Source organism: Thermobia domestica, chromosome 12, assembly GCF_964235325.1.
Source record: "Thermobia domestica chromosome 12, izTheDome1.hap1.1, whole genome shotgun sequence".
Classification (NCBI taxonomy): Eukaryota; Metazoa; Arthropoda; class Insecta; order Zygentoma; family Lepismatidae; genus Thermobia; species Thermobia domestica.
In genome coordinates this window covers 212,474,124-212,606,955 of record NC_137465.1, presented here as the reverse complement: position 1 = coordinate 212,606,955, position 132,832 = coordinate 212,474,124, and the positions used below count along the sequence as shown (strand labels likewise).

At 36.2% G+C, this 132,832-nt stretch overlaps 2 protein-coding genes across 2 annotated transcripts; both read left to right on the top strand.

The window, feature by feature from the left end:
• Window positions 1-13,670: 13,670 nt before the first annotated feature.
• Window positions 13,671-43,444, top strand: LOC145667030 (luciferin sulfotransferase-like). Its single transcript, XM_081734721.1, has 6 exons — window positions 13,671-14,134; window positions 24,172-24,268; window positions 27,517-27,673; window positions 29,399-29,519; window positions 31,853-31,947; window positions 42,895-43,444. The coding sequence occupies exons 1-6, from the start codon at window positions 13,912-13,914 to the stop codon at window positions 43,210-43,212; spliced, it is 1,011 nt and encodes a 336-aa protein (XP_081590847.1). The 5' UTR covers window positions 13,671-13,911; the 3' UTR covers window positions 43,213-43,444.
• Window positions 43,445-54,527: 11,083 nt separating this feature from the next.
• LOC145667029 (luciferin sulfotransferase-like) lies at window positions 54,528-94,056 on the top strand. The gene is made up of 6 exons (XM_081734720.1): window positions 54,528-54,765; window positions 62,383-62,479; window positions 68,704-68,863; window positions 79,359-79,479; window positions 85,026-85,120; window positions 93,653-94,056. The coding sequence occupies exons 1-6, from the start codon at window positions 54,564-54,566 to the stop codon at window positions 93,953-93,955; spliced, it is 978 nt and encodes a 325-aa protein (XP_081590846.1). The 5' UTR covers window positions 54,528-54,563; the 3' UTR covers window positions 93,956-94,056.
• Window positions 94,057-132,832: the final 38,776 nt, after the last annotated feature.

Sequence of the window (132,832 nt, the reverse complement as noted above, 5' to 3'; positions counted from 1 at the left end):
GTGGTAGAGAATTCATCTCTGGTGCATGGTGTCCATTGTTCGATCCCAGCTTGTGTTAAGTAGGCTTTGTGGTGGAGAAACGCCGTGTAGTGGGTTTTCTCTGGGTTCTCCTGTTTCCTCCCACTTTCTTCATTCCACCATTTCATTCATTTCTCATGGTCACCATATCCCTTAGCCTCAAAGCAGAATCGAGGGACCTTAAACTCAGGGGTGTAGCCAAGGGGCTCATCGGGTCCAGGCCCCCCAAATGGTTTCCTGCCCCCCCCAAATGACCAGCTTTAAAAACATCATAGTAAAATAATCTCGCTTCCTTCATTTAAAAGTAACAAAGTTATTGACAATTAATAATTTACCGTAAAATAGTATGGAGAAATATTGTTTTTCCATACCGATCGAACAATAGGATACATTTTTGTGACAGCAGATTACACAATTTACTGCGATTTATATTTGACAGTTTAAAGACAAACATTTTAACAAGGTATTATAAATACAGCCATAAAACAAAGGTACTAAACTGATTTGTAAGTACATTATATTTTTATATGCTTTAACAAGTATTTTAAAAGACAGAGAATGGAAAATTTGGTGAGAAACAATGTTTTTATTCAGTTTGGATTTCATTCGCTCTCTTTTATTTCTACTCAGTGTAATAAAATAATTGTTTTTTTTTTATCACGAATAATAAATAAATATTTTTGTCAGGAAACTATAAAGAAATTAAGTGAAATTTAAAGAAAATCAATCTCGTGTACATAGGTTCTGTATACAAGGTCTTAAATTTAAATAAAAAGGTAACCAAGAAAAGTTTTGTTGCTTTTTCACCCACTACCTTCGAACATCGATACGTCACCTAACCTGGAAGATCAAAAATAGTCCCCATCAACATCGACGACCTTCTGAAAACGTTCTGGAAGGCCATGGAATTCATCGCGGTAGAAGTTGGTGGGCCGTGAAACGAAGAAGGTATCAGGTGCATTTTGGACTTTTACTAGGGATTTGAATTGGCGGCCTCTAAGGTGATTGTCCAAAGAATGGAACAGGTAATAATCGGACGGTGCAATACCCGGGGAATATAGTGGTTGCAATATTGTTTCCCATCCAAGGCGGAGAATGGTGTCCTGAGTCATTCTAGCCACGTGGGACTTAGCGTTGTCCCGTAAACGAGGACCCATTTGCAATTCAGAAGTGATGGCTCCAGAGTTTTGAGTTTTTGTTGAGCACAGCTCAACTGCTGACACTACACAGTTGCATTGATACTCTGACCAGCTAGTAGCAGTTCCCGATGCACGATGCACCAAACACACAGAAGGACCTTCTTCTGGTACAGTGCTGGTTTCGGCTGTTTTGAAATCGGTTCATGGGATGCTAACCAATGATGACGGCGCCGTGGAGCTTCGTATAGGACCCACTTTTTATCACATGTCAACGCCCTGTCCAGAAATGGCTCCGAAACAGTAAATAAACCCATGCGACTGCCGCGTTGCCTTCTGGCCCGGAGTCAAAACATGTGAGACCCAACTTGTAGTGCTTCCCAACTTGATGGATGTGCTGCCGAATGGTTTCTCCACACACTGAATTGTAGTCCCAGTTCCTCTTTGTACGTACATGTGTTGGTCTTCTGACATGTGGTGTTTTCGGGTGTTTGGTCATCGTCCTTAAACTGGTTAAACCATCGCTGCACTGTCCGCGTCGTCACGACACCCTCAACAAAGGCCTGGCATATTTTCTGTCCCGATACAGCGGCGTTTGACCTCCATTTGAACTCGTTCAGCATACATGCTCTTATGACGCTCTGTGGATGTCCCATGTTCCCTCTGTCTTTACGCAAGTTCACTGTGTATCTGAATTGCCACAACCAGGTAGTATGTTGGGTATACCCACACCAACAACTGACGTTCGCCTTATCTCCACTCGCATTCAACTCACGGTGTGAGGTCCAATTGAACACAGACCTCCACGAAAAGGGACAGAACTTTCTGTTTATCTTTATAGTTATGCACAAAAGTATAGCGTTTGGTCCCGGGCAGTAGTTCTTGATTAAGCATAATAAAAACTATCTTGAATATAATTTATGGATAATAATAATAATAATAATAATAATAATAATAATAATAATAATAATAATAATAATAATAATAATAAATAAGATAAAATTGTGTTTTTAGTTTTCCAGAAGGAAACCAAAATTTTCCTTTCTTTTAGGCCTGAAAAACACTAGCAGCAACTCATTTTTTTGGCTTTGTACATTGTAGCCGCCCCCCCCCTCAAAAACGACGGGCCCTTCCTACACGAACCTGCTGGCTACACCCCTGCTTAAAGTGAATATTTCATTTTATTTCACCAAGCCCAAGGACATCGATACAAGAACAAGATAAAGATTGGATATGCAAGACGAATTGCATAGTAATCTTGCTCTTGGCCTTGTTTTGGTGATCACCAAGTAGCGATGAGCGTATTTTCTAGCTTTCCGTATTGTATGAAATACCATAATCAAAATCACACTTGGTCTTCATTTGTACCGATGAGGTGAGCATTCTTGGCTCTTGTATAGCATGAAAGATCACTAAGACTACGAAATACAGGACCAAGACTTGACTGCAAGACAAAGAATAAGACGCAGTAGGTATTGATGACCAAGACCTAGGGAGCGAATTGTTTGAATTTCATTTGTTGGGCTGAAAGTGATGAAATAAAATTAGTACTTTATAATTAAATATCAACCTGTATTTTTAAATTCATATTATGTATCTTCTTACGTGCAACTATATATACTGTAAAATACGTTTTAATTACCGAGAAAGAAAAATCAAAGTGGTACGGGTCCCGGAATCATTAAAACCTATTTTGGAATGAAAGTTGAAGGGTTGGAAAAAATCACAGGTGTTCTCCTGTTTCCTCAACCCTTATCATTGTAGTTAAACGATTTCCTTTTGTCTCCGCCAAGAGACTCTTGCTACTGCCTTTCGAGAAGACGCCCTGCCGTCCCAGCAGGTGAGAACACTGACCTTGAAGAAAAATTTCGTCACATAGAACTAAAGAAAAAAAAAATAAAATAAAAATAAATAAATAAATAAATAAAAAATAAAAATAAAAATAAATTTCTCCCACGTCGGACATTGGTATCAGTTATAAAAAGAAATAACCAAACCTCAAAAGTGCCAAATATTCATTAAGATGCATATACAAATCCCCGCTTGATCTAGCTAGTGGTTAACGTGTAAGACTTCGGTACACGTGGTCCGGGTTCAATTCCCAATGGGAGTGCATTTTGGTGTTCACCCAGTGTTGTGACCATAGTGCTCTCAAACGGATCGGGTTGACCCGACCCGACCCGTGACCCGACCCGACCCGACTCGGATCGGGTCGGGTTACGGGTCGGGTCGGGTCAGGTCAACTCGGGTCGGGTTGTCGGGTCGGGTCAGTCGGGTCAGCTCGGGTCGGGTTATCGGGTCGGGTCACTCGGGTCGGGTTGTCGGGTCGGGTCAGTCGGGTCAGGTCGGGTCGGGTTGTCGGGTCGGGTTATTCGGGTCGGGTTGTCGGGTCGGGTCAGTCGGGTCAGCTCGGGTCGGGTTATCGGGTCGGGTCAATCGGGTCGGGTTGTCGGGTCGGGTCAATCGGGTCAGCTCGGGTCGGGTTATCGGGTCGGGTCACTCGGGTCGGGTTATCGGGTCGGGTCAGTCGGGTCAGCTCGGGTCGGGTTGTCGGGTCGGGTCAATCAGGTCGGATCACGGTTCGGGTCAGTCGGGTCGGGTCGGGTCATCGGGTCGGGTCAGTCAATTCGGGTCACGGGTCGGGTCGGGTCGGTCTTCAACCCGACCCGACCCGACCCGTTGAGAGCACTAGTGCCAAGTCATTAAAAATTCTCTTACAAATATCTAAATTGTGATTTTTGTATTAATAATTGTGATTTTTGTATTGAGGTCTGGAGGGGCTATGAGAACTTTAGGGGGGACCAGACCCCCTTGGCCCATCTCTAGTTGTGGGCCTGTTTCAACATGAGTTACAATCATACAATATAATTTTCAGTATACAAGAATACAAATATTAAATTATTTGTTGTATTTTATTTTTGCGTAGCAACAGTCTCTAGGCTGTTGTCAATTTTGCATTTTCACATATGAACTTATATTTTTAGGGGACTGAAATGAAATTTGAATTAGGCTACATTTAATCTTAATATTGGCAAGAGTAAACAGAAGCCTATTCTCATATTTGTGTTATTTATTTTGTTTTCCTTATTCAGTACCTTAACAAGCTTACACTTAACAAACGAATAACTAAAGAGCACAGCAAGAAGCTGTCTTCGATGTATTTATATGGTTTAAGTGACTCCATATTGGATCCTAAGTGTTCAAGCGCAGAAATTTGGTGACTTTCAAAGAGAAATTTGCAAACAAAAATGAGAGGCTGTTGTATTAAAGGTGTTTTAACACCTCCACCGGAAGTACTTCAGATTCTATTCTACGTAGACATTCTCCTCATCGCCATCTTTGTTCTGTGGATGTGTTGTAGATTTTTTGGTTGCATTTGTTGTTGTTTTCAGCAGACATACGTTGGTGTAGACAGCTCTTCTAGTGAGGAAACTATTATATCAATTCAAATCGAGCAGGTTCAGTAATAAAAGTGTATCTGATGAAAAGGTGTACATAAGAATAAAATTCTTCATCTATTTACTTACTTTCAAAATAGAATCTGACTGTAAAATGTTGCTGGTGAATCCTGATACATTTCAGATTTAGGCTTACCTAATTATATACGAGGTGTGCTCAAAAAATATTGAATCTTTGGTTGGCAAAAATACATTAATTAATTTGGAAATCCAAAACACGAATTCCTTTCAAAGTAGTCTCCTTGGTAATGCACACACTTCTCCCAGCGCTCCCGCCATTGTTAGAAACACTTCTGGAACGCAGTTTTTGGAATGGTGAGCAACCAACCGCCGCATGACGTCTTCTCCTGGCTCAAATCGGGTCCCTTTTAGTGGCATTTTCAGCTTGGAAAATAACCAAAACTCACACGGAGCCATGTCGGGTGAGTAGAGAGCCTGACGACTCACAGGAATGTTGTGTTTGCAGAGATGGAGTGGGTCAGTGGGTCAAGTTTTCTGAGTGGGTCAGTGGGTCGTGGGTCAACAGCATGTGACCCACTGTGACCCACGACCCACCGTGGCCCACTGCGACCCACCGTGACCCACTGCGACCCACCATGACCCACTGTGACCCACCACCCACCGTGACCCACTGCGAAACACCACCCACCGTGACCCACTGCGACCCACCACCCACCATGACCCACTGCGACCCACCACCCACCATGACCACTGCGACCCACCGATTCAGTATGATCTACCGACTCTCTCTGCTCACTGCACTGTAGAGAGTATCTTCTGAAGACTTTAAATTTGTCTCCGTTTTACTTTCAACACCTTCATTTCCCTTCCTTTTCCACTTGTTTCTGTCTACTTACCTGAGCTGAGTATATCTAACCAAGTGAAAAAAGAACTTCAGGCACTTTTGGATATTGATATTTTTAATAGTAATAATAGCAATAGGACTTAAACTACTACTTGGCTTTCGAGATCTGTGAGTTTTTAGAGGAGCTAACTACTGGAAAAAATACATTTTTGAATCACTGTAATATATAAATTATTATATAAAAAATTGAATGTAACTATGTGTGCCTGATCATCACGGTCAAATTGCAAAGTCAAATTAAATTACTTTTGGTATATAGTTAGGCCTCAATCGAAATTGTGATGTTATATTGCTTTTATTATAATGCATAATATCCTAAGGAGGTAGTGAGGATCCGATTTTTTGCAAAAAAAAAAAAAAAAAAAAGTTTCTCGCAAGCCGTTAAACTTACGGAGCTGAAATTCATTGTATTAACTCTTTATTGAAAATAAACAGAATGTGTCCTAGCATTTTTTAAAATTCTCCTTTATGTGGGGGGGGGGGGCACTTTCTATATATGGAAAATTGGTAGTGAGTTGGTTTGTAAAAATGATCGAAAACGATCGATGTTATATAAGAAAAAAAAATCAGAAACAAAAAATACAGTGCTTGGCTTCATGTAGGCTTATCCATTGCTTTTTGCTATAATAATTGCTGAAGATTATGTTTATTATATGGAGCGCTTACAGCACAGGGCAATCAACCCATAAAGTTGTGAGAAAAATAGGCATAAAATTTGTACTGTAAGCTTAATTACACGGAAATTTTGAAGTTTGGATTGTACGCATAATTTATGGAAAAAATTACACTTTTTTCCCTTTACGTTGGTCTACTTACTTTGATTTGGAACTTTGAAATTTCATCCCTTTTCCACTGAAAAGTATTGATAATTCAACAAGGAAAAAATTATACTATGATAATTTAATTGAAATTCATCGAAATTTGACACATGGCAAACAGCAGTGTGGTAATTGAAGTTGAAGCAGGAGGGAAATTCCCACTCACCTCTGAATACTTTCCAGGAACCTCGTTCCCTTTCGCTTTCTAGACGGGGGAGGGAACTTGATAATGGTATCAAACCTTCATGTGTAATTACAAAAATTAAATTTATAAACAAATAAGAAATCATCAGTTTATCAAGCTTTAATTGATAATTTATTCACAAGATTCCTTATCAAAGGCGTGGTAGATGAAGTTTCTTTTCTACATGGGTCGACATTGCCAACTGACATGGTCGATATGGAAAAGATGTTGTATGGTGATAGAGAGATGATACTTCTTGCAGAGTATTTCAAACCTGACCAAGAAAAATCGTTATCAGACTTAAGTCTAACAAGTAGATTGTCGATGAGAAGTTACAGAAATCGGGTAGAAGCATTATCAATTTCCATGAGAGAGTGCAAACGGGGATTTCCCCTTATGAATTTACAGATGACTGATATTAGAAATAGCCTAAGTGCTCAAACATTGTCTAACTTGTTGTTCATCAATGTTAATGGCCCACCTCTATGCATGCTCAAAGTAGACGAGCTAGTTATTTCTTGGCTGAAGGATGGACATCATTCCACTGCGGATAATTTACAGCCAAAAAGTTACCAACAGGAAATAAATCCGATTTCAGATTTGTTTTAAGGTGGAAAATTACGAGTTACGGAAAATGTATACTTGTATTACTAATGGCTTATTTGTGTTATTCAACTTTGTACCTAATTTTTAGTAAGTCTCTTCTTTGTTTTAGGTAAACTACTTTGAATAAATATTCATAATAATTGCAATTATGCATATTTGTAACTTAAATTTAACGTGGTGTTTTAGTGATTACACTATGAGCATACTTTATGGAAATGCTCTCACACAGGGTACCCGAGCACCTTTATACCCTATGAACAACTGATTTTTCAAGTCTTTTGTGAGAAAAATACCGTGAACTGAGAAACCATAACCTTTTCCATATTGTACAGGGGTATTTTCCTGCGAATAGAAGTTTCTTGTGGAATGCGTTCAGAAATTAACATTTGCAAGAATCTCTCTTAGTACAAGTACCGTATATTTTAGGCACAGACTAATTTCCCCCCCACCTCGAACTGTTTCAATTTCTCACTGACAAACACTTTACCATTTTATATCGTAAAGGTCAGATCCACCGTTATTGTAACAGAATGGTGTTTGAGCGATTGACTAGAAATTCAAACTCCGATTAGTGACAAAAGAGTCCGTGGATCGTGTTCAGAGTTGATGAAGATGGATTTTGGTGAGTCAGAGTAGGTCAAAGTGGATGAAAGTGGTTCATGGTGGGTGGTGGGTCAGAGTGAGTCACCGTGGGTGGTGGGTTAGAGTGGGTCACGGTGAGTGGTGGGTCAGAGTGGGTCACCGTGGGTGGTGGGTCACGGTGGGTCACAGTGGGTGGTGGGTCAGTGGGTCGTGGGTCACGGTGGGTCAGTGGGTCGTGGGTCAAGTTTTCATTGACCACGCCAACTCTGTGTGTTTGGCGAAGAAAGCCCAGATCAAATTTCGCGGACACTCTCCTCATGCCCAAATTCTCGTTTAAAATTGAATGTACCGATCCGATTAAATGGTTTCCGCATGGGTATCGCCAAGTTTTTGACAAAATTTGATGCAATATTGCTGCTCAAGTTTTGCTGTCATTTTCCAAAAAAAAAAAAAAAAAAAAAATCAACGCTTGCTCACTACACATCTTCACTAGTTGGCCGAGTGCCAGCGAGTGGCGATTTCTGCGGGCGCGAAAAAGTTCACGACTGCGCATGAGTATCTTTTCTACATACACATTGAAGAAAGTCTGCAGAACTTCATTGGTTTACGTGTAAAAAAAATAATAAAATAATAATAATAATAATAATAAGATTCGATACTTTTTGATCACACCTGGTATATATACATACGTATACATATATATAGTTGAAAGAATGAACTTGTGAAGTTTACTGTTCTAACATAGATACCTATAAATGTAAAACTAAACATAGAAAAATGCTGACAATACATATATAAACTCACCTAAGTAGAAATTGCAACACTTGAGGAAACTTATCTAATTGGCTGCTGGAAGTCGCGTGATCTGTTTCCGTAGTATAACGTATCCACGGGCCCTGGTCCCTGTCACACGAGCAGGTCACGTGGTATGACATCTGTCACATAATCTAGTCAGTTTTAAGCCCCAAGGACCTTGGCTGAGGGTCATGCTATCTGGGACCATCTTTTTTGTCTTTCCACATCTCAAAAGAACCGGGATCATTTTCTTCTTGATTTTGGCAGAGTTGCCAAACTCCAGCAGTCCTCGGACCATATTATGTTCTTTCTTATGCTAAAACCCTATGAAAAGGGTACTTAATTGCCAAAAAGAATTTAAATTTCTTCTCTATGATGGACTTAATGATTCGACATTTTACCTTGATTGAAGGGTACCAAAAAATCAAATTTGGAAGTTTTATGACTTCTATGGTCGATCTTTATAGTCTCTGGTAAAAGTATTTTGGTGATTATTCCTAAAATTTGGCAATGGTCTTTAAATTAGAAGGAGTATGTTATGACTCATGTGTCCACTATGACCCAACGATTCCATGACAAAAGGGCGAGGACAGAAACGCTCGAGTCAAAAGAGCCCCGCGTCTTCATGAGATATAGACACGAATTTCCATAAGAAATACTCTCTCACTCGTGCTTAGGTAAAACTATGTTTTTATTGCAATATTTTAAATAGCATCATACTCTTATGAGATGTGAATTATTTGTTGGTATTGTATGCTTACTTCTGTTATTACCCTCCGTATGTTCTGTAGACATTTAATTTTTTTAAAAAATGTGGTCAATTTCTGGAATAGGTTTACATGATTTAAGCTACGATTTCCCCTATAATCTACCCTCAATGTAACATTTGGTCGGGGGCATCGGCGCAAATCTGTCTTCAACATTGGGGGGACGGGAAAGACGGTTCCCATAATTCTTTTAAAGCTATGTTCAAAATATTTATGAAGTTGAAAAACAATGCTGGGGAAGATCGGGGGAGCAGAGTTGTCTTCAATATTGGAAGGCAGGCAGATTCGACTCTTATTCCTTGGGGGGGGGGAGGGAATGAGACTCATATTACGGTAGATGAATCTGATTTCTGAGGTGAACCTGTTGTATATTATATATCAAGAGATATCAATTTCATCTCACTTTCCTTTATGACAGTCGGATACAAATCATCACATTTCTCACCAAAAAACACATTTCAAATCGGATTATTGGCGGACAGTCCCTCCAGTTCCAAGAATGGGGGTACATGTCCCCCTCATCCCGCAGGGATTTGCGCCAGTGGTCGGGGGCCCTCTCAGATCACTTTAATCTCTGGGTGTTCCATCCCCAAACAAAAAGGGGAGGAAGAGATAAGTTGAGGTAAAAATACTGGACAAAACTAATGTTCAGAGAAGTTAGATATTAAGCAAGATATTGTTTCAACTCTGATCTCTTTGACGAACTTCCAGATCATTAGATGTAATTTGTGAGAATTTAGGTTAATGATATCACTTAAGGAAAACATTCAGGAGCTTTGTTTGTTTAAAGAGAAACTCTTTTTTCTTAGAATTGAATAACGTTACAATGAAAAGAAATCATGTACATCCCGTTCAATTTCGATAAATCATTCATTAATTTGTAAACTAGATCACGAATAACTGTATGGAAGAAATAACGGTACTGTAAACCTAACAATATAAACACGGTATCTTATTGTAAAACATTTGAAACTTATTTACTCGGTATCTTTCGTCATCAAATCTCGTGAGTACGGGAACACACACCTGTATTTAAGTGTTAGGTTGTATTATTATTATTATTATTATTATTATTATTATTATTATTATTATTATTATTATTATTATTATTATTATTATTATTATTATTATTATTATTATTGAGGGTACGGCGGCTCATGGGTAAAGTGCTCGTCTGTGGTGCGAAGGTTCACAAGTTCGATCCCAAGGCGTCTGAGTTTATGGTAAATAGTATCATGTTCGTGAGCTCTCTCGAGATTTTCCTGATTCTCTGGAAATGTGTCTCCAAGAAAAGATCTGGAAAATGGTCTCCAAGTTTGATTCTTATTTTGTTCTGGCCTGTGATGCGTTAGAAATTGGCCATCAATGTTGTAAACTATGTAACTAAGCCTCATGTCATACATGCAAGCGAGACATGAATAGCGTAGGACAAACTAGCCAAAGGTCCAAGACTGTATCCAGGGAGCTCAGCCCTCTTGCGACCACATTCACCTTCCCCCTGAAAGTCAGTCCCACAAAATATGATTTCGATCCCCCGTTTCCTTTTCTGAATTCTAGCTACGGGCCTGCAAAGGCGTCTTCCACATTGTGATAGTGACACAGTTTCCTCTGACTGTTCGAGCAAACAAGAGAGAACGCGCTGTAAAACAGTAGACACTGGTACAGTACATACACAGGCTGGTAGCCAGCCCAAAAATGTAGGGGGAAGGGGCAGTAGAAGTTAGAGGGGCCCGATCCAACCATATTATAGTTTATCATCATATTATAGTTCATTTAGAAGCCTACGTGAAAATTTTAATGAGCCACGAAAAATTTAGGGGGACTCGGCTCCCCCTAGACCCCCTGTGGATACAGGCCTGTACATACACTCGTCCAGAGGTCATACCATTTAACATTGACGACGCCAGTTTTAATTTTCTGTAGGGGCGGAGGCGAAAGAAGTAGAGAAATTGTTTGTAGAAGTTATTCTAGCCCCCATCTAGCGTAGCCACTGGCGTTCAATGTATCCGAAACCAAAGCTCATGTGCTTCCAGATCCTATGACCGATAAGCAAATCTTCAAATTTGAACCGACGCATGACGGTATAGTTCGGATTCCAGCTTAAGATGTAGATCCAGGTCTCATATAGCCCCAGTGCTGAAAAGGGATATTATATATAATCCAACCAACCAAATCTGCTATTTTGCGTGGCAACTAAAAAAAGAATCGAAACCACAATCTCGAATTTATTGAATAAACGGGGGTAAATCCTTAGTCAATTTGCCGCCCTTCGTTTCTCCAGAAAGAAAAAATCTTAACTCTTTTACACTTTACGGGTAATATATCGACCATGGCGTCGACCTTCGGAATTTGCTTTAGAAATCTCTAGTGAAGCTTTTTGCACCGGATTTGTTGCATTCATTCAAATGGGGAAGCATCAAAAAATATATTTCATGAGCATTTTGCAGTCATGCGTGCAATGCCTGGGAACAGTGACGTCACAAACAAGGTCCAAGTAAAAAAAGAAAAGGGTAATTGTTAGAGCTTTTTTTTTTAAAAAAAAAAAAACAGACACATCGCTATTAATCCTAGGATCATGGTCCACACCTCGTTGTGTTCGTAATGAAAGAATGTTCCCAATTGTAGGCCTACCACTCAAGTTTCCCTATTGTGTAACAGAAGTGGGAAAATCCCGCCCAAAGTGGAGAAAGGGAATTTTTTAGAATGTTTTTCCTTCTTTGGGAATTCCTTCTCTCAGGTACGTGACAGGGACATATGAGTGGTACCGTTTGAAACCTAGCATCATTACAAACAAAACGAGGTACCAACCAAGATCGTAGGGTAAATCGAGATTTTTTAAAACACAATTCTGAATTTTCTCCCTGTTACACATTTTTAGTCAATGTATTTAGCAAAGTAGCTACAGTGTCATTAGTTTTTGTCGTAGGATCATGGTCCGTACCTCATTTTGTTTGTAATGATGCAATGTTTCCAACAGTATCACTATCGTTGCGCTGTTGTGTACCTCAGGGGGTTAAATTCCCGAAAAAGGGAATTTTTGAAAATTTGAATTTCCCGCTACTTCTTTATACATTTTAGGCGGGAATTTCTCCACTCAGATACACGATAGAAACATGGAAGTAGTACGGTTGGAAACGCTGCTTCATTACGAACAAAATTAGATATAAACCATAATCCTAGTTTTAACATACAGTTATTAAAATTAAATAATAATGTTATTTTAAAAAAAGTATTTTACATGATATTAAAACAATATCATACGTATACGCAAGTGAATGATAATGGAGGAATTGATGGAATGAGAATGTGGAAGGAAACAGAAGTACCACGAGAAAACTCACGGACATAATGTTGTCCACCATAAATTTACTCGGCCGGAGATTGAACCAGGGACCCCATGCATCAGAGGTAAGCGCTCTACCACTGAACCATCGTGTTCCCCCTTATTATTATTATTGAAGAAGCGAGAATTCAACACTGCTTATGAAATCACAAAATGAAATCTTCATTGTGAGAGAACTTCATTATGGTTGAAAATGAAATGAAATGTTTAAGTTTTACGTCCCACGGTTATGCCGATGAGAAATGAATAAATTGGGGGAATAAAGAAAGTGGGAGGAAACGGGAGATCCCTGAGAAAACCCACGAGCACGGTGTTTGTCCACCACAAAGTCCACACGGCGCGAGATGGTATCGACCAGGGACCCCCAAGCACCGGAGGTGAACGCTCTACCACTGAGCCACCGCGCCCCTTTCATTGTGGTTGAGTGGGTCAACGTTTCCAGCTTTGGTGCGTGTGATCCACATTCAATTCCTTGCGGGAGCAATATACTTCTCACTTCACTTCCACGACTTTTATAGCAGGGGTGCCCACAAGGGGGGGCTATGACGCAAAGTGCGTCATTGAAATATTTGGGGGGGGGCTAAAAATCTGTGTAAATATGTTTGAGGGAGTGTAAAAATTAATCGAAAAGAAGATTTTTTTCATGGAAGAACACCTACGGGTAGACAATTGGGGGGGTGTGCGTCATGGACATAAGGGGGGGTGGGCACCACTGTATAGTGTAAGTGCTTATAAGGTGGATTGAACTTCAAATTTACTAGAAGAGAAATCATAGTATCAGAAACTAAGAATACAAATATTAAGTTCTGCAACTTTTTATTATGCAAATTAGTTCTTTTTTTTTTATTTGTGCCAGAAAGGAACTTGAATTTGTGCATCACGTCACATGCATATTTAAAACCAAAACTATTGACTTAATTAAATTAATCACGGGAAAGTAGTTGTTTTTAATTGTCCATTTAAAAAAAAAAGCGTCTGTGCGTCATGTGTAAATAAGTACGCAAACATTCCTCAACCCACACACACACATACATTACCATACGTTGACACATTACCTGCGTGGCAAGAAAGAGTAAAGCTTCAAGTCATCCAGCCTCATCGTCTGATGGGGTGTACAGGGGGCAACCAGGGGTAGAGGGAAGGTGAGACATTTTATTCGTTTACATGTGCACTTGACAGTCGTACCTTGAATCGTACGAGAAACTGGTTTCGGAGGAAGACTCTCCCGGCCGGACAGTTCACTGCCCTCTTTGTCTCTTGTCGCTTTTAACATCACAATAGAAAAGTGCTTCATTCCGTTCGGAACGGTTGAGATTGTGACCGCTGCCAATTCATCAACATGGAGGAACCACCTATCCATCAAGAGCTAGGATTCCAAGATCTTTCAGGACCTTTTGGGGAGAAAATGAACCGGCTTCATAAGGAGAAACACAAGGAGGGATTCGTTGAAGTCCTGCCAGGCCATGTTGTAATGCCTGCGGCATTTAGGGACCTTGGTCAAAGGGTGTTGAATTTCACTGCTCGTCCAGATGATGTTTGGATTGTCACATATCCTCGATCAGGTAAGACTTACATTGTATTTATAAACCAGCGTATTCTTTAGTACAGAATATGTATCCTGTTGAGGAGCGTAAAGTTTGTGATTGCTTCAACCAACTTCACTGTCCAGGGCCGGATCCAGGATTTAGTGACGGGGGGGGGGAGAATTCACCAATAACTACAGCTACATTTGAATTAAATTTTCAGTGCTAGCTTTTCATTTTAGATAGTGTCTATTTACAACGATGGTCGGGTGGACGTGCACCAGGGCACCTCCAAAAAATCCGGCCCTGTAACTGTCCAACAGTGAGAATTTCAGGGGCCTGAGGGGAAAATTCCACCCGGATCAAGTATTCTATCTTGTTCAAGATGGGTTAGCAGTAGTTTTGCAATATTACAATCACTCTTGCATAGACGCGTAGCTAGGAGTCACCCTGAAGGGTTCAGCATGCCTGCGACAACTTTCGGCACCCTGAAATTTTAAGCTGCTCGTTGGTTTCTTAACCACTACTAAATATCCGTTGTTACCTTACCATGGATTTTTCTGTCCTCAGTTCATTATAATCTTTGTAGCTGAAAATCTGAAATGAAATCTTATGTCCCACGCTTATGCCGGTTAGGCTAAAGGAGACGGAGATGATGAGAAATGAATGGAATGGTGGAATGAAGAAAGTGGAAGGAAACGGGAGAACCTCGAGAAAATCCACGAGCACGATATTTGTCCACCACAAAGTCCACACGGCGCGAGCTGGGATCAAACCAGGGACCACAAGCACCGGAGGTGAACACTGTACCACTGAGTCACCGCACCAAAAGATCTTTGTAGTTGAATCATACATGTCTTTGGCATGTGTAATTCTTGGTTCAATTCCCGGCAACAGCATATAATTTTGTTTGTTGCTGTAGGTAATTAGATAGCTACGTAAATAATTTAGTGAACTTCAGTGTGTGCATTGCCCACAGCTAATTCAGTTGAACAGTCACGAACATTAATAAATGGAGGCTCAAGCCATTATTTCTTATGGCTTCAACCTCCATTTATTAATATTCGTCACTGAACAAGTGGAATGGAAGGCGCCTCTCATTCAGAACAAGGCATTGGGCTCACGAACTGTGTGGAGGTAATGCTCCATAAACTTATGTATATATTAGTAGTCATTCCCACACCTTACCCTCCTCGACCCTCAACTTTTATAAAGACTGAGTGAACCTCTGAGCCATACTGGAACACGAAATGTTTCCCAGTACGACCATTGCTTGCAGAAAACAGCCTCTCGCTATCTAGTATCGTTTCAGCGGAACAACGTTAAAACCGAGTATTGTTTCTGCCATTTCAGATTTGAATATAATTTTCATCAAGGAACTTGGCTTTTAACCTGTGACTCTCTAAATCATGGCCAACAATTTATGGTGAGATATTTTTTTTGTCTCCCTGACGCACACTAAACTGCTAACCTCTGCTGCGTGTTGTTCCTGGTTCGATCCCCGGACAAGCAAGTGTGTGGTGGACAACATCCTGATCATGGGTTTTCCCGTTTCCTCCCACAGTCTCATTCCACCAATTCTTCCATCATGACTCACTTGCTTTATCATTGACTTGCTTAGCCGAACAGGCATAATCGTGGGACGTTATCTGAAAGGTTTGATTTCATTCCATGAGCACGGACTCACGGACAGTAAATAAATAAAGGAATTTTGGTAACCCAAGCCCCTTAAAAAGAATCCGTTGCTCTTCTAGGATTTAGAATTTAGATTTCTGGGCTTTCGGCATCTAAGGCTAGTTAGCCCTTCACGATTTGAGGGATGATGTCCCTCGGCAAGCACACTAGCCGGGGAAATGGAAGGAAGAAAGTTTTGGGGAAAGAAGGAAGCGGCAGGGCTGTAGCCAGCCCAAAAAAGTAGGGGGGCCCGGCTGAAGTTAGGGGGCCTATCCAACCATATTATAGTTCATAACCATTATTATACTCCATTTGGCAGCCTACCGTAAAACTTTAAAGGGGGGCAGCCAAAATTTAGGGGGGCGCCCCTCTAGGCCCCCCTGGATACGGGCCTGGGAAGCAACCTGGGACCTAGAAGTCAGGTACCACCCCGGCATTTGCCTGGTGTGAATTAGGAAAACCAGGAAACCTCATTCAGGGTGGCTGGCCTGAAAAGGCGTGTTACACTTTTTCGACCGAGTGACCGTTGCTCTTCTAAATTGCATTATTGTAGAAATATACTGTAGTGGACAACATCGTGTCGTGAGCTCCTTCGTGGATAAGCGGTTAGTATACGCGTCTTTGACATGCGAGATCCGGGTTCGATTCCCAGCGGTGGCTCATGTGGTGCGGATTCCACGTTTATCAGTAGGTCCTGTCTCATATAGCCTCACTGGTGAAAGGGACGTTAAACAAAAAATCAACTCAACACGTGAGTTTTCTCGGGGTACTCCCGCCTCCTCCCACTTTCTCATTCCACCAAATTATTCCATAATCATTCACTTGTTTCAATCATCGTCTCCCTTAGCCTAAAGAGCATAAACGTGGGACGTTACACTGAAAGCTTTCATTTCATTTTCGTTTTATAGTTACATACGTTTAGTATATGTACACTATATTTAATGATATACATTTAGTAAACAGTATGTAGAAAATAGAAAATTAAGGTTTAATAATAGTATTGTTATAGTACTATATTGGCTTCTTATGAAGGGACAAGTCTTCGTGGTTCATGTGAGGACAATAAATTAAATATAACTGAAATCGTAACGGTACATTAGATAAACATCTTCCGTAGAATTGTTCATGAAATAGCAAAGAACTTTCACCCACCTGTTGTTGTAAATACAGCTGTTTTAGTTAAAGCAGGTAACTGAATTATTCAGAGTAAATAACAGTGTTTTCTGTACATTTAGAAATGACGATTTTTGACAGAAAGAAATTTAATACTGTATAGCCCAGGGGCGGATCCAGGACCGACTTTTGGGGGGGGCGGTGGGTTGTCATAATGCTACTTTTAAGGGCTCCAAACTCTGGGGTGGATTTATATATATATATATAAGAAAGTTTCCTCTTCTGGGGGGGGGGCGATCGCCCCGATCCGCCCCTGGTATAGCCTAGAATAGAAATTTTTAATCTGTTACTGCCTCATATTTGGTGATCGTAGGATCAGGGTGGCTCAGTGGTCGCAGTGAGAGAAGCTTTGGTATTAACTCTCCTCAATCTTTCTGTGTTCATGTTCCGTAGACCTGAACAGTTGAAAGAGATTGAAAATAAAAAGGAGTTTTTAAAAATTGGTAAAGCGCTAACTTCTGGTGTCTATGAGGATACCTGGTTCAATTCCAGCTTGTGCCAAGTGAAATTTACAGTGCACAAACACCGCACAAGTGGGTTTTCTCAGGATTCTGTCGTTTACTCCCACTTTCTTCATTCCACCATTTTATTTCTTATGCTCATCAACGTCTTCCTTAGTCTCGGTGCGTAATCGTGGGACGTTAAACAATAAATTTTATTTAATTTCATTTAATGATCGGAAACATTCTTAATTAATTTAGGCTTATTGTTCCATCTTCTCTGCATTACCTATCAGTTAAATTTTCTATGGTGATTATTAAGTATTCTGCCTTTAGGGAAGACCTGGGACTGTCTTTTTGAAGGTGTGGACCTGGAAATATTTTTTCCACGTTCCTCTATCTTCAGCTTCTTCTTTTAACTCCCAATATTTTTTTCTATTCTTCAAATCATTGATCAGTTGTGTTCTTCTTCTTCCTATTCCTCGCTTTCCTTCCAGCTTTCCTTCTATGGCGGTAATTTCCTCCCAAGATGTATCCAATCCATTTGGCCTGGCTAAAAGCTTAACCTCTTCTCTCCTATCCTTTTTAAAACATCTTCGTTTGTTATCTCCCTCTCTCTCTCTGTGTCCATTTCCCTGCTCCATCTTTCTACAACTCCACATTTCGAAGCTCTCTAAATATTTCTTCTCTAACTTCCGTAATGTCCAAGTCTCTGTATCATGAAGTCCAATTCTTCATATATAGCAGTTGACCAATTTCTTCCGTAGTCCAATAATAAGCCTGCTACTTAAGAGTGATCTTTCCTTGTTGAATGCTTCTTTGGCTTCGGCAATTCTTGATCTGATCTCTTTAGTGCAGAAGCGTGTTTCATCAAAATACTTCCCAGATATTTGAAATGGTCGTCCTCTTCAAATACCCTTTGTTCCTACGCTGACCCGTAAGGGCACACTTCTACGGGATATTCTCTTGACTTGCGAGTTTTCGATATTTATTTCCATTCTACGGTGATACTGACTATTAATGGGAAAGATATAAGGTGGACATATCTGAAATCGCACACGCCATTGAGGAATAGTCACGGAAAAATACTTCGTCACATATAATTCAAACTCTTTAATCAATCCTGACCAATTTTGTACATTAACAGTGATCACTAATGGAGATAACATAAGGTAGTCAGTGACCACTAATGGAGATAACATAAGGTAGTCAGTGACCACTAATGGAGATAACATAAGGTAGTCAGTGACCACTAATGGAGATAGCATAAGGTAATCAGTGACCACTAATGGAGATAACATAAGGTAGTCAGTGACCACTAATGGAGATAACATAAGGTAGTCAGTGACCACTAATGGAGATAACATAAGGTAGTCAGTGACCACTAATGGAGATAACATAAGGTAGTCAGTGACCACGAATGGAGATAACATAAGGCAGTCAGTGACCACTAATGGAGATAACATAAGGTAGTCAGTGACCACTAATGGAGATAACATAAGGTAGTCAGTGACCACTAATAGAGATAACATAAGGTAGTCAGATTCGAAATCGCATTCACCACGGAAGAATAAACACTGAGAAAATAATTCGTTAGAAACAACGAAAATGGCGCCAAAATATTTTTAAAAAATCTCAACAATTGGATGCAATTTTTGAGGCATACAAAATAGAAAAAAACTTCGATTTCTTCTGTGTACATAGATTTTGACGTGGAAAACCAGGTCAAGTCCTCCAATTATGAAGTGGTATTATCAGGAGACGTTTCACGTGACTGCAGCTTACAACCAAATATAATATTGATAACTAGTAGACCACAACATTGTCTTATCTCTATCTGTATATTTCCTCCATTGCAATCTTGCCCTCTTCTCTCGTCTAGTGGCTAGTGCGCGCACCGTTTGGACACCCCTTCTCGATTTCGATTCCCATGAGAGTATGGAACTTTGAACGCAGCACAGTGGTTCAGATTCCACTTTCAACTGTAGGTACTGTACATTAAAATCGAACCAAAAAGCCAATGCAATGCAATGTATGATTTCGAATCAATTAGTACAACATTGTCTATTGGAGTTCACGAAGGCGATACGAGAAAATCGATACTTCTCTTTAACTAAGAATTGCCGCGGTGGCTCAGTGATAGAGTGTTCACCTCTGGTGCATTGGGTGTTTGGTTCGAGCCCAGCTCGCGCCAAGTGAACTTTGTGGTAGGCAAACACCGTGTACGTGGGTTTTCTCGAGGTTCTCCCGTTTCCTCGCACTTTCTTCATTCCACCATTTCATTCATCTATTTCTCATCATCACCATCTCCTTTAGCTTAGCCGGCATAAGTGTGGGACGTAAAACTGAAAGCTTTCAATTCATTTTTCTTCAGCTTGGGGCTTTTTTGGAAACTTGCCGTTTCCAAATCCGTTTTTTTTTTTTAATAAGTTTGGAAAGTGAAATGAACTTAATATTGATCTATGTTTCTTGTATTTTGAAAGTACTGACTTTTGTAATCGTGAAAAGGAAAATAAATCTAACCTTGAACTTATGCAAGGTCATTGTGTACATAAACTCTCTCGTCACAGATGGCTTTGGTTCATTGGTTGTCCGCTGAAAACAATTAAAATCAATATTCAAACATCATCTCCATTCTATACAATACATTCATCTTTTTTCTTTTCTTTTCTTTCTTTCTTTTCTTTTTTTTTTTATTTTTCAACACAAGTAGACAGTGTTTAGCACACTGCGTACAAGGTCGTTAACTTCCCTTGTTCTTCTTTGCTTTTAGTTAACTGAAATCATGTGATATTGCTGTTCGTTAAAACAAGGTTATTACCCTTCTGCCAGGATTTCACCACGACTGTGCGATATGTGAATAGGATTGAATATTTCACATGCATTTTGGATTTGCTGTTCCGGCCCAGTGGTTTCGGTGTGCAACCACTGTTTTAACTCTTTTATCCGTGCAGCCAATGGCGCCGATTTCTCTGTAAATTTTTGGGGCGGAGGGGGCCCATTCAGATGCGGGAGGTATATATGAGGATTTTAAGAGAAATTGCATTCAAATTATGCCAAATATTATATATTCTTAAATACAATAAGAAGGTCCACATGACCTTTGGGGAGAGCCCGGGCCCTCTCGCCCCCCAGGATCGGCGCCCATGCGTGCAGCCTAGTAGATTTAGAAGGAAACCATCTTTTAGTATAAACTTTGCAAGCCATCCTGTAATAAAAAAAATTTTGTCCTGGAAGTGTTTGTTTTGTCATTTATTGCGATTAATATTAAATTGTGTTGTTATTTACCTCTGGATTTCCGACTTAAAATTAACAGTTGCGCTTTCTTGTTGCTTCCTCGAGTAAGGCCTCTTCTGCGGCCATTGCTGGATTGATGTTTTCCCCACCTTGTCCAATAGGCTGCGGATGGGGGCGTCACACATCTAAGGACAGGAATTTAAATTATTTCCAGGATTTTCATTTGCGCTGAAACTGTATAGCCAATTAACGTTGAAAGTTTGTTGTTTCGTTCTCTTCATAAATTCATACTTTGGGAAACAAAGGGTTAATGGAGCGAGGTGGCTCAGTGGTAGCCCCTGGATGAAAACTGAGCGTTCTGAAACGTTAGACTGACTAACGATGGAGAAGTGAAACGCACGTAGGTTTGAATCCCGCTGCGAACATGGAAGATTTTAACTTTACTCTTTAATTGAATGTTCATGTCATTGTCGTTTGCTTATTTCGAGTTGAATCAATAAATAGCTAAAATCAAATGCAATTAAAGTATTATAAAATAAAATAGTACTTTCAGAAAAACTGAGTACATAAGACAAAGTAATAAAGCAATCATTTCTGGCGCTTGACTCCCTCGTTCAATAAGATTGTGGTGGACAGCATCGTATTTGTGGGTTCTCCCATATTGTCATTCATGAAATACTTTGCCGGATACATAGTGGCTCAGTGGTAGAGCGCTTGTCTCTGGTGCGTAGTGTAACCAGGGGCGTCATTTAAGGGGGGCAGGGAGTTGCAATTGCTCCCACTGAGTTTGAGATTTCTATAAATTTTATCAATAAAATAGTAGTAAATCAGTGAAATACGCGAAATTTTACTTATATCAAGGGTTCTTGCCCCCCCCCCCAAGCAAAATTTGAAATGACGCTCCTGAATGTAACTGGTTCGATCTCCGGCTAAGTAAGTTTGTGGTGGACAACATCATACTCGTGGGTTTTCAAATGGTCTTCCCGTTTCCTCCCTCTTTCTCATTCCACCAATTTTCCCCTCATCATTCACTTGCTTTAATCATTGTCTACTTTAGCATAACGGGCATTCATTTTCTTTACCCATCTGTCTCATTTCGCGTGAAAGCCCATAAATATGGAATATTCAAGCGCACACATAATTTATTTATTTATTTTTGTTTCTTTAGGAGTATATTAGTGAACTGTGAAGTTACAGCATTTTATGTAAACCTAGCGGCCAAGTTATGAAAGGGGTTGCAGTGGCTAAAGTGGAGCTCTCACCTCTGTTGCATAAGGTCCTTAGTTCGATCCCAGTTCGCTGCAAGTCTGTTTTATTTGGACAAACATCATGTACATGGATTTTCTTGGGGTTCTCCATTTTCCTTCCACTTTCTTCTTTCCACCATTTCATCCATTATCATGGTCACCGTCGCCTTTAGAGTTTAGCCTCGGTGCATAATCATAGGCCTTAGTGGATGGATATTTAGTTCTAAATGCGTATATAATGGATATGGTATAGAGCAGTGCTATTCAACCGGGCGTACGCGTACTCCTAGGGGTACGCGAAGATATTTCTGGGGGTACGTAATCCTAAAATAAGCATTGGAGAAAATACATGCAGTAAGTTAACATTGTCCTCAGTGTACGAAATATCAGAAAGGGTGAGGGGGAAATCCTCCTAAGTGGAACTGGTAGTCTCCCATATGTTTTGAAATTTCCAATGGTATTTTTTTTTTCGGATGTGCACTTTATCCCCTGTAAATAGTCTTTTGATTAGCACACTGATTGTCCTTTTGTTGGGTCTTTATTTGTCCCACTTTTTTAATAAACAGAACGTGTGTATTCAGTTTAATAAGTTAATTTCGATTTAGTTTCTTATAAACAACTTCAGGGGTACACAATTGGATGGCGAACTGTGTCTAGAGATACGCGAGGAAAAAAAGATTGAATAGCACTGGTATAGAGGATACGCAATCTATGTGGTAGTCATATGCTAATTAGACGTATTACAAATGACGCCATATTGTGTCCTCTTGTGAATGGTTCTCTTCCTGAGACAGTTCATCCAACCCCAACCACTATCGGGGAGATTCCTAACTAGAAAACAAATAACAATATCTTTTAAATTTACGAGTAGTATGTATGGCATTGCTAGGTGTGCGTGTGTCATTGGTAGGACTATGTGTGTCACTCTTAGGAGTATTGTCTTACTGTTATAAGACTGTGTCACCGCTAGAACTATGTGTGTCACTGTTAGTAGGATATGAGTCACTTTTAACAGTCCCATATATATATATATATATATATATATATATATATATATATATATATATATATATATATATATATATATATATATATATATATATCACTATTAAGAGTATAAGTGTCAGTGTTGTTAAGAGTATGTGTCTAAGAGTATGTGTGTCACTGTTAGGAATATGTGTCACTGTTAAGAGTGTGTCACTATTAGTAGGATGTGTGTCACTCTTAGGAGTATGTATGTCACTGATGAGAGAGTGTCACTACTAGTATGTGTCACTATTAAGAGTACGTGTGTTACTGTTAGTATATGTCACTTTTAAGAGTATATGTCACTGTTAATACTGTGTGCCACTTTTAAGAGTATATGTATCACATTAAATAGTATATGTCTCTTTTAGGAATATGTGTCACTCTTAAGAATATGTGTGTCACTGTTAGTACAATCCCCGAAAACTGCGCATGAGAATTTATTCTCAAGTATTTCATTATGTTCAGCTTGATGTGATTTATCGGTTGATATACGTATCATCCTTGTTGGGCTATATCCCATAAATATTGTCCTCCTGCTAGTGTTATAATGAGAAGCTTAATGAATGTATTCAGTTTCAGTTTCATTTTAATAGATGGTGTCGTTATTGTAATACATTAATTTTTAGGTTTACAAAAAAATGCTTTTTCTCGAAAACTACGCATGAGGATTTATATTCATGCACAGCTATGGTGCAGAAGATTTTCTCCGAGGGAAAGGGATTTCAATACACTGGAAATGAATAATAGTATTATAAAAATACTGGAACGCTACATGGAGCATCATTTTTTCTAAAAATATAGGTGATAACAATTAATTATCGTCCTTTCGGTGCAGAACAAGACAGGTTCAATATTATATAGACGTAGTTAACTCCCCCTAAAAATACTTTGGACCCCCCCCCCAGCAAACCATTCTGGGTGTATGCTTTTATCGAATATATACGGTATGGTCCCAAGCACTGACGTCGTTAGCTTTTTTAAATCTGGGAGGGGGGGGTCGGATGAATCAAAATCAAAATCCTCTTTCCGACAAAATTGAAATCTGACTAAAATCTGACGCATCCCCCGAGCCCCCGCTTACGACGCCCGTATCCCAAGGAGCAATTTTGGTGGCTTCAGAGGAAGATTTCCTCCCGGGCTAACTTCTGAAATCATCACTGAATCATTTTGCTTGGTCATTTAGATCTGTCCATTGGTATATGCAACATCTTAGCACTTTTTTTTAATAAGGTAAAAATTATGTAAGTAAATTGTGATTTTATTCTCTCTCTGACAGGTACAACATGGACACAAGAGATGGTTTGGTGCATTGGAAATAACATGGATTTCAAGGGTGCAAAGAAACTTCTGATGGAAAGATGTCCAAACCTTACGTAAGTGAGTCACCTACAAGGTTGAATTCTGACTTTTTAACAAAGTAGATGTTTTGTGGGTTTTGAGGGTCAACTACTTTAATGAAAAAAATCTTTCGTTTTTTTAAGGATTCGTTTAGTGGGTGTTGCACCCATCGTGCAGTTCTGCTTAACTCTGAACGAACTCTTAACTCTGATTTCTTTTGTGAAAATGTCACTTTATATATATATATATATATATATATATATATATATATATATATATATATAGATAGATAGATAGATATGTTATTTGTCTATAGGTCTTTATACGGTATGGAATCATAGCATTCAATATCTCTCAGTATTATCCTATGCTGTCCTGATTTATCTGATTTTATAAACTATTACATGTAGTTTGTCTTGTGCTGTCCTGATTCATCTGATTTCATAAGTTATTTGTGTCAAGCAGTGTCCACGGATGTTCACTTTGCACGCAATTTGCTCTAACATTAGCCTACACCAGAGGCGTACCCACGGGATGTCCACTGGCTCCGGGCCACCCCACCCCCCAGAACTTCCCAACTCAACATACATTTGTACACTTTCTTAATAAATATACTTGTTTAACAACAAAGTGATTGATGTAGCATGAAAGTGCAATCTTACACTTCATCTGTATTCTTTCTCTTATAAAAACAACCTAGTTCTATAATTTTCTTTCTGAAAATATAGATGGAAGTATTTTACAATTACTTATCTCCTTTTCGGCTGCAGAATAATATCCGTTCAATACAACATTAACGCAGTGGCTTGTAGTGAACCTCTACCAAAGCTTGGATCGTGTCCAACAAAAATTTTTGGGTGCATGCCTGTCCTACACATAAGCATTTTGCAAGTAAGCTGTCCCGATTCATTTGATATTACAAGGTAATTGTACAGTCCGCAGCAAAAAAACCTGCAACATGAGCATGTAAGTTTATTGCGAAACGACGAAGTCTTTTGCTTCAAAATAAGTATGCAGGGCAGGACGCCGAGGTTTCTCCTGGCGTGATTCGTACCACTTAGACGTTATGTTAATTCCCTGCGCTGTTAGGCGTAGTTCACAATAAACTTATATGCTCATGTTGCAGGATTTTTGCTGCGGACTGTACCAAGCAGTGTCCATAGATGTCCATATTCTATGCAATCTATCCCAATATTACTCTCTGCTGTTTCGGTTCACTGAAATCGTTTGGGGAGTTTGAGTACTGCCTTCCCTTATGAGTTTGAGAAGCACATATCCTTGTAAATATATTGTATACTAACAAAAAGATGTGAAACTCTTATGAAGGTGGATCATCTTACTCCCCTCCCCCTGGGCGAGTGTTCCCAATCATCTGGTTCTCCTAGCTATTTTTGTTGAGTAGTATCAGTGGCTGTCAATAATGCATGCAATCTGTCCCAATATTTGTTTATTTATTCATTTCACAATCACCAGATACAGCTCAGAGGCCATTTTATATCGGATATCTAACAACAACAACGGGAAGGTATCGGCCAGGACTGTTAAATAGGTACGATCCCGACATTTACCTGGTAGAATTGAGGAAAACCCTGGAAAACCCCAGTCAGGATGGTCGGCAGCGAGAATCGAACCCGCGACCTCCCGAATGCGAAGCCAACGCTCAACCACTTGAGCTACTTCGCTCGATTACCCTCTGCTACCTTGATTCGTCTTATTTTACAATCTATTTAAGTACAGTGACCATGACCGACAGCAAATTTCCCGGTTTAAGATGCCAGTATGCAACGCGTTCTGTGCAATTTGTGTGATAACGCCGCGAGGGCACGGATGTTGTTACCGCTTAGGTCCACCATAAGCATTCAGAACGGTTGCGACACAACAAGCATAGAGAGGACGATACCTTGGATATTCTTCTGAAATATGGCAAGCCATACTCCGTGACATGTTGCCATACTTCGTCAATTCTAGCTAAGAGTGACCTCTGGTGCGCAAAGATGAGACGTCTGCAATTGGCGAGGAATCAGGTGAATGCACCGGACGAAAAAACAATGGAAAATATCGATGACTATCAAGGAAATGTAGAATATTGATATGTGCGTTCACGCATTACCCTGTTGAAACATGGTTCCATGCAGGATTTACAGTAAAGAGAACATAATAGGGTCCAACATTTCATTCAAGAATCCAAAAGACACGAGTGGACATGGATATTAATAGCTAACCTACCATAATATCTAGTGCCAAATCAGAGTGGAATTGAAGAATGCTGGAGTCGTTCAGCCTGTTGTCACGTTACCACTAAACAAGGTGTTCCTGTTTCTGTACTTTAGGCTAAAGTAGACGATGAGAAATGATCGATGATAATAAAATGAACAGTAGAAAGATAGTATATCACATCCACGTCATGCGTGCAATTCGAATCCGCGATGGCCAGTTTAATTCCTTAGATCTCTCAACTATGACACTTAAAAGAAATCTGCTAATTCCAATCATAAACTGGGGTATCATCAAACAAGGGCCATGGATTAAATGTTGGTATTCACATAATCCTTATAGGCTTACACGAGAAAGGCACTGTACTTGTAGATTCAGGGAATGGAGTTTTCTCATCTTCTAAAAATCTTCGGTAACATCATTAAAAGTAGGACTTAAGGAAAATGATCTTTTCCCCTCCAAGGGAGGGCTTCTCTATCTATGCTCTATGTTAGTTTATCTCGTATCAGAATGTCCACAAGGAGGAAGCGTGACACAGAGAACGTCATCAAAACTTTAAACTGAGTAGGGAAAAAATCAGGGTTGACACATTTAAATTTTAAAAAAGAAGCAACCAAAAGTCGTTTACAAACTTTTGTTTTGCATAAAAAGACACGTCACGGTCACGGTATTAGATTAGAATAATTAATAATCTTAAAGGTGCATTTCCTATTCTCATCACGGAGAGGGCATATGATTAAGAGCATTTTGACTGGAGCGTTAGGACCACTGAAAAGGTGGGTATTTCTGCTTCAATTAACTATTGGCTACGCGCCTGGTCCCATTTTAACACTTGAATACAAAGGCAAACTTGTTTACTGGAGTGTGTCATATATTTAAAGTCATTACTTATCGCATCAATAAATGGAAATCAAAATATTATTTCTGGTGAAAAATCAGTGTAGCAAAATCAACGAGTAAGTTACTGCTGTAAAATAGAGCATCGGTCTTAAATGTGTTAATCATTTACATTTAGCAAAGTTAAAGATAATCGATATATTTTTCTCTATATGTTCTTTGTCTTTGACAGGGCATCTATGACCAACAGACCCTGGAAGCCTGCATTTGAAACAAAAGTATTGACGGATTCTATAGACTACGTTTCCAACATGGAATCTCCGAGGTTTATAAAGAGCCACCTACCCTGGCAATTTCTTCCCAAATCAATACATCAAGTACAACCTAAAGTAAGTGAATCAAAATGAAACTTATTAAAGCATGGCAGCTGAGCAACAATATCAATACCTAGTCAAAGACTTATTTACTATTACCATTACCTAAAAGAAAAAGGAATATTTCAGTTTATTTAGTTTAAAATTGTTATCACAAATAACTGCCCTCGGTGAATAATCATCTGTCTAAATAAGATAGAAGAGAATTCGACAAAAAAATCGACTTAGCCTAAGCTTACATTAGGCCACTATAAGTATTGCTTTAGGCAATTCTACAATAGACTAAGAAGCTTGAAAACGAGCTTAATTTTATCGTAGATTTGCTTCCAAATTTTACAAATACATTTGTTCAAATTTACAGTAGATTTTTTTTTTAAATTTTACTATAAATTTATTTTCAACTTTCACAATAATTTGTTCAAAATTTACAGTATGTTTTCTTTGAATTTTACAGATTTGTTTTCAAATTTTGCAAATATTTTGGTCATAATTTACAGTAGGTTTCATGAAATTTTACAGTTGACCTGTTTCAATTTTTACAATAGATTTGCTCAAAGTGTAGAGTAAAATTGTGTGAATTCTACTGTAGATATTTTTAAACTATACAATATTTTAGTTAACGTTTACAGCTAAGTTGTTTAATTTTACAATAGATTTGTTTTAAGTTTACAGTAGATTCTTTGAACTAGTTGATCTGTTTTCAAGTTTTGTTCGAAGTTTTTATTCTATTGTAAATAAAGTTCTTTACATTTTACAATAAATTTATTTTCAATTTTTCAATAGAATTGTTCCAGATTTATAGTAGATTTCTTTCAAATTTTACATGTTTGTTTTCAAATATCAGCAGATTTATATAAAATTTACAGTAGATTTCTTTGAATTTTGTAGTAGATTTGTTTTCAAACGTTTCAATATTTTGATTAAAATTTACAATATTTTTTTTAAGTTTTAACTTAGATTTGTTTCTAAATTTTACAACACATTTGTTCAATCTTTACAGTCGATTTATTCAAATTTAAACTTAAAATTGTTCTCTTGTAGAATTTCTTTTCCAGCAGCATGACTCGTATTAAAAAAAATCTTCATGAGAGAGGAACAAATACTGCTTTCTTGTGTTCTCCAAAATTCCTATTTACAACACAATTTAAAACACAGCTTCTTTCAATAACTGAGCTGAAAAGTTTGAATCTTGATTCTTGAATCACTTCAAAGATATTATTTCTATTCTTCTATGTCTGTATTCGATGTAATAGACACTTAGTAAGATTGAAATTTGTGGTAATGGGATTGGCGGTCTCTAGACGTGGACCTAAGTTTCTGATGTCCAATACTTGCAGTATCCCCAGAACGTCATCCACCTTCCGCTTCTGAAGGACAAATGTCATAATGGTGTCCCTTGTTGGAAGCAACAAAGGAGAAATATAGATCTAACAGTGTTGCTCTTACTGAAGTCCATAAGACTTGTACTGTGAGAAATTGAACTCCAAACTGAATGTTTGTCTCTTCTAAACCGTCTTACAATCCAGGCCAAATAAAATCACGTGCTTCACTGAGATGAGCCCATTCCTCTATCGTTAAAGGAAAAGATGGTTACTTCTTATAATTAGTTCAATTACTTAAGATAGTAATCTTTGTTTTATAGTTCCTAGTTCAATTATTTAATTAAAACCTCTTAACCTAAATAAGTAGTTTATTTTCAGATAAATGAAAATTAACGTAGTTCATTTTTCCTTTTGAAAGGTAATTTACGTGGCCAGAAATCCAAAAGATGTTTGTGTATCCTATTACCATTACTCAGTTTTACTGGAAAATTTTACTGGAACCTTCCAAGATTTCTGCGAGTTATTTTTGGAAGATAAAGGTAAGAGAAAAGAGGAATCTTTCAGGTATAGTGATAAATTAATAAAATGAAGTCAATATAATTGTTTGTTATCTCTAGGAACGTCAACAAGGAATGGAGACATGACTTGAAGAGTTTATGAAGTCCAGATGTTTATGAAGTCATGAGAGAAAACTATTAAAATAATCAAACACGTTATCAATTTTGAATAAAATTAAAAACTGTATAAAGCATATTAACCGACTTCAGCAAAACCACTAAAAAGAAGTAAATAATAGTAATAAAGCGCTTAAAAGCAGATAATAATAATAATAATAATAATAATAATAATAATAATAATAATAATAATAATAATAATAATAATAATAATAATAATAATAATAGTAATAATAATAATAATAATAATAATAATAATAATAATTAATAATAATAAAGCTCTTAAAACAGAAAATAAGTAATAAAGCTTTTAAAAGCAGAAAATAATAGTGATGAAGCTCTGGAAACACCAAATAATAGTAATAAAGCTCTGAAAAGCACAAATTAATAATAATAATAATAATAATAATAATAATAATAATAATAATAATAATAATAATAAAAGTTTTAAAAGCAGAAAATGATAGTAATAAAGTTCTAAAAAGTACTAAGTAATAGTAATAAAACTTTTAGAAGCAGAAAATAATAGTAATAAAGCACTTAAAAGCAAAAGATGTAGTACTTTCTGCAAAAAAGTATTGAAGTGTGTACCAGCTTACAACCTAATTTTACTCGTACATTAGGCAATAATTTATTTGACTTAACACCAAACTTTAATATTTTTATAAATAAGAGTAATGAATTATTTTCTGGTTTTAAGCGCTTTGTTATTATTACTATTTTCTGGCATCTAGCGCATTTTTAAAATCCGTGAATATTGTTTCCTTTGTTGTTATTTTCTACTTTTTAGTGGAAGTCGATTGTTTATTTTTCAGTTTTTCGTTGGTTCAGGTAGATTATTTTAGGTACCTAAACTAAAACTAGTACGCTGACTTCCCATAAAATATATATATCGGCCTATGAAACAGCCATGACCAAATATATGTATATTTTAAATCGGTCTACGTGTTAAGGAATTATACGTGAATATGCACACGGTATTAACACTATTAGCTGTTAAAGAGTTTCATGGTTTAAGTCCAAAGACTGCAATTATATTCTGATACAATTTATAGGGAAACTGCGAGAAAGTATGCTCCTTGAAACTAAAAAAATAATAATCAAAATCGGTATACCTACGTTGAAGTTATGTATGATCATACACACAATTATAGTCATCCATCGAGAAGTGTCATGATTTAGCTCCAAAGACAATTGTTAGATCCTAATGAAATTTATACCATCAGGGAGGTATACTTTTTAAAACAAAAGGGGGGGGTCGTGGTGGCTCAGTGGTAGAACGCTTACCATTAGTGCACGGGGTCCATGGTTCGATCCGGCTAAGTAAGTTTGTGATAAAGAACATCGTATCCGTGGGTTTTCTCGGGGTACTTCAGTTTCCCCCAACTTTTTCATTCCACCAATTCTTCCATCATCATTTACTTGCTTTAATCATCGTCTCCCTTAGCCTTAAGGGCATAATCGTGGGACGTTAAACTAAAAGATTTCATTTCTTTTAAACAAAAAGAGAAATATCTAAAAATTGAACATATGTGTCGACACAAAAAGTCGGTTAATTTCAGTTTTCACACTGGACACGTTTGTTTATGTCCTGGCGGCTCCAAAGATTCTCATTATATTCTAATGTTTTTTTTTTTTTTTTGTTTGTTTTTTTTATGAATCCACTGGGAAAGTGATCAAAAATCGCTCTATTTTACTGTTGAGTAAACAACATTTTTCACTTCCAAAATAAAGCATGTTATGGGTATTTTCATACATACCCATAACATGCTTTTACTCCTTCTCATGTTGTTAACTCAATAGTAAATTGTTTGTGTTTAAATTTCACTACATCAACTTATTTACAAATCTAGATAAATAATACTTTCAGCAGTTCCAACAAACCTATGTTTCAGATTTTGCAAACTTTTTTTTCTTCTTTTAACGGTTGAAAAACCTTTCTTATAAAAGAGTAGTTGGCATATTATGATGATTTTATTGTGCGTAGAAATAAATAAATAATATTACTTTAAAAATCATAAAATGTATCTTCAACACGCATGAGAAGATATTATGACTTTTACTTTATACTTTACTTTTCCATATAAGTTATATAACTTACCAACTTGAATTCATCTTAAAAATTAGAAACAAGTCAGTGTCTTCCTGGAAATAAATTCTACCATTATTCCACTGTTCATATATGTTATTGTTTTCAGCCCAGTATTGTCCATATTGGGATCATGTTCTAGCGTATTGGGAGAAAAGACATCAACCTAACATTTTATTCCTGCGGTATGAAGATATGAAAAAGGTATGTATCAGGATACCTACTTCAATTGATTTCGACGTGACTAGTTCTAATTTTTTATATATGTTTTGTAACAAAGCACCTAAATAATCAAAACACAATTTGCAGTGATAAATTCCTGTCTGTTCAGTTGAACAATTGGGTTGTCGAAAAAATTCAATTTTTTTTCAAGTCGTTGTACCCAAAAGTTGTGAATTGGGGTGATTGAAAAGGTGTAAAATAAATAAATAAATAAATAAATAAATAAAATCGGTTTATATGTTCCGGTCGCACATGTGTTCTAAAGTTTGCCAAAATTTGGAAAAAATTCACATTTTTTACGATAATTTTTAAAATTTTAAATTAGCTTCTTCCCGAATGTAATAGCTCAAATTCTTATTATTAGAACCACAAAAAAATAATGTTTGAATATTGTTTAAATCCATCAACATCTTCCGGTCCCACATTGCCTTAAAACTTGATGAAATTTGTTTGATGAAAATAAAGGTAAATCAAGTTCAAGGGAAAAAGATACTAACAACTTACATATTTTCTTGTTTTGGGTTTCTTTATTGAATACAGGTTTAAATGTTTAAAAACAAATTATTATAGACTATTAGTAATATTTATAAACAGGTTTTTTGTTGACAAAACTAAATTTTTGTGTGAAGAGTCGTAAGTCGAAAAAGCTCATGTTGAACAAATGAACATCTCCGTTTTCACTCATTCTGAGCTGAACGTGATTTGAAATGTGATTTATGGATGAAATTAGGCGTGGTTGAACTTTATAGCAGAGTCGTCCTGATTGACCCGAGCGAGTTACAACGAGCTCCTCAATTCTTTAGAATTGACAGCTGTTGCGCAAGCAGAATACTTTTGACTGATTTAAACAATTCTTTTTTTTCTAAATCATAACCGATTCAAATTAGATTTGACGAGAGCTATTACATTTAAATATTGATAAGTTAAGTAAGATAAATATTATGATAGAAATGTGATTTTTTCCTAATTTCTGCAAACTTTAGAGCACATGCGTGACCGGAAGATATAATCCAATTTTATTTTTATTTTTTTTTAGTCTCCCCAATTCGCAACTTTTCCGTGATATTATATAAGCCTGCCAGACGTCCCGTAAAAAACGGGACAGTCCCGATTTTGGACCCGAATGTCCCCTGTCCCCGTAAATTTAGTCGGTACAGGCAAATGTCCCGTATTTTAATACCGTCCCGTTTCTCCTCTGAATATTAGCGTATCGAAAAGTGAAAAATTAAAGATTTTGACAATAGCTGGGACTAGGGCTGTTCCGATAATCGAGTAATCGATAACAATTCGGTAAAATTTCAAAACCGTTTCATCGGTAAAGAATTTTAATTTTATCGAATTATCTAACTTTCGAGACTCCCGAAATGTTTGAGACTCTGGAAATGATCGAGACTCCCGAAATGTTCGGGACTCTCGAAGTGTTCGAGGTACTCGAAATGTAAGAAACATTAGACAACTTCGAGACACTCGAACTGTTCGAGAATCTCGAATTGTTTGAAAGCAGCAAATAAAGAAATATATCAATATGATCGCATTTGTCGAGTAGCTTGAATATTTAGAAAAGTTCGGGATTATCAGAGTGTTCGAAAGAAACGATGTATTCGAGGTTATCATAGTTGTATATAATATGTATTACATATATGCAGAGTGTTCATTTTAAAACTTCTCTCCTTAGCAATGTAGTGAAGGAAAAGTTTTTTCCCCACAAATCTGTACAAGGTTTAAGCAATCTGTCAGAAGAGAGAAAGAGGAAGAGAAAACATGCATCACACGAATGGAATTGGAATCCAAGACAACATTAGTCTACTAATAGTCACTTTGCCGATTGCGCCAATAACGGAGCAGGCAGAAAAATAATTTTACATATGATTTTGACAAATACAACTTTGCAATAACTTGTCAGATGAAAAAAGTTGTTTGACTAGTTTGGCTGCAAGAAAAAATCATTGGAGAGGTGAAGAAACCGAACTGTTCATCACTACTTTTGATAGTACCCGAAACTTCGATAATACTCGAAATGTCGATAATACCCGAAACTTCGATAATACTCGAAATGTTGATAATACCCGAAACTTCGATAATACTCGAAATGCCGATAATACCCGAAACTTCGATAATACTCGAAATGTTGATAATACCCGAAACTTCGATAATATTCGAAATGTCCATAATATCCGAAACTTCGATAATACTCGAAATTTCGATAATACCCGAAACTTCGATAATTTCAAATACTCGAACGGTTTCGAGTAACCGATGACAACTCGATAAATTTTCACTCCCGAAGTTCGATAGGTCCTCAGCCTTATCGAACACCCCTAGCTGGGACCCTGTTAGTAGCAAATGAACAATAAGCTGTGACATGTAACAGCTTGGATCAAATTGTCACACCACTTTCTCTGATTTCATAGCGAGCAAGCCAATAAACTCGCAGCGCAGAGTTGCAGTTGTCCGTCAGCAGCAGTGGTGGATCCATGGGGGTCGATGGGGGCAATCGCCTTCCCCCACCCACACACAAAAGAGGAAAGTATTTTTTTTATATATAAATTAAACCCATCCCATCCTCAGAAGTCCGTCCTGGATTCGCCCCTGGCAGCAGTCAACCGGATCTAAAATCTTTGATAAAGTGCAGCAGCTGAGCTATTGTTGATAATAGCCTACATTACAGGTGAAGTGTTCCAATTTTGTTTCAACGAAAATGCCTAAATCGAAGTGCACGTTTTCTTCAAATTTTAAGGAGAAGTACCCTTTTCTGAAAGCAACGAAATTGAACTATCAAATTGACTGACAAAATGTGCCATGCTACTTATTCCATTGCACACAGTGGAAGATAACAGAAATTATAAATAATAGGCTAGAGGCGCAGAATTGTGCTTTGGTTTGGGACTCAGAAATATGTAAATGCGGTCCCAGGGCCGGAGCGAGAGGGGTCAGCCGTGCCACCGCCCAGGGCGGCAAGTCTGATGGGTGGCAAAATTTGAAAAAAGAAAAGAATACAGGGGCAGCAAAATTTGAGAAAGAAAACAATAAAGGGGCGGTATGTGGAAGAACCGCCCGGGGCGGCAAAACTTCTAGCGCCGGCCCTGTGCGGTCCTGACAATTAAACACAATACAAGGAGAAGATTAAAGTAACAAACGTAATTTTAGCAAATACAGCCACGTAAATAATTAAATAAATTCGTATTAATAAACGCACGAAGAATATAAAAGATAGATTGTATCACTGATTTAAATAAAACGAGATCTGCATATTGTTTTCCCGTAAATCATTTTAATACACGTCACTTTCAGTTTTTAAGCCGATTCTTTTCTAGTTGCATTGTAAATATCTTCACTCCGTACAATGCAGGGAATCAAGAGAGAAAAGTAGCTGCAGCTGAGGGAAATTTCACTTATCATGCTGTTGTTCATAACGAGAGCTACAGTTCATAGGATTGTGTTGGAAAGTGAAGGCGGGAGGGGGGGGATCAAAGGTGTCCCATATTCTCATGAAAAAGTATGGCAGGCTTATGTTACAACTTTAAAAAAATCAATTTTTTCCTTTCACCCTATTGAATAATCTGGGTGCTCTCACTTAAGAAGTGTAAATTTATGTTTTCGTCATCTTAATCACCGAAGGATTAATAAATTAGTCACCTTCATTTTTATTTATATAGGTAGATGGATAATTAAACATGTCTTTGACGGTTTTTAGAAAAGTATTTGACTTACGAGGGAAGAAAAAGATGTGGAATATTTCATTAAAATGCTCATATCTAGGAATGCCTTAGGTTAAGAGAAATGACATTTTGGTATTTAGACTTTTTATTTAAAATAATTAAACATGTATTGTTGCATTTCTTGATCTTTGATGTATTGAAAAGGGGACAGAGACGCTGGGCTGCCATCTTCAATTGCTCGGCTTGGCAAAAATTTGCAAATAATTCACGAAGTGAGTTTCGAATGGCAACATATAAGAGTATGAATTTAGCATTTTTAAACCTTATTCTGCCCATATGAATAACGAGGACATCTTCAAGTCTTCTATATGGTCAGAATTTAGATAGTGTGGAGTTCTACCTTCATTCAAGTCTGTTCCGAATTCGAAAATGCCTTTTACTTTATAACTTGAGGTGTGATATTCCAGAAAAAATATTAATGTCAGTTCAATAGCCTTTGTATGGTATTGTCATAAAACCCTGACTACTTCACTCTTCTTCCAACAGATTCGATAAGATAAGCTTCAATAATTTCACAAGTACTTGACGAAACCAACTACTTGAAGGAAAAAAAACTGAAATGCGAATAAACATTTAATCTAATGTAGAGCAAATCAACGTACGTAAACAGATAAACTCCAACGTCAATTGGGATGAATATTTTAAAATCCAGTATCTCTTTTGTGTATTTTTTATAATACCGGTACATTCGTATCTTTCTCTGTTAGCAATCTGTTTCTTTTCAAGCAGTTTGATTTATCAGTCAAAATTCCTTTATATGTTTACCTTATAAAGACATTCTGTCAAAATGTCTTTATAGGGTAAATGGCAGGAGACAAAATCATTGTGTCTAACTCCAAACTATGTCCGGGAGAAAGACTATCTTTAAAAAACTACTTGATCGATCACCGTCAATAGTGTCCAGCTTTGCTATCTGGAGCAATGTCCTGCCGCACCACTGGTTCGATAACCGATCCCAATCAGTTCCTTCACAATTTTCTCCAACTTGATGTCGTCAGCCGATCCCAGTAAGTTCCTTCATCGTTTTCCTCAGCTTGATGTCGTCACCCGATCCCATTCGCTTCCTTCATAGTTTTCTCCAACTTGATGTGATTAGCCGATCCCAATAAGTTCTTTCACAATTTTCTCCAGCTTGATGTCGTCAGCCGATCCCAATAAGTTCCTTCACAATTTTCTCCAGCTTGATGTCGTCAGCCGATCCCAATAAGTTCCTTCACAGTTTTCTTCAGCTTGATGTCGTCAGCCGATCCCAATAAGTTCCTTCACAGTTTTCTTCAGCTTGATGTCGTCAGCCGATCCCAATAAGTTCCTTCACAGTTTTCTTCAGCTTGATGTCGTCAGCCGATCCCAATAAGTTCCTTCACAGTTTTCTTCAGCTTGATGTCGTCAGCCGATCCCAATAAGTTCCTTCACAGTTTTCTTCAGCTTGATGTCGTCAGCCGATCCCAATAAGTTCCTTCACAGTTTTCTTCAGCTTGATGTCGTCAGCCGATCCCAATAAGTTCCTTCACAGTTTTCTTCAGCTTGATGTCGTCACCCGATCCCAATAAGTTCCTTCACAGTTTTCTTCAGCTTGATGTCATCAGCCGATCCCAATCAGTTGCTTCACAATTTTATCGAACTTGACGTCATCAGCCGATTCCAACCGGTTCCTTCAAGTTTTCTGCAGCTTGATGCCCCAATCGATTCATTCACAGTTTTCTCCAGCTTGATGCCATCTTTTGATTGCTGTATGTCTTTTCTAATGGTTAAACAAAAATTTATGTTCAAGAGTTAACCATAATTTTGTGCTTTATTTCGCTAACTATGCTATGTACTGTCGTTTGTTACAGTCATAATGAAAATCTTATTCTTTGAACTTACTTAGGATCACACTAGAGGTCCTTAAAAGATTATGATATGATAATATTTACGTACGTTACTTCATATCGTAACTCTTCAACGAAAGCGAATTTTTAAACTCAAGTTTTTGTAATAGATAGCCAGATTGATTATCTCGGCAATTCGTTAATGGAGTCAATTCATTAACACTTTTACGGGTATTGGTGACTTTAACGGTGGTTATCCATGTATCTCATGTTCTATTATTGAAACAAAGGTGTATAATTGTAGAGTGCTAGAAATTATACATCGCGCCGCTAGGTGGGAGCAAATATCCTCCTTGGGTTGACATCTGCCGAACAAAATTGGAACTTAATCTATTTTCCACTTTACTGTGTTTAGCAGGAAGCCGCAGTAGCTCAGTGGGTTCGATTCCCGCTGGGAGAGCCTTTGGAATTTTAAGTGTCCTCGATGTTTCTGTATTTGTGTCCCTGTCGTTCTAGGTTACTGGAGAAACAAGTTAAATGAGTAAAATTAAGTAAAAAGCAAAAAAGTGGTAGAGCGCTTATTGGTGCATGGGGTTCTAGGTTCGATCTTATCTCATGCCAAGTGAATTTGTGGTGGACAAACACCGTGTGCGTGCGTCTTCTTGGAGTTTTCCCGTTTCCTCCCACTTTCTTCATTCCACCATTTCATTCATTTCTCATCACCGTCTCCTTTAGCCTACCCACCGTAACCGTGAGACGTAGGACTGTGTCTAAAAGTGCATAGTGCACACTTCGAGAATGCACACTCGAAGTCTACAAATGGAGTGCACACTAAATAGAATACACTTCGTCAAATTAGCTTTTGATCTGCACTTCGTTTCAGCGCTCCAGTCTGGTGGAACGTGGAACATTGATAACAAAAGAAGGGAGAATTTCGCGTAGTAGAAAAAGTTATGCTTTTTTATGTAGATGAATAACTTCTCAGTTATCGTACATATTGTCAATCTGTACGATATGTTTATCTTTAATGTAAGATAAATATTTCGTACAGATTGACAATATGGGGTAACGATAAAATGACTTAAGAGTCTCTTTTATGTATGCCAACAGCTTCAGCTTTGCCGTACCTGCAAATATTTGTCATTTCGGATCTTTCACGCGCAGATTAACAAGAATGGAGCGTAAAGGCTATATATATATACAGGGTGGGCCATTTTAATCAATCTACGGAAATATCTGAAAAATGATAAAACATAGAAGAAATGTTTGAAGTACACGTTATATATTGCTAAGGGGGAAAACCAATTCCGCCAAAAGTACCCCTCTCCACCCCCGTAAATGGGGGTAACGGGGGGTAACTTTGAAATGTCAAATGGGAACATTGGTCGAGTAATACCTCGTTCGAAAGGTCTTGGAAAACTAAGTAACGCTGTACCAGAAGTTTCATATGGAGCACCAGTTTCAAAATGGACGCCATGATATGCTGCGGAAATTCCAATACCCGTAGTATGAAAACCATGGAATGTAAATGAATGGAACAAAATTGAAATACGTAAATATCATAGGGCATATCGAATGATGTGATCCCTGTGATCCCAGCGGCTTTCCTAAAGGGGTCTTGTGAGCTAACTTCAAAATTTCAATCTCCGACCGGACAACGGTTCGGGCGTACGCTTGACCTACCCAATGATGTTTCGAAGGCAGACTCCAGGGATAGAGAATTGGTGCACTGAGTTAATGCGGATGGTCACAGTTACATTTTGATTAACTATTAGCACTCATGCCATATTGTGAGCTTGAGGGACGAAACAGTGTTATTTTCATTTATCTCTAACCGTATTCATACTTTGGGCACTAGACGTTTTCTTAGACACATTCACAATGTCTTGGCGATCATTTTGAAAACAGTGTCTCATGTCGAAAATATTCTTACAGAAGCAGTTTGATATTCATTTGTCTATGCAACGTGATGTTACTGCTTCAAGTTGCTATTTGAAATTTTCAAGTTGGCTCCGGATACCTTTCAGTGGAGTCACTCCGACAACACCTCTCGATGTGCCTTACGACAGTTACCTATTCCAGTTTTTCTTCTGTTGATTTATCTCCAATCGCTTTCATACTACGGGTACTAAACCTTTTCTCTGACACAGATACTATGTTTCGACGGCCCTTTGAGAACACTGCCATTTCACCTCAATCGTTTTCTCCTGCAAGATGTTTGATTTTGCAAGATTTATCGAACGAGGTACCACTCGACTCATGTTACTATTTGAAATCTTGAAGTTAGCCCCCAAGACCCCTTCAGAAAGACCACTGGGATCAAAGGGACCACACCATTCGATATGCGTCATGATATTTACGTATTTCAATTTTGTTCCATTCATTTACCTTCCATGGTTTTCATACTACGGGTACTGGAGTTTCCGAACTATATCATGGCGGCCATTTTGAAACTGGTGCTCCATATGAAACATCTTTTGGTACAGCGTTACTTAGTTTTCCAAGACCTTTCGAACGAGGTATTACTCGACCAATGTTCCCATTTAACATTTCAAAGTTACCCCCCGTTACCCCCATTTATGGGGGGTGGAGATGGGAATTTTTGGCGGAATTGGTTTTCCCCCTTAGCAATATATAACGTGTACTTCAAACATTTCCTCTATGTTTTATCATTTTTCAGATATTTCCGTGGATTGATTAAAATGGCCCACCCTGTATATATATATATATATATAGGGTGTTTAAGGTAAAACGTCCAGTGCTAAATAAATCCGCAACGGCTGAGAATAAAAAGATGAAACAAAAACTGACATAGGGAAATGTCACAGGGCACATCACATGGTGTTGTTGTGGTGACCCCCAGGGCCCTCCTTCAAGGAGGCCCAGGGGCCAACTTCAAATTTTCAAATGGGAACATATATTGAATCATACCTCATTCAATAGTCCTTGTAAAACGAGACAACTTTTGTAGGAAACAATTTTCGATTTGGGCCACCGTTTTCAAGATGGCCGCAAAAAATCTTGTATCAGTTTGAGGTTGGCACCTGGGCCCCCTTCACGGAGTTCCCTCAGGGTCACCATAACAACACCACTTGATAAGCTTTATCATCGTTCCCTATCTCAGTTTTTGTTTCATCTCTCTATTCTCAGCCGTTTCTGATTTAGGCCTATAAGCACTGGACGTTTTATCTGATACAGGACCCACTTTTTGCGACCATTTTGAAAACGGTGGCCCAAATCGAAAATTATTTCCTACAAAAGTTGTTTCATTTTTCAAGAACTATTGAATGAGGTATGATTCAATACATGTTCCCATTTGAAAATTTGAAGTGGCCCCTGGGCCCCTTGAAGGAGGGCCCTAGGAGTCACCACAGCAACACCGTGTGTTAATCTCTATGACGTTTTCCTATCTCAGTTTTTCTTTCATCTTGCTAATCTCAGCCGTTTCTGATTTATAAGCACTGGACCTTTTATCTGATACAGGACCCACTTTTTGCGAAAAAGTTTGAAAACGGTGGTCCAAATCGAAAATTGTTTCCTACAAAAGTTGTTTCGTTTTACAAGGACTATTGAATGAGGTATGTTTCAATACATGTTCCTATTTGAAAATTTGAAGTTGGACCCTGGGCCCCCTTGAAGGAGGGCCCTGGGGGTCACCACAACACCATGTGATGTGCCCTGTGACATTTCCCTATCTCAGGTTTTGTTTCATCTTTTTATTCTCAGCCGTTTCGGATTTATTTAGCACTGGACGTTTTATCTGAAACACCCTGTGTATATATATATATATATATATATATATATATATATATATATATATATATATATATATATATATATATATATATATGGACTAACAGGCAAGTTCGGAAAACCGGGACAGAAAGACCAAATCACTGAATCGAAGAAAATGAATGAAATGGCCAAAGTAAAAACTTAACAAGAGTAATTTGTGAAATCTTTCATAAATGTGTGGAAAGTTTTTGATCTGTATTTCACTTTTGGGCAGCTGTCAAAAATACAAAATGGACGGTAATTGGCATATTACAGTCTCTCAGAAATGCAAGAAAATATGGCAGCTTTGAAAAGAATTTGTTTAAAATCAAAACTAGAAAATTAGGCCTATCTATCTACGAATTAACATTTGCAGCTGTAGCTGTAGCTGTAGGTATAGAGAAATGAATAATCTAAATATTCATTCTTCTATGCTAAGGCTTAACATTTTAAACCATATGCTATTAAAATTTGTCGAGCAAATAGCTGCATTACCGATAGTCTGATTATCTCAATTAAGCTACATAAACCATGTAATATTTAAACACAAATGTCGTTGCTTTCTCTACACTATTTTAAATTCCATTGTATGCTCAGAGAACATAACTTAAATACGTTTGTTATTTGTGTAACAAGTTTATTTTCCACTTGTAAAATCACTAATTTGTATATTTAACACTAAATTATTATTAGATCAGTTCACCAATAAATTCCCCTCAAGAAAAATATTAAGCATATGCCTTTCAAAAATTTTATTAGGTCATTTAACGAGAAATCGTCCTGTTAAGCACATAAGTATACTAACGTATTGTACATCCTCGAACACTATGCACTATGCACTCGCAGACTTGTGAACTTTGACCTTTTGACGCACACTAGGGGACGTCAGTTCCGGAAATAAGTGTACTTCGAATGCACACTTGTATCTTTTGGACAAGGCCTTCATTTCATTTCATTTTACTGTGTTTAGCAGATTTTATTTTACTTATATGTTAATATGTTAATAATACATGTTACATGGTCGTATTTCTTTAGGTCAAATCACATATAATGTGCCGTTTCCAAGCCGTGCTCCGTCTGTGACGTGGTCCATGAAATTTCTTTTCAAACCTTGACACTGAAAATTTATTGGCTTGTCTTTTGTTAATTCACACATGACGTACCGTGCCCCGACAGCCCGCCTTGAAGAGAAACCATCCCGGTTGTGCCTTATTGGCCACGATCCTTCGGCTTCCTTCGAAGCCCACGAAACGACACGAAGTTTACCAGAAATTGGGAAATGGAGTAGAAAGCAGCAACGGCACGGCACGGCATGATATATGTGAATGGTCGCGGCCGTGGCACAGACGGAACATGCCAGGCCAACGGCATGAGCACAGCAACCTGTGTGCGAATCAATCTTTTTTCTTATCACTAATGGCATCAAGAGTACATCGGTTTCACACAGATTCAAAACACTAGTACGTCCATCAGGAATAGAATCTAATAAATCTTTGATTTAATACATATGCATGAATGGAGCAAACTTAAATATCTAGATCAATTTAAAGAGGCAATTATGTAGTAAATTATTCATCATATATACTCTCTTTAGTTTAATGTTCACGTGTCTTGTTTTAATCCTTTAGGATTTGCCATCAGTGATCAGAAAAACAGCAGAGTTTCTGGGTAAAACCCTCAGCGATAAGGATGTGACCAAACTGACCGATCATCTTAGTTTTGCCAACATGAAGAACAACCCTGCCGTGAATCGTGAACTCTTCGTGGAGAAGCTGAAAGGTCCTCAGGTCGTGAAAAACAGCGAACAAGGTTTCATCCGAAAGGGTGTGGTTGGTGACTGGAAGAACCACTTCAGCCTGGATCTGGAGGCGAGATTTGATAAATGGATTGAGGACAACATCAAAGGAACAGGATTAACGTTTGAAGAACTCTACATTAAGAGGTGATCAAGCACGAAAACGAAGCTCTGTAGTTTTTTTTATCATATTACCATATTCATGTTAGATAACAAATGCACTACATTAAAACAGACAATTTTTAATACGAACCAAAACTCTTTTTTATACTATATTAACTGTATGTCCTTATATTTCTAAAGATGTTATTGAAAGGGTAAAGTGTTTTCCATCAGTGTTGATGCTTTGTAAATAATTTTGAAATAAGAATGTGTCAATCTAATTTTGGATTTCATTATTATCATCAATATTAGCGTTAATCGTACACAATATTACGTCTTTTACAATGGTATTGGTGCCGGGTTCGATTCCTAGTGGGAACAGTAGGTCGGAAAGGTGTAAGAGCCTTTTCCAGTCTGGCATGCTGATTGAGTTTTCGCCTCGGTTTTCTCCATTTGCATCACGTAAATGTCGGGATGATACTTATCTTAAATTTTCAAGGCCACATCCTTCTTTCCCTACTTCTGCGGACTGTGTGATCTTCCAGGAACGTCATATCTCATACATGACGGGCTTAAATGGCCATAGGTGTCGAATACCCAAAAATTTAATTCCTAATTCCCCACAATGTTATTATTAGATTTTAGAAGCTCAATGTCTTATTAACCTTTAAACGCTCATTAAGGCAAGAGCTTCACCAAGGCTTTAAACCTCGAAAGCTCAGCTACTAATTAAGCTAGGGGGATAATTTTGGTATGAATGTATTCCTGAAGGATCAAGCTTTCTGCCGATATGCATTTTATGTATGTCAGGGAGAATTAAGTTCGTGTTTTTTTTTTTTTTTTGCATCAGTTTTTTGGGTGGCCAGTCCCCTCTTCGGGGGTACATTCCTAAAAATTGGTATGTGAAGCAATTAGGTAGTTCACAACATGCTAATATCCTGTATGAGTACTTGTTGCTTATATAGGGGAGAAAGAGGACAAAGTTCGCCAGTGTTTTGAGTTTCAGTTTTTTACGTAAATTACATTTATTTTCAGGACAGTTCCATATATGACAATATATCTTTTCACTGAATTGGTCTAGAAGCTTAATTCTTGTTGCTGTATATGACGTGTGCAACTAAAATGATAACACAGCCACACACAAAAAGATAAAAGTTCTGTGCAGTGGGCCTCCAGGGAATAAATTCTATGTATTTTGTTAACAGAATCCAAATTTCGAAACCTTAGGACCATTGACCGTGTCAATTTTGTTTCATGGGCAAAATGCTTGTGACCTCCCTATTCAAAATCGCTCAAGTTTTTCGCACATAAAAAACTGAGACAGTCTATCGTCCTGGGGTTCTGAAATTTGAAAACCACACGACCATATGAAACTTTCTTCTTATAAAGGTAACAAAGAAAGTTTTGTCGCTTTTTGTGGGGGTATGTATTCAATTGACCTTCATACCTGAGTTGAGTGCGAATGGAGATATGTCCGGAAGACCAACACATGTACAAAATGAAGATATTAACGTAGCAATTGAGGCGAATAGTAGCCAGAAATGTGAGGAACTGGGACTACATTCAGTGTGAGTGAAGAAACCATTTGGCAATACCTCCATCAACTTGGGAAGCTACAAGAGGGGTCGATGACTCCCGCACGATTTGACTCCGTGCCAGAAGGCAACGCGAGCATACACTTGTGTTCCTTTGCTGTCTAGTCTGAGAAAGGAGCCATTTATGGACAGGGTGTTGACATGTGATGAGAAGTAGATCCTGTACGAATCTCCACGGCGTCATCATTGGTAAGCATCCCATGAATCGGTTCCAAACCATCGAAACCAGCACTGCACCAGAAGAAGGTCTTCATGTGTGTTTAATGGACTGCTCACAGGATCGTGCATCGCGAACTACTACCAGCTGATCAGAGCATCAATGCAACTGTGTACTGTCAGCAATTAAGCTGCGTTCAAGAAAAACTCAAAACTCTGGAGCCAGCACTACTGAATCGCAAAGGTGTCCTCCTGTGACAGGACAACGGTAATCCCCATGTGACCAGGATGACCCGGGACACCATTCTATGTCCTGGGTGGGAAAAACTATTGCATCCTCCATCCTTCCCGGACAATCCCTAGTAGAGGTGGAAAATGCACTTGATATTTTCTTCGCTTCACGTCCCACCAAGTTCCACCTCGATGGAATCCGTTTCCTTCCAGGACGTTAGCAGAAGATCGTCGATGCTGATAAAGATATTTTTTATGTTCCAGTTACGTCTTAGGTGATATATCGATGTTCGAAAGTGGTGGGTGAAAAAGCGACAGAACTTGCTTGGTTACCTTATACTTTCATGTGAGGAATCTTTTCAGTAAATATTGTGAAAATTTTTGTAACGCCCTGTATATAGCAAACTCCTTCATGTACTATACGTATGACAGTACTACTTATTTTTTTTAACAAGCTTGTACCTCATTACTATTACTTGTAAGAATCTGACTGGAGCATATTTAGTGACTTAGCACTTGAGGGTATCTTCAATAGCATGTGTATTCGCTGACGATGGTGGATTTTCCATATAAAGCTTAACACACGCATCATATGTCTGTGTGAAAGTGATATTACGTAAGCTTGTTCATCTCCCAAGTGGTCATCACAATTTTATCTGTTCTTATCGAACGATTATATGGCGCTTATCATAAGAGGTATTCGAAAAGGTGCCGCACACAAGTAGGCTAACTGACATCACTTGGACTTCATTACCTAATATGTCTCTTAAATTGTCACGAACATGTGAAAGAGTTAATCAAGAAAATAACACAATAATAATCTGCCCAATATTTGCTACTTCTTGTTCTACGGAAATTGGTGAATAAATGGGACTGAGTTTAAAAGAAAACTATTAACCAAATGGCAGCATATTTTCCCTATCTTTGCAATGTATTTTGTATGTAGCGACATATATATGGATAATGGACATCCAATGCTTCTGAATTCCCTCCGAAGCATTGGATGTCCATTATTGTCAAGGCTTATCTCCTGCCTACTTTGGACCCTCTTTAAAATCAGGGTATTACTGAAAATTCTATTTATAGCACATGTGAGAGTTACACCCTTCAGGGAATGCCATGTACACCTATTGAAGATTGACGAAATATGCACTTTTGGATTGTGTATGCGTGGCTTCCTTTACGCTGATAAGGATCACCATCCACAGTTTGTGGAATTCGAAATAGGACCTGTTGAAATTTGGATTTTTCGCGATTTTGGACAGCCCTAGCTCTGAAACTATGCACTTTTCACCATAGGTCCATATGAACTTTTTCTCTTATTTTGATGTAAGGAATCGCCTCTTACAGTTTGTCGGCATAGTTCATTAACACTCTGTGTATATATATATATATATATATATATATATATATATATATATATATATATATATATATATATATATATATATATATATATATATAAATCAAGAGATCAATACTTAATCCTGTTCCAGAACAAATTGAATCATTGATTAGGTAATAATCCGAGGAACATTTTACCTTTGCTTTATAGTGAACTTTTTTTTTTTTTTTTACAATGAACTCTCAAACTATCTCCAGGCAAATCATCTGCAGTCTTTCTTTCCTTTTTTTCTTTTCTTGTTTTCTTTTGCGATATTAAATTATGGCATTAAGGAAACGTACTGTTAGAAGATAAGTTCCTTTGGGCACCGAAACTTGCCCTGGTTCACTTAGTTTTAGTGCGACATCTTCAAACTTGAATTTTGACTAGCTCAGAATTTTGTCCAATTTTTGTCCAACCAACATAAAATTGTGTACCATTCAAATAAATGAGGGAGGGCATTTCAGTATTTGGCCACTTCGATCACTGTAGTGCAGCATCTTAATTCGAAATTTACTAAAGGACCGTGGTGGCTCAGTGGTAGAGCGTTCACCACTTGTACATTGGTCCTTGGTTCGATCCCAGCTCGCGCCAAGTGAGTATGTGGTGGACAAACATCGTGTGCGTGGGTTTTTTCGGGAATCTTCCAATTTTACTCATTTCTCATCATCCCGTTTCCTTTAGCCTAGCCAACATAACCGTGGAACGTAAAAAACTTAGAGATTTTCTTCGAAATTTAATAAGCTCAGAATTTTGTCCATTTTTGTCCAACCAAGAAAAATGTGTACCATTGAAATAAACGAGGGGATGGTCATTATAAAATTTGATCACTTCATCACCTGTCGTGAGATATCTTCAAATTCGAATGGTGGTACAAATTCGAATGGTAACTAGCTTGGTGATACAAAAATCTACAAAAATAGGGAATTTCTAAGCTAGTTAAAATTCGAATTTGAAGATGTTACACTACTGGTGATCGAAATGGCTCAAATTTTGAAATGGCCCTTCTTTTGTTCATTGGAATGGTACAAAATTTTTCTTGGTTGAACAAAAATGGGCAAAAGTTGGACAAACTTCTCGAATTTGAAGATGTCGCAGTACAGGTGATCTAGGTGGACCTCTTTCGTTTATTTGAATGGTACAATTATTTTTCTTAGTTGGATAAAAATGAACAAAAATGGACAAAATTCTGAGCTAATTAAAATTCAAATTTGAAGATGTCACACTACAACTAAATGGACCCGACTGTTTGTAGTGAATCTACAATTTAATGGGAAATCTTGAGCATCGCTCATATCTATAGTCCTATCAAGGATCGAGTACGGAATTAACATGTACGCAGAATACGTATTACAATATTTGTTGAAATAATGGTACTCGTTTAACACTCAATAATTAAAACCTCTTTTTCAACAAACTTCTCCTGTTCGCGAGTTTTCTTGTGGCTGTATTGTTACTATACGTCCCTCTAGTGCATAAAACGAGTTCGATTCCCGATGAGAGCTCATGAGGTTCAGAGTCCTCATTTAAGCTAATCCATGGGCGCCCGAAGGGAAGGGCAGGGTGGGCAGATTGAAAGGGCCCCGCCCGGCTCACGAAAATGTATTTAATTTCTCAAGATTGTCTTCATACAAATAAAAAAAAAAAATACCATACGTAGCAACCAGGAATTTGAAAAAAAGAATTCTTCGGACGCCCATGAGCTAGTCCTACTCTCATGTAGCTTTGATTCTGAAAAGGAACGTTAAACCCGGGCCTTTTCTGTTCATTTCTCAGGATACTATAAGCATTGGTGACTTTAGATTTCCCCTGGGGGGACAAGGGGAGAAAGTACTGTACTGCGAAGGTATTGATAGCCTACTCTAAGCATGATTGGGGATTTGTTCCAGGGGTTACTTCGTAGCTTCGTGGAAAATCATCTCCCCTTCGGGCCACTCACTGAAATTATAACTGCCTATAAAATCATTAGGTGTATACGGTTTGCAGATGATATGGCATTTGTTGCAGAATCTGACAAGAAAGTTAATAGAATGTTAAAAAACTTGAGGAAGGGCTTTGAGGAATATAGGATGAAATTAAATGGTAGAAAGACAAAAGCCTTGGTGATTGGAACGAACGGGTCGGTGCAGTGGCGTAACTACTATGGTGCGAGACCCCGCAATGCTGAGGGCCCTTCACCCTAGCCTCCTAATAGGTCGAATCAACATGTTTTTCAGTTTTGTATTAGTCGGCAATGTTCTTCTTCCCTCCCCTTTTTTCGGCTATCTTGGGGGGCTTGATGTGTAGGTCAAGCACCGCAAATAAAAAAGAGAGAATGTCGGTTTGGTCGGCTTTTATAGCCTATATATTTTTGTCAGGCGGGAAATATTGAATCAAACTTTAAAATTAACATCTATATTAAACTATTTGACACACTAAATTCATATATCCATCGTCGTTTTACATCTTTGCGTGACACAGCATCCAAATTTTCCTTTTTGTTTCCTGCCAATGTAATTCATCTCCTGATGTTGAAACTCTAAGAAGAGCCACAAATCCTTCAAACAACTTACAGTTGTGATATTGGTTCTTCGCTTCCGATGGAAGTAATTTGCTTTCTGAAACAGTTGAAATCTGAAATAAGTGTTCAGAATTCTGTGTTTGACCTACATGGCTTTTAATTGTGAAATATAAGTCATTGGCATCTAGCTTTCCAGAAATTATTACCGCGTGTTTGTTGTTTATGACGCTCCCTGTTTTTGTCACTTCTGCAGAGAGATCGTTCTCAATTTTACATTAATATAAAACTATGTGAGAAGCAGAATGGGCCAAAAAATAGCTTAAGTAATCTAGCACTGCTCTCAATAAATGCGGACGAAGCTAAAAATAAATGGATGTACGGAAGTCAGTAAAGGATTTTGCTGACAGGAAAGCAAAAAGGAAACCATTCAATTAATTTCTGCTACTCTTCATGAAGACTAACGTCATTGACTGCAAAGAACTAAAGTCCATCTTCCATTGTGAAATTATTGAATAAATTATATGTATAACAAAGTGGTTTCCATTTATGAATATTTAAGCCTAGTAGTTGCATACATTTAACTCATTATTCACAGATACAGGGAAGTATAGTTATTTATTATGTTATCTACCATTCCACAAAAATGTTATTAAGGTGGGGGACCTTGATATTCTCTTGCGGGGGGTTTAAAATGTAGTTACGCCACTGGGTTGGTGTCAAGTATAAAAGTAGGAGGGGGAAATAGAACAGGTGACTAGTTTTCGATATCTATGTTGTATTATTAGTGATAATATGAAGTGGGAACGGGAAATAAAAGCGAGGATAGGAATGACGAAAGAAGCCTTTGGGAGGTAGAAAATACTATTTTGTGGGACCTTCAATAGAGAATTGAGAAAAAAAATCATAAAATGCTTCGTGTGCAGTGTTGTACTGTATGGGTCAGAAACACGGACATTATGCAAGAAAGATTACAAACAACTGGAAGCTTTCGAAATGTGGGTGTAAAGAAGAATGGAGAGAATTAGATGGGTCGAGTGGAAAACGAATGAGAGGGTGCTAGAAATGGTTAGAGGGAAAAGAACAATTTTAGATATTATTAAGAAGAGGAAGAGAGACTGGTTGAGAAATAGGATAAGAAGGAACTGTATCATTAGAGACGTGCTAGAAAAAAAAAATGAAATGAAATCTTGAATTTTTACGTTCCACGGTTATGCCGATTAGGCTAAAAGAGACGGTGATGATGAGAGATGAGTGAAATGGTGGAATGAAGAAAGTGGGAGGAAACGGGAGAACCCCGAGAAAACCCACGAGCACGGTGCTTGTCCACCACAAAGTCCACACGACGCGAGCTGGGATCGAACCAGGGACCCCAAACATCGGAGGGTCTACCACTGAGCCACCGCGCCCCCAGGACATGCTAGATGGTACGGTGGTAGTAAAGGGAGGGAGAGGGAGAATGAAACTTCAGTTAATGGACGATATCAAAAGAGAAAAAATCGTACGTGAAGACGAACAGGTTAGCGGAAGACCGTGGAGCATGGAAGCTTCTCAGTTGCAGCAAGTAACCTACCAATAATGGCAAAATACCTATGATGATGATGATGATAAAATCATTATCTTTAGAATTAACTTTCTTTGAAACAGTTTGTTATATTTAAAAGCATACGTAATATTACTATCTCCAAATATCTATTTATAGAAAGCAGAAACATTTCTTGACGCAATCAACTGTCACTCATACGCATAGTTCATGTGGGACGTTCAACCATCACCTATCACCTGACATTAACAGATAAACCCTCCATTATTTTCCTATGTCTCTCAAACTACAAAACTAGAGATGATATAAAAAGTTACAGCTTCAAATGAAATAAAATTATTTCTGATTTCTTGGCCATAAGGTTTTCTAAGCTACAAAAAAATTGCATAAATCATTCTAGGCCTCAATAGAAGTTCATATATAAAATGATATTATTACATTCAACATTCATTTCCTATATAGAATGCACAAGCAATTAACGAAAGAAAATTGAACAGTGCCTACAACTTCCTGGTTCAATCCTGAGTCGTCATAATATATGAATGTTTTAGGGAACAACACATCTGCGACTTCCTTGGGGCTTTATCTACTCTCGATCCATACCTTTTTTCATTCTACTTGTAATATCTTTGTCATTCAATTTCATTCACCACTGCCCTCTTTATCTACTCTCGATCCATACCTTTTTTCATTCTACTTGTAATATCTTTGTCATTCAATTTCATTCACCACTGCCCTCTTTATCTACTCTCGATCCATACCTTTTTTCATTCTACTTGTAATATCTTTGTCATTCAATTTCATTCACCACTGCCCTCTTTATCTACTCTCGATCCATACCTTTTTTCATTCTACTTGTAATATCTTTGTCATCCAATTTCATTCACCATTGCCCTCTTTAGCCTAAAGAATATAGCTGTGCGATATTAAAACTAGAAACTTTTATAACTATAAAGGTAACCAAGAAAGTTCTGTCGCTTTTTCACCCACCACATTCGAACATCGATATGTCACCTAACACGTACCTGGAAGATTAAAAATAGTCCCCATCAGCATCGATGATCTGCCGTTCTGGAAGACCATGGATTCCATCGCGATAGAACTTAGTGGGCCGCGAAGCGAAGAAGTTGTCAATTGCATTTTGCATATCTACTAGGGATTTGAACTGGCGTCCTCTAAGGTGGTTGTCCAAGAAATTGAACAAGTGATAATCGGACGGTGCAATGTCCGGGAAGTATGGCGGATGTAATAGTGTTTCCCATTCAAGGCGTAGAATGGTGTCCCGGGTCATCCTAGCCACGTGGAGCTTAGCGTTGTCCTGTAACAGTAGGACCCCTTTACAATCCAGAAGTGCTCGCTCCAGAGTTTAGAGTTTTTTTCTTAAACACGGCTCAACTGCTGACAGTACACAATTGCATTGATGCTCTGACCAGCTGGTAGCAGTTTCCGATGCACGATGCCGCGAGCAGTCTACCAAACACACAAGAGGACCTTCTGGTGCAGTGCTGATTTGAATAGTTTTGGAACCGGTTCATGAGATACTAACAGCGATGACGGCGCCATAGTTTCGTACAAGACCAACTTCTCATCACATTCAACATCCTGTCCAAAAATATCTTCTTCCTCAGACGTGACAGCAAAGAAATTCAAATGTCTGCTTGCGTTGCCATCTGGCACGGAATCAAATCATGTGGGACCCATCGACTCAACTTGTAGTGCTTCCCAAGTTGATGGAGGTGCTGCCGAATGGTTTCTTCACTCACACTGAATTGAAGTCCCAGTTCCTTACATGTCTGGTCACTGTTCGCCTCAATTGCTGCCTGAAGATCTTCATTTTGTACATATGTTGGTCTTCCGGCATGTGGTGTGTCTTGGAGTGTTTCGTCACCGTCCTTAAACTTGTTAAACCACCGCTACACTGGCCGAATAGTCACGACACCCTCACCAAAGGCCTGGCATATCTTCCGCCCCGCGGCGTTTGATCCCACTTTGAACTCGTACAGTATGCAAGCCCTTATGACGCTCTGTAGAGGTTCCATGTTCACTCTGTCCTTCCGCAAGTTCAAGGTGTAACTGAACTGCCATAATCAGGTGGTATGTTGGAGATACCCACACCAACAACAGATCTTCGCCTTATCTCCATTCGCATTCAACTCACGGTGTCAGGGTCAATTGAACACAGAGCTCCACAAAAAGCGATAGAACTTTCCTGGTTACCTTTATATTACAAATTAACTAAGATGTGTTTGAATGAATCCTAAAGTGAAGTTCGAGTGGGGAAAATACTTGTCTATGAGCTTTCAGATTGAGAATGGCTTGAAAAAGGAGATGCATTGTGTCCATTATTATTCAACTTTGTTCTAGAATACACTAAAGGAAAAATCGAAGATAGCAACCAGGTCAGACCTGAACGGCACTCATCAGAGTACGGCTCTCATCAGAGTAATTCTGATAGGGAATGATATGAAGAAATATAAAGAAACGCAGAAGTTTTATTAAATGCCTGCAGGGACATGGATTTAGAAATAAATGCAAAGAAAACTAAATACATGAAACTTAATTGGTTTCACGTTGCTATACCGTTGCAGAAAGGTTCGTTTGCGTAAGGCTGATTCGGAAAAATACGATTTGAATTTTACAACTCTATCCATTTACATGCAAGGATGCTAGTGGGTAAATTGAAGGGCAACGGGACTCAAATATACATTGAATGTATACCTAGGTGGAGAGCAGTGGCGGAGTAAGCATCTTGCGTCATCCCTAGGCAATTTGTGGCCGGATGCCCCTCGTCTGCCACTACTTCACCCCGTGATAAGCTGTCTACTAACTAAATTGTTCCAAATGTTGACTTTTTAAAAACATTTTGCTGCCTCTCTGAGCTCAGCGGCCCTAGGTAGTTCGCCTTGTTTGTCTAGTAGAAATTTGACGCTGATGGAGGGAATAATAAGAATACTTTTATTCATGATACATATTGTGGTGTCCTGCAAACAACCTACTTATAGAACTGTAAGATTTTGCAAACTTCGTAACTTTATTAAATGGCACACTTGACCATGAATGTTTTGAAAAATCAAGAATAGTAATATGAAATGCGGGAATTCAGGCGGTTGCCAGGTTCACCCTCTGTAAATTCCTGATAATTCATAGCAATTGTACGTTCTAAGTTATTAATATTGTTTGCTTCATATGTTTACTCCTTTTCTTTGAGTATAAAGTCGTTTCTCCAAAGTTTATGTTTCCCAAATGGTATCACACATTAGCTAAAATTGAGTGGCATTAGTCTTTCACACCTTCTGTAGGAATGATCATAGAGGGCACAGAAGAATATATATATATATATATATATATATATGTGTGTGTGTGTGTGTGTGTGTGTGTGGTATTATGAGCGTACCCAATTTTACACGACACGCTTCGCCACTGATACTGTCTAGATCCAAAACTTTTAAAAAAGATAGAAAATAGAAATGAAAAACTATGACGTACTACTTAATAATGAATACTTATCAGAAAATTCTGTCAAAGTGTTAAAAAAACATACGTTAATATTGCACATATATTTTTCATTAATAGTTAATCAAAAATAGCAAGTTACGGTTTAAAGTTTGTTGATAACTCCGTAAATGACCAAATACAATACGAAACATATGCGTAATCCAGGTGAAAGGCTTTTTATAATAATAGTTTATTTGAGTACTCAAAGTGTACAATTTAAATCATATTAAATAGAGATTTATTGATAAAATCAAATCATATCAGTTGTTCAAAAGCATTGAGATTAGATAGGTACGTTCACAGATGGACACAATAAGTATTTTTTATCAACACTTAATATCAATTTCAGTTTACAATACACGTTGTTTCGTTCTTAGTTGAACTTTATCCATACCTGATAAAAGTTTAAAACAAACTATATCTGAGGTGAGTAAATACACAGATTACGTAACAATATATATAGCCTTACAAACTAACTGGCCTGCTCCTTTTGTAAGATATGGCCCTAGAAATAAAACCTCTGACAGACCCTCTGGGTCAAAAAACAAACGAACTCTTCAGAACAAAATATGAAAACGGATTTATTGAAGTGTTACCAGATCGAACAGTGTTTCCAGCTGGATATCAAGATCAGAGTGAAAAATGTTTAAACTTCGAAGTGTTGCCAGACGATACATGGGTCATCACTCATCCTCGATCAGGTAAGTTGTAAAATAAAGTTAAATAAAATTTAAATTTTTACCGGTTGTGAATTTTCTTAAAAAAAAAAAAACTCCATTGTACATTATTGCTATAATTTAATAAATTATGTAACATTATTAACGTTCAATGGGGAGAAATGCTCAAAGATCAGATATGTAGTGTACTAAAGTTCAAATTGACTTTTTTTTAAAAAGACCAATTCATTATGTGCGGCAACAGTGGTCTTACAAAACAAGAATTTTAGGAATGATCCAAAAATGGATGAAAAAGATTGCAATCTTGGCCATTAATTAGTTTTTAGACCAGGGGGCACAAAATTTTTGAACAACTCCTAAATTGGGTTTTCGTATTGTTTACGGAATAACCACATAATACTGAGTTAAGCGATAGTTTGAGCTTGGCTACAATATTTGTAGTTCTCCAGATATAAGACGTACAAGAAAAATTTTGATTGAAATATATTGGATCTTTTGATGTTTTTTGGGGTCAGGGGCCACAAAATTTTTGAACGGCCCCCAAATCAATTTGTCGTATTTTTTACGGAATAAGCAAATCATACTGAGTTAAGTGATATTTTGGGTTTGGCTACACCATAAGTTCTTCAGATAGAAGGCTTACAAGAAAATTTTCGATTGAAATATATTGAATCTTTTGATCCAAAAATCAACTTGAACTTTGTTCGTAACCGACCTTTACAATTTCAGAAATGTCAAAAGTAGTTCTTTAATGATTTAGTTTCGTTATAGTATGTCTAAATTTTAAGTAGGAGCAACAGTTATATATATATAGGGAATAGATATATAGGTTAGAAGGGAATATATATATATATATATATATATATATAAGAAAGCAAATCACGCACAATTTGCAGCTACTAAAACTGTAGAATATTTCATTTTATTACATATTTTAATCAGGAAGATATACAAAATATGTAAACGCAAGGGTGTAACTCAAAACTCTGCCAGTAGTTTTTCAAAGATCGGTGTAGCTGTAATGACAAGGTGTGTTTGGATATGTATTAGATAATACAATTGTAAGTTTACAACAATTTTGGAACAAGAAAATGCGAAAAGCTATAAATCAGAGACTCTCAACTAGCACAAATTTTCATTGTGCTCTCGTGAAAAATATCCAAGACTGAATTACGCTCTTTCGTCATCTTGAGACGTAAGGTCTGTTCATAATCCCTATAAAAGCCTTGCGAAAAACCATCAGCACATGTTAGCTGCTAATGTCTGGCGTGGTTTAGTAAATAACTTCCTTTTTAAATTTTACATTACCGTAAACTGGGTATACTTTGGCCCAAAGGAAGAGAAAGATTTGATTTCTTTCTACATGGTTATTATGGTTTCTATCAGTAAGAAAAAGTTGTGGATAGAAGTATTACAACATTGAAAATACCTGAATATTGGCACTAGTGATTTGTTTCCAGAATGTGGGACGCAAAATGCTAGCAATTGTTAACAAATAAACATTTATCATATTTCAAGTTCCACAACTTTTGTTCATTGCATTGAAGTCATATATCCTGAATGCACAAATAAGTAGAATATAAAAACATGTTCATTAGCAAATATTAATAAGCAAATATTATAACATTTAACGTCTTAAATGTTTGTTCAATTTCGCACAAACTATTAAGCCTTTCATTGCGTGGAGTAACATTGGCCCATATTTTATGTATTGGTAACGACCAAATAAAGATGAAATGGTGTACAAATGGTGCGATGTAATAAGGAAGATTAACCCCGCACTAGCTTCTAAAAAAGGATATTATACAGTGCCTGACTTGCAAGAATTTTCTTCCTAAAACTGAGCAGTATAGTACCGGTAAAGTACTCTACCGCAATGAAGAATGTGGTGCTCTTATTTCCGGATGTTAAGTATTCATCCACTTAGAGAGATTTTCATTGAACGATATTCTTGTTTGCCTCTAAATTGAACAAAGTGATTTCACCCCTATGCTTGTAATATCGGTATTTTAAGTATTCTGAAATGTGTAGCGTTCTTTTATAGATGTTTCGTATTCACCCAAGTAGAATACAAATATTTTCATCAGACGATATTTCTCGTTCGATTGAAATTGAGTAAAAACATCGATAATTTCACCATTGTATTTATAATACCCTGTTCTTTTCGGCTTCTTAAATACAGTGCTACAATAATACTTTCGTATATTAGTTAGTCATTTTGACAAATAGGCTAAAGTTACCCCAACCATGAAAAATCTTGCATAGCATCAAAAAATTGGAACTATAATCATCATTTTTGGTCACACTGAGTGTTTACTGCTTTCGAAAGAAAGCCAAAGCATTGCATTTTAACAAGGAGAAATGTCACTAGAATAAATTACATCCCTAATCTTAGGAGATGTTAGAATGGGAATTTTGAAAATTGAAAAAAAATGGGCCAAAGTATACCCAGATTATGATACGCTTACTAGTTTTTGTGGTGGCATTTATCTTTCTTTTGTGTAACTTCTTGCCTGAGCTTTTGGAGAATGTGTCTTTGCAAATTAGGAAGAGACTCGGGTTCCAACATGATAGTACATCTGCACATTTTGACCGGAATGTGCGGACCTTGCTGAATGAAATATTCGGTAATAGTTGGATTAGTAGGGGTAACCCAGAATTACGACCATTTCTCTCGCCCGATCTCACACCACTGAACTTCTTTCTCTGGGGCGACAATCAAACATCTCGTTTAAGAAACACCTCCAGCAACAGATGAAGAACTCGCAGCCCGAATTACTGCAGCTGCAGTTCTTATCGCAGGTACAGTACACCCGACGTATTTGACCGTACCTGTTAATCTCTTATTTGCCGATGTGGCTAATGGACGACAGTTTCAACATAGACGCGGAGTTTCCTGATTCACGTCTTCCACGCAGACTGGCAGTGCACTGCTAGGTACGGGACAGATTTTATATTTTTCTCTAATATTTAAGAGGATACTTGGATTTAACTTAAACGGTGATGATACTATGGTCAGACCATTGTTGAGAAAACATATAGCTCACTAGTAGAATACTGGGTGTGACGATGTTTGCAAATTAATCAATTATGTTATTATCAAACCTCTGTCATTATTATTATTATTATTATTATTATTATTATTATTATTATTATTATTATTATTATTATTATTATTATTATTATTATTATTATTATTATTATTATTAATGTATGCACTGTATAAGAAAATATGAACCGTTAAGTAGCAGATTGTATTGTTATTCGATTTTTCTTAACAATGACACACCTACTCCTTCCAATTGCTGGTTTTTAAACCAATAAATAGAGCGAATTAGTTGTACAAGTCCTGAGGGAATCGTAAGTCTCTGAACTACGTCATAGCAGTGTTCATGGTTTGAGGAAATTTCCCTCGTAGCTAAAATTGGCAAAAAAAAAAAAAAAAAAAAAATCGATAAAAGCGTGAAAATCCAAGGAAATTCTCGGCGCTGAGCGAATGACCAATATAAATGCTTAATTTTGTCTTTGTTCTTCAGATATAAACCAATATAATAGCAACAATTGGTGTGAGTGTGTGTGTGTGTGTGTGTGTGCAAGGGCGCCCATCAGGGGGGTAAGGTGGGGCTCTCGCCCCCTAAGAGGAAATTGTACTTGGAAATATCGAAAACCCAATAGAATTTTTACATTAGTTACAGCAAAATTTGAAACTATATTTGAAACGTGGCTTATACTTGCCCCCCTTGGAAACCACAACATGGGCGCCCTTGTGTGTGTGTGTGTGTTCAAACTAGCATATTTTGAACCCATTGTTTACTGGGTATGTTTTCTTTTTTAAAAAAAAAGTGAAGGAAGAAGTAAAAAAATATAGAAGCAAAAAGCAAATAAGTTAAATAAAATAAAAGTGGTTCACACTTCCTTTAATATAGCTAAATTGATCTTATCACATAACTTCTGTCAAAGGAGTTGCACACTCAACAAACTAGGGAAAATTTGAGAAGAAAAGGGGAAAGTTTTGAGTTAGTTAAGGGAAATTTTCTTTGCAGGGAACCTACGAACACTGCACCACATTAAGTAATGAATTTAAAATAGACAAAATAGATGATAATAAAAAAATATTTAATTGTAAAATAGCACGATAAACCTATCATTATGTAGTGACAATTAAATTATTAATTACATTTATTAACATAGAAACAACAAAACGTTAAATTTAAAGTATCATGACTAGTACAACCATTTCTCATCTTATGTAATAAGAAAACTAAAAAAAAAAAAAAAAAAAACTCAGTTTAGTTTGAGATGGGTCGGAATCAGAAGAATCATCCTCGTCACCCTACAGATCATCATAATGACGATGAGAATAATGTTGCGGACGGACAAAGTATCCGCCAAGGTGGAAAGCGTCGTAGGGCCTCTTCAACAAGGCCACAGCAAGAAAGTGATGATGACAAGAAACAAGAACAGGGCAGTATGAATCCACCTCCTCCTGTAAATGCAGCTAAACCCCCTCACAAAAAGGCTAAGATCGAGCGGGATTCGAAATTAAATGGTTGTAAAAAGACTTCGGATTCTCATGCCTCTCATAAAACTGATGAGGAAGCTGATGACGAATACGATGATGGCTTGGACGGGCAATATGATGATGAGGGGGATGAAGATAACTCAAGTAGTGATGAAGACGAGATTGGGGATGAACCTTGGAACAAATTAACTCAAATTTTCAGTGTTGGATCCGTCGGAAGTTCTGATGACGTAGACTCAGGGTTTGGATCTGGTAGCTCTTCTCATGATATTGATGGATTACCACCGCCACCACGGAACAATAAAGACAATAATGATCCTTTCAGGGGAATCTGTAAGAATGCGATTATCCTTGCTCTCCGTGAACTAAAAGCAATGGTTAAAAGCATACCGGTAGGTATGTTCAGCTTTGACTCAGTGAAAAAGCATTTTGGATCAGATGTAAGAAACGTTTTTCTGGGAATACGCGAAGGTTTCGAATCTAGCACAAAAATGTGTCTCAGCGACACACTACGTTCTATGGTTGACGAACATCAAATACAACTACCTCGGTCAGGTCAAGCCAGTAAAGATGCTGTGATACAGAGAACAGCTGAACGGATTGTCTCAGACATAGAAGACATACGAAACCTTAAAGCTATGTTGATACATTTGTTGGATTTCCTCATAAGCAATGATAGCTTCCTCGACTCTGTTGTCAATCTAATTCACAAAATGAGTTGGCCTATTTGATTTGAAAAGAAATGTAGTTAAAGCTAGATTTATAATGATCTTTTAAAGTCTCAAGAGTAGTACAATAACAATGTAAAATCGAAGTTCCTTTTGCTGAATTTAATGCTTTTTCCTCTCAATAATGTACGATATTTTTAACATTAAAAGAATAAATTTTTAGATTATGGTAACAAGTGGGATACTTTATTTTTATCATCTTTGTTTTGTTATTTTAAGTTTTGTAATTTGACTATGTAACGGACTCTTCCGTTACAGTAAGAAAAATGAAATCTTTAGGTTTTACGTCCCACGCTTATGCCAGCTAGGCTAAAGGAGACGGTGATGATGAGAAATAAATAAAATGGTGGAATGAAGAAAGTGGGAGGAAACGGAAGCACCCCGAGAAAACCCACGCACACAGTGTTTGTTCACCACAAAGCTCACTTGGCGCGAGCTGGGATCGAATCAAGGACCCTGTGTACCAGAGGTGAACGCTCTACCACTGAGCCTCTGCTGTCTCTTTCAGTTAAAGTGAGTGTTGTGTGTAAAATGATCAACTTCTTGCTAGATGCACCGAAAATATCTCATTGACCTTTTCTCATTCTAAGAATTTCAAATACAAATACACATGACAAGCATCAAAGACGTAGGAAGTGTTCGTAGTTTGAGGGAAATTTCCCTAATCTAGGGAAAATTCGTAGGTAAATTTTGCAAAAAGAGAGAAAGGGTTACTCCTCGATAAAACGTGATTTTTTTTCTACAGAAATAAACCAACACAATAGGAATACTGTGTACAGGGGTTTGTTCAAAGTAGTATAATGTGCGGTTTGGGTACAAAACCTCGCGGCCAGAACCTCGCGGACCAAAACCTCGCCTAACTAAAATCTCGCCACCCAAAACCTCGCGGCTCAAAATCTCGCCGGGCCGAAACCTCGCCTGGCGAAAACCTCGCCGGGCCAAAACCTCGCCTGTCCAAAACCTTGCGTCCCAAAATCTCGCCTGGTCAAAACCTCGCGGTTCTGATCTCGGGACACAGATTCTCGGCTAATCTAAACTACGCGGGACGTAATCTGTTGTCTGGGTGTATCTGTGTATGTGTTTTTTTCTTGTAAAAAAAAAGTGAAGACAAAATTTTAAAATACGAAGCAAACACAAATTAAATAAATATGGCGTTTATGGAAAATCATAATATACTTTGTGCAAAAGATTAGAATGATTTTTAGCACTTTCTTTATGTAAACAACACATCTGAAAAACGGAGGAGAAACACATTAAGTGTGTAAATTGTGTAAAGTTAATGTTTGATGTAAAATTAGATAATTAACATAGGAGACGGGTATCTTTTTATTTTCGTTTTTTTTAAGTTTCATTAAGTATTTTCATTTTCAAAAAAAAAAAAAAAAAGTGAAAATTATCTTTGATATTTTTCGACTATTGTAGTTCGGCGGTGTGTGACTATTTAGGTAATTTCTGTCATAGGACCTGGACAGTCAACAAACTAGGGAACATTTAATTAAAAAAAGGGAAAAATTTTGTGTCAGTCGAGGGAAAGTTTTTTAAGGAAACCTACGAACGCTGGGCGAAGGATCAAATGCACTTCTAGAATTACATCGAGCTTCTCAACATTAACTGCAAAGTAAATAAACTGTAGAAAGGACTCCCAGTACTCCCCCCTCCCTCCCAAAAAGTTTAGAAAAACATCTTACCGGATTTAAACGTTATTTTGTTGATCCACTAAATAAATCAGGTGTTCATCGTGCTCACTGCGAATGTAACTCCTCATAGGCTATATAGGTCAAACGAAACGCAATATTAACGCCCAAATTAAAGAACATATTAGATAATCACAAAAGTCGCAAGAACAGGGCGTGTCGGGATTGGTGCTTCAGTTAAAACAACATTCACATTATATAAAGCATTTTAATGTGATAGGTTCAACGAAAACATTGAAATAGCGGGAGATTAAAGAATTATCTTTTATTCATAAATACAAACTAGCTTTAAATTTGGATTTTGGCAACATAGACAGACTCTGGTTATCTACCTTTGATGTATATTTTGGATCTGGCAATAGTGACGTAACATAGACATCACGATCCTTCAACTCAGCTCATTCTTTCGCACTGTGTTCTGCTCGTGGTATTTTAGCATCCGTCACGTTATATTTATCTATTCTGTGATATGTATTCCCTTTTTTCAAACATTTCTTCTCTTATCCGTTTTACCTTACTGAAGACAGAACTAGCATGTAGTTTCGAATGTAAGTCTAAATTTGCAGCCAGTAACAGAAAGGAAAATAAGAGAATCCCTTGTTTTTATTCTTTTAGTAATTTGGTATTGAAAATCCTTGAATAATAATAATAATAATAATAATAATAATTGTGAGTGTAATCTGTTCTTTTTCCAAAGGTACAACATGGGCGCAAGAAATTATCTGGAACATAGCACATGATCTGAATTTTGAGGCAGCAAAACTGCCACAAGTTGCTCGATTTCCTTATTTAGAGTAAGTAGATTTTGGTATAATTTTTATATTAATGAGTTTAAGGGTATCAATGTATGGAGTAACCAACTGTTAAACTGATATAGATTGTATACAAAAAAAAAAAAAAAAAAAAGCCCAATCACTTCTCTTTAAAAGAAAAGCCTTCAGAGCTTTCTTCCTCAATGGCATAAATTACTACACCCACCAAATATCTCACTACAGGATTTAAAACTTTTACGCAGTGCTACCTCAAATATAGAAATAAATGTATTTGAAGTATACAGGGTGACCCAAAGTAGGTATACACCCCTGCATTGATCACGTATAACATTCTAGTTTATGGGTTTATTTGCTTCGGCTCTTCCGAGCTTAAGATGTAAGTAAGGAACAAATAATAAAGAAACTAAGTCTACCTTAAGGATAACAATAAGAAATTATATGAAATATGATGAGCTGATCAGTACGGTACTGTATACCTATTTTTGGGCTACCCTGATTACGTACAGACAAAAGAATCCAATACTGAACATCGATAAATGAAATTTCGATAGGAATTGGGAATGTATTATTATCAATTACAGTAGGAAGACTAAAATCCGATCTAATTGGGACCACAGGTAGTTCGGATTTTCAAATTGCTCGGATTTTCGAAAATGACCAAGAAAATGCCATTTAGGCTTAAATATAGGGTCTATTGTTCGGTATGCTCTTTTATCGATACAGTGGTTATACAGTACATACAGTAATTACAGTACCGTACGTAAGGCTACTTACATTTAATGTTTCTGAAGAACCTGCTCGTACACTAAATTACACTGTTCTTGTAACTCACAGTTAATACTCAACTTATATAGACCTAAGGGAAAATAAAAATTTTAAAAAATATGTATGACAAACAATTACATATGAATGAGCGTTTGTAAAAACACTGACTTCACACAAAGAAAATTGAAATAGTGTATTGTCACTAGCTTCTAGGGGCCACGTTCGGATTTTTGACCCTCGGATTATCGACGTCCTACTATATATCAACAAAATAAACAAAAATATATAAATAAAACTTCATCATATATATATATATAGGGTAGTGCCGAGGAGATTGGTACATTTCAATCTTGAATATTGCGTAGGGGTAATAACTTCTATTGGTTGGTGGGATGGAAATTGAAAAAGGAAAGAAGGCCACATTATATGATCAGTCGCAATGGAGCGTTGGAGCACAGAACATTGTGTTACTTCAGTTCATAGTTATTACGAAACTAAGTCTGTGCCAGAAGTGCAACGTTTTTGTCGACATAGCATGGTTCGACGACGAAATCTTAATGTTGGTCGACATAATATGGTTCCATCCCGTACCATATTGGCTTGGGCGAAGAAGTTTAAAGAGACTGGTAGTGTGTTGGATGTGAAACATTTAGCTCCAAGAACAGTGCAAACTTCTGAGAACGTAAAGAGACAAACATTAAAGTTTAGTCTAAAAAAAGTTAGTTTCGTAATAACTACGAACTGAGGTAACTCGATGTTCTGTGCTTCAATGTTCCATTGTGATCGACCATATAATGTAGCGTTCTTTCCTCTTTCGGTTTCCACCCCACCAACCAATATAAGTTACTACGCCTGCGCAATATTGAAGTCTGAAATATATCAGTCGGCTCGGCGCCACTATATATATATATAATACTTCAGAATTACATAAATTAATATTTGAAATCTGGATTTGGTTTTAAAAATGCGATTTAAATTAATTGTCTATTAAGGGATTAGGATCACGTGCTGATTTAGAAGAAACCATCGGATGGAAAACCTTAAACACAAATAAAAGAAGGTAAAGTAAGTAGGTAGTACACTATCCCAGGACATACATACATACATATACAGGGTGTTTCAAAACAACACCGACAACGTTTGGAGGGTGGTTACTGACACTAAGATAAGACGAAAAGCATAGACCAACCTGGGTGCAGAAATCCGTCATTTCGAAGTTAGAGGCTGCCGGAAACATGAAAAAATGAACTTTAAAGGTCTATAGCTCTAAAACTATGAGACTTATTGTAGTCGGGTCAAGACTTAGCTTAGGAACTAATATGTGCGCTATCAAAAATACATGTTTCAGAATCCTGCGGTACTCACGCAATAATTTTCATAGAGGAAGTTTCGCTACGGGCATGAATTTGAAGTACTCACCAATTAGCTCTATAAAATCGTTGCGGAAATACCGTAGGATACTAAAATATGGATATTTAAATAGGGCACATACTAGTTAAGGGAAGTCTTGACCCGACTACGGTAGGTCCCATAGTATTGGAGCTATGGACCTTTCAAGTTCATTTTTTCATGATTTACGCAGCCTATAACATCTTATCTTATCTTGGGGTCTTCCCAAACGTTGCCGATATTGTTTTGAAATACCCTGTATTATGTATATAGTAAAATAATAAAAACAACCTATAACATGCTACTTTGCTAACTATAAGTAACAGAAAAAACTAAGTAATATTATTAAATTAATACTGTTGAGATAAAAGAAAATATATAAAACCAAAAAATGTAAAAATCGTACTGTGAAAAAGGATTAAAGCAATTGTGCATTGTGTGCTCCTGAAGATGAGCCTTCGAGTGTTACACTCGAAATATTGGGAGAAAAATTGGCTGAGGAACATTACTAGCTGAGTAATTAGAGTGATAAATAATTTAATATTATCAATAATTACTTTATATATTGAATATGTCAATAATTACTTTGTAGGTTAGATATGTATATACTTTGAAAGAGTACGCTTAATAATAATCCGGAAACAGAGACAATGTACAGTGAATTATAAGAGAGTTTCAAATTCATATATTTTTTAAAACATCTAATTAACAGTACATGATCCAAAACTTATCGTACAATTTTTTTTCCTGTCACAGACAATTTCTTTGCTGTGTGAATGTTTTGGATCGATGTGAAGAGTAAGAGTGCTTCGTTGAATGTTTAATTTTATTTATTTATTTATTTTGTTGTTGTTTGAGGTTAAGTTGCAGGTCTTTGGTACCACTCTGAAGTCTTCAAAATGTACTGATGGCTTAAAATAGATGTTTATGTTTAAATATATAGTTCGACTATAATCAGATTACTTCGTGCATGTTTAACCCATATACAAAACTTCGTACTTTTATGTTCAACAGTTGAAAATTTCACCTACAGTCAAATTTTTCCTACTTCCTACGGCCCTTGCTCTGCGTTCATCATATTGAAATCGTACGTTATATGTTATATTTATATTCTTTGGAGCCAGAGCCTCTCCTCACTTACACCAAATCATGTATTTATGTACAACGTAATTTTTGAAATACCTGTCATTTCTGTTCTAATAAGTTGGCAGCACTGAACGTTACACGATTTTCAACTGTTCTCTTCGTAGTTAGTAGTCACGGAGCTCCGAATAGCGCATGATCGTTATTTGTTTGTACGGATAGGAATGGAGCGCTTCACGACAGAGCAGCGCTTGTCATACTGATGAAAACTTATTACAAATGTGGTGAATGTTATGCAGAGGCTGTTCGCAAACTTCGTGGAATGTTTGGTCAGAATCGTCACTGTCGACTTATTTGGTGCATTACGTTGAACAAACATTCCTCAGAGTTTTGCGAACGTTGAACAAACATTCCACAGAGTTTTGCGAACGTTGAACAAACATTCCACACAGTTTTGCGAACGTTGAACAAACATTCCACAGAGTTTTGCGAACGTTGAACAAACATTCCACAGAGTTTTGCGAACGTTGAACAAACATTCCACAGAGTTTTGCGAACGTTGAACAAACATTCCACAGAGTTTTGCGAACGTTGAACAAACATTCCACAGAGTTTTGCGAACGTTGAACAAACATTCCACAGAGTTTTGCGAACGTTGAACAAACATTCCGCAGAGTTTTGTGAACAGTCTCTGCACGACATTCACCACATTTTTAGTAAGTTTTCACTATGACAGCACGCTGTTCCGTCGTGAGGTGCTCCATTCGTACCCGTAAAGAAAAAAAGAATGATTATGTGCTGTTGGTGCTCCGTGACTACTAACTATAAAGACAACAGATTAAAATCGTGTAACATTCAGTGCTGCCAACCTAATAGAACAGAAATGGCGGGTACTTCCAAAGTTGCGTTCTTTATGCTACACCCTTTATTAGCAAAGTCCTCCTTTCATCCCATAGATCTCTCACACAAACTTTGGAGTGTGACTTCTAAAATAAATAAATAAATAAATAAAAACGTAAAATTCTGCTCCCAGTGATTATCTACCGTAACCGAGAAAATAATTTGCACATTAGAGTCAGTTTAGAAAATTATTCTTTCACTGTTCTGTAATATGCTTTTTCATCCCTGCCACCTAAATTTGTTGTTCAATTGACAATTCTTTACTGTTATATAGACCATCTCTAATTGTATAAATAAAGCCCATTTATAATACAATTCAAGGTATAGGATTTCCAGGACGCAGTACTGAGTGTTAGTAAACATATAGTTAATTGCAGAATCTTAGAAACACTTATTTCTATTTTTAATACTCATCTTCATGTTCTTTGAGGACGATATTTTTAAATTATCATCTGCAATATATCTCGAAGACAAGATTGACCTTCTTCTTGTAACCACGAAGATTGTTATTTAGGTGCGTTTAAAAATCCAAATAGGGCCACAGTGGCTCAGTGGTAGAGCGTTCACCTCTGGTGCGTGGGGTTCCTGGTTTAGTTGTGGACTTTGTGGTGGACAAACACTGTGCGCGTAGGCTTTCCTCAGGGTTCTCCCGTTTCCTCTCACTTTATTCATTCCACCATTTCATTCATTTCTCATCATCACCGTCTCCTTTAGCCTAACTGGCATAATCGTGGGACGTAAAACTAAAAGATTTTATGTTTAAAATTCTAAATGTATGAATTGTCAGTAATCATCGAATCTGTATGATTATTCTACTGTTGTCTGTTCAAGCTATACATTTATTTTATTAGTGTTTCAAGCTTTGTAAGTTTCTCTCAAGTTTGAAAGAATATACATCTTTTTTAGCAAGTTTCAAAGTATTAAAAACGTGAAAATAAAGAGGAACATGTGACATCTGTCACCGTCACCGCCAGAAGAATAAAATTGATTTGCCTTTAAAGTATAGTACAAATGATATTTTAAAAATATCTGCACTCAGGGAACACGGAAATGAGTGTCCATATCTAAACATACAATTATTAGAACTCCCTCCTGGCTAGGAGCGGGAAACCTGGGTTCGGTTCCTGACGAAAGCTCATGTGGTTGAGGTTCCATGTTAAGCTGTAAATAAGTCTATGTTTCATATAGGCTCGCTTCTGAAAAGGTCGCTAACACAAATCCAACCCAGTCCTATACAATTATTACTCTATGGGAGGTATGTGCAAGTTGGACCAAGGACAGGGCCAATCTCAGAGGACTTACTGACGTCTACGGCCTATGAGACAATGTGGAAAATATTATAACATAACAATCAAATGGTCATATTCAGTGATGAAACTTGTTCGTACACTAACATCACAGGAACACAAAAATTGTTATAAAGATAACCAAAATATTTATTTACTAACGAAACGCAGAAAAAGTCTATTTATTTATCGTTTTAACTGGGAATTTCATTTTTCATGCTCTGAATTAGTCTCTCAATATTTCGTGGTACCCCTGGATGTTACAACGCTGATGACATTTTCCAAGATGGACATCAGTTACTCAGGAAGTATTTTCAATTCAGTTTAAGATTATGTAAGAAGCATATTTTCAACAAGGGGTCAGGCGAGCCGGATGAAAGGGTTCAGTGAGCTGCGATTGGCCCGGAGGCTGGTTGTTACATATGGCTGCTCTATGAGGTGGCTACTTGAACGTAAGAATAATAAACTTAGAGACTTGATAACAACTGTAGTAGAGCTTAAAGATAACATTACCTTACCTTGTATCCGGTGAGGAAAAACTTTCTTAACATAATTTCGAAGTTCTCTGGCATCTAAGTCAATGTCTTCCATGCTCTGCTGAACTGGTAACATGAAGATGGGTTTTTTCATTCCAATAGGAAATTAAACTTTTCGTGTACTTTAATAAGGTAAATTCAGGTTATGCACTTATATGTTAAGGAAAATATAACACGAATGATTTACCTTAAGAAAATATAAGTAAAAACACTTAAAAGTATGTGTTTCTATCTTTAAGTTATTCAATCCTGTAGGTTTAATTAGCAAAACTGTACTTTGTTTCAGAATGTCTATTCTCAGAGGCACAACAACGGCACCTCTCTCTGGTCGACCAATCTTGGAGCAATCAGTAGAATTCACAAGACAGCAGCCTCCCCCGCGGTTTATCAAAAGTCATCTACCATGGCCACTTCTTCCACGACAATTAGATCAAGTTAAACCAAAGGTAAGTGTTTATTATTATTATTATTATTATTATTATTATTATTATTATTATTATTATTATTATTATTATTATTATTATTGCTTCACATAAAATTAATATGCATTACATCTCAAATATTCCAATGTTCTGTAGGTTCGATCTAAATAATATATAAGGAATTTCAACCCTTCACCTTTTTATTATGAAAAAGAATGCCTTATAATTTTTTTTACAAAGTACTTGTAAGTCTTTTCGCTAAGTCTTTAAATGTTTCCAGTGTAGTACAAAGTTCTTCGGCACACGATGTGGCCTCGGAATAAAGGATATTTGTCTTAGCCCACAGCGACGTCAGACGGGATCGTTTATACTCTGTAGCCCATAGCAGTTCGGAGAGTAGGTATTATAAGATATCTCCGACTCTTTTAGCAGCATCAGAAGATGGTTTTAAAAAATTATATTCCGTAGTTTATAGCAGCTCCAGAAGTAGGTATTATAGGATATTTCTGTCCCTCATAGCAGCCTCAGGAGACGGTTTTAAAGGATTATACTTCGTATCCCATAGCAGCTCCAGGAGTAGCATTATAGGATATCTCCGTCGCTCGTAGCAGCCTCAGGATATGGTTTTAAAGGATTATACTTCGTATCCCATAGCAGTTCTAGGAGTAGCATTATAGGATATCTCCGTCCCTCATAGCAGCCTCAGGAGATGGTTTTAAAGGATTATACTTCGTACCTCATAGCAGCTCCAGGAGTAGCATTATAGGATATCTCCGTCGCTCGTAGCAGCCTCAGGAGATGGTTTTAAAGGATTATACTTCGTATCCCATAGCAGTTCTAGGAGTAGCATTATAGGATATCTCCGTCACTCGTAGCAGCCTCAGGAGATGGTTTTAAAGGATTATACTTCGTATCCCATAGCAGCTCCAGGAGTAGCATTATAGGATATCTCCGTCGCTCGTAGCAGCCTCAGGATATGGGTTTGAAGGATTATACTTCGTATCCCATAGCAGCTCCAGGAGTAGCATTATAGGATATCTCCGTCGCTCGTAGCAGCCTCAGGAGATGGTTTTAAAGGATTATACTTCGTATCCCATAGCAGTTCTAGGAGTAGCATTATAGGATATTTCCGTCTCTCATAGCAGCCTCAGGAGATGGTTTTAAAGGATTATACTTCGTATCCCAAAGCAGTTCTAGGTGTAGCATTATAGGATATTTCCGTTCCTCATAGCAGCCTCAGGAGATGGTTTTAAAGGATTATACTTCGTATCCCATAGCAGCTCCAGGAGTAGCATTATAGGATATCTCCGTCGCTCGTAGCAGCCTAAGGAGATGGTTTTAAAGGATTATACTTCGTATCCCATAGCAGTTCCAGAAGTAGCATTATAGGATATTTCCGTCCCTCATAGCAGCCTCAGGAGATGGTTTTAAAGGATTATACTTCGTATCCCATAGCAGTTCCAGGAGTAGCATTATAGGATATTTCCGTCCCTCACAGCAGCCTCAGGAGATGGTTTTAAAGGATTATACTTCGTATCCCATAGCAGCTCCAGGAGTAGCATTATAGGATATAGTGTATTGACTGTAGGAAAATCTTTCATGGTGCTTGTGTGGATCTTAATGAAGAGGATATTAAGTTTTTACGAACTTCCGATAAAGGGTGGAGGTATGAGGGCTGTAGTAAGGTAAGGCGTAAAAGTATGAGTGGTGATTCAACCCAAGATATCAATAACTGCCCATCTTCAAAAGAAATTTATGAGTTACTCCTATCTATTAGGGAAGAAGTAAACACACTTAAAATATCAAATAAAAATGTAGAAAATCAATTAGGTAAATCGTTGGATTTAGCCCATGAAAAACTTGATGAAAATTCCAAACTCCTAAAAAATCAGAATGAATCTCTAAAAAAATGCATGGAAACAATTGACGATCTTCGTCATGAGAACTTGCGTTTGCAAAAACAAATTGATAAATTAAATACACAATTGGATGATCTGGACCAGTACACTAGAAGAAACTCTCTGGAAATTCATGGTATTCCAGAACAGCCGAATGAAAACACATTTAAGAGTGTTGAATCAGTGGGGCGTGTGCTTGGGATGGAAATTTATAATAATATGATAGATACATGTCACAGACTGAAAACAAATCAACCTATTCCCGGAATTGTTGTGAAATTTATAAGGAGAGTGGATAGAGACATGGTTATACAAAAACGTAAAGTTAAGCGTAACTTAAACTGTAAGGATTTAGGTTATACTGTTGGTGGACCCGTGTATATTAATCCGAGTCTTTCATTAAATAGAAGAATTGTATTTTCAGAAGCTAGGAAAATTAAGAAAGAAAAAACTGCATTTGTTTGGGTTGATTGGGCAGGAAATGTAAAACTGAGGAAGAAAGAAAATGATACATATGTGTATACGTTAAAATTTATTGATGAAGTTAGAAACTTAGCTTAAAATGGAATATAATCAATATGTAATAACATAATTTCAGTTTATTATCAGAATGTAAGAGGTCTGAATACCAAAATAGACGAAATATATACGAGTATTCTTTCCTCAAATTACAGTATAATCATGCTAACGGAAACCTGGTTATCTGAAAATGTATATGACGCAGAAATTATTGACAACAGATATTTGGTGTTTAGGAACGATCGGAGCTGCAGGAGGGTGGTGGGTCAATGATAGTGATAAAAAAGTCTTTTTCTGTTACAGAGTTTCATGTAAATATTACAGATATTCAAACCGTATGTATTAAGACAAATATTGGTACAATTTGGTTTTTAATAATTTGTGTGTATTTCCCACCGAAGTCCAAAATTGAGATATATATAGCTCGTTCTTTGACAGGGTTAATGAAATAGTAGATACTTTAACATCCTGTAGAATATTAATTGTTGATGATTTTAATATTCCAACTATAATAGATTCAAGTTATAACTTATTACTCGGAGATTCAATATGTAAAACCCTCTCAAATTTCTTGGCATTGCACGATCTTTACTCTATGAATGATGTAAAAAACAAAGATGATAAAACTCTTGATCTGGTTTTAACAAATATGAGTGAATCATTTAATGTATATACAAGCGAAAATTCTTTGGTATTTGCTGATATATTACATCCACCACTGCAGCTTGATTTACAAATTAAAAATATGAGGCGGGTTAAAATGAATGATAATATGTTAAAATACAATTATAGCAAAGCAGATTTTTATAATCTTTATAAAGATTTGCAAAAAGAAAGTTGGGGTCAATTATACACTTATAGAGAACCAAATGATGCAATAAAATATTTTTATGAAATAATGTTTAATTATATCGATAGACATGTACCGAAAGTGAAAAGCCATAAAAAGAATTTGTACCCGGTTTGGTTTACTTCTGAGATTATAAGTCTTTTGAAACATAAAGAATATTATAGGAAGCGTAAACAACACTCACAGTATAACTTGGAAAGGTTTTTAGACCTGCGCAGGAAATCTAAGACGATGATTAAAAAAGCTTATTCTTTATATATTCAAAATATAGGGAATAATATTAGTAGAAACACAAAACACTTCTGGAGTTTCATAAAAAATAAGAAAAGATGTTTACAAAATCCATCTACTATGTTATATAAGGGTGAGTTATTAAAAACAAATAAAAATATTGTTGAGGGTTTCGCTCAATATTTTCATAGTGTGTATGATGAAAGGTCTTCATTCTACGAATGGAGCACTTCGAATATACCTTTAATACCTCACTGCCTGGTTATAAAAAAAGTGAGTGAGGAAGAATGTGAGGAAGCAATAAAGAAAACTCGATCAACACGATCTAGTGGTCCAGATAATTTACCATCTTATATCTTTAAGGGTTGTGTAGATGTTTTGGTAACTCCTCTTTGCTATATTTATAATCTCATTTTGGTTACTGGATGTTTTCCTGAATGTTGGAAAATTAGTAAAGTGACTCCGATTTATAAATCTGGGAATCCAAAAGATATTACAAACTATAGGCCTATTTCATTAATATCGATGCCGTCTAAAATATTTGAACACATATTGTACAGTAAGATATTCAATCATGTAAAATCATACATAGTAGAGTGTCAACATGGTTTCTTACCGGGAAGATCCACTACTACGAATCTAACTAACCTTACGCAGTTTATTTTGGACTCCTTGAACGGAAACAGTTGTTCTATTGATGTAATATATACCGATTTTGGGAAGGCATTTGACAAATTAGATCGTAACATATTGCTTAACAAATTAGCAAATTTGAGCTTATCAGAAGCGTTATTAACTCTAATTAAATCCTATTTAAGAGAACGTGTACAGTTTGTTACTTATAATGGGCTATGTTCAGATAGATACGTGATTCATTCAGGAATACCTCAAGGGTCTAAACTGGGTCCACTCTTTTTCCTTTTGTTTATTAATGATTTGCTTGGCGTTATAAAATATTCCAAATGTCTGTTGTACGCGGATGACAAAAATATTTCGGGCAATAAATAATATGGAAGACGCAAAGAAATTACAAAAGGATCTTGACAGTTGTTACAAATGGAGTATTGATAATAAATTACAATTTAACGTAAAAAAATGTTCTGTTATTACTTTTTCACGACAGAGTGAACCAGCTCAATATAATTATAGAATTTACAATGAAATATTACAAAGATCAACACAAATTAAGGATTTGGGTGTTACTTTAGATACAAAATTAAAATTTAATCTGCATATTGATAGAATTGTTAATGAATCCTATAAAGCTTTAGGATTCATAATTAGAAACTCAAAGGAATTAAATAACGCAGAAGTGTTAGTTAAATTATTTAATTCATTAGTTAGAAGTAAATTAGAGTACGCTTCATTAGTATGGTCCCCCTGTTATGATAATCAAATAAGGAAAATCGAATCAATACAAAAAAGATTTTTAAGGTATTTATGGTACAGCGGTGGACACTTCTAAATGGTACACCTTAGCCGTAAATCTCCATATGGCTGTACCATTTAGAAGTGTCGCCCGCTGTACAAGAGATTCAAAATCTCTGCGTATGTTATGAAAGTGAACTATAGTGTTCTCTTAAGGGAATTTAATTGTTCGTCTCTGGTGAAAAGGAGGGAAATAATGCATCATGTTTTTCTATTTAAAATTATTAATGGTATTATAGTTAATCAAGATTTTCTGGAAATGTTAAAATTTAGCACTAGTAGATCTTTAAGAGTACGATTACCATTTGTTATACCTAAATCTAAAACAATCTCTCATAAAAATTCACCACTTGTGAGACTTTGTAAGAAACATAATGATATTATAAAATCTGGAATAATCGTTGATTTTACGATGTCTTCGGAAAAGTATATAAAATTGATTCAATTGTTTTTGAACCCTGTTTATGTAATGTAATGATTATGTTCTTGCATTCAAAAAGAAAAAATAGCCTGCATGAATGCTATTTTAGACTTTTTCTGTTTTTTTCTTTTCTTTTCTTTTCTTATATTTATTTTAATCTAATAGATTACTTAGCAATTTTCACAATTGTATATTGAATTTGTACTCACCTGTAGTAATTGGAGCAATTGGCTCTGTAATAGGTGTGTGTGTTAAATAAATTTCCGTCCCTCATAGCAGCCTCAGGAGATGGTTTTAAAGGATTATACTTCGTATCCCATAGCAGCTCCAGGAGTAGCATTATAGGATATCTCCGTCCCTCATAGCAGCCTCAGGAGATGGTTTTAAAGGATTATACTTCGTATCCCATAGCAGCTCCAGGAGTAGCATAATAGAATATCTCCGTCGCTCGTAGCAGCCTCAGGATATGGTTTTAAAGGATTATACTTCGTATCCCATAGCAGTTCCAGGAGTAGCATTATAGGATATCTCCGTCCTCATAGCAGCCTCAGGAGATGGTTTTAAAGGATTATACTTCGTATCCCATAGCAGCTCCAGGAGTAGCATAATAGAATATCTCCGTCGCTCGTAGCAGCCTCAGGAGATGGTTTTAAAGGATTATACTTCGTATCCTATAGCAGTTCTAGGAGTAGCAATTATAGGATATTTCCGTCCCTCATAGCAGCCTCAGGAGATGGTTTTAAAGGATTATACTTCGTATCCCATAGCAGCTCCAGGAGTAGCATTATAGGATATCTCCATCGCTCGTAGCAGCCTCAGGAGATGGTTTTAAAAGATTATACTTCGTATCCCATAGCAGTTCCAGGAGTAGCATTATAGGATATCTCCGTCGCTCGTAGCAGACTCAGGAGATGGTTTTAAAGGATTATACTCGTATCCCATAGCAGTTCTAGGAGTAGCATTATAGGATATTTCCGTCCCTCATAGCAGCCTCAGGAGATGGTTTTAAAGGATTATACTTCGTATCCCATAGCAGCTCCAGGTAGTAGCATTATAGGATATTTCCGTCCCTCATAGCAGCCTCAGGAGATGGTTTTAAAGGATTATACTTTGTATCCCATAGCAGCTGCAGGAGTAGCATTATAGGATATCTCCGTCGCTCGTAGCAGCCTAAGAGATGGTTTTAAAGGATTATACTTCGTATCCCATAGCAGCTCCAGGAGTAGCATTATAGGATATCTCCGTCCTCATAGCAGCCTTAGGAGATGGTTTTAAAGGATTATACTTCGTATCCCATAGCAGCTCCAGGAGTAACATTATAGGATATCTCCGTCACTCGTAGCAGCCTCAGGAGATGGTTTTAAAGGATTATACTTCGTATCCCATAGCAGTTCCAGGAGTAGCATTATAGGATATTTCCGTCCCTCATAGCAGCCTCAGGAGATGGTTTTAAAGGATTATACTTCGTATCCCATAGCAGTTCTAGGAGTAGCATTATAGGATATTTCCGTCCCTCATAGCAGCCTCAGGAGATGGTTTTAAAGGATTATACTTGTATCTCATAGCAGCTCCAGGAGTAGCATTATAGGATATCTCCGTCGCTCGTAGCAGACTCAGGAGATGGTTTTAAAGGATTATACTTCGTATCCCATAGCAGTTCTAGGAGTAGGTATTAAAGGAAGTCTCCTTAGCCTATGACAGTCTCGGGAGAAGATTTTTCGAAGGTTAGCGATCAGCACTGGTTTGATAATTTCTTCGCTCTGTAGTCCTCTTTTATAGCTCTCTTCTTTGAGGGAGGACCCATGGAGGGGGAGTCTGCTTTCTTCGTAGTTTTCCGAAAACTCTTCGTTCTTCCTGGAGGTGTGGTCTGCCACTGTTTGTTTATAATTATAAAAACAAGTGTTTGTAGTGAGAACATGTGGCTTGCAGTGTGTATGGGTATATGGATCCTTACAATATTTAACTCTCTTTTATAATACATATCCAAATTCTTTGCCAAAGTTCCAGAAAAATATTTTTTAAAAATATTTCAATTCTATATATATATTCTTATTGTTTGTTTGCCTGTTTTATATTATACACAAAGTTTACTTATTTATCTTTTTTTTTTAACAAATTACAATACTAGAAATGTTATAACAAGCAGGTACAAATCACAAGAGTAGGTACAAATGAAATCAGCGATACTTATAATAAACATAGTTGTTTACTCTGTGGTTAACAATATGTGGATGTTTATTTGATTTATTTTGGTGGATCAATTACTATAGTTGCAACTGTAAATTCAATAAATCTAATTATTGTAATCATGTATCCCATGTTTCATGTTCTTTAGTTAATGACTTTAAACGAACTAACCATTAAGTTTTTCTTCTTCCCTTTTTCATAAAGGAAACACATTTTTCTGAAAGTTATATACAATCATACTCAAATGGGTTCGTCTGTTATAAAGTTATTAGCTAAATAACACATAGTAGGAAAATGTAAGTACCTTTGCTGGTAATTATCTAATATATATCAGATACTGTATATGTAGATATTGTAGGTAATAGTTTGTTCATTTTTGCCTCATTTTTGAAGGGGAAAAAAATAAAGATGTGCATTATATCGACGGTGCTAAATCGGTATCTGTATATTATAAAGTGTATTTCTTTTATTTACATAATTGTAAGTCAAACTTCGTATTCTAGACTAATTTCTTTAAGAAAGCAATATTGATACCTTTCCATATTTTATTATTTTTGCATTTATTTATTAAAAAAACTATTAATAGAACCCAAAGCCAGTTTACACTGGAATGGGTAGCAATTAAATAATTATATTGCTTTATAAAATATTATTAACTAAAACTATAATAATAATAATAATAATAATAATAATAATAATAATAATAACAGGATTCTTGGAAGAAGTTGGCATCGAAATGTTGAACAGCACTACTTACGTCAATAGATAGGTGAGATAAATATTTACTAAACTTTGGAAGTCTATAATAAGGAAAGCGTTTTATGATTAATACTTCAGGTTATTCTACATTAAAAGAGTGAGTTGAACGTATTCGTCTGAAAGAACTTTAGTAATACACTTTAGTAACTTCAGTAGTATTCTCAGAAGTGTATTACTTCTGAGAATAGTATTTCAAATCTGAATTTATCATATGTAAGTTTGAACAAATATTTAAGATCAATCGTTTTAAAATACGCACGTAAATTTAAATATTTGGATTTTGTAAGAATTCCTTATACAAAATACTGGGATACACAGGACTACAGTAATTAGATTTATTGAATTTACAATTGCAACTATAGTAATTGATCCACCAAGATAAATCAAACAAACATCCACATATTGTTAATCTCAGAGTCAACAACTGTTTTTACTATAAGTATTGCTGATTTAATTTATGCCTACTCGTGTGTCTTGTACCTGTTTGTTACATACAATTCTAGTATTGTAATTTGTTAAAAATAGATAAATAAATAAACTTTGTTTTTAATATAAAACAAGCAAATAAACAATAAGAAAATATATTTCTAGAATTGAAATTAAAAAAAAACTATTTTTTTCTGGAACTTTGGCAAAGAGCTTCTTGAATGTGTGTCATAAAAGATAATTAAATATTGCAAGCATCCATATACCCACACACACTGCAAGCCACATGTTCTCACTACAAACAACTGTTTTTATAATTATAAACAAACTGTGGCAAACGACAGGAGACTAAGTCTCCAGGAAGAACGAAGAGTTTTCGGAGAACTACGAAGAAAGCCGACTCCCTCTCCATGGGACTTTCCTCCAAGAAGATGGCTATAAAAGAGGACGACGGAGTGATTTATCTAATAATGTCGTTCTTTTGTATTACAATGTCTCAACACCTAGTCCGATTATTCTGATAAAACACCTTGTCCGATAATTTTAAATAATGCCCAAGCATAACTCACTAAATCCTAGGCTACGGAGGAATAAAAATCGAAAAACTAATTTCTTCCAGAGTTCAAGGGAGTGAAACAGCGAAATATCATGTGAAACCAATGTCAACAATAGAATAGAGTTTTGGTAATAGAAATTAGCGAAAAACTCAGTCAGACATCTTCTGTACACATTGAGTTTTTCCCGACGGTCACTACGGAAGATACCTACAACTATATAGTAATATCACCTGGACACGTTCCATGTAACTACAGTATTTCCCATTGGTCACTAATAGAAGCAAACGTATTTTTTCTCTATCTGAGATTTTTCCGACAAGAGAAAATCCCTCTTTATTCCATCTTTGGGTTTCAGAAATGCATCTAATTTATTTATGTATGTTAAATCGTAATTACGAGGATGATTCAAAAAGTAATGCCTCCATGGTGATACCTTTATTTGTGTTTGACAGATAGCACTGATAAAGGTATAAGTGGAGAGCTTGTATGCGTCAACCTGAAACAAGGTTTCTCGTGCCATCGGCGAAATATTTTGGTGACTGCTGGCGACACCATTGCCGAACTGTTGCTTTCACCTCCGCGTTACAACTTCATTTTTGGCCTGTAAGGTGATCCTTAAGTTTGGGGAAGAGCCAGAAGTTGCAGGGCGGAAGATCTGGACTATAGACAGGTTGAGGCAGATTGTCAATAATACTGTGCCAGCAGATGGGACAACTTTGAAATTTTTGGCGAAGGAGAGAGGGCGTGTGACAGTATTCCATCAACTGACGCTTCGTTTTCGGCTCGTAATGGTGTATCCACGACTCGTCGTCGACGATAAATGCTCCAGGGCGCACAACCTTCCGCAGTCAGAAATTCAATGACAGACCGCTGTTTCAACTGAACGTCACCACTGGATGACATGAATTGCTCCATTATTCTGGAACAAGAAGAGATAGGAAGATGAAACAAGGGACATTCTATAGCTTAAACATCAGTGTATTAATGATTAACAGTTCAGAATATTTGCAGTACTATTGGCATAGTAGTGGGCTTGGAGGCATTAATTTCTGAATCACCAACGTATTATAGTAAAAGTTGTAACTGGCCCTGATTTTTTTTAAATGATTAACACATCGTTCTTTGTTTCTTTACTTAAATAGTTACTGAAATCAATAATTCAGTTCTTATTGCTTGACTTATTTCCAACTACCATAATTTAATATTCAATTTAATATTTCTTCCTTTCACTTACTTATTTTAGGTGGTGTATATTTTGAGAAACCCAAAGGACGTGTGTGTATCCTTTTATCATTACTGCAGGCTGATGGAAAGTTTCAGTGGAAGTTTCGAAGACTTTGCTGAACTTTTCATCAATGGGAAAAGTAAGTATTTCATAAATTTAAGTTAGAAGGAAATAAAACATTAGCAATAAATATACTATAGTACGGAAATTCTCAGAATTATGAAAATTTGTTACTTAACAAAATATTTGGATAAAGATATTATCTTCAATATTTGTGAAGTGTTGAAGAAGCTTATATCATAGCAGCACAAATACAAGGAAAAACTATAGACATATTGCTTATGGGCCATATTGTTAGTTACGTTAAAACCAATAACAACCAAATTAATAACCAAATTTAAAAAAATCTTATCATTATCCGTGCATGGTTGTATCCTTTATAGTTTGACTGAAATTTCAGTATGTTACTATGTTACTTTAATGTATGTTTTGTCGTAATATTATTATATGTATGTTTGTTTTGTTATTTTTGTACTATTCTTGAGAATTGGAATTGCACTGAGAGTTTGTAATTTACTGATACCAATGAAAAATAAAATTATTATTATTATTATTATTATTATTATTATTATTATTATTATTATTATTATTATTATTATTATTATTATTATTATTATTATTATTATTATTATACATCAAACTATACCGTACATAAGTACAGGAAGTATTGTAGAATAACTCTGGTTGTCTATCCTTCTCTGTCGACAGATAACAGAACAGAAACTGGAAGAGATAGCAAGAAATAATTTTATATATATATATATATATATATACAGGGGTGTAGCCACGGGGGAGCCATCGGGGCCTGGCCCCCCAAATGACCAGCTTTTAAAACATCATTGTAAGATTACCTCTCTTCAGTCACTTAAAAGTAACAAAGTTTACATATAATTAATAATTTACGCTACAATAGTATGGAAAAATACTATTTTACCATACCAATCGAAAAATAGTATAGTATCTCCTCCTTATACCAATCGGAAAACAGTATGGTTTATTTTTTATTTATTTATTTATTTATTTATTTTTTACAGCAGATTACACAATTTACTGCGATTCATATTTGACACTTTGAAGACAAACGTTTCAACAAGGTACTCTAAATACTACCATAAAACAATGGTACTAATAGCTATGCATGAGCACGGGATTCCCCAAAGGAACGGAGGGATTCCCGGACATGCTGTAAAGGAAAGAAGTGTCACATGTTAATCCCGTGCGCACAAGTAGCTGCGTTTTCAAATATGCATTTTTCAATAGATTAGGTACGACTTTCTAAGTGACATTTTTAACCGCACTCTCTACGATGTGTTGTTTGTCAGCTGTTGGCCTCTAAAGTTCATGTTTCCACGCTTTCAACACACTGTCATTCCTAAACGGGACGGAATTTCCTCCATGTTCACTAGGATTTTTTTGCTTTTTTTAAGATGTACTATCACCCGTCCAAGTTCGTCCACGTAGTTACCGTTCACCCTGTATATATAGATATATAGATAGATAAATATTTCCATTATTTTGAAAAGTTGCGAACTATGGCCTATATAAATTGAATCATACAGAAGGGATTCGAAGACGCACTAGAAGCCAGCATGACTAGTGAAGAACCCTGCGTGTATTACAATACAATAAAACTCCGTTTTGTGGCTATCGCAGCATTGCATTCACGCCACACGCTTTTCTGGAGTTAGTTGTTAGTGATCGTAACCACCGCTTGAACATTCCTTCGCGTTCCCACTTGTATCGCTATTTCTGAGAATATTATTTAAAACTTCTGATTCGAATCATTACCCACTCTTTTCTTCAAAAAAGTTTCGCATGTAAAACAGAAGAAACTTTTTTTTTTTTTTTTTTTTTTGAGAAATATTTTAAGCGACGGAACGATGCATGATTTGCTGACCTAAGGATATTAAAAACCTAATTCGTCGGATATTAATGTCGTACTACTTTTTTATTATTATTTTTGGATTTGAATATTTCTGAAGAAATCGAGTTGTAAAGTGGTAAACTGAAGTCCGAAGATGCTCGAAAGCTTGTTCACAAACGAGATGTCATGTTCCTTCATGTGTTCAGTCACTCCCAATCTATGGTCGAGGAGGAACAGAACTTTGCACCGTTGACACTGGCGAACTTCAAATCCACGAAGCATCCTGGATCTCGGAAGAAGAGGTCGATGTTATTTCTTTAAATCCTGTTTTAACTGCATCTTCCGCAGTAATTTCTCCTTGCCAATTACCAGTGACCTAAAATGATGAGTGCGATCTCCTTGGGGAAACGACAGTAGTATTGAAGAATTTGAATTGGTTAATTTAACAACCTTATGGGGATAAAATATTATTACGAGTCTACCATTTTCTAATACTTCGATTTGTTGGCGAAAACGCTACAAATATATTCACAATAATATAAGCATTTTTAATAAAATGTTCTACCATTAAAAATAGTTTTTTTATTGTAATAACTCCTAAAATAATCAAAATAATGAAAAAACAAAAATCAAAAAGTGTTACGTAACAAAGGGGAGGGCTTCGGCCTTGCGTTACGAAATGTGACAAGTAGGAGGGAGGGGGGTAAAAATTGGTCAAAAATAGCGTTACGTAATATGTGGACGGCTCCTAGAACAGGAAATGAGACATAGATGTTAATAAAATAATTATGATTTTCTTTTAGTTACGAATAATAAATAAATATATTTGTCAGAAAATCTTAAAGAAAATAAGTGAAATTTCAAAGGAAATCAGCTTTATGTAGATTGAGGGCCTGTATACAAGGGCTTAAACTAAAATAGTTATACACAAAGGTATGTTTGGTCAGGGACAGTAATTATTGGTTAAACATAATAAAAACTGCCTGGAATATAATTTATGGAGAAAAAGCGAATAATAATAATAATAATAATAATAATAATAATAATAATAATAATAATAATAATAATAATAATAATAAGAAGAAGAAGAAGAAGAAGAAAAAGAAGCTAGAAACCAGTGTTTTTTAGTTTCCCGGAAAGAAACCAAAATTTTCCTTTTTTCAGGCCTCAAAAACACTAGCTTCAACATAATTTCTTTTGGCTTTCTAGCTGCCCCCCCTGAAAAACGACGGGCCCCTTCTACATAAACCTGCTGGCTACACCCCTGTATATATATATATATATATATATATATATAGTATATCACCTAATAGTTTCGTCCAAACCTTCTGCTCTCTACAAGGGCGCTCATCAGGAGGGGCAAGGTGGAGCACTTGCCCTTCCCCCCTAGAGGAAATTGTACTTCAGAATATCGAAAACCCAATAGAATTTTTACATTAGTTACAGCAAAATTTGAAACTATATTTGAAACGTCGCTTATACTTGCCCCCCCCTTGGAAACCACAACTTGGGCGCCCTTGGCTCTCTATATGGTACAGGTTAATATCATGCTTCATTAAATGTACTAATTGTTTACATTATTTAACATTTTCCTGTACCAGTTTGAACATAACTAACTTTCAATTATACAAATACTGATAGTCCAGTCCATGTAGACACATTTTCAGCCAAACTCAAACAGAAATAATAACAAAGCAAAGCCACTTGGATTATGTTCAGTATCCTTTCCAGAACATATCCTAAAAAAATACACACCTTCACCCACTTTGGAAAAATCCACCATCTTGGATTCAATATGGCGACCAGACTAAGACATCGACTTTTATTTAAATGGCAATATCTACACAGAGAATTAAGCTGGAAATTTCGTTCTTGTGTCAGTTTCAGGATAATAACATAGATTAAGGAATGCAAATTTGCATGGTTCTATGTATTGCAGCCATACTGAAAAATGGCGGTCATTATGTAAAAATATAGTTATTCTCATTTTACAATAATATTTTCTTGGCATGTAACTCAGAAACTAACCGAGATATGGAAAATTACCTCGAAATAAACATGATAGAACGTAATCGTAGTTTTCAAACGAGGACACTTACGTTATTCTATCTTAAAATTTAAGGGAGGTAATAGAATTTTTGTGACACTGGCTATGCAATTTTTGATGAGATGACATTATTCTCAGGTGCCTGCAGTAATAGTTTCGTGTGCACTCACATGTCTCCTTTATTTGACTTGTGCTGATTCCTTAATTTTCTTAGAGCATAAAAATATATTGTCAGATCACCTAACTGTGGTCGATAAGGTCGCCATTTAGGATTCAATATAGCGTCAAGATGAAGAGGTCGATGTAACATCTAGACGGCATTATCTTATTAAAGAAGTAATAATCCGGATGTGGAAAAGAATGTTTAATAAGAATTGCAACAGTTTACTTATAATAGTTCTACATATTGTGTTACACTTCTATAATGTACTCCCATAGTAACTGTAATGTTTTTGTTATGATGAAATGTGTGAGTTTGGAAGGAGTTCTAACGTAATTAATAATATGGCCCATAAATAATATTTCTATAATTTTTCCTTGTATTTGTGATAGTATGATTCAAGTATATCTTTGTGGGTTGCTGATGTTGGTTACTGAACCAACTTTAGTTAAATTATATGGAAAGACAGGTCTCAACAGGAAAAGTTTCTGTTATTGCACTTTACGACAATTTCAATAATATAATTGAATAGCATGTTTTCATTTCAGAAGGACAAGCTTTCAGGTAAAATTGGTGAAATGAAATGACGTTATTTTATTGAAAATAAGCTCCTTTATATTATTACTAACTGAAATACCCATTCTTCGCATGAGTCCGATAAAATATCTATGTAAACAAACTGAACAACGAAAGCCAAAAAAATATTGGTCATTTTCTACTACTTTTAAATATCTCGGTAAACGCTCCCTGAGACTCCCTGGTTCGAATTTTAAAAAAACGCCTCTGGTCCCCAGCCGATTGGGACTGTATTTGGAAGTCATCTCCTGTAGGAGTATCACCATTCATCTCAGCGACCGCAAAAACTATGGATTTGACACTAATATCGATCATTTTGGATTATTTTTATACCTCTCAGTATTCCTCCCCGCAGGTGACCCTCGGTCCACATACAATGGTAGCTGAATTTGAAAGTCATCGCTAATGGAAGTGTCACCATTAACCTCAGGAACCACCAAAACTATGGATTTAAACTAATATCGGTCATTTTGGATTATTTTTACATGTCTCGGTATCCACCCCCCGGTGACATCCCGCCTGCAGCCAAATTGAGTGAATGCGATCGGAGTTTCATCATTTATCTCAGTGACCGCGAAAACTATGAATTCGACACTAATATTCGACACATTTTCTACTACTTTTACATGTCCCGGTAAACGTCCCCTTGGTTCGAATTTTGAAAAACTCTTGTTCTTGGTCTGGGGAATGAACCAAGGTACCCATGACCAAAATTTGGTAACTCTCGGTCCACTCGTCTGATTCCCAGGCCACACACAGACAGACACACAGACAAATTCTTTATTTTATTTATATTACATTAGATTGGATTGTTTATTTTCAGTATATCAAACACACATATGACAATGAAATTCTAATTGAGTAGTATTACCGTACATAAAGAACTGAGGCATTAAATCAGAATCTCACTGTTATATATGAGTTTTTTTTTTTATTTTTTAATTTCTGCTTCTATATTTTAATCCTTTTCTTTTATAGTATTGTACGGTCCCTACTGGAAGCACGTGTTACCGTTTTGGGAAAGAAGAAGTCAGCCAAACATTCTTCTTCTTCGATACGAAGAAATGCAAAAGGTAATTGAAGTCTTTTCATGGCAGAAACATTTTACACTTTTCTCTTATGTATTCTACAACATAATTAGTGTACAATATGAAAGAAAAATCAAAAGGTAAATCTTATATCCAGTGGCGTATTTAGGGAGACTATCGAGCTCAGGTCCCTACCCCAAATAAATTTGTTAGTTATTCTCATTCCACGTATAACAACAGTTCTTCTTATCATTTCTAAGAATTTCATTGACTTTCCATTTTTTTATGCTCTTTGTTCAGAAATAGTACTGTATTTACAAAATTTCATTCCATGTAAGAACTGCATTCTTTTTTTTTTCTACTCTTCTGTTTCTTTTTCTTAGTTATTACTTTCTTTCGTTTCTCCTATCATACTTTCGACCGTTATTAGTTATGATACAAGTTGGCCGTCGTCAGTAACACCAAAACTAAGAGGAGCTGATAAGTGAAACTGGTGTTCCACACCAACTTCCACGGATATCAACATAACGGGACTTTAGTTATTACAGCAAAGGAATATTTTCATTATTTAGTTATAAAGAAAGATAAATGTTTGAATGAAAGAAAATCAAGAGGGGGAATAAGTAGCCCGGGAAATTAGGTAGGCTAAGAGGATGCTTTCTTTTTCTTCTATGCATAGAATAAAAGGTTAGATTCACTGCTAAATTTTTGTATCATATGACATAAGATTCACCAGTCTGCAATTCTTGCCATTAAAACTGCAATCAGTATATTTCAACTTCAACTTGTCTCAACATTTTCTTTCAGGTAAAAACGTACACAGAAAAAACTGAATATTTCCATTTTTTTTTTTCTAAAATAAAATTGGTTAAGTTCAAATGAGATTACAAACATTCAACTTGTGTTTGCAGAAGCGTCATTACAGATTTGTCTGGGAGGCTTAAGATCCTTCACCGACATACGTGTTTCACTTTTTCTCCTAGCATATTAGTAGACAATCGATTAAAATATATTTCATTCTCAAACTCAGGTAGGCAATTGCTGCTCTGCTTCCCCGTGTTGTGCAAAGCCTCCCGAAGCAAAATCCTAAATACGCCACTGCTTATATCAGTTGATGTATCTCACCAAGCTGAATTAGTAACACAATTAAGAGTAAATCATCATGAGTAGTTTTTGGGGGGAGTGAGAAAAATGAATGTTTCTTTGTTAACGTGGAAAATAAATCTCTGCACGAGAACCATACCACCTAGTAGGAAAGATTAAACTAATACTAGAATATACCTCATTAACTCTTTTATTATGGCACTATTATGATGGTGATATTACTCAGTATTATTAATAAGATATGCCATAAAATGTTCATTAACCCTTAAATTGTAAGGGCACTATGCAGAGACATTTCAGCGTTGTGCTAAGAACTTGACTACGCGTGAGGCTAACTGCCGTATTTAGAAACATATTCGTGAAGTTAACAATGATTTATATCGAGGAAGGCCAGCCACGACTTTTCCGCAGGGTTTTGTCCAAACAAAATAGAACAACTCAATAAGAGAAAAAAGATTACTCTTACTAAGATTTCTTCCAATGTGTTTCGACAACCGTGCGAAGTAGTCGTGGATGGTCTTCGATATAAATCATTGTTAACTTCACGAATATGTTTCTAAATACGGAAGTTAGCCTCACGCGTAGTCAAGCTCTTGGAACTACGCTGAAAAGTCTCTGCATAGAGCTCTAACTGTTTAAACTAGCATCAATTGGCGTAGAAATGAAAGTCACAATAATGAATATAGAAATTACAGAAGTCTTTTTCTTCTCTCAGCATGAATCAAAATCTAAAATAATGCCATGAAAAGATAGAATATATTTAATCACTGAATGCAATTATATACGAAGCAAAATTAGAAAGAAATTGACTGTACGAAACTACTTGAAAATTTGTGTTGAGAAGGGCAGCAACATCACGAGTTTATTGAGAGGAACGACCAATCATAAAAGTTATGATGGTACTTACAAGTGAAGGGTTATTGCAGAAAGGAGTAACAATATTACAACAACATTACATTACAAATTACAAAACATTTTTAAAAGTGTTTTCAACCACGAAGTGGAAGGAGCACAGAAATCGCGTAAGAGGAATGCTCATGGTGTGAGAATAGGACATGTTTTCGTCCAAATTTCAACTCGTTTCTTACTCTAATCTGAGTATAATAGTAATTTACAAGCAAATACTTAATTATCTTTGTTCTAGGTATTGAATTTTGAGGTGCAATACATTAGTAAGACATCCAACTGATGTACAGATGAAAAAAAATCTTTCGTAAACAAACTTTCTGCTAATGACCACATTATTAATTGAGCATCTTGCTTCATTTTTGTCTTAAAAAATATGTTTCTTATGTAGATATGATTAAGGAAAGTATTAATAACCGTATCTGCATTTGTATCTGGTAAATTTGCATTAAGTACCAGTACGCATCAATACTAATGGAACACACATTATATATATATATTAGGGTGGTCCTTAATTACATGGCGAATTTTTTTTTTACGAATTTCTTTCCTCCCAACCCCTAAATTGGTTCCATGTCGGACCCAATTTATCCATGAAAAAAATGGGCTCAATCGAAGAATATTTAACCGACCCCCAAGCGACCTAAAGTTTGAATGCATATCCAATATGTTAATATATAGGAAACGTCTGGAATAAACCCTTCTTACTTTAAAGCGGCTGAAGGGAAAGGAACCAAATCTTGAATACAGGGATTGGAAGTAATACACATCTGACCCTGAGAAATAGCATGATGGCGGCCATTTTGAAGTTCGCAATTTTGTGTTCGGACCCAAAATTTTAAATGGAAATGATGTTTTGTGACATCGTTTTTGGGTAACCTTTCATTATAAAAACATATCTTCCTATATTTTCAACTTATCTCTGGTCATTTAATTCTTTTTAGCTTTGAAATAATAGTTTATTATCTTTCAATATTGTTTTTTTTTTCTTTATAGGTTACTGAAACATTAATAAACTATTACATACATGTAACAAGGAAATAATTATATATGTTTTATATAATTACATCCCGTCGAAATACACACCAGCCTATATTGAAATTATTTATATGAAATGAAATTACATAAATAATATAATGAATGTTTAAAATGACAATAAAAGAAAGCTGAAGGCTGTGGAAAACTAGCCAAATTCTACTGCATTATTAAGCCAATTTTCGTAGCATATGGATACTTTTTTCTATGTTCACTGACTACCTGCAATATGTATTGTTTCTCTTTTTCGTCCTTTGTTAAAATGTTCCCGTATTCTTGTATCAGTTTCACACCTCTCTCTGCAACATCATTCACTACCACAATGTTTTTCAATATATTCAACCCACGTTGAAAGTTCACATCTTCTTTCCAAGTAGATGGGCATGTGCATTTCTTTTTTTTTTTTTTTTTTTTTTTTCTTTATGGTTTATTCAAATAAGGGAAACTATTCAACAATCTTAAAAGCTCCGAAGTAATAAAACTTAATATTCTGTGAGTTTATATCTCTGTACGGGCTGCAGATTTATATTTTCCATAGTTGATAATTATTACATGTTCAGAGATAAGTGGAAAATAAAGGCAGACGTCTTGTGTCGTCAAAAGCTACCTCAAAATGATATATCATACGAGGTCATTTCTATTTAAAATTTTGCACCCGAATCCAAGATGGTGGACGTAAAGATATGCCTCATTTCGGTCACTACTCAGTATCAGGTATGGATCTACTTCTACAACCTCTATCCAAGATATGATTCCTTTCCCTCAGCCATTTTTAAGTTACAAGAGTTTATTACAAACTTTTGCCATATACTATACATTGTAAATGCATTCAAATGTTTAGGTCACTTGGGGGTCGGTTAAATATTCTTCGATTGAGCCCATTTTTTTCACAGATTAATTTGGTTCGACATGGAACCAATTTAGGGGTTGGGAGCAAAGAAATTCGGAAATCGAAAATTAAGGACCACCCTAATATATATATATATGTACAGGGTGCTAATGAACTATACCGACAAACTGTAAGAGGTGATTCCTTACATCAAAATAAGAGAAAAAGTTCATATGGACCTGTGGGAAAAGTGCATAGTTTCAGAGCTAGGGCTGTCCAAAATCGCGAAAAAGTAAAATTTCTAGAGGTCCTATTTCGAATTCGAGAGACTATGGATGGTGGTCCTTATCAGTGTAAAGGAAGTCACACATACGCATTCCAAAATTGCATATTTCATTAATGTTCAATTGGCGTACAGAGTATTCCCTGCAGGGTGAAATTCCCAGACATGCCATCAACCGAATTTTGAGATATGCTCTGACTTTATGATTAGTCCAAAGTAGGCAAACGAGAAGTTTTGATAGCAGTGAACACGAAATAATTTGGCGCAATGTGGGAAATGTTAAGGATCGTCAGCAGCACGGTCTCTTGTACTCGGGAAAACGTATGCTGCACACAAGTGGAGAAAACGTGAATTTTACCATGACGAAATACATCGCATCACACGTTATTCCGAACACAAAAAACATGAAGCTGCCGGTTCTTAACACTTCCGACTCGTTTTCGAAGCATTGGATATCTATTGTTGTCAAGGCTTACCTCTGCCTACTTTGGACCCTCCTTCAAATCAGAGTATATCTGAAAATTCTACTGAGAGCATATCTAAGAATGACACCGTGTATGGAATATCCTGTACACTTATTGAAACTTGATGAAATATGCACTTTTGGATTGTATATGTGTGGCTTCCTTTCTGATAAGGACCACCATCCACAGTTTCTGGAATTCGAAACTGAAAATTGGCTTGGCAAGCCGTTGAAATTTGGCTTTTTCGCGATTTTGGACAGGTCCAGCTCTGAAACTATGCACTTTTCACCATAGGTCCATGTGAACTTTTTCTCTTATTTTGATGTGAGGAATCACCTCTTATAGTTTGTCATTATAGTTCATTAACACCCTGTATATATATATATATATATATATATATATATGCATCCAAAGTTACATATATATATATATATACAGAGGGGTTTTTCGTGACCTGAGGACAAACTCAGAGTGATGATAAACGATGACAAAATAAAGTAAATTGAGAATAGAAACAACTATCTGGAAGTGTTTTTGAGATAGATACCACCGGAAATTTGTCGCAACGGATCATAAATGGCCATAACTCGAGAACAAAATGTAGGAATAAAATCCAGCTAAAGACAATATGCATTATTCGTACCTGAGATTTTATTATTGTAAGAATGGATTGGAAGCAGAGGCGATGCAATGGTAACCCCAAAAGAAAAGTAGGAGATTTCGTACATCAGAAACAAAGTTGTACGCAGTAAAGTTATTTCTTGCGTACAGTTAATGATTACTCGTCACATTTTTTTGTTTCAGTTGTGCGAAATATCCTATTTTTCTTTTGGAGCTATCCTTGCACCCTTCTTCCAATCTATTCCTACAGTAATGACAGGGCGATGGCACCTATCTGCGAAATGACGCATTTCCGGACACTTGTTCCCATTCTCAAATTGCTTCTTTCGTCATTGTCTACCATCACCCTGAGTTTCGTATCTTTATTCGAACTCCGTTATGAATAAAGATACGAAAAAATGAAGAGACAATAAAGATTTTGGAAATAGATGATATTCAACCTAACACGGTGGAGGTTTCTCAATCGCACCAGCCATTTAGGCTCTATTCTGGTAAGACGCTATATGTTGAATGAAACAGCAATGTTTTCAGCTTCCGGCTGTTTGAACGGATGTGAGGACACGCAAAAATGACATAGGAAACGTGCACATTGCTATGTGAAGTAACCCAGAATACCTTGAATCCGTTTAACAACAATGTTATATTGTTGATACAATGAAGAGCCTGCTGAACTGGCAACATTGCATTCCCATTTAATATAGATCACCTTACCAGTGCATACATATATGCCCACTGAATATCTCGCAAGTTCAGAGTCATTATATCTATTACACTGCGTGAGAATCCTTATTTATGACTTTTTAGTTTTATATATTTTTATTTTCTGAACAAGAAAACAGAAGGGTTCCGAAAATTCATCAAGATCAGAAGTTGTTAAACAGACAGCTTGAGAAGAAGATGCTAGACACAATTCTTATAATATTGCTTTCCAATGAAGTATTTTACTCTACAAAATTCAGTTTTAATTTCATTTGAAGTAGGAACAAATTTTACTGTACATGCTTCGAAAATACAAATTATCAATCATAGAATTTTAATGCTTCTTCTTCACTCAGGTAATATTATGCAAGGTTGCTTTATATATGAAGAGTTGATTTGGATAATGACTTACGTAGTATTTTCGTTTGCGAGAGACAATTAGAAAAGGTGTGAACGTGAGAAAAAAAAATTAAAATTCCGGATTTCGATGGATTTACACAGTTCATATTTAGTACAATGTCGAAAAAATATTTTGAATGTGTGTGTGTGTCTCTTCATCTCATTTGAAAACTAAAAGAAAGAAACGTACGTAAAATTTCAAATTTGTACATGTGCCTTTATTCAAATCAACCCTTCATAAGTATACTGTAGATTCTATTATAAAATAACAGGGGGCGCGGTGGCTCAGTGGTAGAGCGTTGGTGCTTGGGGTCCCTGGTTCGATCCCAGCTCGCGCTGTGTGAACTTTGTGGTGGACAAACACCGTGCTCGTGGGTTTTCTCGGGGTTCTCCCGTTTCCTCCCACTTACTTCATTCCACCATTTCACTCATCTCTTATCATCACCGTCTCCTTTAGCCTAACCGGCATAACCGTGCGACGTAAACTGAAGGATTTCATTTTCTATTACAAAATACAAATAAAGAAAAACAGTAATGTCATAGCTGTGACTGTCACTGCAAGAAAGACATAAGAAGAATGCATTATACTGTTTCTATTATATACAATACTTACTATATGACGTAACCATTGTGCATAACACACGTTCAGGTGAGTATAAATCAACCAACCAATCAATGTAACGTAGGGTCACCAGATTTAGAAAATCAAGAACGGGACACTCGAAAATTGGCATAATTTGACAATTCATTTGACATTTTAAGTTCCGTTTGCGTTTTTCTCGAGACACTGGACGACTTTCTGAAAAAAAGGGACAAGCCCGTTGAAAACGGGATGTCTGGTTACTTTAAGTCCCATTTGTGTTTTCTCGGGACACCAGACGACTTTCTGAATAAGGGAACAATCCCCGCTAAAAACGGGACGTCTGGTTACTTTAAGTCCCGTTCTTGTTTTGCTCGGAACACTGGACGACTTTCTGAAGAAAAAAAAAAAACGGACAATCCTGTTAAAGACGGGACATCTGCTCACTTTAAGTCCCATTTGCGTTTTTTTCGAGACACCGGACGACTTTCTGAAAAAAGGGACAAGGCTATTAAAAACGGGGCGTCTAGGTCACTTAAAGTCCCATTCGCGTTTTTCTCGAGACACTGGACGACTTTCTGAAAAAAAGGGACAAGCCCGTTGAAAACGGGATGTCTGGTTACTTTAAGTCCCATTTGTGTTTTCTCGGGACACCAGACGACTTTCTGAATAAGGGAACAATCCCCGCTAAAAACGGGACGTCTGGTTACTTTAAGTCCCGTTCTTGTTTTGCTCGGAACACTGGACGACTTTCTGAAGAAAAAAAACGGACAATCCTGTTAAAGACGGGACATCTGCTCACTTTAAGTCCCATTTGCGTTTTTTTCGAGACACCGGACGACTTTCTGAAAAAAGGGACAAGGCTATTAAAAACGGGGCGTCTAGGTCACTTAAAGTCCCATTCGCGTTTTTCTCGAGACACTGGACGACTTTCTGAAAAAAGGGACAAGCCCGTTGAAAACGGGATGTCTGGTTACTTTAAGTCCCATTTGTATTTTCTCGGGACACCAGACGACTTTCTGAATAAGGGAACAATCCCGCTAAAAACGGGACGTCTGGTTACTTTAAGTCCCGTTCTTGTTTTGCTCGGAACACTGGACGACTTTCTGAAAAAAAAAAAAAAAAAAAAAACGGACAATCCTGTTAAAGACGGGACATCTGCTCACTTTAAGTCCCATTTGCGTTTTTTTCGAGACACCGGACGACTTTCTGAAAAAAGGGACAAGGCTATTAAAAACGGGGCGTCTAGGTCACTTAAAGTCCCATTCGCGTTTTTCTCGAAACACTGGACGATTTTCTGAAAAACAAAACAAAACAAAAAAAGGGACCAGACCGTTAAAAACAGGACGTCTGGTCATTTTAATGTATCGACAGGAATAGCAACTAAAGAACATCAAACTCAGTAAAATTATTGGTACCAGAATATTTTTTTTCCTGTTCTTGTATGTTTATTCCCTCTGTAGCCGTCGAAGGTAAATATCAATATATACAATGTGTTGTTTCTTTTTTTATTTGTGCCTTACAATAATATTGTAACTAATTTTTGATGAGTAACTGGTTTCTGAGGTTTCTTTGATTTTCCCCTCATAGTGACTAAGACTAAATTTATGGATTATTCATATAAATATAAAATCTAATCATGATCTTTGTTGAACAGGATCTTGCCTCTACAATCAGGCTACTAGCAGGATTTATGGGTAAAAGTCTAACAGACGAACAAGTTACAACACTTAAAGAGCATGTAAGCTTCAACAACATGAAGAAAAATCCTTCAGTGAATCTGGAACCAATCATTGGTCAGATACGGGGAAAAGAATTCCTCGAGAGTAGCAGCGAGAGATTTATTCGCAAAGGAGAAGTAGGCGATTGGAAGAATTACATTGGTCCGAAACTGGAAGCAACTTTTAACAAGTGGATTGCTGAAAATACTGCGGGAACAGGATTGTCTTTCGAGTATTAATATCAAAACTTAAGTGACAACATACAATGATTTGTGAATGTAATGTTTATAGAAAGATGATGTAGATTTATAATGTTTATCAAAATAAATGCAAGGTTTTATTTAATAAAATTTCATTTTTTGTTTAAAGTACTAGCTTATCCTGAGCTCTCTACACAGCGCATCATTCACGTATGAGCATGAATCTCCTTGTCATTTCTCACATCTGTGTGTACATGTCCCTTTACAGACACAAGTGAAGGATATTTTGATAAAAATCGGCAAAGACTACCATAAAGGGGAGATTTTTTCGATTACTTTTTCAATATCTGGCACAGTTCGCCCCAAGACTTAAGGCTACTTCCGGTTGGAGTTTCTAATTCATGTATGATTAGTGTTTTCTTTCTTCTTACACATAGTATGTAATAAACAAATACATTACTCACACAATTAATTATAACGTCAGTGATATATGGTGTTCATTAGGCAAAACGCTCCAAACAATAAGGATTCATCTTAGACTGGGGAATGGTTATCTTTCGTTTTTAATTATAATTTGGCCATAAAAAAAACGCCGGAGAGATATACTAACCCCGTAGAAAAATGGGTGGTGTTGGAATGTATAACGCGTAGGATATGATGCTTTAAAGTTTTAACACTTCCAGTGTACCCCTAAAAAATGTAATAAAGAAATAACGGCCATTTTTTAAAATATTCAATTAGAACTGAATAATCTCCACAAAATTTGCAATTGATCAGTGAAAACGGCATCGTTTTAGAGCTTGTGGTTTCCGAGAAATCATTTCAAAAGAATTAGCCTCAAACATATAAATGTCCACAAATATATAAAATTTTCTTGACCACAAACATATAAACCTAGCATTTTAATATATAGATTCTTCCAACAGCACAACCATGAATATATTCAGCTGTATTGTAGACTTGATATTTCATTTTAGTTTATAATCTCCGAGTTATCCTGAGATCAACATTGATTGAATATACAAAAACATTATGTTCAAATTGCGCAACAGAACTTCGAACAACCGTACACATTGCTTTTATAGCACACTCTCCAACTTAGGATAGAAAATTAAGTATTACAATTCTTAATTTTTATGTCCAAGCGCTCTCATCGTCAAGGATCAAAATATAGGATGTCCCATATATATATATATATATAAAAAAAAGAAAGTACGCCTCAGTTAATCATCTCTAGTTAAATTGCTTGTAGGGTGACAACATCGTCTCGAAAGTTGGCTACACTGCATTTTATCGGAAAATCGAGTACTGAAGTATGTTCGTGCGTCAGTTGTTGTGAGAAGCTCGTATTGTTTAGTTGTTGCAATGTGTTATGTATTGAATCAGTGCTTGTGGTAACAAGGAACATTTGTGACAGAAATGGGGCAGTTTGCATTAGAATTATACGTAAAGACAGGCTCAATAGACCTTAAACGGAACATTACTAGAGAAATTAACAACATCACGCCTGCAGAATTAGAGCGTGTTGATGGTAAGGTTATCAAACGAGGTCAGCGATGCGTGGATGCCCATACCCACCACTTTCAGAATCTCTTATAAATAGGTAACTGTTTAACGTTACTATTATATATTTATTGTTAGTTAGTTCATTGTTGCTGTTAAAATGTTACTTGAATCTCGTGTGTGAGTCGTACCGGTTTTTATGTGGGACACCCTGTATAAACTAAAATGTTCATATGTATTATGTACATGGAGTAAAGAATAATCTAAAAACACACCGATCTTAAAGCATCACTATATAAATGTATATAATCTTAAAATGTACAGGTGTATGATTGCCTGTAAGAAAACAGGAACTTGAGATTTGAAACGATGAAGGTGTCAATGGGCGAAGGTCAGCAGCCTTCATTCTATCGAAACAAGTTTTGTTTTCATAACTAGTGAGAGAAAATTCCAAAATTTATTTTAATTGAAGATAGAAATTCTTTTAATTACTTTTTTGTTTCGCTTATTGTAGATTTGCAGATAAGTCTGAACTTCAGTAGACCTTTAACTATTTAAATATTCTTTCTATACTCGTGAAAGTACAGGGTGTTTCGAAAAGAATGGCCTGATTTTAAAAGTATATATATATATATATTGATAAAAACATACTACAAAAATGGGATAAATTGCAAAAAAACTCACAAAATCTTCAACTTTTAGCTATGCTATTACAAATGCTGCGCGGATAGTAGACTTTCGCGAACTCCGTTCAAACGTTTGCGGAATTGTTTGCAATATTTCATTGGAAGTGCAAGACCGACCTGGACTCTTACCTTGGCACAAGTATCCTGTCTTTTCAAATTGGCGATACCAACGACGAATGTTTTTGGGTGCAGCCGGATCAATTCCAAAACGCCGACCGAAATCACTGACTCAGTCTTTGCAAACCAGCACACAAAACGCTTTCTGTTGAGCGGAAGCCATCTTACTTTTGACTGACTGCAAACTAAGAAGATGCATTGACTGAAATTTAACGGCGACTTTCTGAAACTCTAGGCCACGCCCATTTAAACAACACTCATTTTCTTTCCGGCACATCCCATGTTCCGTAATTATTACGTCCAAAATCAGGCCATACTTTTTGAAAAACAGTGTGTTTTCCGTTGTAGATATTGAATGATATTACAGTATTTTTTTTTCTTTTCTTAGAGATGGTAAAACTGCATACAAATCATGTTCAACAAAGAATTTAATTCATTTTTTTGGAAATAAAAGGGAGCAGAGATATTATTTTTTCATGTTTAACTTCTTAACTCAACGCTTCTATTTTATAAGATCAGTTTACATATCTATTAACTGATATTAGTATACCTATATATTAAAGCTGAACCAAAAATAAATTTTGAAGGACAAGTCTTTAACTTAAAAACATAAGTTAAGCAATGTGTTTTTAACAATCTCTCATTCCATGTACCTATCTTTGATGATGTTGAGCGCACTCCAGCGAAAATTTGGAGTTTTTATATTTCACATTATCCTAAAAGTTAGAGGGCATACCAGTTAAACTATAATTACGCTGAAGGAATACTCTTTTAAAATTCTTTGATTATCTTCCTTTTAATTGGTGTTCAGAGGAATAATTATTACATATTTAATTATCCATTACTAAATGATTCTGAGAAATACATAAGTTAATCTATATATACTTGTATAAAAAAAATGAAAGTCCTATGTTTGTGACTTCGCACTGCTTGAATCACACGAATGATCTCTATCAAAGTTTCAACATTCATGAGGTTCAAGTCTCGGATATTATTTATACTTTAGTACAACCTAGGGGAGGGAAGGGGGAGATATTTAATAAATGATCGAATCCATAGTTTCCACGGTCGATGATGAAGAGTGACACTTCCGATACCGTTTAAATCCAAATTCAGCACAGCAACTTGGAGAAGGAGGAGGGGATGATCGAAAATGATCGATATTAGTGTCGAATTCATAGTTTTCGGGGTCGCTGAGACGAACAGTGACACTTCTAATGCCGTTTAAATCCAAATTTACCATTTTATGTCCAAAATGAAACGTATTCTCCCCGTGCAAAGAACGGGTATTCTGCAAGTGGTATATAAATTATCGTATGACTTTTTATAATATGCTATATTCTTTCTAGACTCCTAAAGATCAGTTGGATGATTTGATGAATAAATAACTCAGAACAGGTACATTGCAGGAAACCATGATAAAATACTATTGTTTCTATGCAATATTAAAGCTGTGTTCTTTTTCAATCAGCATTAAGTTAACAAAAAGAAAAATATACAATTATTTATTTTAATAATGAACATATCGAAAGACAGTACAAGACGAAAACAAAACACATGAAACAAGACAAAACTTTGATTCATTAATCTTTTTGTAGATCATGTGACATGTGCGTTCTCACAAAAAGATATAGAAATCATCGTCAATGTCTAAAACAGACCCAACATTTAGAGCAAATACAAATGGAAAAATTGCAAAAATATAATTTTAGGAAAAGTCTATTACAAGATCTTTCGCTATATATATCATCAGATGAATGAACCGACAAAAGATTTAATGAAAATATGTTTTGGTGAGTATGTGGATTAGGATGATTTAAGAAAGAAAAACGAAGTTTAGAATTTTTCAAGAGACACACTATTAGTAGGTTCTCTTTAATGAGCAATCAATGCTATATAATTTTTATCTCTCTCCAACAACTTCTAGAGATCGCCACCGAGAATTGAAGTTACTGAAGAAATACTGTGTGTAACAGGTGTTGTCTGGGTATAGGGCATGTACTTGTTAGATAGCAGCTGTATATTTCGAAATGTTATTGTATCAGTAATACATCACGTGAAATTACTTGCTACTTTAACTCTGTGCAATGTTAGCAAATAACGGGTTACAACTAAAAATCTGCACAAATTGCGAGATTAAAACAAGCAGACAACAAATTGAAACTACGTGTTAGCGTTTATTTACAGTATATACATTAGTGTACAAGCAAATGCTAATGACACATTGCTAATGGTCCGTTATCAGCTACAGCAAGTAAATGTTTTGGAATAGAAGCACAAGCTGTTTGGACGCCACTTGGGTCAATTTCTTTTCAACATTTACGGATTCTTCTTTTAAAGTTGTTGAACAGTTGTTGTCTTCCAATTATGTTTGTATACCTTGTAACTCAATTATTCAAAAAATCTTCGATTGGGCGACACTGGAGCAAGTTAGTTGGATTTTTGTTTTTTGAGCACAAAAGGGGTGTGTTGTGACAGAAGTATTCGCATAATGAGAGCTGACTTTGTCAGTCCAGAGACTAAAATTATTGTTTGAATGAAATACAAAGGGAAATAAGATCTTTAGACAACATAGCTTCACGCACACATCTGATTGATTGCTAACCCACTAGGCTTAAAATAAGGCTCAGAAATACGTTTGTTAGATACGACTAAATAAAGCATCACTTTGATCTCAAATTTCTGCTTACATGTACATTTTATATTAGGAGGAGAGTGTTGCTTGTCTGAGAAATAATAAAGTCACTTCCGGATATCTGAGATTTAGAAAGGCTAAAGTAACAAACTCAAAACAAACGATTTTTCTTTGCAATTTCGAACCATCCAAAGACAATTTTATTTTACAGTTGTTATTTGAGTGTCTGTATAAGATGGAGCTTTTTCCATTTTCTAGGCTTTGATTTCCAGTGATTTTAGGTTTTCATAATGTATTGTTGTCAACAATGAAATGTTTTTGCTACATCGATTTGACTAATGCGGTCTTTACTCTCAAAAAGTTTCTTTAGTTTTTGTTGATTTTTTTTTTTTTCGTCAAAATAGTTGCTTTTCGACCACTTCCTGCTTTTCACTTTATTTTTCTGGATTTAAGTATCGCATAAATTATTCGTTTTGAAACACCTTCAACAATAAAGTGCTTCACACAGTATGATTTTTCCCAATTCGTGATTCTTTTCGTAGAACTTAACAATGTGTGAATGGAGGACTTCTTCCTTTGACGCCATTTTTTAACAGTTTCTTCACATCTGAAAGAAAAAAAACACAATATGTAATAGGTACGTATTGGAATATCACTATATCAAAACATAGCACTGACTGTGATAATAGGTTTTATTTTATGACTCCGCACATTTTGTGCAGATTTTTAGTTGTAATCTGTTAATACAAAATCATAGTTCTCAATCAGTTTAGTCGCTTGAAAGAATTTTGTCTCCTTGCTTTGCTGTTGTACTTAAATATGTATAAGAAACATTCCAAACTATCTTTTAAACGTACGATCAAATTTATTGACAGTCCATTTCATATTTGTTACATAGTTCAATAGTTTAGTCTATTTTCATATTGTTAGTAAATATCTACGAGTTCTTGGGAAAAGATACTGTGATGGTTTCCCGTCGTCTTTCACTGGTTAGGCATTGTACCTCCCTCCATAGTAAATGTCTAACTATGGAGGAAATTGCACAAGGAAAATACCTAAAGAAGGCCGCAATTGAAATATACGGACCAAATAATACAGATATAGGGAAGAGAAGTTTCGCTCAGGGTAGGGAAGGATGGAAAGCTGTATCAAACCAATAGAGAGATTGGTGACCTGAGATTATGAGTAAATATCTGAACATTGTTCAGATTTATTATTGAGCATATAAGTTAATCTGACAAAAGCAATTATCTCTGGTGTATCTAGTGTATCTAGTGTATTACGTACCACAACGGAAGTCGTGACAGGAATATCACGAATGTAATTTTGCTTCAACGTGAGCTAGCTATATTCATTTGCCAAAGAAAACAATACACAGCCTGACCTCTCTATTATACGGCGTGTTATATAATCATTTGACGAGTGAATTTTAACAATATGTGGAACAAGGTTTGATTCTGTACTGCTTTTCTACAGTGATAGAGTAACTTTTTTTTGCTAGCTATTTTTTTGTTGCTTTTTACTCTAATTTTTTTTTCGTCCGTTAAGGAGATTTCATGGAAAAATCGAAAATTGGAAGTTTAAAGATTATTCATAAAATAAAATTTGAGAAAGTAATTTGTATTGAGAAATGAAAATGAAATGAAATGTTTAGTTTAACTCCCCACGCTTACACACTGAGGCTAAGTGAGATAGTGATGATGAGAAATGAATGAAATGATGGAATGAAGAAAGCAGGAGGAAACAGGAGAACCTCGAGAAAACGCACGCACCACAAATCTCACTTGGTGCGAGCTAAGATCGAACCAGTGACCCTATATACCAGAGGTGAACGCTTTACCATTGTTCCACTGCTGCCCCATGGTTTGTATTCTAACAGTTATTTTAGTAAGGTTGATATATTATTATTATGTAATATTTGATATACACGATGCCATTGTGCTTAAATTGCATTTTACAGGGTGGCACACTGAATGAAATACCATTAAAAAAATGTATTCGTAAAAATATTGCAATGAAACTAGTATCAAAAGAAAGAATACACCGTGGAGAAATGTTCTAATGCAGACTATGTTTAACATGGCCACCATCTTGATTTTGAATTTCATTTAAATGAGCATGCATGTTGATGATTATCCGACGTCAATTTTTTTTTTTTTTTTTTTTTTTTTCAATTTCACTACGGGACTGGCAATGCACTTTCGTGATTTCGAACTGACAGCGATGTTTTTTTCATTTAACATAAGGTGACTTACTAGTGTGGAGCTTAAACGGCCTGCACGATTAGAAAAATTCCATTATTTTAGATTAAAAACCAGATATTTTCAATATCCTTTATCCTTTATCTTAATTAAAAAATAAAATTGACAAAGCAAATCACTTTTAATACATAATCGTCTCACAGTTTTGGCAATGTACCTTCTTCAGAGACATTATCTGATGAACTTTTATCTCTTTCCATTTTATCGTATCTTTACTCATAACAAAGTTAGCTTATGACCCCGGACTTTTGATACACGCGGTATAAGTTACCTTTATTATAATTGTAATTCTGCTCTAACTATATAGAAAACTACATGAATTGACATGAAATAGTGGGTATTTCCGTTTAACGTGGAAAGTTGAAATTAGGCATAATTGTAGCTTTTTTGGACTAACCCACAGGAAAATTGCCAAAAACGAGTATTTTTTTTTTAATTTTTGGAAGCCTAAACGAGGATGAAGAAATTCCGCATGTTATTTAGATAGGTCTTTTTTTGACCTATAATCTCACGTTTTAGGTATTTGGAAGTGGAATAAAAACATGAAATTCGGTATACTTGTACGTTTTCTATAGGATTATGTAACTAAATCACTCAAAGTAAAAAAAATCAACTCTAGTGGAGTTTTATGGACAATTAAAGAATCTTTCCCATATTATTTATATGGAACATCTTCTATACCCCAAAATGTTTTGGCACTTCCGGCAGGATTAGAATGTTGAAATTTGGCATAATTGTAGCCTTCCGGGACTAACCCAAAGAAATAGCTAAAAATGAATATTTTTCGTTTTTAAGGGAAATTCACATGCTATTATATAAATGGGCATTCTCTTGGTATACAAAATCTTATATTTTAGGTAGTTAAAATAGGAAAAGAAACTTGAAAGTCGGTAGAATTGTGAGTTTAAGAGATGCGAGGCCGTAAGCCGAGTAAAAACAAAGGTTTGGGGCAAAACCTCCAAGCTGGCCAAAGTCTGGAAATAAAGGGTCATACAAAATGTCTCCAGGGTTTTTCCATACATTTTTGAACAAAAAAAATTTCTTTATTGGAAATCAATTTTAATCAAGCACATATTGATCATTGATATGTATAACCTTTTGCCATTTTTCGGGCAGCTTCATAATTTTATCGGTGTAGAACTTTGTGTGCCGTGATGTGCCATCAGTTTGTAGCTCAGAATAATCTCTAAATACTCATAAAATGAATGTAACAATTGGGGATAAAACTGATGCTCAACACGGTACTTAACTGTAAAAGTTTAAATAAAATTCAAATGTTTCAATTTTATAAGAATGACTAGTTGAGGGAAAGGTGAGAGAGAGAGAGAAAGGTTTAAACTATGAAACAAAGGATGAGCACTAGCCTGATAGTTTTGATGAGACTGGTATCATCCTGGTCATCTGGGTTGACGAATGGCTTTCTCTGGAAGAACCTGGAAGCGCTGGAGTCAGCCAACAATTGGATCTCAATCCTGTTGAACTGCTAGGGGCGTCGAATTCTCTCTTCACGATGCGTTTTTAATGATGTTCCTCTTCATCTCCGTTCCACTAGTCAGATGTTAAACTCAAGTGAATCTGTGGCGATGAACCTACAGAATGGTATTTCCAAGACATGGAGTTGGTCGTTCTCCAATGGTGCGATGTGCTTCTGACGATGATCCTGCACCCGACAAACCTCGTGTCGAATATTCCCTGTCGATGTTTCCTCCGTAGTTTTGTTTAGCCGTAAAACGATGAGTCTGGCGTTCAGTGAACTAGGGAGCACAAGCTAGGCGGTAGGGAATGCGAAAAAGCAAGAAGAAAACTAGTCGTGTTTATTAGCAATTTCAGTAACAACCATTAAGGAATACATGCTTATTCAAGTCGTCTAAAAATGTACATCATAAATAAAAGTTTTGTTTCATGAAATTTAAGAGTTCATGATTCTGTTGTAGATTAAAGTAATTTAATAAAATAATAACACTGAATTGAGCAAATTAAATCAAGAGTTCACACAGTCATCTCATAGTTACTTCACATTTAGTTTATCGTCGAAAAACTTGGCCAAGTGATTATCAGCGGAACTTTAGTCGGCCAATTTTTTGCCATCAAAAGAATTTTGAAATGGTAGTCAGACGTTGCTAGGTCCGAGCTGTACAGTGGATGCATCAAAACTTCCCAACTAAATTCCGTCAATTTGTTCCGAGTCATCAAAGATGTGTGTGGCCGCGCATTGTCATGACGGAACACAACTCGCTTTCTGTTGGTCAATTCTCGGATGAAGTTTGATGACTTGCAACGTCCGACTACCATTTGTTTCGGTCTCTGTAATACTCTCTTGATGGTAAAAAAAAAATGGCCGACCAAAGCACCACTGAAAATCACTTGACCAAGTTTTTCGACGATAAACCACAGAAGTTCTACACCGATGAAAGTATGAAGCTGCCCGAAAAATGACAAAAGGTCATAGATAATAATCCAAATTTAACCCTTCAAACGAGAAGTCCAAGTACTTACTCGCCATTTAAATTTCTATCATATGGGTAAAATCTCGAGCACTCACTCGCTAAGGGAGTCTTAAAAATTTTTTTCATTCCTATACCATCTATGGGGTTTTCTTTATGCTTTAAATAAAAGCTTTTAAAAGTCTCATTAGAAGGACATTATTTGAATATCGTTAATAAGGTAGGAAAGTAGAGATTTAAATGCCGGCTTCAGGGTTTAATTTTGGTTCAATTTTACCACGAGAATATAAAGAGTTTCGAAAATGATCCTTTTTGTTTTCGAATTTGTGTTATGTAATATCTGTATGTAAAGTCTTTGTAATCTGAAGCATATTACAGAGGTGCGGAATTATTTTCTCTCAAGACTGAATAAAATAATACAATTTAAAAATGCATGCATTATCTTCTATACTGATTCATTTTCTCTAACTGTAAAATTTCAACATCAACATATCTTGAATTTGACTGAACTATTGTGTATACCTTTTCTTTCTTTCTTTCTGTTTTCTTTTCTTTTTCTTTCTTTTTTGAGAAAGAAAGAGGAACTATACAGCCATGTACACTCATGTCCAAAATTATTGTCGCATGTCTATACATATGTTGTAGGAATATAATTTGATACCGAATTCGCCTGGTATTTCTTATAATGTTAGTATGTGTATAATCGGCAAAGACATGTATGTGACAAATTTCATGTCAAAAGAGCAGTAAATAAGAACAATAAAACGAATACAAAACTTTCTTGTCCATTTGGCAACAATTTGTTTTACTCATTCTAATTTTCGTATTTATAATTATTTTCCTATGAAATTTACCACAAATATACGTATATTTCCCGATTATACACATAATATCAGTATTAAAAAGTACCCTGCAAAATCATTATGAGATTATATTCTTACAAGAAGACAGTTATAGATATGCGACAATCATTTTGGACATGAGTGTACATATAATTTGAGGTTCTTTACAGTTACCTTACAATATACAATAGAAGAAACTGTAAAGATAAGGACCATAGAAAGATGAGTTTTGGAATCAGATCCCATCATGTCCAACTGACTGCTATATGATGTTAAAGCACACGTCTAAGCTAAAAGCAACGACAAAGAGAAATAGGTAGAACGAAAGAGGAAAAGAACAAGATGGATGAATAATGTAGAAGAATGTTGCCAGTACACGTACTATATCAATAAATTTCTGTACATTTCTCAGGTATGAGTTAACATAAACTTTTCTAGTATAATAAGGGTAATTCTTTTAATTCCTCACCAAACTTCCCACCTTATTTTTTTTTTTTCTGTCATCGCAGTTTGCCCAGTTATAGTTCTTCGAGTGGAGTATCTGTAAAATCCCTCGACTGACTCCTGCTCTTGTTCTTGTGGTGTTTTAGTCCGCCTATTACCTCTGTCTTTATTGCACCACGTTTCTTTTTTGTTTGAATGATAGAAGTAAGCTATAACGTCACAGATCACCGACTTGGAATTACTGATCACTTCGATATTATTTTCTCATATGGTAATCACTAGCGCAAACTTTGTGTGATAATGGTGAATGGATTCGATTCGATTTGACTTGATTCTAGTGTTCCTTTCAGGAGCGAGGCTATGTAAGTCGTGGACTTGCTGACTAACGTGGAATTCGAACTACATGAGCTCCTTCCGGGAATTGAACCCGGGTCTCCCACGCCAAAGACGCATACGCTAACCGCTTAGCCACGAGGGAGATCTAGTGGGGAATGGAATTTCAAGCTTGAATCCAGTAACCAGAGCAAAGAGTTTGGTCTTCATTTGGCATTTTGCAAACAAAGCAAAAGCCAAATTCCTATCGTCAAACTAAAATATTTGCTCTACTATCCATTTCATAAAGATAGGCCCCTGACTTCGCGGTGCTGCCGTGACGTCCAGTCAAAACTTATACTGCATTGTTGTACCTCGCTGGAATTGTTGGAATGTTGTCTTTTCAATACTTAAGACATACAAATTTTCTTTGCATTGTAGAGTGAGAAAAAAAATAGAAATTAATGAAAAAGTGCGTATTTTTTCGTACTTTTTTGGTAAAGCAATGTTTATAGGACTATATCTCGGAAAGGAGATAACATGAAATAATTTCCTGTGCACGATATGTAGGTGCATCTATTACCTGTAAGTTCTGAAAATTTCATTACTCAACACGTAGAATTTTCTTGTTATTCAGTAAAAAGTGAGACATCATTATCTCTGAATTGCTGCGGTGTATTAACAACCTGAAAAAACTTTTAGAAAGATCTTAAAGTAGCTTTTTCAATCAAACTGTTTTGACTTGTTTTAAAAGATAAACAATCACAAATATGACATTATAATTTTCTCTGCTTTGCGCCCTTAGCTATCGCAGTTTATACGGAGTGCTACGTTGCCACATTTTCCTGGCGCGTATACACTCTCAGCCGGACGGGTATTTAAACTTGTCACGCACATTGTCCGGCACTTTTTAGAGATATTTTTAAAATGTAATGTCTCCACAGATTTTAAATTAATTTCTTAGAAATTAACAGGATATACAGTACCAAGTGTTCAAAATTAGAAAAGTGAACTCTTATCTTGTTTGGATTTGCATGTGATGGTCCTCGAAAATTTGTTGCTTTTTGTCAGTTTTTTACTTATTGCACGCAGTACAAAATACACTTGCACAGAAACAAAAACACACACAAAGTTTATTATATGATACAACCTTAGTTGATATGTAATATTAAGTTTACACTTCACAGAAAAACTGTTTTCAGATCTAAGAGCTCCAAGCTACATTAGAATCTGCCTTTGAATAGGAATGACGCGTTTTTTTTTTCGGCGCAGCCTCAAGTTTACTTGAAACAGAGTTACTATCTTGTTCACTCCCGGATATGCCACTGAGCACAGAATAATCAATGTCCTTACTATTAATTACTAACTCATAACCGTCTGAGTCGGAGTCATTCATCAGTTCTGCAATTTCATTATCGCTAAACATTTTGCCTCTTCTTTTTGTAATACCGTCGCTCGTGAAGGAATATCCATTTTTTTTCAATCAAAAGCACAAGATATACTCACGAAAATATAAATGCCCATTCGTCCGTCTCATTGCAATGAACCCATATGATGTGAGTGTGCGTGTAAGTTTTTGACGCCTACGAACCGAAGGGAAATGTTGAAGACTTAATCAGTGCGACGTGATTAGACGCAAATACAGCCCTCGTCACCTACTCATTGCATTGTTTACTTTCGTTGAAAGAAAACAAAGGACTCATTCTGTGTTACATTCGGCAGGGGAATTGATCGCAGAACTTGGGTGAACACATGATTGCCAAGGCTACAGTACATTTCTTTTTAACCTTTAACATGTTCGTAAGCTGGAGAGTGTGTATACTGATAGATCTTGAGGTAGAAATGGAGCCGTTGTTTATAAATATTAGGGAAGATAGCAGGAGTAGCGATGAGTCAACAAAGCCATGACGAAAGTGAATGAAGTAAATAGATTAAGAGATGAGTTTTTGGATGTGTTACTTTAACGTTTTATTTCGATTACATTGAGATGTGTACACTCATGTCCAAAATTATTGTCGCATATCTATAACTGTCTTCTTGTAAGAATATAATTTGATAATGATTTTGCAGGGTACTTTTAATACTGATACTATATGTACAGTCGGTAAATGTATATTTGTAATAAATTTCATAGGAAAAGAATACGAAAATTAACATGAGTAAAACAAAATGTTGCTAAATGAATAAGAAAATTTTAGTTTCGTTTTATTCTTATTTACTGCTCTTTTGACATGAAATTTGCCACATAGACTACATGTCTTGCCGTTATACACATACTAATATTATAAGAAATACCAGGCGAATTCGTTATCAAGTTATATTCCTACAATAACATATTTATAGACATGCGACAATAATTTTGGACATGAGTGTACATGCATTAATATTTTTATGATGTGAAAGGTTATAATAAATACTTTTTCCTATTACATTCTTATGAAGTAGGCTTCTCGCTACAAGCTTCCTGAACGCGACAACACTGCACGACAGCGTTGCCGCACTTCCGTTTACTGTATGCTGTTTCTTCATATAAGCGCGGGGAATTTAAAGATTGGGCTGCAACATGGCTCACCGCTTAACGCAGAGAATATGTTGAAGTAAACATTTTTTTTAAAAAAAAAAAATAAATACTCTACCAATTAAACCCTTTTTTGTTAATAGTTCCAAATATTTGGAACACTAGACTTCCAAATTTTCGAACAGTGTTTTGTACGTTTCTCTACCTACCATGGTAAAGGAGATCAGAGCGTCGTACATTTGTTTTAATTACACAAAAAATGTCAAGTGATGAAAATTGAACTTTTCACAACTTCCAGTTAATGAATGCATCTACATATTGTACACAGGAAATTATTTCACGTCATCTCTTTTCTGAGATATAGCTCTATAAACATTGATCTACCAAAAAAGTACGAAAAAATACGCACTTTTTCATTAATTTTTATTTTTTTCTCACTACATAGTACAAAGAAAATTTTTATGTCTTAAATATTAAAAAGACAAAATTCCGGCAATTCCAACGAGGTACGACAATGAAATATAAGTTTTGACTGGACGTCACGGCAGCACCGCGAAGTCAGGGGCCTATCTTTATGAAATGGATAGTAGTAACCAGAAATTTCGCGCTCTGTCCTATTGTTTTCAATATTTAGAACAAGATAACTCGGAAATTCAGGGAAATTGACTAACAGCTGTTACACAATCACAAATATCTTTCATTTTTACATCTAACTCTTTACATATAAGTTACTATTAAAACTATGCATAAATTAATGCATAAAGCTTGTTAAAGAACTCAGTAATTGAGATAAAACTTAAAAGTAATAATAACTAAAGAAAGAATTTTCCAGATAATTTACAAAATTCTGTCAACGAAGATAAGAAAATTTGAATGAATAAGTTAAATACAGGGTGTTTCAAAACAACACCGACGACGTTTGGGAGGTGATTCCTGACACCAAGATAAGACAAAAACTACAGACCAACCTGGGTGAACAAATGCTTCCTTGCGGAATTATAGGCTGCCGAAAACATGACAAAATAAATTTTAGAAGTATAGCTCCAAAACTATGGGTGCTACCGCAGTCAGGTCAAGACTTCACTTAGGAACTAGTATGTGTCCTATCCAAATATTGATGTTTAAGAATCCTAAGGTACTCGCGCACAATTTTTATAGAGGGAGTTTGGCTACAGGCATATAATTTGAAGTACTCATCAACTACCTCTATAAAAATTGTTGCGTGAGTACTTTAGAATTCTGAAATATGGATTTTTGGATAGGACACATATTAGTTCCTAAACGAAGTCTTGACCCGATTGCGGTAGGTCCCATAGTTTTCGAGCTATGGACCTTTAAAGTTTATTTTTTCATGTTTTCGGCAGCCTATAACTCCGAAAGGAAGCATATGTGCATCCAGGTTGGTTTATATTTTTTGTCTTATCTTGATGTCAGGAATCACCTCCCAAACGTTGTCGGTGTTGTTTTGACATCACCGTGAAAATCATGACATCACTAAAACGTGAAACATTATAATTCTGAAAATATTTTATTAAAGAAGAGAATAATGATAGTTTAACATTCCATTCTTGCACCTTGAGGTTAAAGAAAATGACTGTAAATTATAAATGTTAGTGGAGGAAAAGCTGGTAGAAGAAATGATAGAATTCCGACAAAATCTACAAGCACGTTGATGTCTACAACAAACTTATACAGCTTGTGATCGAAACAGAGGTCAGCGTTCTGCCAAGAAGCTTATTGCATTTTTACTTCCTCATCAAGAAATATATTAAACATACACAAAATTTAGACTACAAATGACATAATTATACTTAATTTACGTTGAATTCGTCGAAATATTAGAACTTTCTACATTATTCTCATTGTATTTGTTTGCAAGATTTTAGTTTCAATAGTTCAACTCTGAACGTTTATGAAGGAGACTAGAATTGTCTGTGATCTCTTATGGCATATAGCTATAGCCGTCACTTTCAGTAGGGTAGCTTCACACCCAACTGAGACAGAAACGCATTGATATATTTAACCATGTGTGTACAAGTAATATCTAGAGAATTAATGAAGCATCAAATCAGAATAAAAATCATGCATATAAGCAATATAGCAATTAATTTATGTTTGTAAATTTAACGTTAGTACAATTGATTTTTGATTGATTTTTAGTCTATCGTTTCTTTCAGCAGCGAGGCTATATGAGACGTGGACCTACTGATCAACGTGGAATCCGAATCACATGAGCTCTTGCCGGGAATCAAACCCGGGTCTCCCAAAGGCGCGTACGTTAACCGCTTAGCCACAAGGCAGCTCATTTTAGTACAATTGAGTAACATCTATGATTCATGTGCTTGGTGAAGTTCATGTTAAAAGAAATTCACTGGAAACGATCCCTAGAAACTACAATTAACAGGTTTTTAGCAATAAAGTAAGTGTACTGGTGTTAAATTTGCTTATATGAATTGATTAATATATATATCAATTGTTACAGAGCTTATAGAGTAATTTATATCTACTGAAGCAAATAGTTAAACAATTAGTATTGCCAAATTAATTGCGTAATATTCATTATCAACCGACAATATGAAGACCGTACATAAGAAAACGACTTAAGCCTTGTGGCCCTGATGAAAAATGTCCGAAAAAAATGTATTTGAAATGTTAGAAAGAAATATAATTGTAAGGAACATTATGTACATGAGTAGTTACGTAATTGTCTAATGATTCTCTCGTCCATACTCTCTAATCGAGGATACCCCTCCACCTTCTTAGTAAACAATTCGGTTGAGTGAAAAACTCGCCACTGTGAAATTTTCTACTGTCAACTTCTTCGCCCAATACTATCCTGGCCTCTATTTCCTGCAAAAACTATACTGACTCTATATCTATTGCTTACTCTATACTGACATTGATTGCTAAGGGTTGTAAGAGCACTCCCCTCCCTCTTGAGTGTTACATATATTGTTCAAATCGATAGAATTACAGTTTTCTTTAGTTTTGGAACTGCAACACGTCTGTTTATGGAGAAGGGTCAATTTATACGTTTTACATTACTTTACTTAAAAATGTTTAAATGTGAATGGGCCGGAGTATATAATTACAGGAAGGGCAAGGAGATGAAGACATTTTTTTATTGAAATTAAAGATAATTATATTTCATTTCTAGCGATTTGAGTGTTCATCTAATTGTGCAAACCTAAATGAAGCTTGAAGAATATGTACAGTACACATAAATGATTGCATATATGCTCCGGACCACATTTGCATTACGTATACGAGAAACTTGCGTGAGATACTCGATTGAAATTCATACATTTCCATGTTCCCAATGGAAGGAATCGTATCAACTGCGCTATAATATGTTTTAAGTTGTGTATGTGTGTAATGGTTGGGGTTTAAAGTCCAAACACTTTAGTATTAATTATAAAGGAAAACAACAATTGAAGTGAAGCAGTAGCGTAGCCAGAATGTGTGTTTGGGGGGGGGGGGAGTGCCGTTATAGGTACATATAGAAAAATTACAAGCAAAAAGATATATAAACATAAAAATATATTAAAAATTACAAACATCAAAGTACCAAAGTACATTGTCGGAGCTCTTTGGGGGGGGGGGGGGGTGGCGGCCCCTCTGTCCCCCTTCCCTACGCCACTGAAGTGAAGCATTTCAGTAAAACAGGTGAATATTAGGGATACGGAATACCAGAATCATGAAGAAGGGGAAGACATGTTAAGTGGCACCGTATCAGAGAAAGAAAAATGAAATGAAATCTTGAAGTTTTACGTCCCACGATTATGCCGGTTAGGCTAAAGGAGACGGTGATGATGCGAAATGAGTGAAATGGTGGAATGAAGAAAGTGGGAGGAAACGGGAGAACCCCGAGAAAACCCACGAGCACGGTGTTTATCCACCAAGTCCACACGGCGCGAGCTGGGATCGAACCAGGGACCCCAAGCACCGGAGGTGAACGCTCTACCACTGAGCCACCGTGTCCCCCCCCCAGAGAAAGAAATGAATGTGTATTCTACGAAACACAACGGTAAATAAATTATTAATATTATGCTTATGACATATTCCCTCCGTGTAATATTTCTAACTCCGCTCATGTATTCTCTCAAACACATCTAAAACCGAGAAGTTTTTCATTACCTGCCCTAAAATCATTTAGCAAAGGCTCACATAATCTCCATTATCATTACTAGAATTGATTCCGCACTTTTACCTAAGAAACGTCAGAAACCTAGATATAAAAGTTATCCTATATTCAATATAATTTTCATCTTCCACCTCCATGTCAATTTGTTCAATTCCAGTAGTTCTGATTCTTCTAACCTAATTTACAGTCTTGAATGCACCCCTTACCCAGCATTCTATGTTGGCGAAATTTCAACCCTTCGTTCGATTCCCATCGACAATTAACGATACTCTTGCAGCTCTTAAATTACTCACACGCTTGTTCGAAAACTCAACTCATCACAACTCTATAATTGATAGCACCTTCAGGGAAGGACTTTTCAAGTATTCTCCCAGACTCTTCCACGTCCGCAAAAATAGAAATAGCTGTTACATTACCATCATATCCTCGAATGTTCCCTGATTTTACTCAACTACAATACATAAATCTCATTGTACTCACTCTGTCTCCTATAAATCACTTTTATCTTTGCAATTTGTTTCTTTTCATTTATTTATTTATTTATTTATTTATTTATTTATTTATATTTTCATTTTTTTATTTATTTATTTATTTATTTTTTTATTTTTTATTTTTTTTTGCATACTTTTCATTCTCCATTATCTCCCACTAGCTGAAATCACTTCTTCCGAACGGAAGAATAGATTTATGGAAATTATTTAAACCTTTGCCTCATCAGGTGACTCATTTTAGTGAAGGTGTAGTGACGAAATTCCGTAATACCATCCCCTTCCCACCCCAACCACTCCTTCTCTGTTATACCAGTGGGGACTAAACTTGCACTGAAATAAGATTGTTATCTCCCGCTATTCATCTCAGTGACCCACAAAACTATGGATTGTACACTAAAATCCGTCGTTTCTCGATATTTTTACGTGTCATCCCTTCCTATCCCAACGGTTCACCTCCACGTCAATAGGGGATGAATCGGGACTTAAAAAATCAACGGGATGTGTCACTATTCATCTCAGCAATTCAGAAAACTAGGGATTAGACTAATATCCATCGTACCATTGGTGTGTGGGATCCCTGATTCGACCCCCAGCCAAATAAGTTTGTGGTGCACAATATCGTGTCCGTTGGTTTTCTCAGGGTACTCCCGTTTCCTCCCACTTTCTCATTCCACCAATTCTTCCATCATTATTCATTTGCCTTAACCATCGTCTCCCTTAGCCTAAAAAGGCATAATCGTAGGACGTTAAACTGAAAGATTTTATTTCATTCCATATCATATCCGTCGTTTTCTATTATTTTTAGAAGCCACACTTGATGTTTCCCTTCACCCTCATAACGAAAATTATCAATGTAATATCGTAGATCTTTGTGAGGCTTAAGTTTGATAATCATGCCAACTATTATGTTTGGATAAAAAGGCACAAACAAACACACATTTGGTTTTATACCATATAATGATATAATGATATTTTCATTACTTTTAAGTATTATTATTGTTTATTATTTTTTTTAAATTTCTTTAATAATTTATTTATGTTTTTATTTTTTCCTCCAAAATTATATGCATACTAACTTCTTTTTACAATTATTTTTTTTTCTTTCTGTATTCTTACCAACACATCTGTTCCACATTTCTGTAATTTTAAGATCTCCCTCAACTAACTCTATCTATTTAAGTTTGGTAATACCACCATCTGACTAATACATTTCAACATGGCTAACACATTTCACCTTGACGCTTCACAGCTACTTTCCTATTGTTAAATTTTTTTCCTTCTACCTCTTCCTCATCTCTACCTGATGAGATATTTAACGAAAGTGCTTACAATGTACTTTTTCACTATTTTCTAGTAAGCTGCCGGTACTTACCATAAAAAAAAAAGAAAAATATTTCAGCAACTTCCATACTTTTAACGCATCGTCAGATATACCTCCGCGTCGTTCCTAGATCCTTATACGCTTTATACAACGATGGATATAATGGACCATAAAGATTTAATTCGTGAAGCAGGTGCAGTGCACAAACTGGACACACTTTACACTATCTTGTCTTGTCTTGTCTTGTCTTGTCTTCTTCACCATTTAAAGGTGTTTCATCATTTTTGCACCCTACTTTACACTGTCTTGCAGGTTTGCATTTCCATTCATCTTCCTCCTCACTCTGTTTCATTATCTTCCTCTTCTTCATTTTCCTCTTTTTCACTACTATGAGCATATTGCTCGCTGCCATGCTCATTTCTTAAATTATCCTGCTTTTTACATATTGGTGGATTATAGTCCCTATAATGACGAGCAAATTGGAGCAGTTCCTCTTGAATTTGTTCTCTTTCCACTTTGCAATAATGTGGTAGAGTATTGAGAGCTGAATCAGGTAGTTCTTCTAAAGTACTTATCTCATGGAAACGGGTAGGATCCATCCATGCAATATCCTTCATGAGACTGTCATTGCAGATAAACCGAGAATGTAATTGCTCAATTGCAGTATCGAAAATAACATTGAAAACGTTTATCTGAAACACTTTTGATGGAGAATCTAAAATTCTTGCCTCATCATGCGAAAGCTCGTTTGCTTGAAGAGTTGCTACTGGTATTCTCTTTGCAAAGAAAGAAGTTTCAACTGCAACATAGTATCCTGCATCCTTCAATTGTCTTTTCAAGTCCTTTGCAAATTCCATAGCTTTAGTTTCAATAGAACAAAACACGTTTCGTTTTTGCTTTAAGTTTCATTGTAGCGTACAAATAATTTTTGTAGCCGTTAGATAATCCAAACCAGATTTTTGCAAATACTGCGAAGTAGGTGTACATAGGAGAAAAAATTGTCTGAAAACAAAAGCCACAAGAATGTTTTCAAATTTACACCAGTTCTGAACTAAACACTTGGCTCTAAATGTGACTTCTGCTTGAAAATCACTCATACTTGCAATAGTGAGTAGACATTGAAGCAGCGTCATGAACTTCTTTCGATCTTGCAAAGGTATCGAAAAATCATCAAAGATACTCTTTAGAACTCGATCTTTACTCCACCACCTTGTCAGATATATTTTTTGTAATCGGCGAAGTAGCTGTCTACCACTTGAGTTTTCTTCATTGCACTTAATCCACACTTGCATTCTTTTATATGAATCGCAGATGAAAGTAACTGTCATTTGAAGTAACCCAAGAAAGTCTCTTCGATGTAATATACAAATAAAATACGAGCCGAGGGCAGCAACTTCAAAGTAATTGTTTGAGGTTGGTATAAAACAATCGTTGATAGTGGTGACTAATTTATTTTCGCTTACCGCACTAGAAAAAAAAAAAAAAAAAAAAAAAAAAAAAAAAAAAAAAAACCGAAGCCTGATCCGATTTCTTTTTTCGAGCTTGGTCTGAGGACAATGCAGTTCAAAAGCGTTCAGGCTCAACCTCCAGTTTTCACAATAACAATATCTACGAAACTATTGTTTCTTTAAAACATCGTCACTCACCGGCTTGTAAAAGGACCGGAGTAGGCAATGGTATCCAAATCCAATAACAGTTTGAAATCTACTGTGTTTCTCGTATTAAAAAAAGGAGTATTTAACGTGCTCGTTTTTAACAGCTGCTGTATCACAAACCCCGCAATGTTTTAGAGCCTGATTGTCTCATAGACGGAACCTTTTCAAGTCGATAAACGTGAAGAAGAATAAGGTCTATTCATGAAAGTTTAACTTTACGTCTTTTTTTATGGAAAACACAAGTTTGCGGGAGTTACCCTGCCATATTTTTGATGCTGGTAGGTTTAATTGATCACATCTTTTTAAAATTGGTGGAGGGGGCCCACCCTGCATTTGCAGGGTAGCAGGGTGGGCCAGTCCGCCCCTGATACTACAGAAACTTTACTTTTTGAACTTCATAAAAGAGTTGCCGGATCGGATCGGATACAAAATGATTTACTCATCAGAAAATACAAAAAACCTCCTCAAAAATTCAGAAGTAAAATACTAGGCACTTTCGCTAATATCTTCATCAGGTAAGGCATGAAACGTCCAATTGAGCACCGTATTAGAACTTACTCCAATTCACAGCTACTTTTCTTTTCTTTTTTTTTATTTTAGGGGCAAGATGGAACAATGATAGAGCGCTTACCTCTGGTGCATGGGGTCCCTGGTTCGATCTCCGGCCAAGTAAATTTCTGGTGGACAACATTGTGTCCGTGGGTATTCTCGAGGTTTCCCTCTACCAGTTCTTCTATCATCATTCACTTTCCTTAATCATTCGTCTCCATTAGCCTAAAGGGCATAATCATTGGACGTTAAACTGAAAGATTTCATTTCATTTCATTTTTTCTGTTCTTTAAATATACTGTTCTCTGTTTTTGTTCTTCACCCAATCTCATGAAATATTTAGCCAAAGATCTTAGCATACCTTTTGTAGTGTTTTCTCACATATTTTAGGTAAATCGAGGATTTATTTATTTTTCTATCATACGTATGTATGTATACACAACGATGCGCCATCAAGGGGACTAGGCTAGTCTGGTGGTATTAATGAATTTTGTGATAAATATATACGGAGTTAAAAATAAAACAGCATTTATATTTCTTTACTTTCCCTGTAAAATAACACTATTTCACTTGTTCTCACACAACTTTAGTTTTAGTCCGCGCCCATCCTCTGACTACGACAGCTGAGTAGAGATCGGAAACATTCGGGTTTTAATCGGCTTTTCTCGGGGAAAGGAACAGACTGCAGTCAGCTAGTACATGTATCATTTTGTGCACGCTGTAAGGTCGGGCGTTCAATCGTACATAAATGTAATGTTCATTTGATTTTTACGAGCGATAGTTTTAATGTAATTAAGCTTACATTATTCATCTTGATACTATAAGAGATCTAGTGAAGTATGAACTTATTAGATTATCAATACATTTTGAAAGTGACTCGAAGTGTAAAGTATGGAAGGGGACTCGGCTGAGAAATCTAGTCCTTTGCAGCAGAACGAGAAGTGGCATTACTTCATTTGGTACTTCAATTATACTTATAATTCCAAAACGGACTATTTTGCTTCTTCAAAATGATTAACTGCATGCAACTCAAAAATCAAACAAACAAACAAACAAACAAACAAAAAAACATGTATTGTTGACCTGGTGTTTTGTTCCTCACAGAAAAGGACGTGTGGAATAATGTGTGACATTAGAAATTTTCACAAGCCAAAATGCGCCACTAAAAGTGTTATTCACATCTGTCCGCAATAACTAATTTCAAAACTTTCAGAAGAACTAGACTGATTTTCAATTGAATGAGCAAAGAAGGTTAGTATTTTAAAGCATAATGCAGGTTGATTCAAATCGAGAAATAATGAAATGATTCGTTGATGTTGTTTTATTTTTTTGGAGGGGGTGTAGGGAGGGGGGCTGAACAGAACCTACTGTACCATTTACAGATCAAAACAAACAGGAAGGTTCTGTCGATCAAAAAAACTGTTGAAGTAATTCAGTTACTTTCTAAATACGACAGTAAATTGAGTTCTCATCTTCACAGGAAGAGAGTGTTTAAAGGAACATCAAATCGGATTCAGAATGACATTATTGAGTGTATTGGTGATGTAATTCTGAATCAGATTAAGTCAAAAATAAACAATAAATTATTTTACAGCAATAATGTTAGACGAAACTGCAAATATTGCAAAACTCTCTCTACTTTCAACCGTCATTCGGTACGTGAAAGATGGTAATGCTCAGGAAAGATTCTTTGCTTTTACAGATATCAGTAGTGATCCCAAACCAACTGCTCTAAGTGATCATATTTTTCAAGATTTCTCTGTGAGCAAAAGCTTGTAGTGCAAGGTCATTATGGAGCTGCCATATTTTGTGGACATTAAACGGTTTACAATCTCTTGTGAAAAGCAGGTGTCCTTGTGCACCCTTCATACCCAGGTATTCTCAAGAACTAAATCTCATTCTTGTTTATTCAAAAATATAAAAGAGTATTGAAACAGTTTGTAATTACTCTGATTTATTTTGTGCTGAAATTACCTATCAATTGGCAATACAGCGTGGTCCGGTAGTGGGCGTACCCCTAATCGGTTTTAGGTTTCATACACATTTGTTTGGTAACATTGTTTGGCATTGTCTGGCAACATTGCTATCTATGTTCATTTGTTTTCTGCTGTTTTCTGCTTGGTAACAGTTATTTGCAGTGAAGTTGGAGTAATCAACAATGTATGATCGAAGTCCATATAGCATTGAATAAAGATTACGATCGGAACAAAGATTGTCCCAATCTGACGACACCAGACAATGCTCTCTGGGGTTTTATAAAGCAATAACAAGCAAGAAACACTCGATATCACACAACGCAGGAATTACGGGCAGCTGTGGAACACGCCTTCACCCTCGTGACTCCGGAGTATCTCTGCAAAACATCTGCGAGAGCTTGGCGCAAAATTCAGCTGTGTTACGACATGGATGGTGATCATACCGATGTTTATGACTCTTAAGATTCTTAAGATTTCAAGGTAACCGTGTACAGACATTGTACCATAACTAACACTATATTGTTGAAACTAAAGGGGGTACGCCCACTTCCGGACCACCCTGTACAATACTCCATAAAACCACTTTTTTCTTTTTTTCTTTTTAATCGGCTAGAGCGCTTTCAGTGGAGGGGCAAGAGGAGTGCGGGTCATCGTTTCTGATCATCTCTCCTTGCCATTTTCAGTCATCATTATGGTTTCGCCGGCGTACACAGTCAAAATGTTTTTTTAAAAAAAAAAAAAAAAAAACAGCAGTTCTGTGATTACAGTGAGAAGAACTTTCACTTAAAATTTGCTATTCCATGTAGTGAAAATGTTCCTGATCGGAAGATTATCTTCCACTGGGTCGAGAGCTCCCGAACAACAGGTTCACCGTTGGAATATCGAGACAGTCTATTTTGAAGTTCTTAGAACGTTCTGCACTGTTTTGGACTTCTTAGAGAGAATATAAGAACAGAACAAAGTAATTACAAACTGTTATCATTTTATATTTTTCAGGAAACAATTTTCTATGTCGATGGTGCTCTTGTTCCCTCAAGCGAAATCTGACATGTCGCTCGTGATATATATATATATATTGTTAGCACATAAAGTAGCCTATAAACCTGATAGCCGGGTTTTGACTCTGTAGTTTAGGATAAGAGTGGGAGGCAGTGAGGTAGTGAGAGGAAGCATGGAAGAAAATATCCTTTCGGGAACAATTTATTTAAAGTTTGCCTGGCTAAACTGTGTTCCTGGCAGTTGTTGGCTGTAATACCGCAAAGCGGCGAACAGAAATACCAAGATAAAAGAAAGGAAGTCTTGTGCTATCCATGATGGCAGAGCGAGAAACAGATTATGAAAAAAAAAAAAAAAAAAAAATCAATAGAAAAGTGGATTTCGCAGCGTGGTTTATAGCCTATCATAGGCTTATACCACGGTTGACCGCTAGGGTAACCTTGATGCTAGTTGTACTTCGTTTCTTGAAACGCGCTGGCTGTTGCCCACGCAAATCTTGAAGGTGAAATAGATGTCGTAAAGACAGTAGAAAGAAGCTAGATTGACCTTGGCTATCTGCCCACGCGCTCCTTGAAGGTGAAATAGCAGTCACCGCGAGAGTATAAAAGAGGTGGGTCTGACCTTGCCTACATCCTGTCTTAGTCCTGTCTCCTGTCGGCGATCATCAATCATTGGTTGAGGTAGCAGCAGCTCTTTGCTAGAGCAGCCGGGCTACCACTTAAGACTCAGGTATGCTGAAGAACTTAGAACATGTTTTACCTTAAGTAACTCTGTTGTATTTCCTTTTCAATTCTTTTGTAATAAATTCCTTTTTACGGAATTCTTATTTATTTATTTATTTATTGGATTCATGTAATAAAATAAGTACAAACTAAAAATCCTTACATTTGTACTGGGCGATTCTGGTAAAATAATAAAATTAATCCTTTGAGTTACGAACTTCTTTTCTACTTCTCTTTCAGTAAGGCACCAGATACTTTGATTTCAGACTAGCGACCGAAGAGAGTTCTCAGCTTGAGGTTAATCTCGGATTAGCATATAACTCGTCGGCTAGGAGGAAGAATAAGAGAGAGAGAGAAGTTGTAATATAATATCACCCATACAAGGAAGAGTTGTTTGAAGTGTTTCTTAAAATGGAAGTACAATTGCATACGTAGTGGAGCCTCCAAAACACACTCATACACCACATCAACTAACAAATCGTGAGAATATATATACGAAGAATAGTCGAAAAGTTCCCGAAATTTCGTTGTAGCTCTTTATTATTATAACATAAGCACACATTTACTTGATCTCCTGCTAAGTAGGTACCGTCAGATTCACACACACTTGCACCATGCTTCTGCGGTTGCTGGAATCATCGACGAAAGTCATCTTCTGGTATTTTCTGAAGTTCAACCGTCGCGTTGTTGATTTTGATCTCTCATTCGGTGGTGGAACGGGTATCTTTGAAGCCCATTTTTTCGCTTTGAGAAGAGTAAAACATCCGATGGTGTTATACCATTTTTAAGGTTATCAAAGTCTCTGAAGTAGATTTTCTCCAATTTGCACATGAAATTGATTTTTACGCATTGCTTGATCCAAATTATCACCACATATTCCTCCGTTCAACTACACAACTCGTACACTGTGTGTTATCTATAATCTGTTTACACTTGTCAAATTCATAATAATGCAACGTAAGGATAGTACTGTTATAGATTCGTTGTGATTGCATCACGAATGTCAAATCTACAACATTCCGGGAACTTTTTTTACTGCTCCTCAATGATCGAAGTGAGACGGTATGTGGTGGTATGCCATACCGCCTCTGGTTTTTCAGTGATTAAGACATACCGCCTCTGATTTTTTACTGATCAAGACGTACCGTCACTGGAAACTGAATGCTAATATACCTTTAATAAAGCCATTTTTATATGCAGTAATTTACGAATAGCTTTACACGTACCGACATTTTTGTTGTGTTTTTCTTACCTTTTGTTTTTCAAATTAGGTGTCTTCAAAGAAGTTCATCTAGTTTAAATTTTGATGTGCCATATTGAATCGTTTCTTTCGTATATAACTATATCTTCTTGACTTAATTCATATATAAATGTCGTGTTTTGAGCATGAGCGGATTTAGGAGTTGTCTGCTGTAGGGGCGATTCCTCTGGGGATTTGGAGTACCCCTCAGCCGAGTTGGGAACCCGAGAGTTTTTCCGTAGGAAATTGTTAATATAAAAACTCGGTTTTTAAATATTTTCGTATATATTTTAGGGGTACAGAAGCAAAACCTGCTAAATCCATTTTTCGGTTTTGTCAGGGAACGAAGAAAAAGTGACGCCCTTACGTTTCAGAATTGTTGAACATTTCTTTTTGTTTGTTTGTTTGTTTGTTTAGTGGTCACTACTTAATGCAGATGAGTGAAATCTACTACTAAACGAAGTCTCTCTTTCCCACCCCCGTAACTAAAGAAATACTCTCCAGTGGTTGTCAGTCATTACGTAAATAAAAATGCAATATTTTAGGCAACATGCCCTCAGTGTATTTCAACATTTAGATAGCCGGTATGTCGAGTTAAAATCGTAATAAAACATACCGCCTCTGCTTTTTTCCACTTCGAACACTGTATATATACTTGTTTTAAATTTTTGAAGATTACTGTACAAAAAAAAAAAGTTTTCCTTGAGAAAGTGATGTTTCACAAATTTTAGTTTTTTCCCCTTTTCTCTCTCTCTCTTTCTTTCTCTCTGTCTCTTCTCCTTTTACTTTTTACATTGTTGTATAAAATAGTTCTTAGTTGTTTACATTTAAATTTTCAAATTTTTGTTAAAAGTAATTAAGATATTTAACTTCCATTTCCTATATTACCAATTATAATTTGTTTTCGTATCTCTACTACTTCCGTTGTCTATTTGTGTTTTGTATTAGTCTCGTAAAAAGAGATACTTAAGCGAACACAATTGTCACCAGTGGTGGTTCTATATTAAGAGATGATAATCTTCTCCTAAAACTTGAGATAGAGATCTTTTATTTATGTTTTATATATTTTTTTTTTATTTGTGTTTCAATCACTCCGAAACAAGTATGTTTGAATTTGTGTGACAAGGTATGGAAATAAACTGAATTTGTGTGATAAGGAATGGAAATAAACTGAATTTGTGTGACAAGGTATGGAAATAACTTAATTTGTGTGACAAGGTATGGAAATCAACTGAATTTGTGTAACAAAGTATGGAAATAAACTGAACTTTTGTGACAAGGTATGGAAATAACTTAATTTGTGTGACAAGATATGGAAATAAACTGAATTTCTGTGACAAGATATGGAAGTAAACTTAATTTAATCTAAACCATGTTATGCTTTAAAATTTGTATGCTAATTTCAACTGTGGTTGTATTGCATACTTCTAGCAATGTAGCTTCAATATTCCTTACCTGCAATGTTTGTTGCAATTTGACTTCAACAGAGTGTAGGACTTCAACAGAAACATGCATGCTTAAGTTTCTACTTGCATATATGCTTCTCTCAATGGAAAGGTTCTTGCTTATAAATCCCTATATGTTATTGAACTATTAATCCTAGGAATGATTCTTGTTCCATGTTTGCGAGCGACTTTCACACTAATTTTTAATATTGCAATTTTAATTTAAACTACATGCATTTGTTTACAACAGGCAATTACAGGGAGAAAGAAAAGCAGAAAAAAGTGAAAATTTAACAACAATTAAAGAGAGATAGTCGTACCTTGAAAGCCAACAATATTTTAGAAGAAATATGAAACATGCGTTCGAAACAAGAAAGGTCGTTCATATTTTAAGATAGAATTAAACTAATTTTCCCCTTTTCTTTATGAAAGAAAAACTAAGACTTTTTTACAAAATGCCACATTAGAGAAAGGGCCTTTTTTTTAAGTTTTGAGAACTATTTTGCATTTTAGAAATCGTTGATGGTTTACTTATCTTAATATAGACCAGTGGTATCAAATTGTAATAAACCTGAGGACTATAACAGTGTTTACTAGTAAGGTGGAGGCTTAGAAAATAAATTAATAAAACACATTACTCCTTTTCGCCTTTATTCTCCCAACTATACCCTACACCCCATAACATCAATACATATTGAGGAATCTCACAGGTCCATCACATTGATGTAAACAAGAGTATGTTCCTTAAAAACTAGTCTCTACAATCGAAAAACAAGCTTTTCTGTAAATAATGCGTAGAAAATATTTTCTTTCGAAGAAAGGAATAGGGTTGCCATTTTATTTATTTATTTATTTATTTGTAGAACAAAGAGAACATTTCTCATGGCAATATGACTATTATGAACCAATGTAAAATATTTTATTTTATAAATAATTATAAAAGGACTGCAGAGTTATGGAGATTGTTATTTAAAGGTGCACAAAGTGAGTAATGTGCTTTGTAACGGTTATTTTTAATGAGAATAATCTACTTGGAATACTCAGTTTGGAACAGATAGTTTAAGAACAGTATCAGTACAGACTACCTATGGTGACTTGCCTGTTGACGCGTTGGTTATCCCTACATTAGAGATCTACCGTATAAATTCAACTTATTTATGAGATAATGGCATAATTAATTAATTATTTTACACTCATTTTACTTACTTGAAATTCAAATTTATAATAATATTTGACACCTTTTAGCTTCTTTCGGCTGCCTGCTGGAGCTTTGTTCACGGAAGATAAAGAAATAGGAGAAAAATAATTAAAAGAAATGAAGGTAGTATTAACTCACCGGGGAAGAGCAGTGAAGATACACTTTCAATCAGTGTTTTATCCGGTCTTCTGGGTTTCAGGGGAGGGGAGAGGTTATTGTTCCGGTTTCGGTTTCATATTAACGCTTCTATACCACTTTCCTCGAGACCTCCAAAATATCCCAGTACAGCACTTTTCACTTCTGGATCCGAAGAAAATCGCTGATCCGCAAACACTTTTTCAGGTTTCTAAACAAGTGAATGTCCGCGGGGCCAGATCAGGTGCATAGGGCGTGTGCGGCAAGAGTTCGTACTCACAGGAATGAATTTCTGCCATGGATCAAGGAAAGTGTGAACATATGCATTGTCCTGGGGAAACAACACCTTTCTTCAAGCATTCCTGAACTTTTAAGTCCGATTTCCTCTCGCAAACGTAGCAGGAGAGTATAACGGTACCGGATTCGAAACCCTGAAGGGAAGAGCCTTTCTATAACAGTACGACTTTGCGCGTCTCGGAATATCCTATTATTTGGCGACTTCCGCAGAGTTCGTACAGTTCTTCACCCCCAAGCAATACAGCCTTGTACTGAATTACCTGTGGATTCAGAAAATGCCTCCGTCAGTCGCCCAAAGACTCCACTAAAAGCACTCTTCCTTACCGTCTACGGTCCGGATTCGGGAGGTCGCATCCGTAAAAAGATCTAATATGCAATAATGAGAATAGACGAAAGCATCGTCCACTCTCATATACTTGTTACATGAAATGACACTCACATGCATTACTGACGTCATGCTTGCTGGAACTAGAACAAAAAATTACAAATACTCTCAGTGCCATTTATTGTCGGAACTAAGTATTACATGAGTTATTAGAGTAACCTTTACCCCGGTGAAATAATTTTTTTCGTAGAATAAATTCGAAGGTTCTAACAAGTTCAATGTCTTAGTCCAGTTCCACACGTGAACGCTCACAATTACGAAGCACAAGTCCTTCAATTTTCAATATCCACTCAATCTTCTTACAACAATTGTTCGTATCGCCAGATCTGTCAAAATGTAAGATGTCTACTCCGGATAAACATTGTAATAAAGTTATTTCACGTTCAGTTCAAAATATACTGAATTGTAGAACGATTTTGTTGGAAGATTATTTAACTCATGTCTTCTTCTATCATGGTTTTGCGCTGAATGCTTTTTCCGCCCAAAAGTATCTCGTCTTCACATACCTTTTATCACGAAGTATGACGTGGTAAAGTTTTACAGTAAGATTAATTACAAGAACATTGGCAAACTTTACTAAAACATCAGTCACCAATTTTATAGTCAGTCACCTTCAATAATCAGTAGAATTTGTCTTTCTATCTTGATCCACCACTGTTAGAGTTATTCAGAATGAGGAATAGACAGAGTATACTATTGATTCCCTAATCTTTATTCCCATTTTGGTGATTATAATAAGATGTGTCTTTTTTAATTACTGAATGAAGGAATATTTTTCAAGTGTGAGGGACACTAGAGATTATTTTTAAGAACCTGGTACCAAATTTCTCAAAAGTAAATCCCCACGTTGAGCGGGTTTGCATATCCAGGCTCCTAACTATGAAAACATTTACGATCACTCTAAACCCAATCATTTCACAGATTCAACCTGTTGTATATAAGTCATTAGGACGTAAAATTGAATATAATTTATACGAAAAAGAATTTTATGCATTGCAAGACCTGTAACTGCCAAATATTCACCACAAACTTATAGTCGTATCGACATAAACAAAAAGAAGTGTGGAGCAGGAAACTACTTTACCCAAAAGTCAAAAGAGGTTCACTGAAGACATACGAACTGGTCGAGCGGTTTGGATCACTAGTCTATCAATTAGAAGTTTATGTGTTCAAACCCTGAAGGTAGTATTCGTTTTTTTTTTAATTTTTTTTAAAAGTGTGTTCCTATTTTCATCAGAGGACTGAGAACATTTCTTTAAATAAATCTTTGGCAACTACTTTTCTCCCAAATTCCATTAGAAGGGAACATTATATGAATTGCAAATCTAAAATCCACAGCTGAGAACAAAATATTATGTTCAATATTTCATTATTATCCTTTGATTTGTAATGAAAAACTAATTATAAGCATTGACGATTTCAGAAGATTCTTCCCCGGTAATGGTCAATATATGAATGAGAGAAAACTGATAAAACATTATTAGTCCACTTTGAGCATGATCGAAGATAACTTATGGCCACGAAGGGGGAAATTTATGTCGACAGAGTCTCAAATTCTCCCACAGGTCATGCCCTGAAATCATCAGTTTGAAACAAATAGAATATTACGTTTATTTCTCGTTCTACGTTTTGAAATGGAAAAATCATAATTTTAAAGTGAATTATAATACGATAAGCATAAAGATTTATAGAACTAATGAAGTAAATATTCTTGTGTAAGTTATCGATTTCTCATCAGATTAAAACTCGAATATTCGTTTGCATCGCACTTTAAAGTAAATCCTCTCTCTATATAATTCTTACTGGAAAGTATGTTTAACTCCAATTACTTAATCAATATTTTTAATAATATATTTTTATTTTAATACTTTTACTATTCAATGTTGTATACACTTCATTTCCCAAAGCAAAACCTCGCAAATGTATAGTTGTCTAGTGTATATTATCAAATAAATTATCATTTAGTTTACGTAAATACTGCATCGCCTCATTTGATACTTCGTACTTTAAATAATAATAATAATAATAATAATAATAATAATAATAATAATAATAATAATAATAATAATAATAATAATAATAATAATAAATCATAACCATACCTTTATCAGAATTTCAGGCTTAGTCAATAAATGAATTCAACGTGGTCTCTATTCGAAGTTCTATTTAATCGAATCCGATAGAAATACAAAGAGAAACTTCGAGAACAAGTAAAAGAAAAATGTTACTTTGGTGGGATTGGAAGTAACTTTTAGGATTTCTTTACAATTTACAAACAAATGCCTTAGACAGTTTTTTTCTTTTCTTTAATTTAACTTATTCACCAAACGTATCTGAGTAACTTGTCTCTATTTTCTACTCGGTTATATACGTTTTACAATCATTTCCGTTAATCTTGAACGACAGAAACACGAATGCAAAAACATCTAAGAGAATTACAATTCCAAACTCCCCCACGGGAATCGAACCCGGGACCCCATAAACCTTAGGCTCACGTGCTAGCCACTAGACCAGCGGGGAAAGCTAGTGAAATGCATTTTGTAGTATCTGAAATTTACACCTATTTCATCCTGCTGTAATAATGTTTACCGTATTCGTTACTTTGAGGAATGATATGTTATTCATATAGGTTCTATTACATATTCGTTCATAAATATTATATAAATTATCAGAATTATTCATGATCTTGACGCCCAGGGAGGACACTTTCAGCACCTGCTGTGACGGTCATGTATTCAGCATGAAACAAGGTATGTGTATTGTGAATTTCATTTTCCTATGTATATTTGTTCGGAAATTATAACGTTTTTTTCGGGTTCGAAAGCTAGTGGGACGCACTGTAGTTAATATTCTCATGTGCGTGTGCGTGTGCGCAGAAAAATGTGTGCGTAGTACAGAAGGTAAATAGAAAAGATCAGCCAAAGAAGATTAATGTTGAACGAATGCGAAGTGGAGTTGCTTGCGAACGTGGAGTTGCTTGCGAACGTGGAGTCCCTTTGCAACTCCAACTCCAACATGCAACGTATCTTTCGCTAAGCCGTTTCCCTAGTAAGTAGCGCAGACCTTTTCCCCTGTACCGACCTGTGACGTACAAACATGGTGCTCGTTGTTTTAAGCACACGAGTAGCAGACCGGAATTCAATCGCAAATTTCGACTAGTTAGAAACGTCGCATGAGCGAAAGGAAGTGTTCTCCATAATCAGCTAGCTTTGAAGTTTTTTAGAGCAATAAAAAATGTCCATTAGGTACAATTCGTGCATTACTCAGTATTGCTGCCAGTAAATATATGCATCTGACACAATTCGATGTATCTACTGCATTTCTATACGGAGAACTTGAAGAAGCAATTTATATGCAACAGCCGGAAGGATACAGTGACGGTACAAATTTCGTTTGCAAGCTTAAGTGTAGTTTATATGGACTGAAACAGGCGCCAAGATGCTGGAGTTTACGTTTTGGTAACTTCTTAACGAAGTTGGGTTTCAAGTTGAGTGAAGCTGATCCATGTTTGCATATCAGAGAGAACGATAGCAAAACACTAATGATTGCTTTATGTGTGGATGATGGACTGGTAGTGGCAACAGATAAGTTGGAGTCCGAAAAATTCATAAAAGACTTGAAAGCTGAGTTCAAGATTACTGCCAAACCTGCGACGTACTTCCTGGGTCTAGAAATTGATCGTAGAAGTGATGGTTCTGTCAAAGTAAGTCAACAATCATACATAAGAAAATTTTTAGAGCGGTTTAATTTCGAAGACTGTAAGCCAAAGTCAACACCAATGCTCAATACGTCTGAAATATCAAAGGCAGTTAAAAGTGTAGAAAAATCATCAGAATTCCCTTATCGTCAGCCAGTAGGTGCACTGATGTACCTGATGGTAGGAACAAGGTCTGATATAGCATACAGTGTTGGTTTTCTCCCAAGGTCACTGGAAAATCCATGTTTAAAAGATATTGTCAGAGTGAAAAGAGCATTTCGATACTTAGCAGGCACTATTGATAAAGGTATCATTTACCAGCGAAATAGCAGAAAAAATGTCTTACAGTGCTATAGTGATGCAGACTTTGGGGGATGCAGTAAGACTGGACGTTCAACCTCGGACGTGGTGGTAATCTAAGCAGGAGGTGCAATTTCGTGGCTTAGTCAGAGACAAGCAATGGTTGCCACTTCTATCACAGAAGCAGAGATCGTAGCTGCAACTGATACAGCAAAAGAAGTAATTTGGTTAACTAAGTTGTTTGAAGGTATTTTGAAATTAAAGCATGTGCCTATTCTTCAGGCTGATAACTCGGCAGCTGTAAGACAAGCTCAGAATCCTGAGTTCCATCGAAGAACAAAGAATATTTAAATTAAACCTTTCTTTCTTTTTCTTTTCTTTTTTTTTCGTGAAAAAGTTATCGAAGGAAAATTGGGAGTTCAACAAATATCCAATGAACAGCAAGTGGCAGACATAATGACGAAACCATTAATAAAACACGGTTACTTATTTTGTGTAGTAAAATGGGATTTGCATACTGAAAAAAAAAAAAACTTCAATTAACAAGGGAAATTGTTGAGGTCAAAGTGTTAATTAAAGTTTATAATTGTGAATATAATATGGCTAACGTTTCGTCTGAACCTTTTATTTCTTGTAGGTAATCCATTTTGGTTACTCAGGTTGTATTTCTTTTTAGTTCTAGAAAAATCGAGAACGTTGCTTTTGTTAAGCGAAGTTGCACGCTAAGTAAAAAAATCTCCTTTTAAGCTATATACTGTTCGTGTTATTGTAACTCTGTTGAAAATTAAAATTAAAAAAAAAAAAAAAAAAAAACTATACAAATAGTAAATAACAATTATAGTTACGAGGAAGCGCTTTCCTGCTGTTTGCTACCTTGGGCGGCAACGAGTGAAATTTTCGCTTGTTGTGATGGGTTTGTTGGTCCCCGGATCATTTCATTTAGGATTTAATTTTATGATCCTTTTAATTAAATAAGACGGCGTCCACAGTATATTTCACATCCGTCATCAATAGTACTATTGATCAATGTCTTTGGAGCTCATAATATTAAAAATTATGACGTAATAATCTGTAAGTTAATGTATGAAGTTATTATTCACAAGATTGTTTTATATTTTACATCTAAATTGTAATAACGAAAAACAAGGTTCGTATATTAATCTAAGTACCCAACATTATATGCAAACTTTAAATGTATAATCCTGTATACATGCATTGTAATCTGATGTATCCAATTCATACGTTCACTCGGTGAACAATGTGCATATTAAAGAATGAAAACAAATGAAATTTAACACAATATGTCTACTCTTCTGGAAACTTGAAAAGTACAAGTGGAATTCATTATTATTTATTTAACAGAACAAAGAGAAGTTACGTACTTACCTCTCCTACGTGTTGTTGTTGTTGTTTTTTTTTTTTTCTAATGTGGTTTAGCGTAATCGAGAACGACATTCTCTCTACTGACACTGATAAAATTAACACATACAAGGTGGCCACAAAGTCTCGTTACCCCTTGATAAGTGCTAATGTAAGTTTTCCCGCTACCCCTTTATAAATTCTAATGTAAGGTTTTTCATTGTTTCAGATTCTGTGAACAATGACTGATACTTTCAGTTACAGTAGTGAAGAACGTGTTATTGCAAGTTGTTGGGTGCATAAGGGCAAAGTCGGATTTTGGTTTGGTGGGACCCCAAGCTATTGAAGTTAATGGGTCCCTTTAAGTATCAAGACAAATTTAGGCATGCTATACAGAAATGAAGAAATTAGTAATTTTTAGGAAGCAGGCTCGCAGAAGGGGCCCATCACTTACGCCATGTGAGTCTACACAACACGAATTATTTAGATTATATGGCTCTTTAATTTTTTTGACCTCCAAGAGCGTGGGGCCCTAAGCTATAGCTTGTTTAGCTTATACGTATATCCGGCACTGCATGAGAGAAACCACGAAGCCCAGACCCCACCTTAACAATGCGCTATGGGGATTCATATAGGGCATCGTTGCACAAAACCGTTACGATACCACTGCCAAACTGACAGAAGCCGTGAAACAAGCTTTCACTCAAGTTAGTAGCTTATGTTACATATTTTCAAGATCAACGGGACTTTGTGACCACCCTGTAGAGATGAATAAGCAGTTAAGCTGTCGATTGAACTATTATTTTAAATATAAAGTACACTTCTATAATAGAGGATATAATTATTAAAAAATAATGCTGAACTTTCATATAATGTATATTGCATATATTAATCACAATTTATCATATCAACCAGCTACATTGTTTGTGGTTTTGGTTACCAGTTTACATTGTAAGTAAATAACTTACGTGTTCTGCAGCAATAGTTGAACTGACATAGAAATGTAACTTGTCTTGCATAAGAATAGACCAACTATTATTAAAAATAGTTTCATCAGTAGATCCATTTAACATTGTATTAAGATAATATGGAAAGTTTTTAGACAAACAAGATTGGATCACGATTGACCCAAGATACGCACATTACATTTTTCCAAAATATTTCTCATTATAGCTGATACATTTCCCCTCTCAAATTGATACTGAAACCACTGTGTTCAAACATCTGCTCACTTCTTTTAAACGCATTAGATTAGTTGCAAGGAGCTTGGTTTCCTATAAACAACGAGGAAATCATTGGCTGATTTCGCCCAATATACGGATGGATCTAGTGCTTTCAGAAATTACTTGATTGTATGAAAAAGTGTATTACCTGTATAACTTGATTTGGTTTGATTTATTAATAATTTTGTATTCCATATTACACTTACGTTTGTACAAAATGGTATAGAACTCACTAGTACTTAAAACAAATAGATACAACAATTAGAACAAATACAATATTTTGGTTTGAACATTTATGGGCCATGAAATGTTGAAAAAAAATTATGAAATTTTTTTTACAATCTACATAATACATAAAGAATTCATTACTCACTATTTTAATTAAACAGGATGTTTCAAAACAACGCTGACAAAGTTTGGGAGGTGATTTCTAACATCAAGGTAAGACAAATATATATATATCGGGTGTTGCAAAATAAGTGTTACAACTCTTGGGAGGTGACTCCTGTCACTGAGACAAGAAAAAAAGTTCTCTTCAATTTTCTGCTATCGGACATAGTTTCAGATCTACAAGGTGCCGAAAGCGTGGGAAAATGACTTTCGGACGCCAATAGTTCGGAAACTATCCAACATAAAGAGGGCGGGTAAAAAATTCACTGAAGAAGTCATACCTGCTCTATTAAATTTTGCATGTTTCACAATCCTACCGTGCACGCGCAAGGGATTCCCCAAAGGAACGTAGGGAGTCCCGGATAATCTGCCAAATGAAACTTGGTTAAATGGATATGAATTGATAGGCTTTCTACCAGGTAACAATAATTCGTTTGTCTTAAGTCGTTATCTGGAACGAATACAAAATGGCGGACACCTTTATGCCCGTTGTGTGTGGTTGCATAATCGCCAGGAACGGATGCTGGCCAACAGTGACGTTCTGAGTATTAATTGTAGCGAATTTGTACTCAAATGCTCTAGAAAGACATCTGGAGTGTCGGTAGAGCATAAGAGATGAAGCAGGGTGATTCACATGTGTGGAAACACTTAACGAAAAATGCCCAGAAATGCACTCATACTCAATAAACGTGAGTTCAAAGCGTCGGAAATGTAAGGATTAGCGTCAAGAACATGAAAGCCATTGCCAATTCACCAATAATATTCCCTCAAACCGATGCAATATGATGTGCATGGTTGCATACCAATAAGGATGAGGCCAAGTTCAAATTCGGGTCTTGAATCTGAGGCCGTGGGCTCCCAGTAGGATTGGAAACTGCGACCACGCGAGCAAAAGCGAGCGTTCTAGCCCTGAGGCTTCGAGGGAGCCTCACTTTCTCTGTATTCATTTCTTTGAAGAGTACCCACTTTGTTTGGCAAGCTCTCTTGTACAGCCTCCCGACATACTTGTGTGTTCCATTTTGTTACTTCTACTGCACAGTTGTAAACAATCAGAGCTTTAAGACGTGTCTTCCTATTTCTCATGTCGTTTTATTTTCCATATGTATGGTGTTTCAGCTGTAGTGTTAAATGTGCCAAATCGGTTCATTTTCGTCTTTGTCTTGGCATGTGCACTGTGTGTAAGATACGAATTTCTGGAGGTATTTTCCTATATTTCGAGTACGTCATATGTCTCAGAAGACGTGGGACATGATACAAGTTTGTTATTTTCACGCTCTATCAGAATTTGAACCATGCATTATGAGAATTCTTTCCATATGTGTCGACTGTGGGACAATGTCCCAAACAAAGAGGGACATTGATACAATCGTGTTCTAGTTACGTCCTACCAAAAGGTGCACCAGATGTAATAGCAGAATGTACAACGTTATTTTCCTAGTTTTCGCACGTGAGATGGTGTTCCAGCAGTAGTGCGACATGTTGACATTTGTCCATTAGCTACATGTTGATATCAATACACACATTGGCCACATTTCAATATCGATCATGCGATCCCACTAGTGACATTCCTTTAGTTTACCCAGTTTCTTTGTGAGTCCATTGCACAATTTGAACTTGGCCTCATCCTTATT

Coding starts and splice junctions, on each gene's coding strand:
- LOC145667029 (XM_081734720.1), top strand. CDS start 54,564: ATGGCCCTAGAAATAAAACCTCTGACAGACCCTCTGGGTCAAAAAACA. Junction 54,766..62,382: donor CATCACTCATCCTCGATCAG/GTAAGTTGTAAA, acceptor CTTTTTCCAAAG/GTACAACATGGGCGCAAGAA. Junction 79,480..85,025: donor ACTTTTCATCAATGGGAAAA/GTAAGTATTTCA, acceptor TTTCTTTTATAG/TATTGTACGGTCCCTACTGG.
- LOC145667030 (XM_081734721.1), top strand. CDS start 13,912: ATGGAGGAACCACCTATCCATCAAGAGCTAGGATTCCAAGATCTTTCA. Junction 24,269..27,516: donor GAAAGATGTCCAAACCTTAC/GTAAGTGAGTCA, acceptor TGTCTTTGACAG/GGCATCTATGACCAACAGAC. Junction 27,674..29,398: donor TACATCAAGTACAACCTAAA/GTAAGTGAATCA, acceptor TCCTTTTGAAAG/GTAATTTACGTGGCCAGAAA.